General features: G+C 44.7%; 3 protein-coding genes across 5 annotated transcripts; 1 reads left to right on the forward strand and 2 right to left on the reverse strand.

Moving 5' to 3' along the window:
- The first annotated feature begins 867 nt into the window (after positions 1-867).
- TM6SF1 (transmembrane 6 superfamily member 1) lies at positions 868-26,723 on the forward strand. 2 transcript variants are annotated; one of them, XM_033167257.1, is made up of 10 exons: positions 868-1,050; positions 8,610-8,713; positions 9,976-10,073; positions 12,894-12,997; positions 13,480-13,562; positions 15,111-15,232; positions 18,640-18,744; positions 20,417-20,509; positions 22,036-22,155; positions 26,399-26,723. In XM_033167257.1, exons 1-10 carry the CDS (start codon positions 959-961, stop codon positions 26,588-26,590), a joined length of 1,113 nt encoding a protein of 370 aa, XP_033023148.1. In that variant the 5' UTR covers positions 868-958; the 3' UTR covers positions 26,591-26,723. The 2 variants fall into 2 exon arrangements, with proteins under 2 accessions (XP_033023148.1, XP_033023149.1); XM_033167258.1 differs by lacking the exon at positions 8,610-8,713 and having other exon boundaries at positions 944-1,050.
- A 9,274-nt stretch (positions 26,724-35,997) lies between these two features.
- HDGFL3 (HDGF like 3) lies at positions 35,998-77,920 on the reverse strand. The gene is made up of 6 exons (XM_033167052.1): positions 77,719-77,920; positions 45,514-45,590; positions 41,302-41,440; positions 39,490-39,648; positions 37,981-38,127; positions 35,998-36,044 (listed from the first exon to the last, which is right to left on the reverse strand). The coding sequence occupies exons 1-6, from the start codon at positions 77,800-77,802 to the stop codon at positions 36,039-36,041; spliced, it is 612 nt and encodes a 203-aa protein (XP_033022943.1). The 5' UTR covers positions 77,803-77,920; the 3' UTR covers positions 35,998-36,038.
- Positions 77,921-107,328: 29,408 nt separating this feature from the next.
- On the reverse strand, positions 107,329-137,764 carry BNC1 (basonuclin 1). Of its 2 annotated transcripts, none has more exons than XM_033167066.1 (5): positions 137,640-137,764; positions 115,710-115,812; positions 114,556-114,791; positions 110,602-112,508; positions 107,329-108,049 (listed from the first exon to the last, which is right to left on the reverse strand). In XM_033167066.1, exons 3-5 carry the CDS (start codon positions 114,700-114,702, stop codon positions 107,362-107,364), a joined length of 2,742 nt encoding a protein of 913 aa, XP_033022957.1. In that variant the 5' UTR covers positions 114,703-114,791; positions 115,710-115,812; positions 137,640-137,764; the 3' UTR covers positions 107,329-107,361. The 2 variants fall into 2 exon arrangements, with proteins under 2 accessions (XP_033022957.1, XP_033022956.1); XM_033167065.1 differs by lacking the exon at positions 137,640-137,764 and adding an exon at positions 137,480-137,625.
- Positions 137,765-144,179: the final 6,415 nt, after the last annotated feature.

Consider the following 144,179-nt stretch of genomic DNA (forward strand, 5'->3'; position numbering starts at 1 on the left):
TTTTTTTAGCAATGCTCCCCCCTAGTGAACCTTCTTTTGTTCACTTCTTTCTATTTCGAGGCAGTGCACACCTCTGTTTGTGGAACTGCAAACCTTTCCAGTCATGTGTTACTCCAGTCAAATCCCACATATGAATGTGGGGAAAGATGATGGTGTGTAGACTGGTGTAAATTAATTTGTAGCCTGGGGGGATTACCACTGTCCCTGAGAACCGTAGACTGTCCCTGGGACAGGTAAGGGTGCTGATCCCTCATTTTCAAATCCGAAACTTGACAGCTATGCATTTGCACATAACAAAATATGTATTTTATCAAAGTAATTGTTGAACTGAAATAGAATTAAGAAGAAGTATATTAATATTGGAAATGTACATCCAGGGGTTTTTTTCCTTTAATTTTTTTGGGCCCCCCCCCCAAAAGAGTGGGGCCCTAAACTATAGCTTGTTTAGCTTATACGTAAATCTGGCACTGCTCCCTTGCATGCGCCAAGTGACGATCCGCCGGGCCCGGCTAGCTTTTGCCTTCGCCGAAGCGTGCAGAGGAGCGAGAGGAGGAGGAGGAGGAGGCGGAGCGGCGGCCGCGGGCTGATCCCTCCGACGGCAGCCCAGCCCCGGCGCAGTACTAGAGGCGAGCGCCAAGCCGGCGGGCGGGAGGGCTGCGCAGAATGAGCGGCGCGCAAGCGGGCTGGAGCGCAGGTCCGCTCGGCGCTCGTTCGGCGGCGCTGCGCGGCGGGCGGAGTCCTTTTCTGCAGCAGCAGCGGCGGCGGCGCTCTTAGGCTCGGCTGGCTGGGCGCCGCCTTCGCCTCGGCAGCAACTCTCCGGCGCGTATGGCGCTGCGCCCCGGCGCGCCGCGGAGGAGCCCACCGAACTAGGACGCACGCGATGCCGGGCGCGGAGCCTCGCTGAGTTCACCGCGCGGCGCCCCGGGAGAGGCAGGAAAAGGAGCGAGCGAGCCCCGGGATGAGCGCCTCGGCTGCCACGGGCGTCTTCGTGTTGTCCCTCTCGGCCATTCCCGTCACTTACCTCTTCAACGCCTTGGCTGCCAGCGGCGGGTGAGCGAGGGCGAGGCGGTCGCGTTCCCACGTGCGCCGCCGCAGCCGCCGGCGATCTGGTGGCGGGTTTGCGTGCACGTGTGAAAGCGGTCTGGGCGGCAGAGGAGCGGGAGAGAGCTCCGGGAATGGTGGGTGCGGCGGGCAGAGCAGGGGCAGCGAAGCCTATTCATGGCAGGGGGGAGAGGCGAACTTTGTTCCAGAAAAGTTCCAGAAAAGAAAGGACTATATTGGGGTGGGGGGAGGTAGTGGGTGGAGAAAGCTGCTTGTTTTTTGGGGGGGGGCATTTCGCCCTCTCGACGCACCCAGGGTGCCATCTATGGAAGCTGAGGGCCTCTGCGCACTATGGAGAAACTGTCTTTGGACTTGCTGGGATGTCTGAGCGATCCAGCTGCACGGTTTCTGCCCCAAACATATAGCGCCTGCTTATGAGTAAATGCGTGCAGGGGATCGGGCTGAATGGGCTTGCCCAGCTTATATCAGTGTAGGTATAAACTTGAATGTAAAACTTCCAGCAGCTTAAATCGTAAGTTGAGGTTTCTTCCAGCACCCATTGTATTCATGAGTCAGAGATTGAGTAGCATGGCAGAGGAATCGCTGGTGCCTTTAAGTTCCCCATTTGCACTTCGTGCAGGACATACTCAAGATGTCATTAAGGCTGCAGTTCTAACTGCCTTGGCTTGGGAGTAAGTCCCATGGAATTCTGTAGGGCTTAGCAGATGCGGCTAGGATTGCACTGTGAACCAGCCAAATCCTGGCTCCCTGATTACCATAGCAGCAGGATACGATGTGTGTGGTGTACACGCATTTATTTACCTGTTTAGGTGTACACGAAAATACCCATAGCTTATGTGTGTACATCAAAAATATATATATTGAGTGAAAAGGTCATATTCCACATGCATGAGAGTATCGCAGTAAAATGCCTTTCGTTCTTTTTTTGCTGTTTGCACTTAACGGAGTTTGGAACACATTATTATTATTATTATTCTGCTGAGGAGTTTATAGGAAGGCAAATTTAAATGTGCATTAGAATTGTTAATGTGCTTGATGTGTTCCTTTTTTGCACATTCACTCGGGTCAAGTGTGCTGTTGCCATAGAATTTTACACCGGCGTCCGCACCAGCGTGGTGAAGGTACACAGAACTTTGCATTAACTGGAGTGTTGCAGCCTTAACAGCTTCTTCCAGTGAAGTCCTACACATACCTAACCTGCTTTTTGAGTGTTCAGAACTTTTTGGGTGCTAATGAAGCTGTAAGGGAGGACAGTGGTTGGAAGGGAGGAAGCTGCCTTATACTGAATCAGACTGCTGGTCTCCCTCTAGCTCAGGACTGTCCTCACTGACAGCTCTCCAAGGTTTAAGTCAGAGGACATTCCCAGCCCTACCTAGGGATTGAACCCAAGAACTTCCATGTGCAAAGAAGATGCTCCGCTGCTGAGCTATTATAAAAATAAATAATAAGTTACTATTTGTACCCCGCCCATCTGGCTGGGTTTCCCGAGCCATTCTGGGCGGCTTCCAACAAAGATTTAAAATACATTGAAATGTCACACATTAAAAACTTCCCTAAACAGGGCTGCCATCAGATGTCTTCTAAATGTCAGATAGTTGTTTTTGACATCTGTTGGGAGGGTGTTCCACAGGGTGGGCACCACTACCGAGAAAGCCCTCTGCCTGGTTCCCTGCAACCTCACTTCTCGCAGGGAGGGAACCGCCAGAAGGCCCTCGGAATACAGTATATGCAGTTAGCAGTAATGACAGGAAGAATGAGAGGTCACTTCAGTCAAAAGGTACAAAAGGAATGGGAAGTTTTTACAGATTATTTAAACCAGTACAACAACATCAAAATCTCTTGGCAATAGGAAGGTGACTTTTGTGTATGTATTGAATATTAATATACCATTAGAAAGAAACATAAGACTAAATTGGATGTAAGAAGACCTGTGTGGGAAAAAGAAGGGTTAAGATAAAGGAACAAAGAGTACAAACGGAAGTCAAATCTATTTATTTGTATATTAATGTTGTAAGTTGTAATTTCAATGTAGATTTCTTCTTCTTCTTCTTCTTCTTCTTCTTCTTCTTCTTCTTCTTCTTCTTCTTTTCCTTCCCCTCCCTTCTCCCTCCTTCCTCCTTCCCCTCCCCATTCCCTCTTTAATCTCTTCTTTTTGTCTTTCGGCTCCTTTTTAGGACTATTCTTTTAGTATTGTTAAATTATGTATGGGCTGTATGTAGAAGTGTGTGTGTGTTTTTGTGTTGTGAAATTGTCATGTGTTTTGTTGAGTTATGTATATGATTTTGTTGTTTAATAAATAAAATAAAATAAAATAAAATAAAATAAAAAAACAGAAGGCCCTCGGTGCTGGACCTCAATGTCCGAGCAGAACAATGGGGGTGGAGACACTCCTTTAGGTATGCTGGGCCGAGGCCATTTAGGGCTTTAAAGGTCAACAGAAACACTTTGAATTGTGCTCGGAAACGTACTGGGAGCCAATGTAGGTCTTTCAGGACCGGGGTTATATGGTCTCGGCGGCCGCCCCCAGTCACCAGTGTAGCTACCGCATTCTGGATTAGTTTGCCCTCCACGCTTAGCTAACGAATGGACACCACATAACACCAGTCCTGAAAGACCTACATTGGCTCCCAGTACGTTTCTGAGCACAATTCAAAGTGTTGGTGCTGACCTTTAAAGCCCTAAACATCCTCGGACCAGTACACCTGAGGGAGTGTCTCCACCCCCATCGTTCCTGCGAGAAGTAAGGTTACAGGGAACCAGGCAGAGGGCCTTCTCAGTAGTGGCGCCCGCCCTGTGGAATGCCCTCCCATCAGATGTCAAGGAAATAAACAACTATCTGACTTTTAGAAGACATCTGAAGGCAGTTCTGTTTAGGGAAGTTTTAAATGTTTGATCTTTTATCATGTTTTTAATATTCTGTTGGGAGCCGCCCAGAGCATAGATATGAAGACTCAGAAAAAACCGGAAAAATTTGGGGGGGGGGACAGTTCCCCCCCGTTTTTTTCCTGAAGCTTTTTTTGTTTTGTCCCGAAAAATTGAAAAAATTGAAAAAATAAAAAATAGATTATGGAATGTTTTATTTTAACATGATGAATAAAATATTTTTAAGGTAAGGGGTTCAAATATTTTATAAATCATTTCTAAAAATATGTATGGTATATCAGATTATTCTAATTTCTATGAGGACAAGCGAGTCCTAGGTTACAAACTGAACTCTCCAATGCAAGAACAAGATACATTTCTTCCTTTAGAAGGTGCTGTTGTCACCAGACAAGAAAAAGGTTTGTTTTGTTTTTGCATGTGTGTGGTATGCATTGGTTCTGTTCCTCTTCACTAGGAAATACGAATAATTGTTACTTCTGGATTTTCAAAAATTGTTTTGCGGAGATTTTTTTTGTTCCACTTATACTAGTAAACAGTTCAGGAGATTGTTGCTCCATTTGTTACATATACAAATAAATATTAGTTTTAAAGTAAATTCTGTTTGTAATACCGGGTAATTTTTTGGATACGCTATATTTTTAATATGCTAGTTATGATAATTTTATGCCCATTAAAATTGTCCTTAGTTATATTTTATGTTTCTAAAGTAACAGAATAACTTTCAGTCTGGAAAAGAAAAAAGAAGTGCTAATATAGCATTTTTTTTTTTAATTTTTCCGAAAATTTTCGTTTTTTCCAAGCTTCAAAATTTCCAGAAATTTTACATCTCTAGCCCAGAGTGGCTGGGGAAACCCAGTCAGATGGGCAGGGTATAAATAATAAATTATTGTCATTATTTTAATGGCCATAGAACATAGGGAATCAGAACCATTGGTCCATCTAGATCAGGCATCCCCAAACTCTGCCCTCCAGATGTTTTGGGACTACAACTCCCATCATCCCTAGCTAACAAGCTTAGTTGGTCTCTAAGGTGCTACTGGAAGGTTTTTTTATTTTTTATTTTGTTTTGACTATGGCAGACCAACACGGCTACCTACCTCTAACTGGAACAGGACCAGTGGTCAGGAATGATGGGAACCGTAGTCCCAAAACATCTGGAGGGCTAAGTTTGGGGATGCCTGATCTAGATCTCCACACTAAATGGCAATGGCTCTCTGGGGTTTCAGACAGCTCTGCCTGGAGATGTGGAAGTCTGAAACCGGGACCCCCTGTCTGCGAAACGGTTGCCATTCATTACTACCCCATATTGCAGATGAGAGGCTGAGTGATGGTGGCATAACTTGGGCTATCACCATGTGGGACCTGAGCCAGTAATTTCCTTGGCTTTTGTTGCAAACATAGCCAAGAGTTGGCCCCATGGAATGGAATGAGACCTACTTCTGCCTGAATGTGCACAGGCCTGTGTTCGTAGCTGTCTGTACCATCTACTATAGGTCATCTACGATTCCTGGCCATTGACTGAAGGCCCACCATTGTCTTTGGTAGAAATGGCTGTGAACTCATAAAGCACCGTGTTGGAAGTTTGAAAGTACTTCCTTGCTTTTGATCTCCCATTAACGGAATTCAGATGTGCGCTATTGGCACGGGGAGGCTGAGTGGTGCCTTGGGTATCTCTGCGAAAACAATCACAAGCACCTGCATTTTAAAAAGGTGATATCCTTTATTGCCCAACGCATATTGAGAAATGCTGTTGAGGGATATGTTTTTTTAACAATTAAAATGTGGAAGAAATATATTCTCTGAACCCAGAGGAGAAGAAGAAGCTGAAGCTGATCTTCTCAGTACCCAGCTGGAAAACATCCTTTCTTACTGGTGTGTAAGTCTGGTAGACCCACTTCAAAAATGATGACTGAGGCGGCAATCCTAACCCCACTTACCTGGGAGCGAGACTCATCAAAATTCTGTAGGTCTTAATTCTGAGTTGATATGGTTAGAATTCTGCTGTAAGTCTGAAATTCTATATACACTTCCCTGGGAATAAGTTCCTCTGAATTCAGTGGGGATTACTTCTGAGTAGACATGTATAAGCCTGCAACCCTAAACATGCAAACAATAGATACATGTGTATCCAGTGCTTTTTTTTCTGGCGGGATGCAGGGGTACGCATACCCCTAAACATTTTGTGAATGTTTGTCCTTTTACTGTATTTATTTTTCCCAATGCGAACTATAAAATGGTGATTTTCTTGAGCCAAAATGAGAGTACCCCTAAACATTTTTTAAAAGAAAAGAAGCACTGAACACATATTGAACACACACACTCAGAAGTAGGACCTATTGAATTCAGTGGGGCTAAATTTTACCACCACTGTTGTGGTATCCTTTTGCCACTTACTGCGGATCACAAGTATTCCCAGGAAAGTAGGTGAATATTGCAGCCAAGTGGTTAGTATTCCCAGGAAAGTGGATGAAATATGGCATCCTTACTTGGGAACGAGCCCCATTAAACCCTGCTGAGTAAATATGCATAGGGTTGTGCCATAAAGGCCTGCAGTGTGTTCAGACCCTCTAGGGGAAAATAACCACCCCTTTCCTCCTTCCACAGGTTATTTTCCTACACAGCCATTTGATCCCTCTTGCGTGCTTCCTCTCTGTGTGAAAACATCTTGACTGTACGCTTTCAGCCTTCCTAGATATCACAGATTCATTTGCATTAGAGACATCAATTTCAGAGGAGGGCCGAGTGGGCAAGCAGCGGAGAGATCCATTGGCTGCTTGCATAATCTGTGTTGGTATTTTTAGAAGCTGCGCTCCGCTGCCTGCAAGGGACATTGTGTGTAGAGAGAGAGAGAGAGAGAGGAACAACAATAGCTACCAGCTGCCTTCTCAAAAGGAAGTGCCAGGGGTTTCATTTATCAAAAGAAAACTGCCAGTGCCATGGCATGTTTTGAGGGCAAAGGCCTTCTGAGCTGGAAACCTATGGGAGATGGGCTGTAGCTAAGTGGTAGAGAATCTGCTTCGCATGCAGGAGGTCCCAGGTTCAAATCCTGGCATCTCCAGGCAGGGCTGTGAAAGGCCCTCTGTCTAAAAATATGGAGAGCCATTGCCAGTCAGGGTAGACAATGCTGAGCTAGAGGAATCAATGGTCTGACATGGTATAAGGCAGGTTCCAATATTTAATTGAAATCAGCCCCGTGTTCCGTGCCACAAGAATGTGAATCTTGCTTTATAATTAGAAAAGGACCACAGCTCAGTGGCAGAGCCCATTATTTGCATGCAGAAGGTTCAAGGTTTAATCCCTGGCATCGCCAGGTAGGGTTGGGAACGACCCTTGCTTGAAAGTTTGCAGAGCTGCTGCCAGCCAGTGCGGGCAGTATTGAGCTGGGTGCACTAATGGTCTGCTTTTGGCATAAGGCAGCTTCCTATGTTCTTTAACCTCGGAAAACCTCAGCCTAATCCTTTATATCCCTGCCTGATCACGGAGACCTTTGAGAGAGTCTCTATAGGTGGTCCTTCATGCTTCAGGTGTACAGCTCGTAACTACCAGAAGCCACGCGTTCATTGTAGTGGGTCTGAGCCTGTGGGACCCCCTCCCCAACTGAGATTAGACAGGCACCCTCCTTGCTGAACTTTGGCGCATGACTAAGACTTGTAATGTAAGCAAAGGCAGATGTTGTTATAGATTCTCTTGCTAAAGACGGAGGGGTCAAGTAGCAAGGTTCACACACTGTTTTTATGACAGGTTGTGGTAGATACTCGTATTTCCTTGATATGTGGAAAGCATTCCTTCAAAGCGGAAAGGGTTTTGTTTTTGCGTAACTACCCGCTTTTGAAACGTTATTCTGTACATAAGGATCTGCAAGTTGCAAACGACTTCTTGCGGTGACCAAACAGCATTACAAAGCTTGGTTTGTGCTAATGATGGTTTGGTGCACTGCTGACAAACTATAGTTTATGTAATTACGTAGCAAAATGTTTGCTTGTGACCAAACCAGTGAAATGTAACAACTAAATCGGACAGAATAGTGCTGTTCCCTCCTTTCTGAAGACATGATTGCTTGTGTGATTAAAAAAAAAAGGAAGTCAGATACAAACTGTGTTTCCAAATGAGGTCTGAGAAATTCTTAACCACAGAATGCTAACCTGCAGTTGCAGAAAGGAAGAATGCAAAATGAAGCAAACCTTGGAAGCAGTTTCTTACTTTATTATTTATGTGTTAAAGCTGAAGTACGATTGAATCTTGACAGTGGAGAGAATGCCCTCGTTTCTAGGGCCTAAAAGACAAACATGAGCTCCTTGTGTTTGCATTTTGTGCTGGGGAAGATCAGTAGCAATGCTTAAGCTGCCTTGCAGGGATGTTTATTCGCTATTGCCTGTTTATGGTAATGGACTGGATGAGGGCCAATAAATGAAACTCAATCCAGAAAAGACAGACACTGTTAGTAGGTGGTTCCTCCGCCTGGAAAAATGGTGCCAAACCAGTTCTGGATAGGGAGGCACAGGTGAAATGCCTTCTGCCAGCAATCACCCACCAAGACTAGGATGATCTGACTTCGGTAGTTGATGCTCAGAGATCGAGTTGTGTGGAACAGTAGACCATTTGCTTGATACAAGTTGAGGAACCATTGAGACGATAGACTTCTCCCCTGTTTTTAATCTCTGCAGCTCCTGGGTCACTGTTGCAGTTGGATTGTTGATTCTGTTCTTAGTGGGTCTAGCAGCCCGATTCCTGGTGAAAAGAAAACCGCCCCGAGACCCACTGTTCTATGGTACGTATCGGTACCCTGCAACAGGAGTACCCCTAAGGGTAGAGTGTGGCTTTTACTAAGGTTTAATGAGAAATTATGGTTTCCCACTGTAAGAACAAATTGCCTTGAGCCTTGGGGTTATGTGCTCCCTGCCATTCTCTTTTTGTGCCCACGAAAAGGAGAAAGAAAACTTCTGGTTTAGATTTTAAAGCTAACCACAGTTGCCTGTGATGTCTGAAGTTGGGGAACTGTGATTTGGTTCAGCTGTGACTACTGAGGTTAAGGCAGAATCAGGCTGTGGTTTCAAGACCTGGATTGTTTAGATCAGTGGTTTTCAACCAGTGTGCCGTGGCACCCTAGGTTGCAGTGGGCAACACTGGCCTCCATTCGTCTCCCCCCCGCCCAATGCCCTCTCACATCTCTGCCTCCCAAAGGCTTGCACAGCTGTCTGTTGCAGCAGCCCTAGCTATAAGCTCCACGGGTGAATGGTGCCTCTGGGGTTGGCATGGGGGTGCTGGTTGCCAGGAACTGAGGCAGCCTCAGAGTAAGCAAGCAAGTGGGTGAGGGAGCCCAGCCAGCCAGTCCACCAACGCTTGCTGTTGGGAATGGACAGACAAGTCCTAGGCCTCTGTGGGGCTGGAGGGTGGGGCAGCTCAGAGACCAGGCATGGCAGCAGCGGCTGCCCAGAGGACTCCCAAGGAGAGGGAAGAGAAGGCTGAGGGAACCCTTCACAAGGGAAGGTGTTTGAAAAGGGGTGAGAGGCTACCAGCTCTGCAGGCAAGGGGTGACATAACTGGGCTCCTGAGCCCCATAGGGGTGCCGCAGAAAGAATATAGTTGGTCAAGGGAGCCGTGGACTCAAGAAGGTTGAAAACCTCTGGTTTAGGAAGTTGCAAGGATGGGGAACTAGCGGCCCTTCAGATGCTTTTGCTGAACTCCAACTCCCATCAGCCCCAGCCAACGTGGCCAGTGGTCAGGGATTATGAGAGCTGTCGTCTGTGACATTAGGAAGGCCACACGTTTTCCACCTGTGGTTTAAACAAACAAACAAAGGTCCCTGAGTCCCGACCACAGGGAACTGTGGTTAGTATCAGATCAAAAGCTTCTGACTTTAAGGGGCATGGGGGAAGAGTTGGGAGCACATGAGTGTGAGGCTCACCGTGGGGAAGGCCAGCCTGGCTTATGCGCCCCTGGCTGAATGCTGAGCCTGACATTAGGAAAAAAGACACTCTTACAAATTATTAATGTGCTTATATTCCTCCTCCTCCTTTTGAACTGCTGCAGTCTACGCCGTGTTTGCTTTCACCAGCATCGTGAACTTGATCATTGGGCTTGAGCATGACGGAATCATCGATGGATTCATGACCCATTACTTGAAAGAGGTAGGTGATGATCTCAAGGTAGGAGCCAATTGGCGGATGACTGGAGGTTGCTTTTAGTTTCTCCTAAAAGCTCCACATCCTCCCTGAGTTCTGGAGAACTTAAAAGCTTGCTTCTTCTTTTGTGATATTTTAGTTCTCGGCGGCGCTTGGGTGCCATTCCTCCACAACAACCAAGACTTTTCTTTTTCTTTTTCCCCCAATGAGAATTTATTGGATTTTAATAATAATAAACATACACAAAATACAAATACAAACACTACAAAAATACAAAACAAAATACACACCAACAAAACACTTATTTATCCATCCTTATCCTTTTTATAATCCTAGGTTTGGGACTTCCTCACGTCCTCTCTTCTGCGTTCATTTTACCAAGACTTTTCTTTTTTTACTTGCAAGGCTCCAGAGCAGAGGTGGCCCTCCAGGCACCCCTGTCTGGCCCTCAGGGATCTCACCAGCTAATAATAATAATAATAATAATTTATTATTTATAGCCCACCCATCTGGCTGGGTTTCCCCAGCCACTCTGGGTGGCTTCCAACAAAATATTAAAATACAATAGTCCTTCAGATATTAAAAAAGCTTCCCTAAACAGGGCTGCCTTCAGATGTCTCCTAAAAGTCTGGTAGTTGTTTTTTCCTTTGACATCTGGTGGGAGGGCATTCCACAGGGCGGGCACCACCACCAAAAAGGCCCTCTGTCTGGTTTCCTGTAACTTCGCTTCTCGCAGGGAGGGAAACTCCAGAAGGCCCTTGGCTCTGGACCTCAGTGTCCAGGCAGAACGATGGGGGGTGGAGACACTCCTTACTCCTGCTCTGCACCCTCCTCAAGTGCTACTGCTTGGCTAGAATTTCCCCTTCATTCCATTTCATCTCACTTTTAATTTTGTATACCGCCTTTCTATACTACTGTACACACCAAAATAGACGGCAAAGATCACTCACGTAACAATCTGATTCAATACAAATAGTCACAGTAACTTTAAAATAAACAAATAAAGCGATTTTCAATAACCCATTAGAATATAATAGTAAACAGTAAAATTAAATATCAGCAAATAATCAACAGCTTACACTTATAAATTACAGTAAAGAATTGCTAAACTGTCAATCAGTAAAAATAACGGCAAGTCACAATGCATACTGTAAATTGCCGCAAGACATACAAAACCCATGTAAAAGGATCAAATTGAGAAACAAGGACACAAAGCCTATAACACTATTTTAAAAAAAAGAAATATCATGGTCTGGGAAAGGCTCCTAGGGCTGGAGGATAGGGCAAGGCAGGTGGAAAAAAGCCATTGCATGATGAAAAGCAGAAAATATCTCTCTTGCATCTTGATTATTTCGCGTGGCTGGAATGTACCCTACTATACCGAAGGGAAAGTGGTTCTTGACCTGAAAAGGCTTTCCTACCCACCCACCCCCCGCTCCAGATTGAGGAAGGAAGCTTCATCCTGATATATATTTATTTATGGATTTGAAAGCATTGCCGATTGCCCTTCAGCAGATTCCAGAGGTGGTGAACTGCAAGTACAAATTATGAATCATTTATATCACAACACACTAAAATCTGGCCTCATGTTGCCACAACACGGCTGTATTGGTCGTTTTAGAGATATTGCCCTATTTTGGCATCTGGGTTTTGTTTTCCTCAAGGATCAGCATGGCAACTTTTATTTATTTTTTAACAATTCTCTTGTTTCTCGTCTACTACTGGTGTTTCCTGCTTGGCAGGGGGTTGGACTGGATGGCCCTTGTGGTCTCTTCCAACTCTATGATTCTATGATTCTACTTCAGGCTCAGAAGCAGGTTCAGGATTGCAGCCTTAGAGCCATGCAAGGTGTGGTGTGAGCACCCATGCTTAGAAGTTTTGAAAAACACGCAAACACGCAATGTGTGAGCTTCTATCAGGACACACAGCATTGCGGGATGGACAAACCCTTTTCCTGCTGTGCCACTTTAGGCCATTTACAGCTTTAGGCTATTTACAGCTATTAATTTGTTTGCGGCATTTGTTTGCCACCACACAAAGTTCTCCGGGCAGTTCATGATAAATAACTAAAAACCAATTTAAATACAAATTACGACACAAAGGCATGAAACGCTAGAAAAACAAAACTTCCCGAACCCCCAAAGATCAGAGACAGATTTCCTTGATTGAGATTGCCTCTGCTCAAAGTTATTTGCCTTGCAGCAGAAAGCTTAGTGGTATAATTGGGGTAGGGTTATTTTGGGCAGGACATTAATTACAAAAATGGCATGGGGGTGTTGGGGGAGAATAGTTGATCTTCCACCCAGTGTTCCCCCGGCCTCTCCCTAATCCTCACTTCTTATACACACACAGGTGATTTCTCAGCAGAACTCTTCAGAATAAATATACCACACTTTTCTGTGTATAAGACTAGAATTTTTCCTTTAAAAGTTATGTTAAAATTGGGGGTCATCTTATACAAAGATAGTGTATCCCCCCATTTTCTTAATTTGGAGTCCCCCCCCTCCAAAAGGGAGCATCTTATATCTGAGGGTGTGTTATACACAGAAAAATACAGCACTTTGAATTGTGCTGTTGGACAGTTAATTTCCTGCCGATGGGTCTGGTGTTTTGGATTTGATCCTCACGCGGCACATTTTTCGTGATGGTTGATCTCGGATAGCAATTTTCTTGCGCTGACGCTTGAGATGTGACCTCTAGAAAGAACGCTCATATCAAGATTGGATTAATGTTACCAGCTTTGTTTCTTTCCAGAGCTCTTTTTATTTGTGCTGCCTCAGAAATGCTGTCTAATCTTATTTGTCACTGTGTTTTCGTTTTCCTTAGGGCGAACCATATCTGAACACGGCCTACGGCCACGTGATCTGCTATTGGGATGGCTCTGTTCATTATCTGATGTATCTCTTGATGGTGGCAGCTATTGCATGGGAGTAAGTTGATTTAATGGTTGTGGGCAGCGGGATTGGCACAATTTATCTTTCAAAGCTTTTCTAAATCACCTCACAGTATACTTAGCTTTACCTACAAACTGGGCATAAAATGACCTTGCCTTTTTGGGTTTGTTTTTTTAGTAGTAGTTGTTTAACCTTAACCTGAAAATTCTAATCTTGGCACCTGTTTATTTATATATTTTTAAATTTCTATCCCACTTTTCCTTCAAAGTGTTCAAGGTGGCATACACATTTCTCCCCTTACCATTTTATCTTCACAACAACCCTGTGAGGTAGTTTAGGCTGAGTGTGTGTGTGTGTGTGTGTGTGACTGGCCCAAGGTCACCCAGGAAGCTTCATGGCTGAGTGGGGATTTGAACCCTGTCCTTGTCTGACTGTCTGACCACTCTGCCATATTGTCACAATAACGTGTGCCTCCAATTGTGAAGATGGTATATGAAAACTGGGTATTTCTGTTGCAGGGAAAGTTACCGGACTATTGGCTTATATTGGCTGGGCTCCATCATGATGAGTGTCATTGTCTTTGTCCCTGGAAACATTGTGGGTAAGGACATGTCACTTAGTCCATTTTGCTTTGTGGAGAGCCACAGTTGGTGTGCTGTCAGAATATTGATCTTGCAATAGATGCAAGAGCCAAAATGTCTTTGGTTCAACATCTGTGCTGTTGCATTAACTGGAAAACTGGTCAACAGAAGCCACACTCAAACCCATACCATTTATATGTGCCTACACAACACTTGGCATTTTATTCTGCGTATCCAAGGTGTTCGTGGTGGGAATCTTACCTCTCTTTTTCCATTAGCACTTCAGCCTTGAAACAAAATTCACTTAGGGTTTGCTCAGATGTTTTCAAACTGCTCTACACAGAGCAGCCTTTGCACTCCTGGGAACACAGCTCCTGGGGAAAGAGTAATGCCTGCTCAAGATCGTTTAAAGATATAGCCTCTGCTTCCCAGCAGCAACTCATTTGTTATGTGTGACAGCAGAAAATGCTGCACTGTAGAAGATCGTATCGAGAGAGATGTGTGTAAACCTGCAGGCAGAGGTGCTTTGGTGCTTCGGCGAAGGCGTGAGCTACATGCTGAACAGGTTGATCAAGCATTAGGTGCAATGTTAATTGAGCATGGAAGAAAGCATTGGTCTATTATGATCAAAGCTCAGACGTCAACGAGTTGCAGAAAGAAAGCCTTGTTGACAGGAGCAAACATGGACCGATGGTACCAAGTAGTATGGGAAACAGCCCTACTAGAAAAACTAACCAGTAACCTGAAACTGACACAGGGACAAACAGAAGAAGACGCCTTCACCCCGGTATGGTTCCCCTTCATCACACACACAGCCCAACAAGACAATGGCAAAAATCTACCGACAGCATACAAATCAGTATGGCTAACCTGATCCAAAACACCTGCCAACCCCACTCACACAGGAAACCAAAGATCACCACAGCCAACCACAAATGAACAATCACACCCTACGCCAACCCCGACCTCTCTCACCGCTAATGGAGCATAAGCGAACAACAGAGAACCCACACAAACAACGCTGACACCAAACCCTACTCATATTAAGTAAAATAGAAACATCGTCACCCCACCCCTCCTACCCCCCCATCCCACCCACCTCTCTCCCCCTTTTCTTCCTAATGTCTCAACAACAAAAACTGATTTGTAAAAAATGTTATATGGAAAAATACGAGAGAGACATTGCAATACCTTTGTAAATCAAGAAATTCTTTAATAGAAATATTTTTTAAAAAGAAAGGCTTGTAGGCTCGGCACCTCCTTTGGTCTGCGTTGGTGCAAGCATTCCATGGAAGAGATTTAACGTGGTAATGGGAAGCTGTGGTGCTGAACTCCAATTCCCATCATTCCTGACCACTGGCCATGCTGGCTAGAGTTGATGGGATTTGGAGTCCCAACAACATCTAATGTGCAAGAGGTTATTAAGTTGAAAGAGATTTCCCCCCAGGTATATGTGCACACATTGCACATGTGGGATATATTTCTTAGTAGACATGCCTAGGCTCATGGTGTAAAATGCTTTATTGAAGGTCATAATTTTTAATTTTTGTGTGTGTTGTTACTTGCAGGCAAGTTTGGAACCAAAATTTGCCCCGCATCTTTATTAAGTATCCCATTTATCTGTCTCCCAATGTGGGCTGGTTTCAAAATCTATAATCAGCCTCCCGTGATTGGTGACTCTCCAGCCAAGGTAATATTTATGTATGAATGTGTTTGTTGTTTCAATGATAAGAACATGCTGAGGCAAAAACTGTTGAATGTCAAAGTGATACCTGACGTAGGGCTGAGAAACAATTAATCCCGCCTAGGTTGCAAAAGCAATATTTGACATGGCTCCCTTTCACTCGGCTATTGGGATGGGTTGGCCCCGGCATTGGGCAGAGTCTTAGGCGGCGGATGTGGGGGGTTGGCAGTATCAGCCTTCCCCATAGCATTTCTTCTTAAGAATGCCCCTCAGTTACTCCTCCCCGCCCCTCATCCGATACCAGAGCTATGTGTGCCACAGACTTGTCATAATCTCCAAGCTAGCTTGCTGGCCTCAGGTGCGCTGGAGAACACTATCTTGCTGCCATTGTTGAAACAGGATTCAGAGGTCCTTCTCTGTGTGCCTCATCTGAGAGAGGTGCAGATCGTGGCAATGAGAAAAGGGGCCTTTTCTGTGCTGGCTCCTCATCTCCTCATGCTGTCCCCACAGAAATGCATCTGTTCCCAATGCTGTCATCTTTTAGGTGCCAGGCTAAGAAAAATCCTGTTTGCCCAGGCTTATTTATTTATTCATTCATTCATTAAAACCACTTAAAGTTGTACTGAAGTATGATTTATGGGCTGTTTGTGGAGATCACTTCTTCTTGGGGTGTGGCAGGATTTGCTCATTTCATGTTGTCGTTTGGTGAAATACCTTTATGTGTGGTGGTCTATTCTGTGTATCTGTTTTTAAAAGATTCAGAAACTATTCGGTAGCTATATTTTGTTAAGTTGCTTGTCTGTCTGTTATGAATTTGGACCTCTCTTAAGATACGGTAACCAAATCTTGCATGGTGGTTCCTGAGACCGACGGGGAAGTTTGTGTGTCTGTGAATACAATCGGATGCCATTTTGCATCAAGATGGCAGACTGGACCTTTCAAAACTGCGCTTATTTTAACCACCTATTTCAAAACTGTACAGATTTTGTGGGTTTCTTAGAATTCCCGAGAAGCGCCGGCTTTGAGTTTGCTAGTTTTATATATTTATAAGTCTGTTGGAGACTCTTTTTTCGTAGAAAGCAATGAATGCATCGTAATCTTTCTGTTTGGTTAGCCCCTGTACATGGAACAGGGTGGTGAAGCAGGTCTATTGCCTCACGATTAGGCAGCATAATCTACCACACATTTATTTCATTGTCTCTCAGATAAACACTCTGTTAATACCTTCATTGTTCCGTCACCACAGTAAGACTAGTGACACCGGTCTGAATTGTGGATTTTAAAACTGCTCCTGGGAAGTTGGCTTGCTGCATGTGCTCTCTCAACAGATTTGATAGATGTGTTTTCGCCCTGCATTAAATCAAGCTTTTTAGCCAATTATCAGCAAAAGTTCAGAGTCATGTCCACAGGAGGGCTCTAAATATAGAATCCCATCATTGATTCTGAGCAACTTTTTTTTTTAGCCCAACAGTGAAATTGCTTTTCCTGTGGGAAAGGAGAATGCTTTATTCATCACTGTGAATTATGACTTCTGTACAAGACAAGAATAGCCAAGAGAGTAGTGATAGCGGCTGTTAAAACTGCCAGGAAAGTGAAATCAGCTGAAGTGTGGTAGCAGTGCATAGTCCCCAGATAAATTTTGTCAGTGCAAATCAGGGAAACGAAGACTGGAATTAGGCAAGTTTATCCGATTTCATATAGTAGGGATGGCGGATCTGGTAACCCCCTTTGTATGTTTGTTCGTATTTCTTGGTTGCATTTCCATGCCGCCATGCCATCAAGGCGCCCTAGGCGGTTTGCAGTTTTAAAATACTTAAACCAATAAACGATATAAAACGTGGCCCTCTCAGGCCACCTGGGAACTGATGGCAAAAGCTCCCTTCTTTCTGCATTTATGAGCTTTGCACAAACATGACGGTTTGGATTGGAGGATTGTGTTACAGATTGCAAAGGGAACAGTTCCCTGGCCTTGGAGATAGATGATAATGAGGTAGAGGTAGACCATGGGTAGGCAAACTAAGGCCTGGAGGCTGGATCCGGCCCAATTGCCTTCTAAATCCAGCCCGCAGACGGTCCTGGAATCAGCGTGTTTTTACATGAGTAGAATGTGTCCTTTTATTTAAAATGCATCTCTGGGTTAATTGTGGGGCATAGGAATTTGTTCACCCCCCCCCCCCAAAATAGTCTGGCCCCCCACAAGGTCTGGGGGACAGTGGACCGGGCCCCTTCTGAAAAAGTTCATTTGGGGGATCTGATAACATACAAAGGTCGGCTCTTTTTTCAGCTCTCTGATGTGAGTTGTCTCTCAGCCGTTTTGTGCAAATAAGGGACCGGCCACCGGTAGCCAACTTCCCCCCTCATAAATCTTGCGTACTTCCTCTGTGTTTATGCTACAAGCGTATTTCAGTGAGGGCTTTTTTTCACTGGGCCCTGGATAACTTGCTGCCAAGTTATAAGCAAACTCTTTGTTTACACGGCAATATGCTGCTCAACACGAAAACGGTTTTCCTCAGTCTCTGTTGGTGTAAGTGTCTCTGCCAGGCCGCTTTTCTCTCATTTTCAAATCACCTTTCTTTCGAAAGAGCCTCATCTCTCCCCTCCCAACCCCCCTGACTAATAATAATAATAATATATTATTTATTTATTTGTACCCCGCCCATCTGGGGAATCACACGGGGAATCTTGCAGTTTCACAGTCAAGACATTTGATGGTTGATAGATACTGGCCACAATAAGCTTAGTAGCTGTTTGGGAGGGTGTGCGGTTGTTTTTAGATGTTGTTACATTATTATTATTATTTTATCTTTTTATTGAGTTTTTAACAACAACCACAAACACCAACAAACAGCCAAACAGAAGAAAAGGACAAACAAAATATAAGCCTACATACATCATTCAGATATATATATATTTAACAAATATACCTTATTGCAGCAATAACTAAAAGATATTGATACATTATTTTAAAATTGCTTGAAATATATGCAGTTGTTTTCTAAATTACATTGCTTTAGCGCTTTGATGTTTGCTGCCCTGAGCTCCTTCAGCTGGAAGGGCAAGATAATAAAAAGATTGATTGAATAAATAAACAATGAAAGTCTCCCAGAAATTGTGATGCTACCACCATTATGCCAGTTGGTATCTATATTGGATATACACCCCCCTATGTGTGGGGAGGGGAGCGTGGCTAAGGCCATTGGCTGTTTAATAGGTTCCTCGTGTGTGTGTGTGTGTCTTTACCTTGCATTTGATTAAATTAGAAATTTTAAGTTCTGTCCTTGTAGTTTTCTTGTTTACCTCAGGACAGAAGTCTTAAGGTGTTTATTGGGTCAGTTTATATGACTTCGAAATTTTTGCATATTGTTTCATAGAATCATAGAATTGTAGTGACCCCTCTGGAAATCATATTGCAGGTGATTCGGGAAGTCCAGCAGAAGAGACTACTGAGGAGACCTCTAGATTTCCTGTCGGCTGTATATTTCATCTTTGCAACTGGATTTTGCCTTTTTAGGGGCCTGGTAAGTTGGTTGGTTTGGGTGTGTGTGTGTAAGAAAGCTTATTGATGTCACCTGTTTAGTTTAGAAAATATACATATAAAGCAGGGGTCAGCAAACTTTTTCATCAGGGGGCTGGTCCACTGTCCCTCAGACCTTGTGTGGGGCCGGATTATATTTTGAAAAAAAAAAAATGAACGAATTCCTATGCCCCACAAATACCCCAGAGATGCATTTTAAATAAAAGGACACATTCTACTCATGTAAAAACACCAGGCAGGCACCACAAATAACCCAGAGATGCAGATGCATTTTAAAGAAAAGGACACATTCTACTCATGTAAAAACACGCTGATTCCCGGACCGCCCGCGGGCCGGATTTAGAAGGCGATTGGGCCGCATCCGGCCCCCGGGCCTTAGACTGGGGACCCCTGATATAAAGAATATGGAAAAGGGGGGTGCTATACAGTCATGGAAACCAATGAGTGAGCGTCTACACCCTACCCCATTTCTTTACCCCCAGAATCTGGAAAGTAAATCCCCTACCCCACAGTAACTAGGCTTGGGAAAAGACCCCAAATCCCCTTTTCTAGCCTAATGGTGGAGAGGGAGATTGTGTGCCCATGTATGGTTGTGCATGCCTTGATGTATACATAGCTTTGTGTGTGTGGTGCCCACAAGAACAGTTTATTCAGTTTGCAAATGTGCCCATAGTTTCAAAAAGCTTGGCAGCGCCTGGCCTGATCTGCCCCTCCCCCCCCTGGCCTTTGCTTAACACCCAGCCTAGCGAAGATTTCTGGAGAACTCAAAAGCTTGCTCATTATTGCGCAACATTTTGGTACTGTACATCATCCTCCATTTTGCAGACATGGAGGCACCAAGGCTGAACCCAAAAGAGGCCTCAGGCCACCTACTGAGTTCATGCCAGAGGTTAGATTTGGCCTGCAAGCAGTTTTGGGAAAGGGCTGTATTTCAGTGGTAGAGCATCTGCTTTCCATCTGGATGGTCCCTGGTTCATTCCCCAGCATCTCCAGGTAGGGCTGCGTACATCACTTGCCTGAAACCCTGGAGAGTCGTTGCCAACCAGTGCAGTCAGCAGTATGCTAGATGGGGCTTTACATAAGGCAGTTGCCTTATATTTCTCTGAATCATAACCAAGTCTTTCTATCCACTCAGCTGCACTAGCATAATGTCACTGGGATTTCTCTTTAGGTTGCCTTGGATTGCCCGGCCAAACTTTGCAGGTAGCGCTGCAGTCTAAACCACTGAGCATCTGGGGCTTGCCGATCAGAAGGTCGGCGGTTCAAATCCACGCAACGGGGTGAGCTCCCGTTGCTCTGTCCCAGCTCCTGCCAACCTAGAAGTTCAAAATCACGCCAGTGCACGACTATGCCCTTTTAAAATGTGTGGGTTTTTTGGGGAAGGGTATTGGGTTGCTGTTCTTATTTTCATTAGGTATTTTGTGATTTTATATCTTGATTTTATTCTGTGAACTGCCTTGAGACCCCCGGGTATAGGGCGGTATATAAATTCAAATAATAAGTAAATAGGTGCCACTGCGGCAGGAAGGTAAACAGTGTTTCTGTGCACTCTGGCTTCCGTCATGGTGTTCCATTGCACCAGAAGTGGTTTAGTCATGCTGGGTCCTTTACCTGTTACCTTTTTTTTACCTATTGTCAATGGGATTTCTCTTTAGGTTGCCTTGGATTGCCCGGCCGAACTTTGCCGACTGTACACCCAACTTCATGAGCCGTATATCAAGGATCCTGTTGCCTATCCAAAACTTCAGGTAGAGACATCCCAAAATAAGAAACTATGCACACTAGCTGGGCCACTCTTGGTGTAAGAGAGAGCGAGAAGGTGCTTGTAACTAGGACTCACTTTCTGGCCTCTACCTTCATTTTTCTAGTTAAATTTTATGACCTGTTCCCTTTTGAAAAGTCTTTACTGGTTTCAGGGAGATTAGCCCCTTATAGTCAGAGGTCGGGCCTGTTTGTTTCCTTGGGTCAGTGCTGAACTGAAGGAGATTTAAGTTCTTAAGAACCACTTTGCTGACTCAGGCTAGTCCAGCTTTCTGTTTTCAACATAAGAGAAGCTAGAAAGTAAGACAGGATGAAGTAGTCATCCCCTCTTGTTTCCAGCATCTAGTACTCCAAGAGGCAGGCTGCCTCTCTACATGGAAGCTAATCCTCACTTCTGAACTTTTCAGTTTAGAGAGAAGGCGAATAAGAGGAGACAAGATAGATGGGTGTAAAATTATGCATGGTGTAGAAAAAAAATGAAGTTTTTCTCACTTTCTCATAATACAGTGGTGCCTCGCAAGACGAAAATAATTCGTTCTGCGAGTGCTGTCATATGGCGAATTTTTCATCTTGCGAAGCACCAACGGGGAAATAGCGGTTTGGCGGGGGGGGGGTTCGTCTTGCGAGGCAGCCCCATTGACAAATTCGTCTTGTGGGGCAGCCTTCCGCTAGCGAATGCCTTTCGTCTAGCGAGGCATTCGTCTAGCGGGGCATCATTGTAACTTGGGGACATCTAGGTATTGGGGAGACTTTGATTCAGTTTAAGGTGAGCCCACCAAACCTGGACTTTCTGAAACAACACAAAAACCAAAATGGAGCCATCCCCCAAAATTTGCGCTTCTCCAAATTTTGCAGTGCAGTTCTCCAGCCAAGTAATGTGTAGAACAGGGGCCAGCAACCTTTTTCAGCCATGGGTCGGTCCACCATCCCTCGGACCATGTGGTGGGCCAGACTATATTTTTTTTTGGGGGGGGGGGGAATGAACAAATTCCTATGCCCCACAAATAACCCAGATAGGTCCACGGGCCGGATTGAGAAGGTGATTGGGCTGCATCTGGCCCACAGGCCTTAGGTTGCCTACCCCGGTGTAGAACAATTGCATATACCAGAACAAAGTGTGTATTTAATGCATATGTAAATGAAAATAACATACAAAAGTGCATCTGTCAGCCTGGGCTCCTGTGAGAGTAAGATTGGGATATTCTTCATCATCATCATCATTGTAATAATAATATTTTAGATGCCTGCTGAAAGCTTTTTTTATTTTGGCAAGCCTACCTGGACATGCAATGTAGTTATCTATATTTGTTTTAAAAGTTGTACAGATTTTTGTCTGTTTCATTGAGAACAATCTTACACACACTTGCCTTTTTAACTGTTTTGTGGATTTTAACAGTGTTTTGTCATTCATTCCTTATGTATGCTGCTTAGAGTTTCATGACTAAGCAGTAAGATTTATAGATCTTGCTAAATAAATAAATAAATTATTGTTGCCTTTTCTTCTAATTCACAGATGCTGGCATACCTGTTCTATTCTGTGCCATACTATATAATCTCACTGTATGGTTTGCTCGTTCCTGGATGCACCTGGATGACTGATTTAACCCTTATACATGCTGGAGGACTAGCCCAGGTATATTTCTTACAGATCTGGGTTTCTCATTATTACTGTACAGCAGAATTAAAATATTACATAGTGCAGGGGTCGGCAAAGTTTTTGTGGCTTGGGCCGGTTCACGGTCCCGCAGACACCATGGTGGGCCAGAATGTGCACGCTCGCATACGTAAACGCTATTTCCAGCGCTCCTTCCTGTGCGGAGGGGGTATGTGCAGCTTCCCATTGGCTGCAGGAGCTTCCTGCAGCCAATGGGAAGCCAGCCAGTATCATGGAAGGCGGTCCCCACTCTGCTCCGCACCGGTTTAGTGCAGCGCACAGGAGCCAACTGAGTGGGTGGTGAGGGTCCCCAAGCGGACAGCGGGGGTCCATGTGCCAGTTAAACGACCCCCATGGGCTGCTTGTGGCTCATGGGCCTTAGTTTGCCGACCCCTAATATAGTGGATGACCAACTGTGAGAGAGTCGCTATGCAGCCAGACAATTGGTGCCCCACAGGCTTGGGAGAGTTGGAAAACCATACCGAATGTGAGCTTCTAATCCCTTCCCTCCAATCAATTTCACCATATTTGCAATCCTGTTTTCAAACCGAATCTGCAGTCATCAGGACAACTAGAATTTTCTTCTTCTTAAAATGAAAACAGAATTCTCAGGATAATAGCCAGAAGCACAAAAATATTATCATGTTGCTCACCACTGTTTGATCAGTGAACTTTGCCCAAACCTTTCCGACTAGAACTTCAAAGCTTACTTTCCTCGTTGTTCACACAAATATATTCATTTCTCCTGTCTGTATTATGCACATTACAACATCTGCATCGTGCACTTGTTTCTGTCCAAAGGACATAATGTTCTGAGGTCGGTGACATTGAGGCCCATAGTCTCTGCTGATTTATTGGAGTAAAGAGGATAGAAAAGAAAACATCCCTTGTTCTGTAACCCTGAGCATGGCTTTACCTTTCCTTTTTTTTCAGCCGCGCAACATAATTTAGAAAAGGACTCCAAAAATCAAAGGAATTAAAATATAGCTCTTTTATAGCAACAGCCTGTCATTCTCAAGCTCTCTCCCATGCTCCTGACATTTGTTAAATGCTTACTTTTTCAAATTCTCTTTAAAGAGATCAGTGAGGGTTTTAAAAAAAAAGAAATGCAAAAGGAAGAACTTCCCTTCAAAACGAAAACAGCCTTCCTTTCAATAAAAGCCCAGGGGGAGACATCTAAAGAAATCTTCCCATGGGGCTTTTTCAGATGTAGAAGGGCCAGACAGGCAGGGAGGCTGCAGAAGGCCACGTGTTATTGACAGCAGACACACATTTTCTCAAAAGGTACAGAGCGTTTAAGAGTCTTTCCCAGCTCCACTGTCCTCCTCTGACCTTTCTCCCTATGACTTCACGCGACACAGAGCAACGCTTGGCAACCCCCAGTAAACAGAGCTGGCCCACCTCTTCCTTGAATGTTAAGCTTCTGGTGCAGCCTGAACTCCACATCTCTCCCTCTTGCAAAAGCAGAAAATAAAAATAAAAAGCTCATAAATTTGGGCACGGGGTTTTTTTTAAAACGCAAATGAGCTGTCACTTGCAAAAGAGGATAACAGATGGGAGACAAAAGACAAGCCGCAATTCCGAGTGCGCCGCTATTGCTTCTATCTTTAAATGTTTGTTTATGCTAAAAATATTCGTTGGCTCAGCAATCTCTTCTCTGTACATAACCTTAGATGTAAATTTGTTCTGCACTCCAGAACAGTCCCAGTGGAGTCTACCCAAAAGCTCCCACCCACCTACTATGCAGACAAGGGAGCAAAAAAATCTGCTGCTCAGCCCCTAGAAAAGAAAAACAAACCACTCTTTTCCTGTCTAACCTGACATTTAAAGTAGGGTGGGCCAGATCCTGAGTACTTTGGTGACATTATACAGGATTTGGGCCGTGGCTGAAAGCAGGAAGCCTGTGAGCCCTAATTGTTAAGTCAGGAAGGGACACACAGGAAAGTGGAATGTCTCCAAGATTCTGATTACCCAAATGGCATTTCAAGTGCCCATTGTGCACAGACCTTGATTTGGCTGTGGTTTGGTGTGTTTGTTTGTTTTTCGAAAATCAAAAGCAAGAAGAAAAGTCAAATTCTGTGGCTTAAATAGAGTAGCAAATTTGTACATATCTACATATCCATGCAACATTCTGTTTCTGCTAGTGATGAAAGTTGAGCAGGAAGCTATGTAATGCTAAAGACTTTCCCTTTGCCATTGTAAACCTTATATGACCTCTGTCTAGATTGTATGATAGCCCTACTCAGAGAAATTAGGAAACATGACTAACTTAGGTCCATATTTCAATGGGTCTACTCTGGGTAAACTTTAGTTGGATACAGCACCCCCTTCCCCACCCCCATCACCAGTCATGCATACCTTTCTTGAGAACCAGAAAAGTTTCGGAAATGGTTATTGAGAGTTGTCAAAATACTGAATACTTTATCCTGTGTCAGATACTCTGGCAAGGTAGTGCCTTGACCTCTGACATTGAAATTTATGTTATCATCTCTCTGTTGTTGTTCAGTCATGTCTGACTCTTCGTGACCCCATGGACCAGAGCACGCCAGGCACGCCTATCCTCCACTGCCTCCTGCAGTTTGGCCAAACTCATGCCAGTCGCTTCGAGAACACTGTCCAACCATCTCATCCTCTGTCGTTCCCTTCTCCTTGTGCCCTCCATCTTTCCCAACATCAGTGTCTTTTCTAGGGAGTCTTCTCTTCTCATGAGGTGGCCAAAGTACTGGAGCCTCAACTTCAGGATCTGTCCTTCCAGTGAGCACTCAGGGCTGATTTCTTTAAGGATTGATAAGTTTGATCTTTTTGCAGTCCATGGGACTCTCAAGAGGTCTCCTCCAGCACCATAATTCAAAATTCATCTCTCTGTACCCTATTCTAAATCTCAAGTCTGTTGTATACAAGGCAGAAGAAACTAGGGGATTCTCGATTCTTCAGTAGTAGAGCAGCTGCGGACTTTGGTCTTTCAAATTTCAGCGGTGCCCTGTATGAGACCAACATTTGGTGCCCCTCCACCTCTCGCCTTCTGTTCAGCTACATCATAGCTATGACATCTTGCGGCACCCCCATCAGCTTGGCACCCAGTGTGGGGGAACTGGTCACATCCCCCTAAATAGAGATAGTAGAGTTTGGGGGGGGGAGGGAACCAAGATGTTCAATTTACGGCTGCAATATTGAATCAGTTAATCAGGTGGACGAATCAGTTTGAAGCCTTAAAGGTAAGGTAAAGGGACCCCTGACCATCAGGTCCAGTCGTGTCCGACTCTGGGGTTGCGGCGCTCATCTCGCTCTATAGGCCAAGGGAGCCGGCGTTTGTCCACAGACAGCTTCCGGGTCATGTGGCCAGCATGACAAAGCTGCTTCTGGCGAACCAGAGCAGCGCACGGAAACACCGTTTACCTTCCCGCTGGAGCGGTCCCTATTTATCTACTTGCACTATGATGTGCTTTCGAACTGCTAGGTGGGCAGGAGCTGGGACCGAGCAACGGGAGCTCACCCCGTGGCAGGGATTCGAACTGCCAACCTTCTGATCAGCAAGCCCTAGGCTCTCTGGTTTAACCCACAGCGCCACCACTAACCAAATAAAAAGTGGCTGTGATTAACTTTTTTAAAAAAGTTGCTAATTAGTCTTAATACAACTACAGTGGTATCTGTAATTGCGGATGGGATCCGTTCCGGAGCTCCAGTCGGATTCCGAGGTTTTCGCTATTGGAGGTGCCTGTTCTGCGCATGCGCACGGTGCGGTAGAGCGCTTCTGTGCATGTGCGCACGGCGAAACCCGGAAAAATGCTTCCAGGTTTGCCGCGTTCGCATCCTGAAGTTTACATAACCAGAGGGTTACGTACCGCGAGGTACCACTGTACATGCAAAAACCATAGGTGGGGAATTACATCTTAGAAAGGGTTATTCCCTCTTCTAAAAGGGGAAGCTGTGTGTGCGTTAGCTGAAAAAGGAAGCAAGCCAGGCTTTTTACAGGAACTGGCTTATTTTACAGGAACTGGCTTTTCAGGAATTGGCTTATTTGGGTAAAATCCAATGCATGCCGATCTGGTCACAGAATGGCTTTTGATCAAGCAGAAGCGTCTATTGTTACAGGGCAAAGGGAGGCAATTTTCTGTGGTTTCTCTCTTCCCAGCAGTTGCCTTCTAAATACTGTGGAGAGAAAACTGTTGATATGCCCATTCAAAGCTATGCCTCATCCTTACTCTTCTCTCTATACCCACAGGCTCAGTTTTCACACATTGGGGCTTCTCTACATGCTAGAACACCTTACATCTACAGAGTCCCCGAAGAAGGAAATATGTGGTTTCTACTACTCAATGTAACATATGGAATCGTTCCTCAGCTGTTGGCTTACAGGTGCGTCCACAGTCCAGAATTTTTCTTAAAGGCCAAGACAGAAGATAAGACTGAGTAGGAAGACTGGAGTGACGTCTTCAGTTTTGTGAAACTGGACTGCTGTTACAAACTCCGAGAGCAAGGAAGGGTCTTGCAATATCTGGAAGGCTTAACACATTGATTAAGGTAGAGGTTTTCATGGACCACAGTCCATTTTACATCTGACCAAGTTGACTGCAGTCATCAAAAGCTTAAGCCACAATAAATCTGTGAAGTCTTTAAGGTGCCACTCGACTCTTTGCTGTTTTTGGTGCAAAAGACTGGATACAGCTACTCCTTTGCAGCTCTACAAGATTTGTTTGCAAAGACACGTCAGCTCGGTGTTATGTATTGTTGCGGGAAATAAAAGACTAATTCTGTCTTTCGTAGCGCTTCTTGAAAGCTTGCTTTCATGGCATTTTTATTTATTTACAAATATCTATAGTGTCAGGGAAAGAGGGGCTACTCAGGAGGAACAGGGAGAGAGAGAGGAGCAGGATAGTGTTTCCTCCAGAGAAGGGAGGTCGCTGGGTTACAGAGAGCAGCCGCCGATAATTTCCACTGATTCATCTTCCAGCTCAAGCCCACGTCAGGCATTGTCACCGGAAGAGGGAGAGGTGCCAGGCTATAGGAGGGAAGGGCAAAGACCAAGAGCAGTCAGTCTCAGACAGGAGGAGGAGACAATTGGGGGGGGGGGGAGGCGACGCATACGCCGATTCAAAGTTCCCAGCCGTTTTCTGTGTTGGCGGGCAAGACAGAGCCCGCCACTCCGAGAAACTGAAAGTAACTGACCAGACGTATGTCAGAGACTCTGTAACTACATAATGAAAATAAATAGTTTTAGCTTACCGGAGAGCCTGTCGTTTCTCATGAGCAACATCTAAAGGGGGGTGCGATCCCCTGACATATAGGCTCCCTTTAAGAGAACTCTATCAAGGTGGCTTACACCATAAGGACACTGTCTGGATAGGAGTTAGAACAAAAGGAAGTTAAAATCAAGATAGTTCACTACAAGGGATGTAAGAAGGCATCGTCTGTAGTTCTACTCTATCATCCTCCTACGCAGCACAGTTTCTGTTCCACTGCAGTTCATCTTATGCCAACAGCTATGTTGTCCGTCTTGATTTCCACTATGGCAGAGTCATGTAACTTACATAAGTTATATCATCATTACATTATTCCACCCCATTCATTTCAAAGTGAAGGAATCACAGTGCAGGTTTTATTTGGGGTGTGTGTGTGAGAGAGATAATCAATTATGTATAGTTTTGCAGCATCAACAGCCGTAACTACTGATCATATTTGCTGGACTGATTTCCAGTATGCACATGGATACATGAGCAAACGCTGGCAATTTTTCCTGTTCTCAGACATTTTTATTCACCGTTGAATTTAACACAAGCAATTGGGGAACTGAAACTCATTTGGCATGGAAATCTCTGGCCCCTTTGGTCACTTTTTAGCACGTCTCGGGATCTTCTGCACAATGGTGGAGCTGGAGCTGATTGTTGCAGTACAAATTGTACCAGGTTGCAGAAGTTCACGTATCTCTGCTTCAGTATAGTGAAGGTAGAAATTCTATAACTCCTATATTAATAGTTGCCTGTTGCCCTCCACTCTTGTAAAAGACCAAAGTGGCTTTTATTTAATACTTGTTTACAATTCAAATGTACTATCCACCCCCAGAAGAGATTGCCATGGATTCCTTCAGATGGCTGCCCTAGTCTTCTGCTCCCTAAAACCACAACACCCATTTTTCTTTGCTGCCCCCATTCTTTGGACTTCTCTCGGAGTGCCTGCAGGGTGTTGCCTCTCTCTGCTCTTTCAAAGTCCTCAAAACACATCTCCAACCTGCCACCCCCCCACGAAACCTTTGGCTTTAAACTGTTACTGTCCTTTTAAATGCATCATCCAGCTCAGGCTGCTTTGGGTGATTAGGAGAAGGCACTAAACCTTCCCCAACTCCAGAAACTTGTTTTTCTCCTGGTGGGAGGAAAAACTACTCTCCTTGGAGAATAGCAAAGCATAGGTCTGGGAGGCGCTTGTCTCTGTTGAAGCATGCCAAACTTTCAGTTGGGGTGGGCAATCTTTTTCTCATCCAGGGTTGTATTCGCTTGTGGGCAACCTTCCAGGGGCCACATTCCAGTGTGGGTGGGGCCAAAGGCAAAAGCAGGCAGGGAAAGGAATGTAAATGTCACATATGTGCCATAGTGCTAGGAGTGAGCCAGCAATAAATCACACACAGTAACTGATTGATTAGAAGAGACAGGATCTGCCCAGGAATGCCAGGCCTAATGAACACAGCAACTCTTCTTTGGTAGGTCTTGCCCCTATGAGGCAGTTGTGGAGACTGAAGGTCCCCACCTTCCCACAGCTGCCTAAGTCTCCTCTCCAGGGTTTCCCCCAAGCAACCTGAGACTATGCTGGCGTGCCTGCCTTTGCTCCTCTTGCTTCATGCCTCTCCTGGTTCTGGGAGACCAGTGGGGAAGGGAGCTTCTCACAGCAAGACAGGGAGACACCCATGCCTCTTCTCCAGCCCGACTCATCTCTGCTTTTTGCCCACTAAACACTGTTACCTCTTCAGCTTCTGACACCTCCTCCTTCCAGTCTTCTCCCTCTGACCACTCATTGTGGTCCCATCAACAACCCCAGGGCTCTGAGCCTTCTTCCCTTGGGAGCTACCCTGCTGGTTCCTCCCCTGTTCCTTTGTGTCCAGCTAGTCCACGACACATGGGTTAGCTTTATGCATAGACACGTCTCTCCAAGGATATATTCCAGCCAGGTAGAAGCATTAGAGGAGGGTGCAAAGTAGGGCTGGTGAGCAACATAGCTTGGGGGAAGGAATGCAGGAAGGAGGCATGACCTGGAGGCCTGCATTTGATCTCTCGTCTCGGATTCACCCTCCTGCTTTAAATGGTCCTACGTGTCCCCAGCCTTCACATGAGTTTTCCAGCAATCTGTGGACTCTTGCAGATACCATCACGTTTGCTTTAAACATCAGTCTACACCCCTGGCGGAAATGAAACCTGAATATGTGTTTGGCTGCCTCTGCTGATAGCTGCCACTTGCTCCCTTAAGCTGCTCCTTCCGTACCTTTGTTCTCCTCTTCTCCACTGTCACAAACAGATTTGCAACCTGATCAGGGACCTGCTTTTCCCCCTTGTTGATACGCGCCACCACAAAGCGCCGTGTAAAAAAGATGCCGTGATGTGAAAGGATAATAAAACGAGCAGCAACAGGTGCTGCACTGAGCGGCGCGATGGAAGTGGGATCTTGGAACAAATGCACCTGACACAGAATGCAACTTGCAAACGAGGAAGCAAAAGAACTGGGTTGGAAGCAGTGGACAGAGAGAGTAGCAGTCGTGGTTTAGTAAGGGGATGCATTCAGTTCTCAGTTGCAGCACTTCTTTGCAAGGTTTTGCAGTTCTTAATAAGGTGCTTGCAACTATGTAAATGCAGGGCTCGTTTACAAATGGGCAGCAGATCTAAGAGCTGCTGTTAAGGCCTCATAAGCCCTGGACTTGGCAAACACAAGTATTGACAGTTCTTGCAGAGGGCTAAAGAACTGCTGGAACAAGGAAATGACTGGCAGTGTAAAGCCTTAAAGTTGCTGCTCACAAATCAGCTGCGAATCCCTCTGCCTGCGCCTCCAGAACTGTAAGCTCAGCACTTAGTGAAATGAAGGCAATGGACTCCGTGCTTTTATGTGTTCAATTGTCACTTTGTTGTTGTTTCGAGGATACCCCTTATGCCAGACACAAGCAGCTGCTGAAATAGGGTACGGACAAACCTTTGATTTCTCTTGTTTATCATTTTTTTTAGACTTGGGCTCGGATCACCACTTTTCCGCATCCTTTTTTTTAAAGTCTTCATTAAGATTCGCCAATATTGTAGTGCAAGTCTCTCCAGATATGTATACACACATTCTTGTATTCAATTTTGCCTGATTTTCACAATTTTCCTGCAATGCATTTTGTATGTTGTTTTCATAAACATATGTGTTTTTACACACACTTTCCCCATTTTTGGCTGGAGAACTGCATCGCAAAATTCAGAGAAGTTCGAATTTTGAAGCATAAGCTGTGTTTTTCAGTTCACGTGTGGAAAGCGAGAGTTCAATAGACTTGCCTTAAAATCCAAACTGCACTGGATTTCTCCATGCCTATGTTGAAAGCAGCATCTGTCTTGAGCCCTTTCCTACTGTGTACGTCTCTCACCCCATGCCATGATTCGATCCTGCTACATACCTAGCGCTGGTTGAGGGGAGGTGCCTGTTTTGGTGAAGTTTGTAAATTATCTTACACAGGAAGAAAAAACTCTGTAGGGTTTATAGTGACAGACCTTCAGTTTCACCCCAAGCAGATTGTATTACAGAACTACCGTATTTTTCGCTCCATAAAATGTACTTTTTTCCTCCTAAAAGGGGGAAATATCTGTGTGTCTTATGGAGCGAATGGTGGTCCCTGGAGCCGAATTTCCCAGGGGCCATAAGAGGATCATGCTTTTTATTTAACAAAGAGAAAAGGGGGTGTTGAAAGGACCTGCTCAGCAGCTGATCAGCAAGAGATCGGGAGAGAGATAAGAGTCCCTGCTCCCTTTCAGCCCCGCCCTCTATTGTTGAATGTGCTGCAGAGGGAGGTTGTTTGTTTCCCCAGCAACATGTGACTGTCTGATTAGATTATCTGTGTGGAAACTGTAGAAAAGGCTCCCTTTCCTTTAGAAGCTGCAGAAATGTGAGTTGAACCACATAAAAATGGGGCTTTTCCTCTTTGCTTTTCCCCCTTTGCAAAAGGAGCTTTGCTTTTCCTCCTTTGCCAAAAAAAGCTGCAAAACTTATAGCTGATCCTCAAAAAAACAGGGCTTTTCCCTTTGCAAAAAAGCTGCAAAACTTTTAGCTGATCCTCAAAAAAACCAGGGCTTTTCCCTTTGCAAAAAAAGCTGCAAAACTTTTAGCTGACCCTCAAAAAAACAGGGCTTTTAGAGGAGGAAAACCAGAAAAAATATTTCTTATCTTGTTTCCTCCTCTAAAAATAAGGTGTGCCCTATGGAGCAAAAAAATACGGTAGTTTCCTCCTCCCTTAACCTCATCACCAGCTCCCTTCCACCATTTCCTGCTCCTTGTTACTGTATTTAGAAAGTCATTTATGAATGACATTGAATTTGAGGCGAGCAACGAATTGGGCAAGTTTGCCGATGATGCCAAATTGTTCAAGGTGCTTTAAACAAAAAGGGATAGTTTCAGAAGGATGTGCCCAAACTGGGTGAACAACGGGCAATAAAATGGCAAATGCCATTCAGCGTAAGCAAGTGATACACATTGGTGCAAAAAACCCAACCACCCTTATTTCGCATATATATTGATGAAGTTTGAGCTGGCAGTGACTGATCATGAAAAGGACCTTGGAGTCATGGCGAGTAGCTCAAAGAAAACGTCAACTCTGCATTCGGAGGTTAAAGCAAATTCCACAACAAGGATCATTAGGAAAGGGGTTGCAACTGAAACGAGATTGAACAAATCTATGGTGTGACTGTATCTGGAACTCTGGTTCCGCAGCTCAAAAATAATACTATAGAGATGGGAAAGTTTCAGAAAAGGGCAGGCAAACTTGCCCCTATGAGTAAAGGTTACACCATTTAAGAGAGGCTCAGACACATTGATGGAGGAGTAGTAACCAGACTTTGAAAGGTTACTAGGCATGAAGGCAATGTTCTACCTACTCCACTATTAGAAGTTGTATGGTTCTGAATGCCAGTTGCTGGAGAGTCGAAATGGGGTGTCTTGTCCTACCTATGGGCTTCCCATAGACAGCTTGTTGGCTGCTGTGGGGTCTCTGCTATGCTCTAGAAGGGCTTTGCTAATGCTCTTTTCCCTCCACCATTATCTTGAGGGATTGCAAGAAGTTGTTCTTTTATTTCTGAAGTTGCAAAGTATGACATTTCCTGGTGTCAGGTTCCTACATGGCCATAGTGTGCAGGTTTTCCACACGTGGTAGAACGTGAATCCTCCGGCACCAGGCATCAAACCTTAAAATGAACTGTGTGTGAGTACCTGTACCTGGACTAGCCCCCATTCCCTGGACAACGGGTGGCACTGTGGTCTAAACCACTCAGCCTCTTGGGCTTGCCGATCAGAAGGTCAATGATTCAAATCTCTGTGATGGGGTGAGCTCCCATTGCTCTGTCCCAGCTCCTGCCAGTCTAGCAGTTCAAAAGCACACCAGTGCAAGTAGATAAATAGATACTGCTGTGGCGGGAAGGTACCGGTAAATGGCTTTTCTGTGCGCTCTGGCTTCTGTCATGGTGTCCTGTTGCGCCAGAAGCTTTTTAGTCATGATGGCTACATGACCTGGAAAGCTTTCTGTGGACAAACGCCGTCTCCCTCGGCCTGAAAGCAAGATGAGCGCCACAACCCCGTAGTCGCCTTTGACTGGGACTTAACTGTCCAGGGGTCCTTCACTGTTACCCTTTACTAGCCCCCATTCCCTGGACCGCTCATTTACCACACTTAGCATATTGAGGCATGCAAATGATTATGGCAGGGGTCAGCAAACTTTTTCAGCAGGGGGCTGGTCCATTGTCTCTCAGACCCTGGGGGGCGGGCGGACTATATATATATATATTTGGGGGGGATTCCTCTGCCCCACAAATAACCCAGAGATGCATTTTAAATAAAAGCACACATTCTACTCATGTAAAAACACGCTGATTCCCAGACCGTCCACGGGCCGGATTTAGAAGGCGATTGGACCGGATCCGGCCCTTAGTTTGCCTACCCATGGATCCAGAAGAGGGCAACCAAAATGGTCAAAGGCCTGGAAACAATGCCTTATGAGGAACGGCTTAGGGAGCTGGGTATGTTTAGCCTGGAGAAGAGAAGGTTAAGGGGTGATATGATAGCCATGTTCAAATATATAAAAGGATGTCATATAGAGGAGGGTGAAAGGTTGTTTTCTGCTGCTCCAGAGAAGCGGACACGGAGCAATGGATTCAAACTACAAGAAAGAAGATTCCACCTAAACATTAGGAAGAACTTCCTGACAGTGAGAGCTGTTCGGCAGTGGAATTTGCTGCCAAGGAGTGTGGTGGAGTCTCCTCCTTTGGAGGTCTTTAAGCTGAGGCTTGACAGCCATCTGTCAGGAATGCTTTGATGGTGTTTCCTACTTGGCAGGGGGTTGGACTGGATGGCCCTTGTGGTCTCTTCCAACTCTATGATTCTATGATCCAATAGAGCGCTAAGTTGAGGTCACGTAGTGGTTTATCTGTTCCATTGCAGAAATGTTCCGTGCTAGTGGGATGTGCTTGTGCAAAGGAATATAGGAGGACTTCGCTGCACAACAAAGGGCCCCATCTGTTGCACAACTTTGGATTCTTCAGGTGTGCAATGTTAAAACTCGCCCTTAGAGCTACGGGACAGAGAACGTTGGACTACAGCCATTGTGTGACAAGTGAGACTTCTTTTATATGTACAGCATGTGATTCTCTGAGCTTTTGATGCACATGGAGTTTCGTAAGTAAGAAAAGCAAAGGGACAGAAACAAGAAATCTCCCCCTGTACTGGTGCTCTTATGAGAACGAACTCAACGATAACAGAATGCTTTGCTTTAATACTCGAGTTACATGAATACCTCACATTATTACACGTATGAAGCCAAATACGACGCTAACTTAGCTGCTTACAACCTCAAACCTTACTCCTGATACACATTCCAATAAATTTATTCTGTAAAAACAATAGTTTTTTGTGGTTTTTTTTTCTTGTGTCCCCCCCTCCCCATGATTTTTTTTTTTTGTACAGTAAACTTTTCAACTACAAACCTTGAGTACGCGAAAGATGTTCCAAGGACAAGCATAACAAGGATTGATAAAAACCGGACTAAACCCATATGTTTTCACAATAAAGGCTGGCATTGAAAAATAAATAAAATTTTCTATTCTCACAATAGCAACAATAATGTACACAGAATAATGGATTTTGGAATGCTTACTTACTAGTCTAGATCTAGTTTTGAAAGTAGGGGAAAAAACAGAAAAATGATGGCAGGATCTTTTTCTTTCTTTCTTTCTTTCTTTCTTTCTTTCTTTCTTTCTTTCTTTCTTTCTTTCTTTTCCTTTTTAAGCCTTTCACGTTGGGTTCTGCTTTTCAATTTGATGTTTTGGTTTATTTTCCTATAGAGTAATTATTATTTTTCTTTTTTTAAAAAAACTATCAGGTGCTTAAAAATGGAAGGCATCCGAAAAACGCATTTAAGCTCAAATTTGCTTTGGGGTTTTGAAAAAAAGCTCCTTGTATTCATCTAAAGAAACACAAAAGACTTTCACTAACTCCACATATTAGAACTAAGTCAGAGAAATTTACGTTACATCATGACCTTGAGAAGTATTAAGAGTATAGCTAGCTAGGTATTTCTAATAAGGAAAGGTATTTTCATACAATATTGACTTTTTGAGCAGGAATGCATCTCAAGTACATTTTGCCAGGTTTTAAAACAGAGATGGCCCACTTACGTCTTCTAGGATTGGGAGTCATTTACTCTCCAAACAGTGGCTATATAGCATGTGATTTTGGGCGTGGGTATTTTTCTGCACGTAAATTTGATTGTTTCATGAACGAATGGGCATGGATCCTTAATAAAGATGGCGCCATCTTAACTCGAGGGCTTTTACAGAGATCAGGCATACCGTTACATACAAATATGTACATTTACATGTCGCATACAAAAAATCCAAAAAAGAGAGATGGGGAAATATCTCCTATTTCATAGAACTTGAAAATAGTTTTCTTCTTCTTCTTCTTCCTTCTTTTAAATTTCCTTACAAACGAAATTGTGAGCAAATATTTTGCCCTATATTGACTGCAATTTCGGGGGGGGGGGAGGGGAGCATGTGAAACTGTCTAAGGAACGAAATCTAGCTTCTGCGCCATCTGCTGGCCACCCGTTTTCAAACCAATTGGGGGAAAAAAGTAATACACCAAGAATGGATAAAGAGTAATTGTTGTTGTTTTTTAAGTCATGGTTTGTAAGCAGAATAAAGATTCTTGCGGTTTTTTACAAGAGGGCACTTTATTTCCAAACGTTTTTAATGTTAACTGTTTTTTTAAAAGAAAAGGAAATTTCAGAAAACGGTTTAAAGTTTGGAGTTTTGGCCCTTTTTTTGGGTGGGGGGAAGGAGGTGTCAATGACGGGCGCGTTGGCAATGTTCTTGCATGTCACATTTGCTGGAAAAGAGCGTATTTTTTATTGTTTCGCGTGCGATTAAATAAAATGACATTCAGAAAAGGGAACCCTTGGTGGGTGGGGAGATAACAATGAAGTTGAAAGTCGCTTCTGAGAACAGGGTGGGTAGGAATGTGACCTAAATGTGCATACGAACAGATATGCTGCTGATGAACAGATGTGCTGACTTCTATCAAATCCAAGAATTTTAGACAACCAAACATGTAACCTTCTTGTGTCTTCCCTTAATATGCAGCAGTCAATATGTTGGTTAAGTCTGGGGGGGAAAACAGGAAGAATATATGAATGCCTTTACAAATATGTCTGCAAACAATTCAATCAGCATTATGTTATCAATTGGATATAGCATTTTCAAAGCGAGGCCTTTGGCACGGCCCTCCAGATGTTGAGCTTCAGCCCTGACCACCGGCCAGAACATCTGGGAGGCCATAGAAAAAGTGTACATTTCCATCTGCAGTTTATGTCTAACTAAACCCTCTTCCGGATCCTGAAGGAGCGTCTCCACCCCCATCTTTCAGCCCGGACACTAAGGTCTAGCTCCGAGGCAGGTATTGCTTTTGTTCATTACTACGGTGTGCATTTTTGTGTTTTTATATTGCAAACCATCCTGTGATCCTCGGATGAAAGGCAGTAAGGAAATTTAATAGATAATAATAACCATCCATTTTTTTCCTTCTTCCACTGCACAATTCATTGTACTAGCAGAATGACCAGGGGGATATTTCCGACTCACAAGTAAACAAGCCATTGGGCCAAGCTAGACGAGATGCCATTCACACAATTAGCAACAGCGTGAATAGCTTTTAAAACATAAATTGCAGGTGCCTGTGTGTCATGGGGGGGGGGAGGGAAATTTAGGCCCTTGCCCTCCACTGTGGGCCCAATTTGGATCATTCCCCTTTTGCCCATTATTTTCACTGGGGATAAACATTCCGATTCACTCAAAAGGGAGACTTTTACTCCACTGACAATAGCAGGTGCAGCTCTTCTCCCCGTGCCAGGGATCAATCAGGACTGCAGTGGCAGCAGGGATTTGAAAGGTCGAAGCTCCTAGCCCCTCATGTGAGGGTCTGCCTGTCATTCCCATTGGGGATAAAAGTTTCCATGCACTCAAATGGCAGCTTTTACAGTCAAACCTCGGCTCCCGAACACACTTGTTTTGAAAATTTTCATATCCCAAACACAGAAAACCCGGAAGTAAATGTTCCGGTTTCCGAACGTTTTTTGGAAGCCGAACGTCCAACGCTGCTCAGAAGCCAGTCGTGTCTTGGTTGTCAAACATTCCGGAAGCCAAATGGGCTTCCGGAACGGATTACGTTCGACAACCAAGGTTTGACTGTATTCCAGTGGCAATAGCAGCTTGACCACAGTAGCAGGGCAGGGAAGATGAAAGCCTCCTACACCACATGCTACAATCCAGATTAAGGGCCCCCACACCTGCAATTTACTTTTAAAAAGACACCCATGCAATTGAGAATTATCATGATGCATCTTCTCTGTGCCATGGGGGTGATTCTTGTGTAGTTCTGGAATTACCATGCTACAGTACCACTGCTAGCTGGTTTATTTATTCTTTTAAGACAGGCACCATCCCTTTGCATTTCGTCACACCAGATTATGGCCACACAATACATTTAAAGCACTTTTATACCACTTTAAAGAGCCATGGCTTCCCCCCAAAGAATCCTGGGAACTGTAGCTTGTTAATCACACTGAGAGTTGCTGTTAAGACCCCAGTTCTCCTCACAGACCTACCACTTTCACGAGTTCCCTGGAAAGAGGAATTGATTGTTAAACGGGGTTGCCATATTTAAAAAAGCGAAAATCCGGACACAGATTTTTTTAGTTTTAGTTTTTTTTAGTTTTGCCCAAAGGAAATTCGCCAAAAACTGTACTTAAGACATGGGTTGCTGTACATCCGGATTTCCTCGGACATTTCAGCGATTGTCCGCCCAGACGCCGCTTCCGAATGCCGTATTCCAGCTATGTCCGGGAAATTCCGGTCGTACGGCAACCCTCTTGTTAAGCCACTTTGGGAATTACAGCTCCGTGAGGGGGAATCACAATTCTCAGCGCCCTTAACAAACCACACTTCCCAGCATTCTTTGGGAGAAGTCGCGGCTGTGGAAAGCGACATTAGAATGCTTCAGATGCATGGGTGTGGATCTGGCCTGCATTAAAGTAACCCTTACCCCTTCACTAGTTTTCTGCGAGTCTGAAGAGGTGTTTCTTGTGTCGTTTCCTGCTTCCCCAGCATCGGAGCTGCTCTTGTTTTCTTCCTCTTTGCAGTCCTTGTCATCTTCATCTGCAGGAGATTTCCGTGACTGCTTGGAAGATTTCTAAGTATATCCATCAAGGGGGAAAGAAAAGAAGACAGTGTATGATTGAAAGTTAGATATAATCTGAGGATAAGATAAGTCGTAGATGATAAGGATTAAGATAAGATATAAGTTAATTATTAGGCAATGTTATAATAATGTTAAGAGGTATGAGATAGAAATGATATTAGTGTAAAGATTAGAATAGGAAGAAGTCTGGGAAGTTACATAAAAGGTATTCTCAAAGGACGCAGGAGGAGGAGATAGGAGGAAGTCCTGAGATGATGTGAGGAAAGATTATATTTTTAGCGAAGAAATATGTTAGTGTTTTTGTTATGTATGTATTTTTTGTGTTAGTTGTGTTTTTGTCTATGTATGTTTTAATTAAAAAACCTAATAAAAATTATTATAAAGAAAAGAAAAGAAGACAGCCTGTGTTTAAGCATTGTTTACTTGGATGTGAGAACGCAGCAGATTCTGATGGGGGCAGGTTCTGGGTTCAATTTCACTTCCATTTTTGTCCCCTGTTGTTCTGAAGCGGGTGCAATATTACATTTATATCCCAACTCTCCTCCAAGGCGCTGAAGGTGACAGATATTATTCTCCCTATTTCCCCACCACTCTCACTACGGCCCTTTGTGGTAACTTAGGCTGAGAGGTAGCAACAGGCCCAAGGTCATCCATTGAGACTGATGGAGACCTTAAATGCTCTTTTTTGGTGCTGGGTAAGAGCTTGAGAAGAGCTTTGAAGTTTTTCACCTTGCCTGCAAGGCCTACATGGCACACCAGTTCTGGGTGTGTTAAGGATGCTCTCTCTCCTCAGATCACCCACTAGCCATAGAGCAGCTCCAAGGGGTGGGTATATGCAATTTTTGTGTACGTAAGTCGAAATCTTGGAACTGAACCCTCATAAGATGAGGGGTCATTGTAGTAAGCCCCTGGAAGTCCTCCTGTTAAGATGGGAATTGAGGCGTAGGTGGGTTCCCATGAGGTAAGACACAGTGATAACAGCAAGTACTTTTGTTTATATACATTTCTGAAGGCCTGGGCCACTCCCAACGTGATTGGCTGTCTAAACTTCTAAGGTGCGAATCATGACTCAGAGTTTAAGGGCCAATGGCAGAGGCTCAAATCCTGAAATGTTCTGTGATTGGATGTCATGTATCGAATCAGAACACAGGGGCTCAGAATCCTTAGTCCAGACTCAAGCTCAGGCTAACACAGACCACTGAATACATAACAGGAATGTGACATTGCATTATTATTATTATTATTATTATTATTATTATTATTATTATTATTAGTGTCATTATTCCACACTGCTGGGGAAAAAGAAAGCACTGCTTATGGGCAACAGCAAGAAGAGGAAACCTCATGGATTACCTTCGAAGTGTAGGATTTTTTCCGTTTTGAGCCCGCTTTTTCGTTCTTTCTTTTGCCTTTCCCGTCCTCTTCTACCCGGTCACCTTCCTCCTCGCTGCTGGCGTCTGCCGTATTCCCTCCTTCCCCCTCAGTTTCTGATGAACTTTGCTGCTGAATTGCCTTTGGAATGAGAAAAATTGTTGCAGCTTGTTTAGGCTTTTGTAACATCCCATATGAGGGAGAAACCGATTTAGAGATATTGGGCACTTTCTACCATTCTACCCATATGTGAAACAGCCCTACTGTACAGATTGCCTACTTCTAAACAGAGTGGCACATACTCAGTGCTAACACATGCGGGTCCTGCTATCCGAACGCTCGTTCTATGAAAATTCACTCATCTGAACGCGATGAATTAGCACCCAAATTTTGCTATACACACCACAGATTCAGATAACCAAACAGCTGGACCTGCGTGTAGTACAAATAAGCAGCCTTATTATTTGTTTGTGTTTTGCTTGTCCACGGCAGCCATTTTGCCAGAAACTCTGGTGGAAGAGATTTGATGAATACGAGAGCATTTGTTCCTCCCTTCCTTGTCTTTTGCAAAGTTGTAGAGGATTTCCCTGGGATTTTTTCTTCATTTGGGAGTCAAAATTCCATGGTTGGGAACGCATTAGAAATGTTTCCATAGGAATCAATGGAAACCGGCAACTCGCTATGCAAACGTTCACCTAACATGCACTCGGATAGCAAGACCCATGTACTTAAAACAGATTAAAAGGTGGTGCTGTTTTGGGAAAGGGAAGGTTAAAGTGATAGAGTTGGTTCCTAGAGAGAAGAGAGAGAATACAGAGAAGACAGTGGCTAGACCCCAATCTAGAAAATGGCTGACCTATCTATGTAGGCCATAATCTGACCATAATAGCAATGGGATGTTCATCTGCACCAGGGAATTTTTTTTTACAAGTACCATTAGAAAGAAAGGGGGAAGGTGGAAAAGGAAAAGGAAAAATTTTCTGAGTTATGAACAGGGAAAATGTGAAGGGCTGGCTATTTTGCTAATGGCATTGTACATGTGTCATGTAACAAGTCACTAAACCAAGCAGTGTGGAAGCTGCCACTGACATTTTGTTGTTGCTGCTCCAAAATTTAACCTCTTTTTACTAGACCTGACAGGCGGAGGGATGAAACACAATGAGAAGGACCCAGAAGGGCCCCCAACCATTGGCAATCTTATTTACACACTTCTGTGGTATCTGAGATTTCAGCAGGAATTGCCCCCCACACTTCCTGGCATAGCTTCGCAACCACAGGGGCCAGACATTTGTTCTTCCTTTTTTAAAAAAAGAAAAGAAAAGAAATGAAAGCTCCACTTCTCCAGAACTTGAGGTCTCTGCTCACTATCACATCCTGTGGTTTGTCCCCTCTCTCGTGGGTTTGATGCATTTTTAATATTTATTGTATTTCTAACTTGTCTTTCTTCAGACTGGGCCCAGATAGAGGGAGAAAGGAAAGCAAGCCTTTCCAAACAAACAAACAAACAAACAAACAAACAAACAAACAAACAGACAGACACTTGGAGCCAACACTGCTAGTTCTAAACCCCAAACAGAAAACATGTCAGATCCTGATGATTCTCAGTAAGACCTAGTCTTATTATCATGATGGATTTGGCATATTACAACTCAACGCCCAGAGGCATTGATGCTACAAGATGCTTCCTGCTAACTCTAGACACCTCTGAAGCCCAAAATTGTCTGTACTTCGGTAAGTGTGCCCTGGGAGAGGCTTAGCTGAGAAAATCTAAAAGAGAAAAGAAACCATTCCTACCTGGTATCCAGTAAACTTGACACCGGGGTTGTTTTCGATTTCCCACAGGCCTTCGTTAAATCCTTTTCGTTTGTTCGATTTCCCAAACTTGTCTTTATATTCTTTATATGGGAAGAGATCTTTAGGCCCCAGAAATGCACTGTGGTTTAATGAAAATGACAGTCAAATGGTAGTTTCATATGCTATATTAGGTACAGTAATGTGATATTCATTATTCAGAGAAACTGGTCCCATTAAAAATGGAACTAGTTAGTCTTGATTGTGGCTTTCTTCAGACATCACAATACCAAACCATGGCTTGTGGTCAGACAAAACATAGTTTGGAGCTGCATGTTTGCTTTCCATTTTCTGTTTGCTCAGCAATGTAGTCTTCAGATGCTGCAGCCTCTGGAGGAGGAACAGCAACTGTTGCTATGGTTTGTCAATTCAGGCATCACAACAAACCATAGTTAGCACAGACTATGGTTTGCGAGGCTCACGTTAAACTGCTGATTCTGGTTTTGTAACCAAGGAGAAAATATGGGGTTGTCAATTCATACAACATACCATGCAGTTTCCTTAACCATGGCTTGACCTGATGTCTCAATGGAGCCTAAACACAGCCTCACTAATATCAGCCTTATCAATATCAATAGTGTTTATGTGGGTTAAACCACAGAGCCTAGGGCTTGCTGATCAGAAGGTTGGCGGTTCGAATCCCTGTGACGGGGTGAGCTCCCGTTGCTCGGTCCCAGCTCCTGCCAACCTCACAGTTCGAAAGCACGTCAAAGTGCAAGTAGATAAATAGGTACCGCACCGGCGGGAAGGTAAACGGCGTTTCCGTGTGCTGCTCTGGTTCGCCAGAAGCGGCTTTGTCATGCTGGCCACATGACCCGGAAGCTGTACGCCAGCTCCCTCGGCCAGTAACACGAGATGAGCGCTGCAACCCCAGAGTTGGTCAGGGGTCCCTTTACCTTTAATCTAAGTAAAGACACTTTGCAATGTTGGTTTGCTCTTCCTACTTTTTATTTTGCTTTACAGTCTTACTTCCTGGTTCCAGTCCCAGTGGTTACATTGGACATAGGCATTTATTTCAGACTTCAGTTTTATCCCTCTCAACATATGAAGATCTCAGAGAGCTGATTATAGTATTTATGTATTGTGTATGTATTGGTAAGCCAAGAAGAAACCTTGGATTCAGATCGTGGTCTGGAGAGAAACAACCGTTATGCTCAGGCATAACACTATGGCTGTGTACAACATTCTTATTTATTCTGGCTCCAGTGTGTTCCCACTGGTGATGCTTCAAACATGGCGCTAGCTACAACCCTTACATAGCCTGTAGTTTCTTGAGAAATCTTGCTGTTTGATGCACTGTCCCTCAAACCATCTTTCATCCAATTTGAAAACGTAAGCCACATTCACTTCACAGGTTAGCTGAGGTGTGTACATTTGAGACAGCATGTGAATGGAAGCTTTTCCTCCAATGATCTACCCTAAACAGTTGGCAACATGAAGATAAATTCAACAGTGTAAATAAGTTTTGATGGATGCAATAATGGAAAACTGAATGCAGGGATTTATGGTATGCAAAATGAACCATGGAAAGAGAAGAAAGGAAGTCATTTATATTTTAAGGATGTTTAAATGAGTATTCTAAATGGTAAAACAGAAAATTTAATTTTACACACACACACACACACACACACACACACACACACACTCCGTGTCAATGTTACTGCAAACCTGGAACACATTACACATGCAGACACATTGTACTCTTATCACCCTAACAGAAATGGATGGAGATCCCAAATGATACCAGTGGGTGGGTGTTAACTCTGTACTGGTTCCTATCTCTATGATTAGGACACTCTGCAGTGCTATTGCGGTTAAACGTTTAGGTGAATCTGCCCTCCTGTGGTGAAACTGCAAATTGCCACTTCCAGCTGCCTGCAATTTGCTGCCTGACCATATTGGGGTAGCACTGATCAAATCTTTTAGCCACATAAATGTTGCAGATTTCCTTGGCATTCTGAAAGACCTTTGAGCTCGTCCTGTGGTTGCTTAGTGGGGAGCAAAATACAATTTTCTCTTCTTTATACTTTTGCTGGCTAGCTGGCTGTCCACTGTCTCCAAAGCCCCCTCTCTCTCCCAAGATGGATGCAGCGGGTAATCCGCTGCAGAAATTCCCCTCCCTGGTACGCAGGGTGGTGGCCCCACAAACAAACGAGATCAAGATGTGTCTTTTTAGCTTGTTTCTAAAATACGATTCGGGATAACAAATGTAAGGGAATAACCCACAGTCACAAACTGGTAGCAAATCTAAACACCTGCTTGAACAAACACCAGGGGAGCAGGGGCAAAACACATAATAACGCTAACAATATATATATATATAACTAATAATTATCAATGCAAACAGAGACTAACAACAGCATCAAAATACTATTGCAGATGGTCCTCTTTGCAGGCCACAGCAGACATCTTTAGAGCATTACGGCAATCTTTTTGAGCTGCTACTGCAAAGGTGGTGACCTGTTTTTGTAAAGGTTTTATTGTGGTCTGCCAACAGATAGCAAATGATATCAGTTAGGGTCCGGCCAGCTCTTGCTCCCAAAGGGTTTTCCCCACAAAGCAAGTTTGAGATCTCTATACGATACAAAAGTAATGCACTACATCAGCTAACTCTGCACAAACACAGGTCTACTGATAATGCACAGCCATACATTGTTTATGCAGAATTTTGCTACATATTACTGTGAATTTCAAAAATTTCAATGAATAAAAATGCATTAAAAAATATTTTCCTGATTTATAAACATCACTGAAGTACTCATAAGCAACTTTCCAGAATTTCTTTCTCTCTCTCTCTCCCTCCCTCCCTCTCTCTGTGTTATATGTATATACGGTATGTAAAGAGCTTGAACTTGCTGGAACTCTCTTCTGGCACTTCTCAGATGGGTGGCACTGCCATCATAAGAGAAGAAGGGAGGTATTCATGGTGAGTTCTGGCACCTTTTTTTCTAGAAAAAATGCCCCTGTTATAATTATAATGATTTAAATCTGCATACTGCCCTTCATCCGAAGATCCAAGGGTGTTTCACAACAGAAAAATACAAAATAGGAATACAAAATGCGTAATAAAACAAAAACAAACCAATAACGCTCCTCCCACAAACATATTTAAAGAGCCATAGATTGTATAATGAGCCAAAGGCCTAGGAGAAGAGAAATGTTTTTGCCTGGTGCTTAAAGATATGCAGTGAAGGTGCCAGGCAAGCTTCCCTGGGAAGAGCATTCCACAAACGCGGAGTCACCACAGAAAAGGCCCGTTCTTGCGTTGCCACCCTCCAGATCTCTTGTGGAGGAGGCCACCAAGGTGATTTAGGTGATAATCACAGGGTCCAGGTTAGTGCCTATGGGCAGAGGCGGTCCTTGTGGTATTGCGGTCCTTAGATATATCTGTTCCATTCCAATCCTCCCAAGAAACACAAAGTGGCAAACAACCAAGCAGTAAAACAATACAGTTAAAATATTGTTTATATATAGCAATGAATTGCCACTTAATTGCTCACTGTATATGTATTTTTTAAAAAATAAAAAAATTACAGTACAGTCGCTGTCTTGTCAAGTGAATTAGTCTAGGCCACAGGGAGGGAGAAGTCTTAGGCAGAGTTCACTCTTTCCCTTAAAGAATTCTGGACACTGTAGTTTATCTCACACAGAGTTATGGTTCCCAGCAACCAGGGCCGTCTTACCCATAGGCGCTAGGGGTGTGGGGCACCCAGGCGCCAGGCTCTCAGGGGTGCCAGGCCGAGAGTCCGGGGCCCGAGAGTTGAGTCCAGGGAAGAGCCCACCCGTCGGTCGGAGCGCCGTGGTGGGCTCTTCTGCTGCGGGCAGCTCTGTGCCGCGAGTTTGGGGGTGACAGAGCCAGCGAGATAATGAGGCGACCTGCCAGCTCTGCCCTCCTGTGTGCCTGCAACTGGGCAGGGGGTCGCTGGGCAGATCTTTGCACCTCGGCGCCACATATGCTTAAGACAGCCCTGCCAGCAACTACAGGGCCCAGAATTCTTTGAGGTACAGAACGTGCTGTGAATGGGCCTTAATGGACGCAGAAAACTTCGGTCTCCTACCAATTTCGAAGCAAGCTCATTCCTTGAAGAGAAGCACCGGCCGGGCTCAAATAGTTTAAAAGCATATTTTTAAAAGCGTGTACATTTGCTCACTTACGTTTCATGAGTCCCGAAAAAGAAGATGGGGTACTTATTTGCAGGGGGCTTCACGGCTCCCTCGGGGAGTTCGTCAATCTGTTGGAAAGAAACAGATGTGGGCTCATTACCAAATGCCCAGTGAGTCTGGCGGTAAGGAGGACTGCCTGCAAATTTCAAAGAACACAGCATAATGGACAATGCAGCTGGCCAACTCAGGGATTCCTAAACATGACTAGATGCATATAGCTGGCACATGAGCCAGTTCAGAACCTGCAAGTGTCCATGTTTTCCAGTCCTGGATTTCCAGAAGCCGTCCTGGTTTCTGATTTGATCCCCGAATGTCCTGCTTTTCCTGAGGAAGTCCCTATTTTCATCAGAGTATGGAGTTATGTGATTCCCCTGAGCCAAGGAGATAAGTACCATATTTTTCTGTGTATAACACGCCCCCGTGTATAAGACAACCCCTATTTTGGGGGGCCCCAAATTAAGGAAATCGGGGGGGGATTGCATAGTTGTTGAGCTTATTTTTTGGGGTTGGGGGATTGCCGACAATCGCTCACCCGCAGGACTGCCACTGCCAATCGCAAGCCTCGCAGAAGAAAGAAATCATCAACAGCAGCCGCCAATCACACGTCCAATTGACGGAGCAGCAGCCAATTGTCAGCAGGCCTTCAACCGCCCAATCGCCGCTGACAATCTCCTGCTCGCAGCTGCCACCAATCGACCCCCCCCCTGCACTACCTGCGTATAAGACGACCCCCAATTTTTAGCATAATACAGGCGCTTCAGGTTACATACTCCGCTAACCCAGAAATAGTACCTCGGGTTAAGAACTTTGCTTCAGGGTGAGAACAGAAATCGCATGGCGGCAGCGGGAGGCCCCATTAGCTAAAGTGGTACCTATCAATCATCGCCATACAGTGGTACCTCAGGTTAAGAACGGACTTCCAGAACGAATTAAGTTCTTGACCAGAGGTACCACTTTATGGCGATGATTGATAGGTAGAGAAGATGGAGCATATTGTCCTCTGTTTTGCGCAAAAGGGCAATCCTGTAACTAAGGGGTAGAAAAAGCAAAGAAGCTTAATTTGACTAAACATTCCTAACAGAAAACTGTTTGACAGTGGAACAGCCTGCCTCCGGAGGTGGCGGGCTTTCAGTTTCTGGAGGTATTTAAGCAAAAGCTGAATGGTCATCTGTCATGGTTGGTACAGTGGTACCTCAGGTTAAGTACTTAATTCGTTCTGGAGGTCCATTCTTAACCTGAAACTGTTCTTAACCTGAAGCACCACTTTAGCTAATGGGACCTCCCGCTGCTGCTGTGCCGCCAGAGCACAGTTTCTGTTCTTATCCTGAAGCAAAGTTCTTAACCTGAAGCGTTATTTCTGGTTTAGTGGTTTGTAACCTGAAGCGTATGTAACCCGAGGTACCTCTGTATTGCTCCAGGATTCCTTCATTCTGCAAAGAGGTGGACTAGATACCTTGAAAGGCCCCTCAGAACTCCAAAATTCTATGAGAGGGGTTAAAAGGGGATGAGCAGGAAGGTGGAGACCACAAATTTGGGCATGGCAAACAAAGGTCACCCACAAATTCTAGATCCCTGTCCTTAAAATCCCCTTCTTTATGAATTTCCACCCCACATTAGTTTTAGCCAATTGATGGCCTTCAAGAAAAGGGGGGGGGAAGGCATCCATCTCTTCCAAATTAAAAACAATTCCCTGTCTGGCCGCCTTAGCGGAAATGAGGTGGGCCATTATGTACAAGCCAAAAAATATGTGCTTATATAAATTGCTCACATTTGTATTTGTCCCTTTCTCCAGGGAACTCAAGACACAGCAACCCTGTGAGGTGGGCTTGATCAGGCAGGGTTGTTAACTACAGGGGGGGAGCCTAAATACCGAGAGCTGGATCCCCTCTATGGCTGTGCCCCCAATATAAGAATTGGGGTGTGAGGAGCTGAGCCATCACAGACACAACCGCAGGACCTGCAAGGCTGCCCCCATCCATCATTAATTTTGTGAGGGAACGTCTGAAAAGGCTCTACATGCCGTCTTTGTATGCCTATGGTCTGTCCCCCCCCCCCGAGAGCCGTACGGCTAAAACTGGGGGCGGGGGACAAACCCCAAAGAACACCCACACACAAGAATGTGCTGTAACACTAACACACACATACACACACCAAGTCCCCATCGGCAACGACAGCTCCCTGCCATTTCGCTAGCTGGATCGCCTCAGCGCCAGAGGAAAGCTGCTGCTATTTTCCCACTCAGGGAACAGTGAGGAGGAGAGCAGCCATGACTGCAGAATCCCCCCTCCTTCCATCCCTCAGACTAGCCCTGTTCACTCCCCAAAGCTTTTGTTATGGCGAACCCCTTTCCCCGAGCAGGATTGGCTGCTTCTCGCAGTGTTGGCGGAGACCCTATAGCGAGGGGGGGGGGGTTTAGAGAGAAAGAAACCCCCTCAATGCTTGGAGCTATGGAACAAAAGGCAGATGAGAGAAGCAGCCTCTGTTAGTCAAATCGACGGAAGAGGCGGCCCCCATACCACCCGACATCTCTCTCTCAAGGCAGCTCCCCTATGCCGCTCTTTCGCTACTGGAAGGAAATAATGCAGATTGTGAAGTGCCGGCTATAATAACCACCACCCACAACCAGAGTGCAGGTTTGGTCTGAAGCAGCAAAATCGACTTCTTTCGCCCCCCACCCCCACCCACTGTGCATGAATACAAGAGCCATGCTGGCAGCAGAACATGCGGCCATTTCCATCAGGTCTGCCTAACCAGATACAGAAAGCTTTTCAGAAACAGAACACAGCTGCTGTTCGGCAGTATCCATCATTGCTGGAGAAGAAAGGAAGCCGAGTGGGGTTTTTTGGGGAGGGGGGCAGGGAGATGCTCCACCCCGCTTGAATCCTCAGTAGGGTCAGAATTCAGCTCCTCCCTGCTGCTGTTTGAAAGCTCAAAGTACAGTAGTACCTTGGTACTTGAACAGCTTGGCTCCCGAACAAATTGGCTCCCGAACGCCGCAAACCTGGAAGTGAGTGTTCTGGTTTGCGAACGTTTTTCGGAAGCCGAAAGTCCAACGCCGCTTCTGATTGAGTGCAGGAAACTCCTGCAGCCAATCGGAAGCCGAGCATTGGTTTTCGAACTGTTTCAGGAGTCGAACATACTCCCAGAACGGATTTCGAGAACCAAAGTACCACTGTATACAAATACAAACAATGTCTCCCCCCCATATTAATACATACAGTGAGTGGCATCCTACTTTGGCTATACTCAGAGTAGACCTCGTGAAATTAATCCACCTAAGTTAGTCATGTCCAGGGCTCACCCCCCCCCCCAGTCGGAACTCGATGGAACTCGATTCCGGCACCTCTCAGATGGGCGCCATTGCCATTATAAGAGAACAAGGGAGGCGTTCATGGTGGGTTCCGGGAACCTCTTTTTCTAGAAAAATAGCACTGTTGTAATTATAATTAATTTAATTTGCATTCCGCCCTTCATCCAAAGATCCAAGGCTGTTCTACCTGAAGTGGTCCACCTCACTTTGCCTGGCCAGCTTCTGTTTCCTCTTTTTAGGAGGGGGCAAAACCCATCCAAGATGATCGATTAGGACCCCCCCCCCCCGGCACTTCCCCTTAGCTGCACAGAAAACAGCAGATCAGCAAGGCAAAACTAGTACATTGGAAGGGCTACAGCTCAGGAGCAAACGGCCAAGATTCAATCCCTGGAGTCTCCAAGGTAGCGCTCAGAAAGATGCTAGAGAGCAGCTGCCAGCCAGTGTGGACGCTACTGAGCTAGATGAATCAAGGGTTGGACTCGGTATAAGGTGGTTTCCTATGAGCAACTCTGGGAATGCTGATCAAAGGTCCAGCAAAACCAGATAAACTAATAAGATAGGTGAAAATGTATTATTCGCAAATCAACAATATCCATGACCCAAGGTGTTCTGGGGCTCGGAAATAATCTTGAACAAAAAATACTTTGAGAACCATGTTAACATAGGCTGATATCTAATTGATGCTTGCTTCTCTGTGTACCTAATGATAATGGAGTACATATCTCAATTTCATATTCCGTGCATAACAATAAAAACTTGACAGTGAGGCTCCCCCTCTCACTTCTGGCATTAAATCAATCAATCAATCAATCAATCAATCAATTCTTTATTGAAGTCCAAAGACCCACAAATAGATTCTAGTACATAAAAATACAGAAAACATACATACTACTTAGACATTGGATTAAACTAAGTTTGTTTCAGACCTTTAGCTAATACAAAGTGCTCTCTGATCCTGACCGCCTCAGAGAGAAACTTGGCAGCTGTCAAAGATACGCCGGGAATCCTATCCTCCAATAGGTACCTAACATAAAACTGTGCAGGTCTTCCTGGAAGGTTTGCAATTAAATGAATTATTTTGTTGTTGTTGTTGTTGGACCTGCTTGTATACTGCAGGCCAGTAATTCTGACATTAAATGACCACGCTACCTAAAATGTCCAAGAGTCAGATTATGAAGACGTTAGAATGATATACTCAAATTGCCCTCCTGCAGCAGTGGGACTCTCCCTTGACGTCCATGGATTATTGCAGTGGCCGAAAAGGGATGCTTAACCACTATGGTGAAATGTATTTCTGTTCAAATGCTAGCAGTTATTTCTGCATTCACACCTATGCATATGAATTAGCATTGTAAATGCTACACAGATCTGTATCTTTTATCCTCTTGCTTAGTGATGTATTTTCTCTTGGGGGGGGGGGGTGTCATTGATGCACAAGTGATCAACTTATGCCTGTTGCCCGGAATCCATGTGTGCTAGGCATAATGTCTGAACTGGGGGCCTAGAATACATAAGCATCCCTTTTCGGCCACTGCAATAATCCATGGACGTCAAGGGAGAGTCCCACTGCTGCATGAGGGCAATTTGAGTATATCATTCTAACGTCTTCATAATCTGATCAGCGTGTGCTTGCCTGTTCAGTCTCCTTTCCAGGTGCTAACTCTTTTAGGCAAGCTCAGGCCTCCTGCTTTGCCTTCCTAAGGTGGTTTATGTTTAAACCAGGCAGCTCTTCCGACTGAGGGTGCTTTTAAACGGCGGACCGGCTTCTCATTGGGCCTTCATAGGACCAGCCCCCTCTGTAAACAGGACACACAGCCACCCTAGTTGGGGATGGGGCCAGTGGACATGCCCTCCCCTCCCCCTTCATGAAGAGACTAAATGGATGGAGGCAAACGTGTTTATAGTCTTTTCGGAACAAACCAAGGTCACTAGATGTAGACTACTGGTGCTTTGCCCTGATTGGCTGGTTTAAATCCTAAGAGAAGGGAGAAAGGTTGTTTTCTGCTGCTCCAGAGAAGCGGACACGGAGCAATGAATTCAAAGTACAAGAAAGAAGATTCCACCTAAACATTAGGAAGAACTTCCTGACAGTAAGAGCTGTTCGACAGTGGAATTTGCTGCCAAGGAGTGTGGTGGAGTCTCCTTCTTTGGAGGTCTTTAAGCGGAGGCTTGACAGCCATCTGTCAGGAATGCTTTGATGGTGTTTCCTGCTTGGCAGAGGGTTGGCCTGGATGGCCCTTGTGGTCTCTTCCAACTCTATGATTCTATAAGCCTGGTGAGATGGGATGAGTGGCAGTCAGACCCACCTGAGATAAGTGGCCACCACAAGGCTTTCTAGAAGACCTTGGACAGGAATGCATGCATGCCCAACCTCTGAAGTTAAGTTTCAAATTATTATTACTATTATTATTAAAGGGATGACAATAGCAAGATGTGAGTCTGCAAGTATTATACAAGCTGGTGCAATTAATGGGTCAGCAGAAGCAAATCAAAGGTACCAGGAACCCACCTGGAATGTAGTGTAAGGCCCCATCTGCATTTTATATTTAAAGGAGCATCATGCCACTTTAAACAGCCATGGTCCCCCCCAAGACTCCTGGGAAGTATAGTTTAAGGGTGCTGAGAGTTATTACACCCCTATTGCCCTCAGAGAGCTACAATTCCCAGAGTTCCCCAGGAAGAGGGATTGATTATCAAACTTCCCCAGGAATTGTAGCTCTGGGAAGGTGGGTCTCCTAAAGTCTCTCAGTACTCTTAACAAACTACAGACTCCAACCTCCCATGAGCCTCAGCCACCAGAGCCAACGGCCGGGGATCATGGGAGTTGTAGTTCAACAACTTCTGGAGGAACACCGGTTCCCCCAAACCCTGAGTGGCAGAAAAATAAAATCAAATAAAAGGAGGAGGAAGGGAATTGCCTCAGAGAGTCTATGCAGGCTGCCAAAAGGTTAAATAAGATTACCCTAAGGGTTTCCTTGGCACAGTGCTGACCATAGAGTGTGAGACACTTAATCTCAGGATCCTGGGTTCAAGCCCCATGTTGGGCAAAATATTCCTCCATTTCAGGGGGTTGGACTAGATGACTCTCGTGGTCCCTTCCAACTTTACAATTCTATTATTCCATCAATTTGCCCCTCTCTTCAATATTTCTATGAAGGGGCAGCCTGGAATTCTTAGCACCCAGACAAAGCTACGTTAAACCAGAGTTCTTTTGTGCAATCGTAAACTGCCAGACCATCTTCATACATAGGGAGGGAATGCTAAATGTTAGGCTGACCACATCTCTTGAATTTTCCCTGCTCTGGAAAAGGATTCTTCTTTTTAGAGCAAAATGTACTCATTCCTTCAGCCATTTCCCATTTCTTCTGGTTTCCTTTTCTGGCCAAACGTTACTTTTATATTTTTTGCAACGTGGCATTGCAAACTGCACCTGATACCCCACCTTAGGCCTAAACCCATATGAATGGCACTGTTATTTTCTGCATCTGAAACACACAGGGCTTCTTCAGGTGTGTTCCTGCCTGTTAAGAATGCTGATGTGCACATTTTTTTCTTTCGCTCGCTCAGTTTAGAAGGACAGGGAAGCTATAACACTCTTAAGAAGATGGGATTATTCTGCCTTCAAAGATGAAAAAATATATATGAGCATCTCTCTATAAGAAAGAGGAATCAGCAAAAAAAGAAAAGGAAACAAGGCCGATTTGAACAGCTGGAAAAGTGGCGCATTTGAAAATCACCAGAAAAATAACTAAAGGAGGCAAGTAATAGCAAAGAAAAACCTCTCTCTTCCTGCCACTGCATCTCTTAGGGCTAAAACCTTTATTTACCCATCTGCCATCACCTAAGGCACAGCTGCTGCAACTACAGAGTTCAGGCTTCCTCAACCTTGGCCCTCCAGATGTTTTTGGCCTGCAACTCCCATGATCCCTAGCTAGCAGGACCAGTGGTCAGGGATGATGGGAATTGCAGTTTCAAAACATCTGGAGGGCCAAGGCTGAAGAAGCCTGAACTAGTTCATTGCTTTCTGCTTTTTAAGACAGTTGAAAAGCCTGCAGTCTTTTCAAGGGGGGGGGTACACTTTGGGCAGTGGACCCACCCAATAATAACTGGATTTATGAACATCCCTTCCTCCAAAACTTCAGATGGGTGTACATTCATTGCATCATCAGTTTCTTCATCACAACGATCCTGTGAAGTGTGTCAGGCTCAGAGATGCTGCTGACTGCTCCAAGGGTTATCCAGTCAGCTTTATTGTTGGGGGCAGGATTTGAACCCGCTCTTTTATATAGTTTACGGGCGAGGTTTTTGTGTCAGCGTCACGTGGGTAGGTTCTCTTTCTGCTCATGTATTCATCATTTTCATTGGCATTGAGAGGTTGGTTTCCTTCAGATGACTGTGGTGAGTTGTTTGCGTGTCTGTGTGGAGCAGGCTTAGGCAAACTTGGCCCTCCAGATGTTTTGGGACTACAACTCCCATCATCCCTAGCTAACAGGACCAGTGGTCAGGGATGATGGGAGTTGTAGTCCCAAAACATCTGGAGGGCCGAGTTTGCCAATGCCTGGTGTGGAGGGTTGTTGGGTCACGTTAGCCATATCAATTCGTATGGCTTCCTCCTTGAGCTCTACAGCAGCAGAAGAAGGAATTAGGGGCAGATGAAAAAAAGCTTGTGAACATTTCCCCTTTCTACTTGAAGATCCTGATCTCCTCTGCATACAGCAGTCTGTGCCAAGCTGAGTAGCTGCATATAAGTGGCCCTTCTAAATCTCAACAGATCATTATTTACCTCTCCAAGCCCCATTCCAAACTGAATATATTTACGACAAAGTTTATTATATCATTTGAACGACGATAGGATCCATGGAGATAGTTGTGCCCTACAAAACCAATTACTCTCCACAAAGAAGGCAGGCACTCTGGTGTAGCCACCAGCATGTTAAGAGTTGCAGCTGGTAGCCCAGGTTCGACTCCTGGCACCTGAGGTAGCCGCATGCCCAGGGGAATCACTGACAGTTAAGTCCAGTTGCGGACGACTCTGGGGTTGCGGCGCTCATGTGGTTAGCATGACTAAACGCCGTTTACCTTCCCGCCGGAGCGGTACCTATTTATCTACTTGCACTGCATGCTTTTGTTACAGGTAGGTTGCCGTGTTGGTCTGCCATAGTCAAAACAAAATAAAATAATAAATTCCTTCCAGTAGCACCTTAAGACAGTGTTTTTCAACCACTGTTCCGCGGCACGCTAGTGTGCCGCGAGATGTTGCCTGGTGTGCCGCGGGAAAAATTGAAAAATTACTTTATATATAGTCAATATAGGCACAAAGTTAATTTTTTTAACATTTTCTAATGGTGGTATGCCTCATGATTTTTTTTCATGAAACAAGTGTGCCTTTGCCGAAATAAGGTTGAAAAACACTGCCTTAAGAGACCAACTAAGTTTGTTCTTGGTATGAGCTTTCGTGTGCATGCACACTTCTTCAGATGCACATGAAATGGAAGTCCACCAACCTCACCAAGAAACTTGCTCGTGTGTATCTGAAGAAGTGTGCATGCACACGAAAGCTCATACCAAGAACAAACTTAGTTGGTCTCTAAGGTGCTACTGGAAAGAATTTTTTATTTTATTTTGCATGCTTTTGAACTGCTAGGTTGGCGGGAGCAGGGACCGAGCAACGGGAGCTCACCCGGTCACAGGGATTCAAACCGCTGAACTTCTGAACGGCAAGCCCAAGGCTCAGTGGTCTACACCACAGCGCCACCTGCGTCAAGAGTAGGGCTGTGCAATAAATCACCATATCCTTGTATTGAAATAGCATTGTGATAAGTATTTCAACAAGACAATATACCGGTGAACAAAAGGTGGAGACTTAACAGCTTCCCAGGGGGTAGCTCAGCTGAACAGATATGGCAAAGTAAACAAAGGATATAAACAAAGAACTGAAAAGCTCTTCTTTCTTCCCTCATGCTCACCCCCACCAGTGGAAAAAGAGGGGGAGAATTTTTATTTTTATTTTCTGGTGGTGTTTATGTTGTTGGTTTCCCCTAAATAGCTTTCCTCCATGTTAAAAAGGAATGATGAAGAAGAAGAAGAAGAAGAAGAAGAAGAAGAAGAAGAAGAAGAAGAAGAAGAAGAAGAAGAGACTATCTTTTTGCTTGCTTGCCCACCTGTCCTCCCTCCCTCTGATAAAAAGGGAGAGATTGGTGGGATGATTGATTGGCTTTTTGGGGGGCCCTTCTGTGTGTGGAGGGGGGAATGGAGGGGAGAAGATTTAGCTGACTGACTTCTGCTGAAATGGGTATTACGTGAGAATGATGGGGAGCGTGTTTTCCAGTAAGCAGTGCAAGCAAGTGCATGGCTACTCACAAGCAAGCCCTACTGATTTCAATGAGGCTTACTCCCAGAAAAATAGAAGGAAGTTTAGTTGAAGTCAGCGGGGCTTATGCATGCACAGATTCCACTTAGACCCCTGAGTGGAGAAGCAGATGCAACTTGACTAGTAAATCGCTTCAACTACTTGTAAATAAGTTGAAAATATATTAAATATATTATATAGAAGCTTTTTTAAATAATAATAATAATAATAATAAATCAATCTACTACTTCCTTACATTTTAAGGCCCTCCACTGCTGCAGATATATACCATGATATACCGAGACATTGTTATATTTAGCTGGTGGTATATCGCGATGTTGAAAACCAGATATCTCCCAGCCCTACTCAAGAGCACTTAACAGGGAACTGAAAAAATAAGAACCACAGTAAGATGGTTTTTTTTTTTTTTTGGCAAGTCTAAGAATCCAGGCCACAAAGCACAGTAGCTGGGCAGAGGGTGGACCGCTTCAGAGCTGGCAAACATCCAGGTCTTTAAGCCTCATGGCAACCTTCACTAGATTCCTTCAGAACCCTCGTAGCTGGCACCCTGGAGACTGAACAGAACCGTGTCCAAAAATAGCACCAAGACGCAAACTCCCAACAAACTCTTTCTCTCTCTAAAAAATACGGCTAACCTATTCCTAACTGTTCTGTGCCTAATTCTACCAGCTTTCCCTCCCTGCCTACTCAACAGCAAAATTACACCAGGAAGGTTTATCTCTCCTGCCTTCCGAGGCACACACCCCTTTCTTAAATCAATTCTGCCATATAAAAGTAAATGTGGATGTTTAGAGAGGGACTGAGGAAAGCTGTGGGGTGTGTGTGTGTGTTGTGGGTTTCTCATGGGCATCTGGTTGGCCACTGCGAGAAAAGGATGCTGAACTAGATGGGGCATGGGCCTCTAGGTGTGTGCTTATCCTGCTGTTCCTTTAATTCCTTGTGTTCAAGCATGATTCAACCCCATTATTTTATAACCAGGATACAGCAGCTTGCAGTGTTTTCCTACATGTCCCTGTCTCCCCCCCCCCAAATCTTCTTATTGTGGTCTATATTGCAACTGCTTTTCTTTTGAAACTTTGGGTTGGTATTTGGATGACTGTCCTTCTTGGAGTGGTAAACCTTTGAATGTTGAGACCAAAAAGTGGGGTACACATTTTCAAAATATAAATACATAGATACATAGGCACTTTCATACCCTAACAACTGAAATGACCAGTCAAATCTTTGGGCAGAGGCATAGGAACCCAGGAAACTGCCTTATGCTGAGTCAGAACATTGGTTCATCTAGCTCAGTACTGTATTGTCTACAGTTTAATGTTTGATGTTTTATTGTGTTTTTAATATTATTTTGGGAGCCGCCCAGAGTGGCTGGGGAAACCCAGCCAGGTAGGCGGGGGTATAAATAAATGATTACTACAACTACAACAACAACTGCTACTACTACTACTACTACCGTGTTTCTCCTAAAATAAGACACCGTCTTATATTTTTTTTCGCTCAACAAAACACAGTATGGCTTATTTTCAGGGGGTGTCTTATTTTAACCGCGTTGCATCGGTACGCTGCATAGCCACGCCTCTCCAGGCTGTTTTAATGGGAGGTACCACGTCACTATGGCTTATTTTCGGGGTATGGCTTATTTTTGGGGAACGGCTTATATTTCACAAATGCATAGAAATCCTGCTATGGCTTATTTTATGGCTATGTCTTATTTTAGGAGAAACAGGGTACTACAGCGAGACTGGGCATGTCTCACAGCCCTACTTGGGAGATGCTCTGGATTGAACTTTCCTTTTCTACTGTCCACTGTGCAACCAGCTACGAAAATGCACGTTATCCCCCTTTTGGGGTAGTTTAACATCATGGCACAATGAAAGTATCCGATTCTAGCTGTCTGATATTAACCCGGAGGTAACTGCAAGGGCGGCTGAGTTTCTGTCAATAGGATCTCTTAAGAGTGGTGAATGGCGGGAAGACACTCCAATGAAAATTTCTGTTGCTATATATCTTATTATGGCTGTTTCTTTGTATGTGTTTTATTTTATTTATTCCTTTGAGGTTTATACATTTCATTTTTTACCACCATTTTACCATTTCAAAACTTGACTTCCTTCCCCCTCTTTCTGTGGTTCCTTAAAATTATTTTAAATATCTTCTGCATATCCAAACTAACTTAATTTGCTCATTTATATATCTACTTTAAATATATACTCTTATAAAACTGCAGGCTATTACAATAATCCTGCCATGTTCTTTTCTGTTTACAATTTATCTGTAAGTATTCAATAAACCATTTCCATTCTTATTTTATAAAACGTCGGTTATCTTGATTTCTTATTCTTCCTGTAAGTTTCGCCATTTCCACTTATTCCATAAGTTTTTGTATCCATTCTTCCTTTGTTGGGACTTCTCTTTGTATATATTTTAAAATTTTGTATATGGGTGTTTTAAGATGGTCTATCTACAATGCCTAATAAAGGTTTGGAGAAAGGAAGGAAAGAAGGAAGGTAGGAAGGAAGGAAGGAAGGAAAGAGGCATTTCCTTTTAAGCACAGTATCATCTTTCGTTAAATTGCATCTTAAATTGCAAGTTACAGGTACTCTCCTTTCAGTATACCTTCTGCACTGAGCAGTGTGGATTCTTATTGAAATTTTACTGATTTACTGATTTAAAAACAAAAAAACAAATTTAAAAAAATTCCATAGCTGGTTGATATCCCTAGGAAAAGAATACATACAGGTACTGTACTTCTTCTCTTAATGATCTGTACAATGATGGATGCTGAACATCCATGAAGTAGTTCAAATGTTTCCTGATGCAGTTGCTAAACTACCCAGGGCCATTGTGAAAGACTGGCAACAACCCTAAGGAAGAACAGAAACCAGAACAAATCCTGTCTTTAATTTAAAAGGTGGTAGGGAGCACTTCACACAAGATAATTCCAACATAATACACAATGGGTAACATCCAATATAATCCAATATAAAACCCATTGGTTAACTGGAATGGGCTCTTCTGTATGTCAGCCTACTTTTTTACTAACTACTGTAAAAGGTAAAAGGTAAAGGACCCCATGGCGGTTAAGTCCAGTCAGAGGTGACTATGAGGTTGTGGCCCTCATCTGGCTTTTCAGGCCAATGGAGCTGCCGTTTGTCCACAGACAGCTTTCCGGGTCATGTGGCCAGCACGACTAAACCACTTTGGCACCACGGAACACCGTGACGCAAACCAGAGCGCATGAAAACACCATTTACCTTCCCACCGCAGTGGTACCTATTTATCTACTTGCACTGGCGTGCTTTCAAATTGCTAGGCTGGCAGGAGCTGGGTCAGAGCAATGGGAGCTCACTCTGTTGCGGGGATTCGAACCGCCAACCTTCCGGTCGGCAAGTCCAAGAGGCTCAGCGGTTTAGACCACAGCGCCACCTGCGTTCCTCTTAACTACGGTAAGCATTTCCAGAGCTAAGTGATGCTCTATTTTTTAAAAAAAATGCAGAAAAAAACACCGTATGTTTTTGCAGAGAGAAACAGCAGTAAATGATAATGGTAACTTCTGGGTTGATTCGCAAGCTGGAGATCTTTGGAATGGAATAAATAGAAACAGCAGGGACACTGCTGATTGTAAGCTTCACCATTTATAGCATGATGATCACAATCTTGTCTACTCAGAACAGGAGGCGAGGTGGTTGCCTCAGGGTGACAGGCTCCTGGGGGTGATTCTGCGGCACCTGGCACCCTCCAATCACTAGTGTTGGTTGCTCACCGCTGCCGGGTGCATGCCGCCCCCTCCTGCTCCTCCACCACTGCGACTGTGCCTCCTGTGGCCATGCCTTTCCTGCTGCCGCAGCTCGCCAGCCGCTGCGCCTCCTGCCTTGCCTGGAGGCAGCCCAGGGAAGCCCCAGAACACTGGCTTGGCGGCAAGAGGGCCGCAGCAGCGGCAGGGCTTAGCCACAGGGAAGAGGTGTGGTCGCAGCAGCGGAGGAACGTGAGGAGGCAGTGAGCACTTGGCAGTGGTGAGTGGTTGGATGCAGAGGGCTGGGGAACCCCCAGCGGAAGAAGGTTCAGAGCCAGGGGATTGGTGGAGGGATGACAGTGAGTGATCAGAGGGAGAAGAAGGAGCGGATTGGGAGGAGGAAGTGTCAGAGGCTGGTTGTTGAAGAAGCCATGGAAGCTCCCCCTCCTGGTGTGACCAGCTCCTGGTCTCCCAGAACTTGCAGAGGAATAAAGAGGACAGAGCAATGAGAGGAAAGACGAAGGGGGCCTTAGGCTGCTGTGGGAGGAGACTTAGAGAGCAACGGGAAGGCAGGAACCTTCAGTCTTCAGAACTGCCTCATTGGGGCAAGAGCTACCGGGAGGAGTTGCTGTGGTGACTAGGGACTACGTTGTTTTGCTTTCCATGAACAAAGAGTTAACTTCACTGACACTCGTGTTTTAAAAATAACTGACCGGCTCCTGACAGAGGCAGGCACCAGGCAGTGGGTGCCTGGCAGAAGCCGAGTGCCCAGCAGCGGGTTGTATGCCAGGAGTTTCGCCTCAAGTAGAAGAAGAAGAAGAAGAAGAGTGTGGATTTGATATCCCGCTTTACCACTACCCGAAGGAGTCTCAAAGCGGCTAACATTCTCCTTTCCCTTCCTCCCCCACAACAAACACTCTGTGAGGTGAGTGGGGCTGAGAGACTTCAGAGAAGTGTGACTAGCCCAAGGTCACCCAGCAGCTGCATGTGGAGGAGCGGGGACGCGAACCCGGTTCACCAGATTACGAGTCTGCCGCTCTTAACCACTACACCACATTGGCTCTCCAGTGGCAAAAAGTCCCAGGCTGGCCCTGACTCACAACTACTGAAGGCAATGGGGCTTAAGCAAGTGAAGACCCCCCCCCCGGGGGGGGAGGAATAGAAAGTTTTGTTTTCAGTTTTTGTAAGGAAATGGTGGAGGGAATGGAATTTTCGATTTCCCCCCTGCCCCTCACCTGTCTTCTTCCACATAAGCAGCATTACAATTGCATCCTGTGTGATTTTTTCCCTTTCCTTTTTTGTTGGGAAATGGTAGCAGGGATGGTAGGGATGATGACTTCAGGGTTGAACCTAGGGGTTGGCTAGGTTGGCCCAGCCAAGGGCCCAGGCCCAGGCTCAGGAGGTGAGGGTGCAAAAATTACACCTCTCCACTCCAGCTCAGAGTGGCTGGGAGCCTGCCCAACTGCCTGCATGCTTCCTCGGCTGCTCCTTCTCTGTTCTGAGCAACCAGGCAAGGTGCACAGACTCCTCTGGGCACTCCTTGCCAAGGGTGCAAGGAACGGGGGTGGGGGCTGCTGGTACAGTGTTGGGGGAAAGGTATTTGATCCCCTGTTAAATTTGCCCGTTTGCCCTCTGACGAAGAAATGTCCAGTCCATCATTTTAATTGCAGGTTTATTGAGACAGAATAACAACAGGAAAACCCCCAGAAACCCAGAAGACAAAAGTCAGAGATTGATGTGCATTATAATGAGTGAAATAAGTATTTGATCCCCTATCAACCAGCCAGATGTCAAGCTACCTGGTATCTTCATTGTATGTAATGAGCTGAGAATAGAAGCACCTGCTGTAAGGGAGAGGTCTTACCTGTTATCCCAGCTCATTACAGTACCTGTACAAAAGACACCTGTCGACAGAAGCAATCAATCCAGCAGATTCCAAAGTAGCCACCATGACCAAGACCAAAGAGCTGTCCAAGGATGTCAGGGACAAGATTGTAGACCTGCACAAGGCTGGACTGGGCTACAAGACTATTGCCAAGCAGCTTGGTGAGAAGGTGACAACAGTTGGTGCAATAATTCGCAAATGGAAGAAACACAAAATAACTGTTGACCTCCCTCGGTCTGCGGCTCCATGTAAGATCTCATCTCGTGGAGATGCAATGATCAGGAGAACGGTGATGAAGCTGCCCAGAACTACATGGGGGGAACTTGTTGATCTCAGGGCAGCTGGGACCATAGTCACCATGAAAACAGTTGGTAACACACTGCGCCGTGAAGGACTGAGATCTTGCAGAGCCCGCAAGGTCCCCTTGCTCAAGACAGCACATGTACAGGCCCGTCTGCAGTTTGCCAATGCACATCTGAATGACCCAGAGGAGAACTGGGTGAAAGTGTTGTGGTCAGATGAGACCAAAATTGAGCTCTTTGGCATCAACGCAACTCGCCGTGTTTGGAGGAGAAGGAATCCAGCTTACGACCCCAAGAACACCATCCCCACCGTCAAACATGGAGGGGGACATATTATGCTTTGGGGTGTTTTTCTGCTAAGGGGACAGGACACCTTCACACATTGAAGGGACGATGGACGGGACAATGTATTGTCAAATCTTGGGTGAGCACCTCCTTCCCTCAGCCAGGGCATTGAAAATGGGTTGAGGATGGGTATTCCAGCATGACAATGACCCAAAACACACGGCCAAGGCAACAAAGGAGTGGCTCAAGAAGAAGCACATTAAGGTCCTGGAGTGTCCTAGCCAGTCTCCAGACTTTAATCCCATTGAAAGTCTGTGGAGGGAGCTGAAGGTTCCAGTAGCTACACATCAGCCTCGAAATCTTACTGAGGATCTCCAAAGAGGAGTGGGACAAAATACCTCCTGAGATGTGTGCAAACCTGGTGGCTACCTACAAGAAACGTCTGACCATTGTAATTGCCAACAAGGGTTTTGCCACCAAGTACTAAGTCATCTTTTGCAAAGGGATCAAATACTTATTTCACTAATTATAATGCACACCAATCTCTGACTTCTGTCTTCACAGCTACAATAAACCTACCATTAAAATTATGGACTGGTCATTTCTTCATCAGAGGGCAAACAGGCAAATTTAGCAGGGGATCAAATACTTTCCACCCTCACTGTACATCTCCTTGCGAAGGGCACAAGAGAGCCTAGGTATGCCTTCCAAACCTGAAAACGTCTTTTATAACATGGATGGACAAATTCTTAAACCTGGAAGGGTGACAGACATCCACTTGGATTGGCGGAAGCCAGAAGGTAGGGGTGGACTTCATTAAAATTGCTCTCCCTCGCTTACTTTCTCTTGTCTGTTTCCTTTGATCTAGGTGGCTCTTATTACTCTGCTCATTGTCTGGGCAATCATGCCTTAAATCATATTCCCAGGTAGAAACTACCCATGAGCAGCTTCCATTTAGCTGTGCCCATTTTAGCATACAAGAGGCGGGCCTAACTTACTCTTGAGAACAACATTCCCAGAACCCTTAACAGAGTAAAGTTCCCAGGATTCACTGAGGGAAGTCAAGTGCTTTAAATGTGTGTTGGGTGTGCTTTAAATGTATGGCGTTACACCGACAGTGCTGCAAAACTGGAAACCAGTATTTTCTAGATCTCCCGTTTCTCTTTGATCTGACTCATTCAAAATTTAACATATCCAGCAGAACAGAAAGCAGACCTTGCAAGCAAACTAAGTTTGCAACTACACCCCCTCTTTATGTAATCGACCTCTTGCTACTACTGCTCCAAGTGCTTTACAGCCATGTTTATCCTAGCCGCTCCCAAGATGTATTAGCTCAGCTCCTGGAGTCTTCTGTGCGGATGCAGACACTTTCTGGAGCGTACTGCTAAATGCCTCATTTCCTTCGTTATGTGTGCTGCCAACATCTTGCACTTCCGAGGCAAGGAGAGACTTGCTGCTCTTGACTTGGAAGGATGCAATGAGCTCAAAACTATTTGTCCCCACCCCCTCCCCCCGAGCAGTGAAATTAACGAGAGTGGATCACAAACAGCCTTTGGCATAGTAAACGTGACTCAGGGAAAGCAAAGGTTCTCACAGAGGATCGGCCAGGATCACACTGTCTCCCCGGGCAAAAATTAAGTGTGACTTAGAACACACACACACTGTTGCCCTTGCACAACTCTGTTGAACTCTGTAGGTAGGAACAAAACAAGAATGAGCTGGCTCTACCTGTCCTTGGCTCTCCCAGCTGTTGGCCTCCCAGCCTGCTACTCTACCAGCTCCAATGGGCACCAGTCACCACTGGTGGGCGTGCTGTCCCGGAAAGAAGCATGTTTGAATGGAAGGAGGAGAACATGTAGACATCCCTTTGCCTGGGAAATCTGGGATCATCTTAGAGGCATCTGTAGGTGCATAGTAGCCTCTGGGGAGGTTTCCTGGTGAGAGGGATGTTTGAGAGAGTATAGCAAGGGAAAGATACTTTCTGCTCTCACCAGGGGTTCCATCCACTTGGAAGTTATCTACAGGTGATTATGGGGTGACCTCCTGTTCCACAACGCAGAATGCATTGGTGACGACCTGTTGCTTTCCAGATGTTGCTGGACTACAAAGGTGTTGAGGTCCAGGGTTGGGTGGGTGGGTGGGTTTAAGACCCATGACTATTTCTGAAGCTCAATCTCTGTCTCCACCATCCTAGAATCACCCAATCAGTGGGAAAGGTCTTCTCACCCTTTATGCTCATTGGAGCCAATCAAGAGTGAAAGGAGTCAAGTCAGCCACTGTCCAGGCTTCAGGGAATCCTATCCCTCCCACGGTGGGATGCCAAGAAGCAAATAAATGAGAAGAATTCTTACCAAGTAGTTTATTCAATATTCACAGAGAGAGACGGATGAATGTGGTCTCTCTTAGATAATGGCATTGCTCCAAGTAAAGCCCCACTGCCTCAGTCTCTCCTATTCTACACCACCCCTGCTGATCCGTGCTTTCTGCCTCTGAGCTTAATATTCTACTACTCTCAATGTATGTCTGGTTCTGGGAGAAGGGAGTCAGGAATGCTTTCTGGAGACACTGAGTCTGCCAGCTGTCTCTCCCCTGGTGCTTCTCCCTGCTGCTCCCCCAATATTTCCCAGCTTCTCTCCTCTTCAGCCTCTGAACTATGACCTTCTGCAAACCACTGTTCGAAATCTATACTGTCCTCCTCTTCTCGGGAAGGTGCAGGAAGAGGTGGGGCAGTTCCCATCATTCCTCCTCAGTCCAGCCCCTGAGGATTGGCGTCCAGGGTCACTCTGGCAGGAGCACGCGGGAAGGACACTGAAAAGGAGTTGTTCTTTATGCTCCAAACAATTTGCCCATGTACATGCAAAGCAAATAGATCTAGCTGAAACACAACACAGGGAGACATGCATTGCTCATTGCAATGCATCCCTAATTATTATGGTTGTATGATTATAAGATTACCGCATAACTTTAGAAGGTTGTATAATCTTAGAAGGGGATTTGGCTGTGAGGGGGTGTAGCTGTGACTAACACAAAGGGACTATGCACTTCTGAATCTGCTGCTACTGGTTACAACTCCCACCATCCCTGTTCACTGGCCATACTGGTATGGACTGCTGGGATATGGAGTCCAACAACATCTGGAGGGCCACAGGTCCCCTACCTAGAGACACTGGCAGTCTCCTCCGCCCATCTTCTGTTTTGCTTTGATTCATTATTCAAGGGTAGCCAACATGGCGTCTTTCAGATATTGTTGGACTCCAGCTCCCATCAGCCTCAGTCAGCATGGCCAGTGGTTGGGGATGATGGGAGGTGTAGTTCAGCAACATCTGGAGGGCATCATGCCAGCTACCTGTGCATTATCTGCATGCCTAGCTTTCCCGGTGGCTCCAAGTCTTCAGAAAAGCCATCTTCTCTCTCTCTTTCCCATTGTGTTAGGCACAAAACAAATCAAATAACGTCCATATGTGCAGACAGCTAGTACACCCATACCACAATGAGAATAAAGCTCTCTTTTTGGAGTCTTCATGCCATTCCCATTCCAGAGAGAAGGGAATATTTAAAAAAACAAACAAAGCACACTGTCAACATTTGTAGGACAGAATGAAACATAACCACTATTCCTGGTCTGTGTCTGTTTTGCATCTGCTCATTCATGAGTCTGTTCTATCTGTTCTGCATTTTTAAAAAACCAATTGAAAACTCACTCAATTTTTGTATGTCTCCCCCCCCCCCACTACATACACATTTTTAAATGCAATCTACCCTGGAACATCCATATTGTATGCATTTTCAGTTAAACACACATTTTAGTATTTTTTTTTAATCCATTATTGCAAAATTTGGAGAAGTTTAAAAGCAAAACAGAACTGCATTCCAACCCATACATTAGTCTGGGAATCAGAACAATTTTAACCAGGTCAGCATGAATCAGGTTAGTTTGCCTAAAACGTACAGACCAAATGAAATCCTAACTCAACCCTAACTCCACAAGGATGTCAAGGATGCAAGAAGTTCTCCCTTCCTTATTGGAGTAAGTCCAAGTCCCTTATGATCCACCAGCCTTGTTTCAACAGCCTCTGATCCTAAAGGTCCTATTGAGCTATCATGGTGACAAGCAACCCTCTGCTCCTTGGACAGTTACAGGCTACAGTGGCAGAAAGAGTAGGGCTACTAAAATGCCTTTCCTCCATCCCCCTTAAAAAAAGGAGGTTCCTTTTAGAGTGAGGCAAGGTTCCGATAGCTTCAGAGGGCAGAGATAAAAGCTTGTGCTGTTCACGGTCAAAAACGTCTGCCTGGCATGCAAAATGTGGCTGGTTCAATCCCTGTCATCGCCATTTAGCCCTGGAAAATGTCCCCTGCCTGGAACTCTGCAGAGCTGCTGCCAGTCAGCACAGTCAGCACTGAGCCACACGGACCAACCAACGGCATGACTCTGTACAGTATAAGGCAGCTTTCTATGTTTGCATACCAGCTTCAAACGTGTGGGACTCCCTCCTTACAGATTTCCTCAGCTTCTTTGCTGCATAGCTCTCCCCATAATCTGAAGCCCCACTTCTTTAAGGCATTTTGTTTAGCGGGACCCATCCCTCCTACCCTGCTTTGCGGTTGTCATTATTCTATATGTTTCGCATGTTTTTAATAATTCCAATTGATTTTATAACTGTAGGGTTGCTATTGCTGTAATCCGCTTTGAGGCTTTATGGGGAAGGGCAGGTTAGAAATCTTACAACCCAAAGCTGGGAAACCACCAACTGGCTACAGAGTGAAGCTTGTCCAATGCACATAATTTGTTACACACACACACACACACACACTATGAGAAAACTCTGCAACCATTTCTAATGCACCAGGAACACAAAGACAAGCAAGAGATGCCACAGAAAAGAACCCAACTTTCCTCTTGCCTATCACATAGACCTCGTGGCCTACCATCAACTTGATACTTTCCGGAATATCAATCATCTGAATGTGGGGGCAAGGAAGAGAGAAAGTACAAAATCATCCAGAAGGGACCCAACTTACTGATGGATTATGCTGACTATAGAAACTTCCATTCCATATCGAGAGTTGGAGGTGGCCTTGCCTTTAATATCCTTAGAGGAACTGCTGGAGGGCGGCAGGAGGTTTCCCCAGATTTGCGGTGGCGGATTGACTGCTTGGCTGCTTATTATAAAGAGCACTGCCTTCCCGGGCCACAGTCCAGAAAGGTATTTCAAGATCACACGGTTCACTTTATGTGTTTAAGCAGTTGCACTGAATTCCAGGATTATAATAAACTGAAGTAAACAAAAACAATAGCTTCTATTTAAGCAGCCCAGGCAGGTGCAATTCCAACTATCACTAGACAAACGTGCAGAACAGCATATAATGCTGTGCCTATTGGACACATTCACAAGATATATTTGAAGCACTATGATGTCACTTTAAACAGCCACGGCTTCCCCCAAACAATCCTGGGGGCTGTAGATTGTCAGGGGGGGTGAGTGTTGTTGGGACGCCCCTGAGTTCCCTCCCAGAGCGACGATCCCTTGAGTGGTTTAATCAGTCAACTCCACTTCACAGGGTATTCTGGGAACTGTAGTGTTGGGAGCGGAATAGGGGTCTCCTGACAACTCTCATAACAAATCCATAACAAACTACAGCTCCCAGAATTCCATGACTATTTGAAGTGGCATCATAGTACAGTGGGTTACAAACTTTATTCATTCCGGTGGTCCGTTCCTAACCTGAAACCGTTCTTAACCTGAGGAGCGCTTTCGCTAATGGGGCCTCCCTCTGTCGCCACGCCGCCAGTGCACGATTTCTGTTCTCATCCTGGGGCAAAGTTTGCAACCCGAGGTACTACTTCCGGGTTAGCGGAGTTTGTAACCTGAAGTGTTTGTAACCCGAAGCATTTGTAACCCGCTTTAAACCCACCATGCATTTAAAATACAGTTTGTAACTGTAATTTAAATGTATGGTGTGGATGTGGTCACACTTATTCTGTAGCTAGACACACACTGACACGACCAGAATTGGACAAAGGGCTCTGTTTTACTCACAGGGCATCCCATGACATGGCTGCTTAGAAGCACATTATTATACCCCCCTGAATTAAACTAGACTCACCCCACACCCCACCCCAGTTAAGCATGTATAGGATTGCAGCCTCGGTGAAATACTTAGGGTGAAATTTTGCCATGTTATCAAATGGAAGCAGGACAGATGATCAAAGCCTAGGTGCACAAGCATTTTTACAGGCTCTGATGCATGCATCTGACAAGTCAGGCCACAGCTTAGTAGCAGAGCACATGTTCTGCATGCATAACATCCCACTTTCAATCTCCTTTTGCTGGAGAGCTGCTGTTAGTTGGAGAAGACAGCTATTGGCTGTTTGGCATCCTGGTGTGATGCATAAGTTGCACAATTGTGCCTCAAATGTGCACATAACCACAGTGCTAACCCCTCCAGACCTGCTGGTGGTCCCCAGCCTGTGAAGCGGGAAACAGGAGGCGTGTCCTCTGTGTAACACCGGGAAAGCATCTGTTCTATTGCTTAAGTACCAAAGCACTAAAGTGAAAGTGCAGGAAGGCAACTAGGCACTAGGGCTGGGCAATATATCAATATATCATCCAAAACCGGTTTGGATTGTCCATATCATTATATCAACTCTATAATTTTTGACCTGAAAACATATCATGAATCATGATGTGTGTGTGTCTGCGCTATGCAAAAATCACAAATAGGACCCTACACAACACAAAACACTGTTGCTGTATGTAGGTTTTATTTGATTTGTTTTTTACCTTATATTTTGGAAATGTACACCCAGTTTTTCTCCCCTTTAATTTTTTTGGCCCCCCCCCGAAGAGAGTGGGACCCTAAGCCACAGCTTGTTTAGCTTATACAGTGATACCTCGGGTTACATACGCTTCAGGTTACATACGCTTCAGGTTACATACTCTGCTAACCCAGAAATATGGCTTCAGGTTAAGAATTCTGCTTCAGGATAAGAACAGAAAACGTGCTCTGGCGGCGCAGCGGCAGCGGGAGGCCCCATTAGCTAAAGTGGTGCTTCAGGTTAAGAACAGTTTCAGGTTAAGAACAGACCTCTGGAACAAATTAAGTATGTAACCAGAGGTACCACTGTACATAAATCTGGCACTGGGAGAAAGCATAAGTGATCTGGCAGAAAGCTGATCCCTTATAAAGACTGAATACAGTGACCCAGAGCTGCCTGAATGCAACCCAGAGATCCACTTTTAACAACCAGCTTAGCAGGAGATGCAATGGCCACAGCTTATCCTGCCTGCTCCTTTGCCAGTCCTTTGGTCCCCCACTCCACCCCACCCTGCTTGCTGTGCAACATGCTGGAAGTCCAGTTCTGGGCACCACAATTTAAGGATGCTATTGACAAGCTGGAACTTGGAGGGCAACCAAGATGATCAAGGGTCCAGAAACTAAGCCTTATGAGGAAGTGTTGAGGGAGTTGGGTATGTTTAGCCTGGAAAAGAGGAGACTGAAAGGAGATATGAGAGGCAACTTCACATATTTCAAAGGCTGTCACATGGAAGAGGGAACAAGATGGTTTTCTCCTGCTCTGGAGGGTAGGGCTCAAACCAAGTTACAAGAAAGGAGATTCCGACTAAGCATCAGAAAGAACGTTCTGACAGCAACAGCTGTTTGACAGTCGAACAGCCAACAGGAGGTTGTAGACTCTCGTTCCTTGGAGGTTTTAAAGCAGAGGTTGGATGGCATTGGCCATCTGTCACGGATGCTTTAGCTGAGATTCCTGCATTGCAGTGGGTTGGACTAGATGACCCTCAGAATCCCTTCCAACTTTACAATTCTTTGATTCCATGACTCTATACAGCAGGTGGGAGAGGAGAGAAAACAGAAGCTTAAAAGAGCCACAGTGTCTCTCTCACTTAAGTAGTTTAAAGGGCCAGAGTAATTCCTAGTGTCACAGCGTGGAAGACACAGCTCCACATCACCACCAGGTATATATCTAATTTACCAGCATGAAAAACGAGAAACTTCACTATGAAGACATAATGAATATATTCTCCTTATTCGCTTTTCTCCCTCCTCCCTCCCAACCTCCTTTCCTTTTGTGTCATGCCTTTTAAATTGTAAGCCTAAGGGGATGGGACTGCTTTATTCTTGATATTTGTAAGCTGCTCTGAAATGCATTTTTTTGGCTGAAGGGGTAAAAACAAAGAGACAAACTTTAAATAAACAAATCCCAGCTTAGATTGTAAGCTCCTTGGGAGCAGGGACCTACCTATTTTGTCACAGCAACCCTGTAATGCACCATGTGCTTTAATGGCACTAAACAAGAACAACAAGTGGAACAGTTCTGGACACAAGAGGGTTAAGAGAAACATATCAGATCTGCTATGGAAAACAAAACAAAACCCTGTTCTGCATTATTGCAGGTTTATTGAATATGGATATGACAAATACAATAGCACCTTTATTGGCCTGCTACTCTCCCAGCATGCCTTTCAAAGTCATAGCTGGCTGACACCATTTTCAAAGGCATAGTTGCCAATGCTCGTAATTATACTTCAGGGCTCAGGCCAGGCAATATCTAATGCTATCTTTAAAAGCAGCTATTTCCTGATACATTCAAAATAAACATAAAAAAATAAGTCTCAACTTTTAAAATCTAGTTGCACACAAACATTTGAAAATATGGCCCATGCTTGCCCACACAAAAACCCACCACACTTTTCCATTAAAACCACTATGGCTTCAAACGACATTTCAATGAAATGTAATCTACCTCATGTAAAGTACCCAGGCATCAAAGTGGCTACAGAATTATAATGACCAGTATAATGGAGCAAATTTTTAAAACCCAAATGGATGGGAAACGTTTTGAGTTTCAGAGAGCAATGGGGATGTTTAAAAGACTTGGACCACAGTCCTAACTACCCCCCCCCAAAAAAAAAACCCGACCTCCAGAATGCTGGAACTATAGTTTGTTAAGGTGCTGAGACTCAAAGCCCTGTGAGGGGGGAAACTACAGTTCCCAATATTTTTGGGAGAAGTGATGTGCTTTGCATGTATGGTTCTTTAAATGTTGGGCAGGGCAGATGTGCGCACAACCAAAACTGTTCTGAAAGCTTTTCCGGGAGTTGATCACCTGACTTCACAGGTAAAGCTGGCTTTAAATGGAAAAGCAGCTTGCCTGTTCAGCTGCAGTGAAGAACAACAAACAAACAAACAACAAACCCTACTTTCAAAACACTTCCATCCACAGAGCTATTTTATCCCGATCTATGAGTAACCAGGACTGCAGTGGAAGACCCAGTTGCAGTGCATAATTATGTGGACTTAATAGACACTGATTTCAAGCGCCTTTAGTAACCGCCAGTAAATTGCAGCAAAAGTAGGAAGCTGCCTTATGCTGTGTCAAACAATTTGCCTATCTTATTCAGTATTGCCTACACTGACTGGCAGCTACTCTCTAGGATTTCAGGTGGGGATTCTTTCCCAACCCCAACTAGGGATGCTCAGATTGAACCTGAGTCCTTCTGGATCAGTGTTTCCCAAAGTTGGGTCTCCAGCTGGTTTTTTGGGGACTACAATTTCCATCATCCCTGACCACTAGCCCTGCTAGCTAGGGATGATGGGAGTTGTAGTCCAAAAAACAGCTAAAGACCCAAGCTTGAGAAACACTGTTCTGGATGAATATCAGGTGCTACACCACTGGGCTGTGGCCATTCTTTCAAGTGTTGCGATGCTATAAAGCATTGATAAAGAGTTATTGTTGTGTCCTATATATTAGATTGGAAGCTCTCAGGAAGGGGGGGGGGAGTTGTGATTCATCTGATGTCACCCACTTTGGGAACCTTTCTGGAGGAAGAGCAGGTCAGAACTGCTTTAAAAAAATAAGTAATATCTTGATATTGTGAAATGGGGGTGACATTGAGAGGCAGCGGCTTCCCTAAGGTCTCCGAGTGATTTCCAAGCTGAGCTAAGATGTGAAGCTGGATTTAGTGGCTCATAACATATTAAGAACATAAAAAGGTAAAGAGACCCCTGACCATTAGGTCCAGTCGTGTCCGACTTTGGGGTTGCGGCGCTCATCTCGCGTTACTGGCCGAGGGAGTCAGCATACAGCTTCTGGGTCATGTGGCCAGCATGACAAAGCCGCTTCTGGCGAACCAGAGCAGTGCATGGAAATGGCGTTTACCTTCCCGCTGGAGAGGTACCTATTTATCTACTTGCACTTTTGACGTGCTTTCAAACTGCTAGGTGGGCAGGAGCTGGGACAGAGCAACGGGAGCTCACCCCATCACAGGGATTCGAACCGCCGACCTTCTGATCAGCAAACCTACTTCTGTAGGTTTAACCCACAGCGCCACCCGCGTCCCTATTAAGAACACAGGAAGAGCCTAATTAGATTGCACCATAGCTGGGCATTCAGGGAAGCTCAAAGACACAATATGAACATTGTGGGAAGATGGATACCTTTAGCCATGACACTATGTCTCAAGCAGTGTTAGAAACTCAGAGATATATTAGCTAGGCACCAAAGGGTTCCGTAAACCAAGGTTACAGTCGCCAAAACAGAATATCTAGTTGCCATTTTGGGGCAAGACAGCTCTAAAGCCTTGTTTTTCAAATAATGGACGGACTGTGATTGATCATCAGTTAAACATCTGGCTAGTTCAGACGGCAACCTTGAGCTGAGTGAAGAACTTTGAGAACGGAAAGAAGAAAAGTCACTTGATCCAGGGAAGAGTCCTGGCCTATCCCGACCTGTTTTCTGAATGGTGACACGGACCATTCATAACTAAGAATATTCTTCACAACTGTGAGCAAGGCAGTGGGGGGGGGGGTAAGTGAAGACAAGCGGCAACAATTAACTACTGTATAATGTTGTTTACTGCTCCTGCTCAGGCGGCACAGAAAAAGCATTTTGGTTCCTGACTGAGATTCAATCCAATGGTGCAGATAAAATGCAATTGATAGAATTCTACAGGGCATGGTATTTGTGTGTGAAAACACTCAAGATTCAATGATTCCCAGGCATGCACCTCCAGATGGTGGAGATGGCGGGCATTGCCATCCTGGCACCCAGGCACCTTTACTTGGTCACAAGTGGTTGGTAATAATAATAATAATAATAATAATAATAATAATAATAATAATAATAATTTATACCCCACCCCACCCATCTGGCTGGATTTCCCCAGCCACTCTGATAGCCAGTTGCAAAATACCCTGGGCACCTGGTTAATTTTGAACACTGGTCTCAAGTGCTTAGGAAGCTGCCTTATGCTATGTCAGATCTCTGGTCCATCTAGCTATTGCCTACACTGACCGGCAGCAGCTCTCCAGGATTTCAGCCAGGGGATTGAACCCAGGAACTTCTGCATGCAGTGCCTGGTCTGCCCCTCAGCTACAGTATAGCCTTTCCCTAAGGCTTGCACAGATAATGTCTTTAGTGACACAGATTCTTGTCCTTCTGTGGCAACCTAGTCCTAACAACAACAGCAACAACAACAGTCTGTTAGCATCTTTCGTGAAATCTAGTTGGCCTGCGTTATTAAAGGTAAGGGTTCCCAGTCCGTCTTATCTTATGTGCTAACAGCTGTACCTTTCAGAGCTGTGACCTAATCTATTTCGAATCTCCTGCTCCTCTGAAATGTCTGAAAAGTCTGAAATGCCAGCGCATCATTTTCACCATACTGTATATTGTGGAAGGCTGCACTCACAAGTCACATTTAAATAGATATTATTTATTTCATTTTACGCATCTCACCCCCCTGTGTTCTGCACAGGTCTGCAATGGAAAAGTAAAACCCATTTTGGCTAGGATGAAATTTTAATTGAAGAATCGCCTCCTATCTGTCATTCATTAACAGCATTCACATTCCAGGCTGAAAGGCATTCATCCCAGGGAAGACACACCAAATTCCAGGCATGATTCCCTTTCCCCCAGGTTGTAAGTATGCCAAAAACAGCAAAAACAGGTGTATCTGGGAAGGTGGGCTGGCAAAATTTGTGTGTGCTTAGTGATCTACATGAAATTATTTGCAAAGTTGAGGTAAAGGCAGTGTGTGAGGCCATTTTAAATTACATTTGACATTTCTGACATTTATATAGGTACTCCTGTTTCCTCCAAGGTGGTGCGCCCCTAGTTCTCTCCTCCTCATTTTAGTCTCACAACAACCTTGTGAGGTAGCTCAAGGTCACCCTGTGAGCTTCACAGCTGAGAGGGGATTCGAACTCCTGGCCTCCCAGTTCCTAGTCTGGCACTCTAACCACTAGACCATGCTAGCTAGTGGTTCAGTGTTGGATTAGGACTGTCCGAATCCCCACTCAGATATGAAGTTCATTTGTGTGACCTTGAGCTAATCACTTCTTGGCCTCGCCTACCTCACAGGATTGTTGCGAGGATAAAATGGGTAAGAATGACAACACGGGTCTTCTCCCCAACTTGGAAGCTCCAAAAACTACCCAGTCATTACTCTTCCACTGTAAGCTACAAGTGGGGTTGCAATTGCCTTTCCTCCCTATTAGGAGTATTCTGCTTTTTCTAGAAGTACATCCAGCTATGTTCTGTTCATATAAGGGGGCGTGGCATAATTGTTGTGTCCCAGGTCTTAGTCTGGCATTCTAACCACTACACCACACTGTATGTTGATGAGAAATTTTGAATTCTATGAGTGTATGTTGAGTTTAAACCACAATGGTCTGCTGGGATCGGAATAATCCCATCCTCCCAAGTCAAGATGTGTTCACCCTGCTTCTTCCTCCCTGGCAGGGGTGATAAACCTTCAGATGTTTTTGGACCCCAACTCCTGTCACCCTTAACAAGAGGGCCCCAGGTCCCCCACTCTACAGCATAAAAGTTGACTGCTCAGCTGAGTGCTTGAACTAAGATGCTAAACATTGAATGGATAGCAAAAGACTAATAAAATCATCTCCCAGTAGGCTTAAAGGATGGATACTGGCTGCAGATTCAGGTTCCCAAGATTCCAACTCATCATCCCAAGCTGCATGAAACTGAAATTTGTGTGTATGCATGTAATAAAATCCAGCCTCTACTTCGGATGCCATCTCCTGAAAGGACAGTATTTGTCCATGCAGTCTGGTATTGTTTACTTTACTCTAACCGGCAGAAACTCTCCATGAATTCAAGCAGAAATAGGTCTTTCTCATCACTTGAAAGCTGATTTTTTTAAACTGGAGATAACAGGGACTGAACCTGGGATCTTTGGGCATGTGATCTACGATTGAGCTAAGGTCCTTTCCCTAAATAGAAAGATGTCATGAATGAGATTTCCTGATAATATCGCTGGAGATAACAGGAAGATGGTCTCAAGAAGAAAAGATCTGGGCATCTACCAGGAGGGGGATGCCCCTCTCTCTTTAAATGGTGGTTTCTCTAAAAATTTTGTAACACTCACACACTATTTATAAAAAGTGTTTATAAATAGACAGATGATGCTCCTATTTTTAGGGGGATAGTGTACCATCAGTTTTGATTCTTCATTTAATGCTGGGTGGTGGTGAATCTGCAGCACAGATCAGGCCCACGAAGCCCTCTCCTCATCTTAGCACTGGGCTGGATTTATCCTAGAACCATAGAATTGGAAGGGATCCCAAGGGTCACTGAGTCCAACCCCTCCCTCTGCAACGCAGGAATCTCAACGTGCAGTCACCCATCCAATTTGAAACCAGACCAGACCCTACTTAGTTTTGCAAACATGCTAGCAGTTTTATTGCGGCCCCACCAGGAGATGGGTTTCCTCCCCTCCCAGAGCAGCAGGAGGCAGTAACCGCCCTCTCCATCACAGTGCTGAACTGAGAGGTTTACCCCTTTCCACCTATCCCAGTGCTGTGATGGGAGAAACCAGCCCATTGCAACTCTGGGCTTAGTGGAGAAGGAATCACCATGTTGCAGCACTGGGCCGAGAAGAGAGGTTTAAAGCACTCCTCCACTGTGTGCACGGTGTGAGTGTGTGTGTCCTGTGAGTTTGTGTGTGCTTTCACGTGTTGCATGTATACGTGTAGTGAGTCCAATCCATGCATGTGAGGGCATGAGGCGGTCATTTGCACCATGACCACAGAACAGCCTTTGGACAGTTTGAATGCGGCTCTGAGCAGTGGCATGTGGTCAGTGGACTTGGGGGACCAAGCTAACTCCCTAAATCAGGCTGCCCCAACCTCGGCCCTCCAGATGTTTTTGGCCTACAACTCCCATGATCCCTAGCTTAGCAGGACCAGTGGTCAGGGATGATGGGAACTGTAGTCTCAAAACATCTGGAGGGCTGAGGTTGAGGAAGCCTGCCCTAAATGTTCCTGGTAAGTATCAAAGCCTGGTGCCTTCTTCCTAAAACCCGGGAAGCTTTTGCCCAGCTTAGGGAGGGTGGCACGATGCTCATGCATGCAACATCGCCCCACCCCCCGCCCCCCTTGCAAGCTGGCATCTCTGGTCCTAATTGTTCCCCTGTGAAAAAATCTCACTGCATGCCACCGGCTCTGAGGCTGAAAAAGGTTAGCCACCCCTTTCTACTAGTGGCTCCTGGTGGGGGGCATTAACCACCACTGAAATAGTGCCCCCTGCTGGACTCAACAGGCAGAGCCAAGCAGACTTCCTTATGCAAGGGAAACTGCCCCCTAGGTTCCCAGACACTGAGAGCTGATATGTTGTGCTTTTGCCCAAGGAACTTTGGGAGAAGGGAAGGCATAGGGGAATTAGAAAAGTATCCCAAATATATGGGCTCCCTGTGGTTGCAGGTTTTTGTGTGCTGGTAGAATACAAGCTTGTCTTCATGGATAGCACCATGACCCCATGAAGGTGAACTCTGTATTCTGAATAGGCAGCCATCGATTGTATTCTCTCACAAATAGGGACCAAAGAGGTATATCTTTCAGCTGTCTCTGCTATGGTTGCCAACTGACCGGGAAACAAACAACACACAAGCTTGGCCTGCTCTTGCCCTTGTAACCTCAGCACCACCAGCCACGAAGCATGGGTGGCTGGAGGTTGAGCGGCTGCAAATGGCACAGCTGCAGGGGCCGGTGGAAAAGTTGGCAACCCCCCCCCCTTTGCCCACCCTCATGAGAGAAGCAAACATGAAATGCCTAATGAAAAAACCCAACTTGCAAGAAGAAAATGACTGCAGGTCCAGGGCCTAGCGCCTAAATTATGATGGGTAGGGAAGGAGGAGGCTGAATGAACTGGCACAAAGACCCACTCCCTGGTTCCCCCCCCCCCAAAAAAAAATCAAACCATGCCCCTCTCTCCTTGCAGCCTTCTAAACAGGGAGGCGTTACAAAAGGCAAAGAGGGCAGCCAGGCCTGCTCTGCATCCCCTTGTAGTTCAAGCACTGCCAGGATCCTGCCCTCTGCCTGCACACCTGATCCATTGCTCTGTACCTGGGTCTAGCAGGTACATTTCAAAGCTTTAGGCCCCAGTGGCAAGCACTCATTTCCTGGGCAATTTGCACCACTTTGATCCTCAAGGTTCTGAGACTCGTGATGTCTCCCCAGGCCCCCTTTCCACCTCTTTACCAACAATATGATTTAACCACAGCACGTCTAAAGGGGAAAGGAAAACCACCTTTCTCTTTCGCTGCCCCCACCCCACCCCCTTTCTGCCGCCTGCAAAGGAGCAAGGGGGCGGGGTGATGGTGGCTGCTTTGAGTAGTGAGTTTGGGGTGGCGGGAAGAAGGGACACCGAGCGGCAGTAGAATAAACCAGCATCATTGTCATGCACAGGCTGCCTTGCCCCCCTCCCCTCCCCTCCCCTCCCCTCCATAACAATACTTCAGGTACGGCCGCCCGCTCGTCCAACTCCCCCCGCCCCCCCCCCGATTCCGTTTCTGCTGCCAAAGGGGGTGGGCAGGGTTTTGTTGTTTGATCAAAATGAAGCTCGGAGAATAATGAAAGGGGGGCGAGATCCGGAGATGGAGAAATCTTGTGGTTGTCGTCCTCCCTCCTCCTCCCCCCACCGCATCCTCCCACCCGATTATCCCATTGTGGAGCATGGAAGGATGGAGGTTCTGGGGGAGGTGGGGCTGTGTGTGTGTGTGTGTGTGTTTCTCCCCCCTCCCTCTCCGCAAATGCAATGGCTCCATCACGCCCCTGGAGAGGGAAGAGAAAGGAGAAGCAGCGGCGGCGGCGGCGGCGGCCAACCTTTGCGGCACCGGGGTGGGGGAGAGAAAAGAAGGGATGCGTGCGTCCCTGGGGGTGAGTGCGTGGGGGGCTAAGATTAGGGTCCTCGGCCACCTCTCCCTCCCCCGCACACACCCCTCGGTTAAACGCCCCCTCTCCCCCCCCCCACGCCCGCCATCCCTGCGTACTCACCCTGGCCGGCCAGTGCGGGTAGCCTTTCATTTTGGCGAAAACCAGATCTCCAGCTTTGTATTCGCGGGGCCTCGGACGAGCCATCGGGTCCTGCCCTGCCCTCCTGCCCGTCGCCAACTCCGAAGCAACCCCCAGCACCGCTCCCAGGCCTTCCCGACGCTGCGCGGCCCCCCCTGACCTTCCACAAACTCGGGGAGAGGCGAGATGGGGGGTGGGTGGGAAAGAGGCGCTCGGCTCCCCCTTCCCGACGACGGCAACAACAATATTATCGATGATAATAATAATAACGATTGTGGTGTTGGTGGCACGACGGCTGCTGCGAAGGAGGCTTCCGGAGAGAGGGAAGGATCGGCCCCGGGCACAGCAGAGAAGCGGCGGCTGGAGGAGGAGGTGGAGGAGCAGGAGAAGGAGGAGAGGGGGGCTGGGGTGTGTGCGTGTGTGTGTGTGTGTGTGTGCAAAAGGGGGGAGGGGAGGCCCTGGACTCGGCACCCCCAGCCCCCAAGAATCGAGGGATCCGGCAGCCTTGCGGGGCTCCTCCGCTAGGAAAGGCTGGTGTGGGGGCTGGGCAGGAGTGTGGGGGGGGGCGCCACAGGGGGGGAGGCGGAGATCCCCTCCCCCAAGCCCTGGCTTGGGAACAATGTGGCCAGAAAGGAAGGGCGAAATGTAGCCGCCGCCGAGCTGCCTACATTGCGCTTCCCATCCCGAACACTCGCCGGTGCAGCAGCAGCAGGAGAGAGAGAAAATACAGTATGGACCCTTCTGCAAAATTATTCCTTGGGCAGCGACCGAAAACACGATTTTCTCCCCTCCTTTCTTTCTTTAATGGCTCGCTCGCCCGCTCGCCGCCTTCTCTCCCTTCCTGTTATTTTCTAGGTACACGGATCGTTTTCTATGAAAACAAGAAACGGCGCACGGAAGGAGGAGGTTTGTAGCTCTCACACAGAGAGAAACACACACACACATAGAGAGAGAAATGGGCGGGAGAGCCTTTTATTTCTTTGGACGTTGCAGAAAGAGATGAATAAACGGGATCTGAAGGCTTTGACCTGGTCGGATCCTTCTGTTTTATAGGAAGAATTCTTGCTTGCTTGCTGTTGTTTGCACACCGGTGTCTCAGTTTCATGCCTAGGTACACAAAGAAACAAACCACTGCTCTGGAGGCGCAGAACAAACAGACTGAAGCCTGCCTGAATATTGGCACGGAATTGATCATTGTCTCCTTCCAAAATGGGAGAGGGTGCACGCCTGATCACTGGCAGGCTGCGCACGGAATTAGTGATTATTTCCTACAACCATAAAAATATTGCTGCTTCTGGAACTGAGGATGCAGGAGAAGAATCCAGGGAAACACACAAACACACCAGACAGGGTTTTGTTTTTATTGTGTTGTGTTTTTAGGCCTGGGCAGAGTTTTGCCCCTCCTGCTTGGCTGCTGAACAAGAGGGATGCAGAAAAGGAAAAAGAGAAAGTCTTGGGCTGAGTTCTCCTAGATGGAGAAAGTTGGTAAAAAGTCACACAAACACCCTACCAGCAAACAGACGTTGGTGACTGACAACACACTCTCCTCATACATTGAAAGCATGTTTTCCACTCCTTCACTTTAACAGTCATGGCTTCCCCTGAAAAATCCTGGGAACTGTAGTGCTGGGTGCTGGGAATTGTAGGCCCACAAGAGGTTAATTACTGTTCCCAGGATTCTGGAAGCAGCCGCTGGGACCATAGAACACCTGTCCTAAAGGATCTACACTGGCTCCCAGTACATTTCCAAGTACAATTCAAAGTGTTGTCCCTATCATTCAGTCCGGACACCGAGGTCCAGCTCTGAGGGCCTTCTGACGGTTCCCTCGCTGCGAGAAGTGAAATTACAGTCCCATCAGATGTCAAGGAGATAAAGAACTACACAACTTTTAGAAGACACCTGAAGGCAGCCCTGTATAGGGAAGTTTTTAATCACAGAATCACAGAGTTGGAAGAGACCACAAGGGCCATCCAGTCCAACCCCCTGCCAAGCAGGAAATGTTTGATGTTTTATTATGCTTTTATATACCGATACGTTTGAAACTTCCCAGAGTGGCTGGGGCAACCTAGTCAGATGGGCAGGGTAATAATAATAATAATAATAATAATAATGACTTTTTTCAGTTCTGGCACCTCTCAGGTGGGTTCTCCAGTGCCATTCTAAGAGAACAAAGGAGGTGTTCATGGTGAGTTCCGGCACCTCTTTTTCTAGAAAAATAGCACTAATAATAATAATAATACAAAAGTCATGTGCTTTAAGACTCCATCTGCACTATATGTTTTAAAGCAGTATCATACCACTTTAAGAGTCATGGCTTCTAAAAAATAATCCTGGGAAATGTAGTTTGTTAAGGGCGCTGAAAGTTGTCAGGAGATCCCTAATCCTCTCCCAGAGCTATAGTTCCCGTAAAAGGGGGGGGGGTAACAATCCCTCTTTACAGGGAACTCTGATAACTGTAGCTCTTGGATGGAAAAAAAGTTCTCCTGACCACTCTCCGTACCCTTAACAAACTACTGTTCTCATAATTCTCTGGGGGAAAGCCATGACTGTTAAAATGCTATGTGCAAGGATAAACATGTAGCAAGGGCCGTCTTAAGTGAATTCGGCGCTCTGGCGTGAAGATCCCTCCAGCGCCCCTTGCGCTCCGCCGGGCAGGGCCAGGCACAGCGGGCAGCCAGAGGGCGTGACGGGGCAGGTGGGGACGCTGCCAGCTGTGCTCCGCTTGCTTGGCCGAAGCGGCGGCACAGTGCTGCCGTCTAGGGAGCCCTGGCTGCAGCACCAACGGGAGAGCGGGGCTGGAGGGCGCAGGTGCCCTCCTCAGGCTGTGGCGCTGTGCTGCCTTGAGCCAGTAGCCTCAATGGCTAAGACGTCCCTGCATGTAGCCAATGAGGGCTCAGAGGTGTTTTTCTAAGCATGCCTCTCTTCTTTCAACCCTTTGGCATGAAGTGGCCTTGTGATTCACCTTCATGCTCTCAGACTTGCAGTCCTGGCCGTTTTCCCCATTAAAACATTTTATCAGACAATCAGTCATTTCTTAAAAGCATATGCAAAATATGAAGGATTTCAAGACTAATTAATCAATTAATTAATTACATTTCTATCCCTCGTTCCCTTCAAGGCTCTCAAGGCAGAGCAGACTTGAGAGCAGCAGAGGAAGCGAGGAAGGCAAGGAAATCCAGACAAATGCAATTTCTTTCCCTAGTACTAATTTGCAAGGCCCTCAACAGCTTGGGGCTTCAGGATACTTTAAGGACAAATAAAATAAAATTAAGGATATGCAAATCCCAACCTCCAAAAATGGACTTGTGATACAGAACAGGGCATCCTCTAGATCTCAGATTGTAGATGTCAGCTATGCACCCCTGATTCTTTACTATTCTTTACTTATTTATTACATTTATAGTCTTTTTATCCAAGGTGGTGCATGTGGTCCTCTCCCTCAATTAATCCCCACAACAACCCTGTGAGGTAGGTTAGGCTGAGAGGCAGTGATTCGTCGAAGGTCACTCAGTGGTCAAGTGGGGATTTGAACCCTGATGCCTCAGTCTGATACTCTAACCCAGTGATGGGCAAACTTGGCCCTCCAGCTGTTTTTGGACTACAACTCCCATCATTCCTAACAGTACCAGTGTTCAGGGATGATGGGAATTGTAGTCCCAAAACAACCAGAGAGCCAAGTTTGGCCATCACTGCTCTAACCACTTCACAACACTGCCTCTCTGTAATTAATCTAAGAGTGATATTTACTTCATGTGGACCCCTTGAAATTAATGGACCTAACTTGGTTGTGCTCATTAACGCCAATGGATCTGCTCTGAGTAAAACTGAGCTGAATGCCACTCAGATCTTGCCTGCAAAAGTTACTACTCCTTGTCTGGAGCACAGGCCGTCTTTAATGGTTTACTTTTGCATCTCGTTCTAGTCGCATATGAGAACAAAAATGGCACTTAAAACTAAACAGGTGTACACAGACATAATTCAGAACTGGCACAACAAATTTTGGGACTTGGCAATAATGGAGAAACTAGGGTTGGATCTAGACACGTAAAAAAAAATGTTTCAGGAAAACGTGCTGTAAACTTCATTATGGGAAACCATGTTGACAAAAGATGGAACTCGACAGTGCCATCTGGTGTCACAGTCTTATAACGCATTTAAAACGCTTTTTCTTTACTAATGTAGCTGAATGCTCAGATGCCAGCTTAAGGCAGTGTTTTTCAACCTTTTTTCGGCAAAGGCACACTTGTTTCATGAAAAAAATCATGAGGCACACCACCATTAGAAAATGTTAAAAAATTTAACTCTGTGCCTATATTGACTATATATAAAGTAATTTTTCCACGGCACACCAGGCAACATCTCGCGGCACACTAGTGTGCCACGGAACAGTGGTTGAAAAACACTGGACTAAGGCAACATACTCCTTTTCAACATCTTGGTGGCTGAACAACCACTCTCTCTTCCGAGTGAATTCTAGGAAATGGAGCTTTGTGATGGGAATAAGGGTCTCCTAACAACTCTCAGCACCCTTAACAAACTACAGTACCCAGAATTCTTTTGGGGGGGAGGGATCACCCAGGACTGCTTAAAGTGGTATGATACTGCTTTAAGTGTATAGTGCAGATGTGGCACAGGATGCTTTTCGGTGTGGCTAAATAATCCCTGTCTGGGAATAGTCATCGCTGTCACATCAGCCCATGCTAATAAAAGGCACAACTGTCCACTGAAGCCAGCTGGGGTGCCCCATAAGAGGCACCCTATAACCTGGATAAGGAAGAAGCTATCAGGTTTCTTATTTTGTCCTCTTTCGTGCTGGACCTTATTAAATGCTATTTCAAAAGGCAATTTGATGGATTAATCACTAGTCATATGACAGAAATCTAGTATTTATGAAAGAAAATCATGGCAGGGAAGAAGTCATCAATCTAGCTCAGATTTTTCCGTTCCTTCCTGTCGGCTCTCCCGGCATTTCTCTGTGACTTCTGGTGTGACATGTTATGAATATTTCGCCATGGGAGGAAAGCCATAAGCATAGATTTGAAATATGTCGAAATGAGATTTATTGTTGCTTAATTATGCTACTTTAAAATGTGGGGATTGTCTGTTACCCATTCTTAGCAGTCATAGCGATTGTGGTATTATCGCCTTGTATTATTTGTATCGACTTTTTGCTTAGGTGTGCAAACTGCTTTAAGAGAGTTCTGTGGACATACAAAGCAGCGGACGAGTTAAAGAAATAAAACAAGTAAATAAACAAACAACGCGTCCAGAGATGCTGGTTTTCTGTGCAGAGATGGAGATAGTAGATGATATTAGCTCCCACTCACGCTGCCATCCTGGCACGGGGGGCTGAAGGGGAAATCTTCTGAAAGGGGTCTCCGTGCAGAACGTTCAGGTTGTAATGGTGATGACATTGACTGTCCAGGTTTGAGGAGCAAAGCATGAATTGTTGGAACATGCATATTGTAAATCAGTTGGGCCATTGATTAGGGGCAACTTGTAAGCCACACAAAAGGTTTCTAGCCAAAACAAAATAGGAAATTCTTTCCAGTAGCACCTTAGAGACCAACTGAGTTTGTTCTTGGTATGAGCTTTCGTGTGCATGCACACTTCTTCTTCTTTGGTATCTGAAGAAGTGTGCATGCACACGAAAGCTCATACCAAGAACAAACTCAGTTGGTCTCTAAGGTGCTACTGGAAAGAATTTCCTATTTTGTTTCGACTATGGCAGACCAACACGGCTACCCACCTGTAACTGGTTTCTAGCCAGTTAACCAATTTATCACCTGAATGTTGCAACCCAGTTGATGAATATCTGAACAATATTTGGGGCTTTGGAAGACAGATCTATGACCTTCTTTGCATGAAAAGAGGTGGCTGAGCTTGTGGGGGGGGAACATAATTGTTCCTGTGTTTTGTCCTCACAGTACGATTGGAAAAGCCATATGCAATCATGCTTTCAGAAGTCCACTCTTCAGTAACTCGGAACAGGACTTTTAGTGTTGTTGCCCCTGTTCTGTGGAATAGTGTTTCTGTTGAGATAAAGGTGAAGTTAAAAGTAAAAGAGCCCTGGACGGTTGAGTCCAGTCAAAGGCGACTATGGGGTTGCGGTGCTCATCTTGCTTTCATGCCAAGGGAGCCAGCATTTCTCCACAGACAGCTTTCCGGGTCATGTGGCCAGCATGACTAAACCGCTTCTGGTACAACAGAACACCGTGACGGAAGCCAGAGCGCACGGAAATGCCATTTACCTTCCCACCACGGTGGTACCTATTTATCTACTTGCACTGGTGTGCTTTCAAACTGCCAGGTTGACAGGAGCTGGGATAGAGCAACGGAGTGGGGATTTGAACGGCTAACCTTGGGCAAAACCATGAGGCTCAGTGGTTTAGACCACAGTGCCACCCACATCCCCTTCTGTTGAGATACAACAAGCATTCACTATTCGCACTTTCCAGAAACAACTGGAATTTTTTTTGTTCCAACAGGCCTTTTAAGCTGGATAAACGGATCTTTACCTTGAGGGTCAACTTATTAGGGTTTTAGTATTGTTTGAAATATATTTGTTGCTTTTGTGTTTTTAACTGTTTTAAATTATCTTATGCGTAAACCACCTAGGGACAGTGATTTAGAAGGTGATTGACAACTCGGTGACCACCACCACCATGAATCAGCAGGAATCATGCCCAGAAGCAGTTTTTGTTTTTTGGATTTTTTAAGATAAAAGTGCCAGTACTCAACATGAAGTTGTTCTAGTAAGTGCAAAACTTTTAACATTTTGGGGGTGGGGGTGGGGAAAGGTGCTGGTACTGTGTATCCTTGAGTACCCACAGGGAGGAAAAAACAATTGGTGAAAAGCACCTAATTTTTTTCCAGATCTGTTTAGCATTTTATATAGTGCAACCTGGCTGTCTGCCCCATTTATTAATCTTAAATTTGGGGCACTATTGCTTGGTATTCACAAAGCACATCTTCACCTGTGACTCACTTGTTTATTTCTTTGCCTCTAATTTAATTAAGCAGATAAATCCCAGCCTATCAAAAATGAATAGCGCCAACCTTTCATAACACAGTTTACAGGGCTATCACAACAAAAATAACTCGTCTTCCCCATTCGCCACCGGTGGCACCCAAAGTATCTTGTGCAGCTGAGCTGTATATACAGGGCGAGCCTTTTAAAAGAGGCCTCATAGAACATGTGTACTCTGTATCCACGGGGCCTCTTTTAAAGGACTCACCCTGTACGTATACATATACATATACATATACTGACTAGTATTGGAAATTTGAAAACAAAACAAAATGATTCTAGATGCAGCATCCAAGCTGGATTGGCAATGGAACATATAATCCAACAGCATCTTTTATTTTTTGTTCTTCTCTGCTCAAACTTATCTCAGAATGGGAATTTGCAGTCTCATGGGGATTTGCAGACAAAACAGGCAGGTGATTTGAAATTGCCTTTGCTGACTTGAAAATGAATTCATTTTCATGTTCTGGAGCAAGCTCTATGAAAACTAATTATATGAGTTTCTAGCCTGTTGAGGAAAAGCTGACTCTAGTTGTTTGGGGTATATTGGCCAGTGCTGGTGCCACCACCAACAAACCTGTGTTCCGTTCTCGGAAGAAGGCACCTGCTTGTTTCATTTTTGGAATAGCAGAAATAAGGCCACGGCATCTTCTCAAAAGAGGAATGTGATTCACCAGGGGTGAGATGCCAAAAAATCAGGACTGTCCCCATTAAATAGGGATTGTACGTATGGAGCAGTTGATTGCTCAGTTAATTTCCACCTTTAAAAAATGAAAAGGAAAGTGAAACAAAGGGAGGAAAATTGCATGAATCAAGCCTATAGAGATACATATCAACATGAGGAGAGCCCAGGTCACATGTTACCATTTCCTCAACATACTAAAAGTTTACTTGGCCAGATAAATTCACGGACCTGCCCAATGTTTAAATCCAGCTGGGTTCTAGGTAAAAATAGGTAACGAAAACAAGGAGCCAGCTAATTTATTTCCCACACATTGAACTTCTCTGGTAGACTGAAGGGGAATAGGCTTGATTACCTTCCTCCCAAGGTGAGGGGGAGTGTCACGTGGCACCTCAATTTCCAAACACTAAGAGATTCAATGGATATTTGCAAAGTCCAGCTTCCTTGGAAGGAAGGTCAATGGAGTCTGTGGTGTCTTTAGAATATATGGTTTAATTTACACGTACATATAACCTGAGCATAGGATGGTGGGGCTCATAGCTTTAGCACCCCAACGGATTTCACTTCTCTCCATCAGTCACAGCTTTGGATCCAGCACAAAGCAAACAGTTCTCTTAGTTGGCAGCTTGTAGTGTCCCCCCCAATTCTCACACAGTAACTCCCTAGCCCAGGGTGACCAAGATGATAAAGGGTCAAAAGAAAAAGAAAAAAGGGAAGTCATTCCCCCCTTTCTTCTTCTTCTTCTTCTTCCTCTTCTTCTTCTGTATTATTTTTCGTTCTTTTTCCTTTTTTTGGAGAATATAATGCTTCATATTTTTTTATTGCAGTTTATGTTATTATGTTTACATCCTTGTAATTTTGGTTTTGTATTTTCTTCTATTTTTGTATTATTTGTTCGTTTTTTTCAGTGCTTGTTTGTATGATGTATAAGTATAAATAATGATAAATAAATAATTGGGGGGGAAAGGATGATAAAGGGTCTGGAAGCCAAGCCTTATGAGGAATGGTTGAGGGAGTTGTGTGTGTGTGTGTGTGATCCAACAGCCATAACCTGATCACTACTTAACATTTCCTACAATGCCACAACATAACATCACTCTGAGGTCTTGTGGGGAATTAATATAATGGGTGGCTTGCAGCCACCTATTTCTAAGTTAAAGAAACCAACGAAACCATAAATTGAGGGGAGGAGGCAGGTGCAGCCAAGTATTGTTGTTGGTGGTCTGTGCTATCGTATTAGGTTTTGATGCTAGGTTGGAATGTATTGCAGTGGCCAATGGTGCCCTGCCCCACCAACCTCAATCTACTTTCAGCCACCTGCCTGCCTTCTTATGTACCAGTCCAGCCCCCCCCCAGCTATCTAATTCCTCTTCCTTAGTCTCTGTGTTGCACATGTAGAACTCAACAGGGGGGGATCTACACACATATTAAAAAAACGCTGTGAAAATGCTCTTTTTAAAAAACGTTTTGAAAAACACACTGAATTTTGTTAAGCTCACCATCACCACCTAGTGTCACATTTGTATATTGCACAAGTAAACATTTTATTTGCAGCTGTGTAGCTGAGTCCAGGGAGTAAGGTGGGGACAAAACTAGAATTACCAGTAGTTGGTTGATTTTGGTTCTGGCTCCACCTGCTGTTGGCCTCCAGCCTTACACCCCTCCAGTCCCAATGGACACCAGCCAACACCAGGGCATTGTATTCAGAGGCAGGGGACTCTTAGAAATTAGTATCTGTATTCAGACTGCATTTTGTTGATGTATAAGTTTTAATTTATCAGAGTCCCTTCTGTGCCTACAGCTACATGAACACTGGTGTTCTTCCTTCCCCTTGCTACAAGTCCAGGGGTGGACTTCACAGTCAGAGCATTTTGAAATACTGAATTTGGAAGAACGAATGGATCCAACATAAACCTTACAGATTGTTGCAGAGATACTCGTAGGGAAAGTTGAATTCTTTCGTCTTCAAATTAAGCAGGCTCCTAGTAAGATTTTGAAATCTCTAGAGTTCTGGCACTCCTATTTTTTGTTCACTTGAAGACAGAGAAAGGCAGAAAGGAGTGACCTGCATCTCTAGAGTTGAGGAAGCTGAAATAACCAGTCAAATATTTGGGTGGGAACATGGGAAGCTAGCTCAGCATTGTCTACACTGACTGGCAGCAGTTCTCCAGGATTTCAGACTATGGTCTCTCACAGCCCTACCTGGAAATGCCTGGAATTGAAGCTGGAATCTCCCGCTTACCAAGCAGATGCTCTACCACTGAGCTGCAGCATTTTCACAAAGACCTCTTGCTTCTTGCAGAATTCATGCCACGTCTGGGAAGGAAGAGCATGGTGCTGATAACGCCAAGGTTGCAGGTTCGATCCCCATATGGGACAGCTGTATATTCCTGCATTGCAGGGTGTTGGACTTGTGGGAATGTTGAGGAAATCAGGAGAGGATATATTGATTAAATATTATCCCTCCTCACTCATGCTAGTGAGCTAGAGGCAGAGCACATTCCCTTGCACATTGCTGGAAGCAAGTTGATGGATTCGTTAGAATAATTTAAGCTAAGAAATCCAGTCTGGGTTGTTCTTTTGTTATAAGAAAAACTGCTCCTTTTCCCCTTATGGGGTACCCAAGAGCCCATATAGAGTCCTTATGTAGGTTCTCTATTGGTAGGAGAAAATAACAGGGGCCAACCAGAGAATATTGAGAAGCAAAGCAGCTAGTAAACAACAGGGTGCTCACCCCCCCCCCCAACAGGAGGAGGAACCCACAACAATGGTGTGCAAGCCCTTATACAGTGGTACCTCAGGTTACAGATGCTTCAAGTTACAAACTCTGCTAACCTAGAAATAATGCTTCAGGTTAAGAACTTTGCTTCAGGATAAGAACAGAAATTGTGCTCTGGCGGCGCAGCGGGAGGCCCCATTAGCTAAAGTGGTGCTTCAGGTTAAGAACAGTTTCAGGTTAAGAACGGACCTCCGGAACGAATTAAGTTCTTAACCCGACTTTTGGAATTGCCTCCCCTGTAGCTCAAGACCACCCCCCCCCCCAATACACCATACATACATCACAGAAGGGGCGGTCTGCAGCAGAATCCTGTCTGGCAGGAAACCTGTTAATGGGTTTACCTGGACAGCCTGGCCATTCTTTTGTGATGATAAATGCTTAATTCCTGAGTCCAGGTCACAGGCTCACCCTGTTCATACCCAAATGTGCCCTTAAGGCAGGATTTGTGAGAACAGAGACAATGGGGAGGCTTTTCCCATTTCCATCCAAACTGCAGAGGAATACAGTGGTACCTCGTCTTACGAGCGACTCGACTTACGTTTTTGTCGACTTCTGAATGACCTCCAGAAGCAAAAAAATGGCTGCCGCTTCCAAATTTTTCGACTTGCGAAGGGAAAGCGGCGGCACGATACCTCGACTTACGAAGTTTTGAATGCGGTTTTTTCCGACATACGGATTTTTTTGCCGTTTGGAGATGGCAGCTTCGACTCACGAAGATTTCGACTTACGAGGGCCCCTGCGGAACACATTAATTTCGTAAGTTGAGGTACCACTGTATTTGAGGTCACTGAAAGAGTCAGAATGGCTTTAGGACTGTTCTCCTGTACTATTTCAGACACGTGGTTTATATACTTATGTATATGTTTGCCTTGTACATTTATGAACATTTATTTTATATACAGAGGTACCTCGGGTTACATACGCTTCAGGTTACATACTCCGCTAACCCAGAAATAACGCTTCAGGTTAAAAACTTTGCTTCAGGATAAGAACAGAAATCGTCCTCTGGAGGCGCAGCGGCAGCGGGAGGTCCCATTAGCTAAAGTGGTGCCTCAGTTTCAGGTTAAGAACGGACCTCCAGAACGAATTAAGTACGTAACCAGAGGTACCACTGTATATAAGACCTTAGAATTCCTATAAACGTTTCATATGTAGAGAAAGGAAGTCTGAGCTAGGCCTCAAGTCTTTCTACCATGTGGCTTCCATCCTCTGTAAGGATGGGCCATGACAAAGGTGAGCAAAAGGAGAAAAGGGCAATAGAGCTAAAAGGGGCGAAAGGGAATATGGCTGCGTGACTAACCCCTTTATAGGGTCTGCCAGGGTCACGCCCATCTCCCTGGTCACACGCAGGGGGAGGATGCGCCAGACTAGGTGTGACAGGAAGTCCTCTTGGCTGGAGCAACATTCCCCTGTGTGTCCACTCTAGGCAACAGGAAATGTTGCATTTTACCGCTTCATTGTTGTTACATCCCACAGGACTAAATGATCCTCAGGGTCCCTTCCACCTCTACAATTGTATGTATGTATGTATGGACGCAGGTGGCGCTGTGGGTTAAACCACAGAGCCTAGGGCTTGCCGATCAGAAGGTTGGCGGTTCAAATCCCCACAATGGGGTGAGCTCCTGTTGCTCAGTCCCAACTTCTGCCAACCTCACAGTTCAAAAGCACGTCAAAGTGCAAGTAGATAAATAGGTACCGCTCTGGCGGGAAAGTAAACAGCGTTTCCGTGTGCTTCTCTGGTTCGCCAGAGGCGGCTTAGTCATGCTGGCCACATGACCCGGAAACTGTACGCCGGCTCCCTCGGCCAGTAAAGCAAGACGAGCACCGCAACCCCAGAGTCGGACATGACTGGACCTAATGGTCAGGGGTCCCTTTACCTTTACCTTTATGTAAGGGTAGCGGATATAGGCTTGCAACAAAGCTGTGAAAAAGGGGCCTTTGATTTTACTCTGCACACCACACATCTGGGCATGAAGCTTCTCTCTTCTCTTTGGGATGCTGTAGTTACTGAGTTGCTTTCGGCCACAAAAGGGAAAAGAAAAACAACGGCCACATGTTTTCTGTCATGGCAACTTGGGAAGAAAATCAGGATCCTTTTCAGACTGTTCGAGAAGGGAAAGTGAAGACTTTCTACCATGCTTCTCAATTAGCTTTCTCTTAAGCCCACAAGAGGATTTCCCCCCCAAGATCCACTTAAATTATTTAGCAGGTTGCAGAATTTAACCCCCCCCCATGTTATACTCAGGTGCTTCCAGCAGAGGACTCTGTCTACCAACAATTACATCACATTTGTTCAGATGGCAGATTAGGAAGCCAAGTGGTCATTTTTCCAGTTCCTTTTGGCAACGGTTAACTTAAGGGGGGGGGGGATAAAACATGTAACTTAATAAATGTGTACTCTTTACAGATCCTTTGGGGGGAAGCCTGGGAAATGGTGAAGCTAATGCTTATATAGATCTAGAGTACCCATCTTGCCCAAGTTTCTAGTGCACATGTATTTGTTTTGTCATCGTCCCCCCCCCCCCCGCAATTTATTGTATAATCATCCCCTGTTAATCCCACACCTCACCCACAGAGCTCTGCACTGTGACACACCAAAATGAGAACCCCGCCACCCTGAGCTGCCAGTTTCCACCTTGTTGCTGCAAAAATCCACCAAGTTCTGTCCTCTGGTCAAAATTCGCCCTTGACTCCACCCCCTGACCCATCTCTGGCTCTGCTTGCTAACCAGATTTCCTTAAATTTACAAGGTGGCAATCCTCATTGTATTCTAATGACAATTAGCCCACTGTTTCAATTTCCACCCTATGAGGGTTTGGCGGGAGAGCAAAGATGGAAATTCCGCCATGGCCTTTGTCTCCAAACTCCTTCTTCAGATGCAAGAGATCCCAGGTTTAACCTGTGCCTTGTTGAAGCAGGGCTGGAAATCACTTCTTTCTGACACCCCAGAGAGCAGCTGCCAGCCAGTGTAGGATCAACACCAGGCACAGGCAAACTCGGCCCTCCAGATGTTTTGGGACTACAACTCCCATCATCCCTGACCACTGGTCCTGTTAGCTAGGGATGATGGGAGTTGCAGTCCCAAAACATCTGGAGGGCCGAGTTGTCCTGCTTAGAACTAAGTTCAGAGATAAGCTTCTGCCTGCTCTGACAGCCAACTGTCAAAGGGCAGAATAGAAAATTCTTTCCAGTAGCACCTTAGAGACCAACTGAGTTTGTTCTTGGTATGAGCTTTCGTGTGCATGCACACTTCTTCAGATACACTGAGACAGAAGTCACCAGATCCTTAAATATAGTGAGGGAGTGGGGAGGGGTATTACTCAGAAGGGTGGTGGGAATGGGTGATCAGCTGATAGGTGTGGAAAACCTGTTGACGACTCTTAACCACTGCAATTAGTCTTGCAGGGAAAGGCAAGGGGTGAGATGGCTAAAGATAGCTTTGTTATGTATAATGAGATGAGAATCCAATGTCTTTGTTCAGACCAGGTTTCTCCATGGTTTTAAGTTTGGTGATTAGTTGCAATTCAGCCACTTCTCTTTCCAGTCTATTTCTGAAATTCCTTTGTATTAAGACAGCTACTTTGAGATCTTTTATAGAATGTCCTGGGAGATTGAAGTGTTCTCCTACTGGTTTCTCTGTCTTGTGATTCCTGATATCAGATTTATGTCCATTTATCCTTTGGCGTAGGGTTTGGCCTGTTTGTCCAATATAGAGAGCTGAAGGGCACTGTTGGCATTTGAGTCCTGAGATGGTATGTTTGATGTTGTTGGGACCAGTAATGGTGTTGTCCGGGTTTATGTGGTAGCAAAGTTGGCATCTGGGTTTATTGCAGGCTCTGGTACCAGTGTCTATGTTGAGTCCTGTTGTTGTATTATTGTGGGTGAGGAGCTGTTTGAGATTGGGTGGCTGTCTGTAGGTGATGAAGGGTCTAAGGGCAGGTGACATTTCTCTTGTCTCCCATCATAGTGCTAAACAATGCTCACCTGTCCTACCCAACATGCCCACCTGTGCTACATCTGATGTCATGTACAATGCCCAATTGTCCATAGAAGTAAACTCCTAGGGGCTGAGGGGTCTTCAGCCCCCGCAATAAAATATTTGAAGGGGATGCCCACTCCCCAAGTCGATAGGCATTGTTATTCAAATGGTGTGTGTGCACCGCATCATGTGATCGACTATGCGGGGGTGGGTGTTACCTGCCCTCCCCAACATTTTATTCAAATTGGCACCTCTGCAACTATCCTAAAGACCTGGCTCAGCCAAAATGATGGGCAGAGGGCACTGCAAGACCTGCGACGTTGTAAAACACCTCGCACTGCACTCCACAAGGCCCAACAATCTGTTTGGAAGGTGCTTTGTGTGCTGTGCATTTGCCCATACGGTTTGATTTCAATCTGTGTGGGCAAAAAAGGGCCAGCTGATGTCATCATGATGCCAGGCGATTGGCAAATAGGTGGTCAGTCCTGACCAATGGGGAGTGGGGGAGATAATAATCTGCCCTACCAGATCCAGATCCAGATCCCTATCTCTGCTTCAGTCTGTTCCATGCCTCTAAAGGGTGGCGCTGTGGGTTAAACCACAGAGCCTAGGGCTTGCCGATTAGAAGGTTGGCAGTTCAAATCCCTGCGACGGGGTGAGCTCCCATTGCTCGGTCCCTGCTCCTGCCAACCTAGCAGTTCGAAAACACGTCAAAGTGCAAGTAGATAAATAGGTACACGCTGATTCCCAGAACGTCCGCGGGCCGGATTGAGAAGGCGATTGGGCCGCATCCAACCCACGGGCCTTAGGTTGCCTACCCCTGGTGTATATGCTATATAACAGCTTCAGAAATATAAATAAAACTGTGCAGGTTTCAGCCCTGAGCTTTAGAAGAGGAGGGAGAAATTTGGTTTTATTCACATTTTAATCATAACTTGCACTTCCTGGAACAGTGCTTGAACTGAAGTACAGTTGTCCCCCGAAATTTGCACTTTGATTTTTGTCAATGCTGTTCTCCATCCACCCAACAACAACAACAACAAAAGAAGTGCACAAGAATGAGTATATTAGGGGAAAGTGTGCATTAAAGCTCGTGCATTAGCAACCCCCCCCCCACCCCACAATGTTGTATTTTGGGAAGTTACTTACATTAGCAAGGCTAAGATGGTTGGGTGATGGCTTGAACACCTTCCGGCAGCTCTTGTAGCCAAGCCGGTGTCCAACGTCTTGCTCTCCTTTCCCTTGGACCACATTAGCAAGGCTGAGAGGGAGGCAGCCCAGGACCCTCCATACAAGCTGCCCAGGTTTGCCCCGAGGTGCTAATGCATTGGTTTGACTTCACCCCTGAAGGCGCACTCCATTGTCTCTTGAGACAGTTGCCAACAAGTTGCCTTTGAAAGATGTGTTTTGGGAGAAATACACCCTCAGGAAAAATATCATAAGGACTTGATGGGCGGGGAGCCAACTGATGTGGAAATGTGGCAAATTGAATCTACGTTTTTATTGGGGGGAATGCAAAGTGCTGAGAAACTGAAACAGATGGATTTGTGCATAGGGTTAGGATCATAGTTCATTCCGGGAGCAGGGTGGGTGAATGTCTTATTTCAGGAACTCATTGGCTCTGAAGCAATAGCTAGAATATATTCCCAGTAGCCAGCTGATTAAAAACTAAGAGCATGGGGATTTAGTATTATTATTATTTTTTGTCAAGAGGAGATCTTGAGCATAGGCTACAATCATGTTTCAACACGACATTTTACGCTACTAAATATAATTTTCCCACAGGAATTTTGCTGAAATGTGCTGAGAAAGGAGCATGTCAGAAGGAGAGGGGGTGGGGGGGGGAAGAGAAATAATTCCATTCATGGAGTCACGCACTTGAGGGCCGTTTCCACTCTTTCAGTGCTTGTACGGGGTCCATGTGCGTCCCACCTGTCATAGTCCTGCTCTAACCTTTAACCTTTCCACCACAAAGCTGTTATACAAAGCGTGAGTATGATTAATTCAGGAGTTTGCAGGTGTGTGTTTCATGGTTTTCAGCTTGTTTTGATGGCACAATACACCAGCAGTCACTGCCAATTTCATGTCTAGGTCAAATGGCACAGCTAGATGGTTCTGCTGCATATTATATATATAATTTTACTTTTGCAATCATTTTAATATTATTGTAATCATTCACACTGCATCAGCAATATTCCCTGAATTTCATTATACAGTGGTACCTCGGGTTACTTATGCTTCATGTTACATATGCTTCAGGTTACATACTCCGCTAACCCAGAAATAACCCAGATATTTAAGGGTCTGGTGACTTCCGTTTCAGTGTATCTGAAGAAGTGTGCATGCACATGAAAGCTCATACCAAGAACAAACTTAGTTGGTCTCTAAGGTGCTACTGGAAGGAATTTTTTATTTTATTTTGTTGTTTCCAGAAATAACGCTTCAGGTTAAGAACTTTGCTTCAGGATAAGAACAAAAATCGTGCTCTGGCAGCGCAGTGGCAGCGGGAGGTCCCATTAGCTAAAGTGGTGCTTCAGGTTAAGAACAGTTTCAGGTTAAGAACGGACCTCCGGAACAAATTAAGTATCTGTTAGAGATTTCAGAGTTGCCTATGTGCAGAAATGCAGCTGTCTATCTTACAAGCAATTAACTAGTTGGCAGAAAGCCCAGATCTGCTCTCTCTCAGACCCTTAGCAACGACCTGTGATTGGTCAATGAGTTCCTACAGACTCAGCTCTGTGTGAGAGCTGTGTGGTTAGTGTGGTTAGTGTGTGGTTGGTGTTGAGAACGTGGTCAGTGTAGAGAGAGAGAGACAGAGAGGAAAAGATTCTATGTTTTGTTTCTTTTATTTGTAAAGTCTGTAAATAGTAACTTATGGATGCTAGTTGCTTCAATCAATAAATACTGTATATAGTTATCCAGTGAGTTGCTGAGTTCCTGCGTTGTGCTGTCCAGTCAATTACACAACAGCCAGAAGCTTCCAGAAAAGTCTGCGTCTAACTCTGTGGTGTCCAGGAATACGTTATACTCCTGACACTAAATCTTAAGAGTAACCAGAGGGACCACTGTAGAATTTTAGTTGTGCTATTTGCTGTTTGTGTTAAAATACACATTCTACATAGACTGAGAACCTCTACCTTCTTAAGTTTACAGTTTTAAAAAATTGTTGATGTGTGAATTTTCTGGTCTTCCTTGATACATGCACACAATAGCTACTCAAGTGAAATAGGTTTTGCAACAGCTGACCCGTGTCAATTTATTGCTCATAATTTCTTCCTCATCTACAAGTGACAGAAATTATGCCTGTAGTGGGAAGAGGAAGGGTCATGGCTTAGAGGCAGATCACCTGCCTTGCATGCAGAAGGTCCCAGGTTCGATCCCTGACATCTTTAGATAGGGCCGGGAGAGAATCCTGCCTGAAACCCCAGAGAGCCCCTGACAGTCAATGTAGAAAAACCCTGCATTGGATGGGTCAGTGGTTTGACTTTTGCAATGCAATTCTAACCATGTCTACTCATCAAATAGAGTGTGATAATTTTTGTTACATTCTAGCCACCCCTCTAACCTACAGATTTGTTAGCATTTAAAATGAATTACCAAGGGCACGATCCAGTCAAAATTCAGTCAAAAGAGAAGTACAAATAGCTGCTGGAAATGTAAAGAAAAAGAAGGCACCTTTCATCATATGTGGTGGGTGTGTAACGTAATAAAAGCATTCTGGGAAATGATATAAAATGAACTGAAAAAAATGTTTAAAATAACATTTATTTTTTAAAAAAAACCAGAAGCTTTTTTTATTAGGAATCATAGGTACTGACATACCAAAGGAGCAGAAAAGACTTTTTATGTATGGGACAACAGCCACACGGATGCTACTGGCCCAGAGATGGAAAGAAAACAAAGTCCCTACCAGAGAGGAATGGCAAACCAAGCTGCTGGACTACACCGAAATGGCAAAGCTGACCTGAACTTTAAGAAAGAATGGGAAAAAATTCACAATTTATTTCGGAGACCCCTGTAAGCAGATGAAAACGTTAGCAGGATTTTAACAACACTTGTAATGTAACAAACACTATGGACAATATGGAGAGATATAAAATGTGGATTATGAAATAATATGCAGTTGAAAATGTTGACAATAGTACTCGTGGAGGGGATGGTGGGAAGTCTGGAGATTCAGAGAAATCTCTTAATATAGTAATGTATTTGGTGGTGTTATAACTTTACACTTGTAAAGTTATAACACCACCAAATAAAATAAAAAATATTATAAAAAAGAAACAAAATTCAGATTTTGAAGTCCCTTTGATTCCAAAGGAAAATTAATTAAGGCCTATGCTTGATTTCTCAGTCGGTAGAGCATGAGGATCTTAATCCCAGGGTTGTAGATTCGAGCCCCACTTTGGGCAAAAGATTCCTGCACTGCAGGGGGTTGGACTAGATAACCCTTGTGGCCCCTTCCAGCTCTACAATTCTATAATTCTCCTATCGAATCAAAAGCTCTTCAAAAATATCAGATTAGGCTGGACTGGACCCCCAAACACAAAGCGACATTGCCGAAGCCATGCCTCTTTGCATTTCTTTCATCAGCGGGTTCTAACCCAAGTGTAAAATGTCTCTCAGGGCTGCGAGTATTTCAATTAAAAAACATATTCTCTCTCCTTCCACTGTCGGAGGCTCTATGGCTCTGAATGCTGGTTCCTGGGAACCACAAGCGGGGAGAGTGTGGTTGTGCTCTAGTCCTGCTCTGGGGCTTCCCGTGGGCATCTGGTGGTCACTGTGTGAAGATGATGACGGACCTTTGGCCCGATCCAGCAGAGTGCTTCTTATGTCCTTATGTGCTTACAAATCAAGCACCGTGAAGCAGAACACTTAGGTGCCATTGCCTGCTGTGCTTAGATGAACCCTGTTTTGGGACTGAACTAGTCTTAAGACTGCAATCATATGCACCCTTTCCTGGGAGTAAGCACCACTGAACACAGTGGGACATCTTGTGAGTAAACAGGCAAGGTAAAGGAAAAGGGACCCCTGACCATTAGGTCCAGTCATGGATGAGTCTGGGGTTTGTGGCGCTCATCTCGCTTTATTGGCCGAGGGAGCCGGCGTACAGCTTCCGGGTCATGTGGCCAGCATGACTAAGCCACTTCTGGCGAACCAGAGCAGCGCACGGAAACACCGTTTACCTTCCCGCCGGAGCGGTACCTATTTATCTACTTGCACTTTGACGTGCTTTTGAACTGCTAGAAGGGCAGGAGCAGGGACCGAGCAACAGGAGCTCACCCCGTCGCGGGGATTCGAACTGCTGACCTTCTGATCAGCAAGCCCTAGGCTCTGTGGTTTAACCCACAGCGCCACCTGTTATAAATCTTCCTCATCACCCTCCCTCCCTCCTTCCCATCCATTCTGATCTAGCAGCATCCTGTTGAAACTGAAATGGACAAGCAGTTGTGGGGGAGGAACGAGAAATAATGTTCCCACTTAAGCATTTGGTTGCATGTTAATCTGAGGTATGAGCATGACAGCAGGAATAGCTTAATAGACCATAGCCTGAGTGAATGGTTACTGATTGCACATGGAGAATCCATATCACATATGTCTCTCCATGGAGCAAGACACCTGGGTTGCAATTCCACCAGGAATGCGCTATGACTGGCTCTTTGTGTGTGCGGGAAAGTGTGTAGGCAGAGGGCTCTTGTATATATTCAAAAAAGAAAACAAAAAGGGGGAAGCAGTAGTGTATTTTAAGGGGAAATAATTGTGTTGCCACTCTGGAAATCACATTGCCACTTCGTTGCTGGTCTGGCAACACTGGGTGGGAGGCAAGCTAGAACCACGCACAAAAACAAATAAATGCATAAGATATATTATACGGCCGCAGTCGATGCCCTGTGTTAAGGGTGTTTCAGCTGAGCTGCATCCTGCTGTTTTAATGAGAAATCAGGTGGAAGTTGTAGGTACTATGGCTTACAATTAGAAAACAGGTTTATGGGCTGAATTGAAACTTTTAATTTGTGTGTGAGATGTATGTTTGAGGGCAGCCTGGGCCAAAGTTGGGGTAGACAGAAGAAGAAAAATGGCTTGTCCTGAATAATTTGAATATTTGATGAGTGACTTTGTGATGCTAACAGGCAATCTGCATTTTTCTTCCATAGGCTTTGCTGACGTGGTTTTTCCAGAAAGATCTCCCCATTTGTACTGCATCTTTTGGGGGAAGAGGTTGTGGTGTTAGGTCAAGGGACACATCTAGTATGCAATTTTGTCTAATAGTAGGGTTTAAAAAAAAACAACAAAAAAATTGTTTGTTGCCCATGTTAATCCATGGGCATTTATGAAGGTGTTCCCCCACAAACGCTCAGTGTGGACCTGTCGTGCAAGAAGGTGGAGCAGAGGGAGGAGAGCCTAAATGCAACCACCTGGCTGAGCTGTAGCATTTTGGTCGCACCTACTGCCAGCACCAGTATCTCCTTGCCTTGGTGAGTCAAGGTGACTGAGAGTCACAGAAGCTGAAAGCCACTGTCTGCATAGGGATGCTCACAATGCAGGCTGGTCCATTTGAAGCACTGTCTCACCAACCTCAATCTACCCTCAGCCAACCTCCACCTGTCTGCATTTCGGCTTAAAACCCATCTAGAGTCAGGGTCAGCATCCTCTTCCTTTGTCTCAGTCTTGCCCTTGTAGAACTTGACAATGAGGAGGGGAGAGACCATAGCTCAGTGGTAGAGCAGCTGCTTTCTATTCAGGAGGTCCCAGGTTCAATCCCCAGCATTGGATGTTCCCTTGCCTTAAACCAGGCATAGGCAAACTGAGCCCTCCAGATGTTTTGGGACTACAACTCCCATCATCCCTGACCACTGGTCCTGTTAGCTAGGGATGATGGGAGTTGTAGTCCCAAAACATCTGGAGGGCTGAGTTTGCCTATGCCTGCTAAACAGTAGAGAGTCAATCCATATAGACAATACTGAACTAGGTGGACCAAGCATCTGAATTGGAATAAGTCAGCATCCTGTAAGGAGGACAAAACTAGAATTAGTGGGCACTGCCTGCCATTGCCTCTGCCATTGCCCGCTATTGGCCTTCTGGCTTTCCATTTTACCAGTCCCACCAAGCACTGGGAGAGGGGATGGCTCAAGCAAGGGTAGCTCAGTAGTTTCAGGTTCCCCAGGTGGCCAGACCAGACAAACGCCAGCACCTTAGAAGGAGAGCAAGGTGTGGGTTCAGCACCATGGAGAGTGCTTCTGCTCCTGAGTCCAGGCATTAAAGTTGTCTCAGTGAGGAGCAAATGGTGGAGTGTTGTAGCAGGCCTAGGTTGTCAGTGACTTGTGGCTCCATTCTCTGAGTGCTGCCTCCTGGTCAGTTCTTTGGCAGCTGCTGGCTCCTTCGAGTTAATGAGGTTTCTAGCTGTGGCTCTATCTTTCCCATTAGGGCCCTCTTGAGTCTCTGAGGAGTCTGTGGACCAGCCATCTGAGTCTGGCAGCTGAGGTGACTCCTCAGGGTTTGGAGGATGGGTGGGGGACACAGACCCACATGGGATGAATCAGGGTGCAGTGTGATCTTTTCTGAGCTACAGCTGCCTCTGAAGGACTTGGAGATATATATATATATATATATATATATATATATATATATATATATATATATACACCCACCCACACCCCGATATAATGTCATCAACAAACACACAAACAAACTTGCAGATCCACCAATTGAAGTGTGTCCTCTTCAGCACTTTATAATTGGTTGCCACTGATAAGGCAATTTGAGGTTCGGTTGTTTAATCTATTGGTTAACTCAAAGGTTGCCAAGCTTTTTGGAACAGTGGGCACGTTTTGAATTTTGATAGTTACAAAATAGCTGCCATGGGTGGGGCGGGCGGGTGGGGCATAACACAAAATTAAAGAGACAGCCACCCTGACCACATTATACTTCCCATGGGAAGTCAGCTATGTCCTGCTGATTCTGACTGTGGAGATGGCACAATATTGCTTACACACTCTTGTGCTGTTGCTGTCTAATAGCAACAGAGAGCATTCCTCAGTACAGTCAAACCTTGGTTGTCGAACGTAATCCGTTCCAGAAGCCCGTTCGGCTTTCAAAATGTTCGACAACCAAGGTGAAGCTTCTGATTCTGCACTCAAGCGGAAGCCTCGCCTGATGTTCGGCTTCCGAAAAATGTTCAAAAACTGGAACACTTACTTCCGGGTTTTCAGAGTTCGGGAGCCTAAACGTTTCAAAATGGAGGCGTTTGGGAACCTAGGTTTGACTGTAACGGGGAAAACCCACACCCACTCTCATTTCACATAAATCGCTTAGAAGGCACCTATACATTTTGGCCCATAGCCATCTTTCTTGGAGGGCTAGAGACTTACATTTAAAAATAAAATAAAATGAAATGAAAACTCAAGAGTCTGGAGCACCTGCCCAGGGACACCACTGAAAGCCTTCATGGATTGGCAACCCCTGGCTTAACACAACTAAACAACAACAAATTTCCTTATCTTTTGCAACAAAGTAATATTTTCTTATAATTAGGATCGAAGGAGCATAGCTGTCAACTTTTCCCTTTTCTTGCAAGGAATCCTATTCGAAATAAGGGAATTTCCCTTAAAAAGGGGGGAAAGTTGACAGCTATGCGAAGCAGCAAGTTGATTCAGTTCGCATTCAAAGGCAAACTTACCAAATCTGCACTTTTCGAGACCATATGCAAAATGAAACAAAGCCATCCTTTCGAAATTCACTTCTCAGAATTTGCAGTGCAGTTCTCCAGAAAAGCAATTTGTCCAAAAACACACGTACTGGTGTAAAATGTGAGTAAAAATGCATGCATTGGTGAAAATAGCATTAAAAATGCAATTCATTAAGGGGAAATTGTGTTGCAAAAAAAAATGTGTATATGAGGCAAAATTGCATACAAACGTCTATATATTTGGAGAAATTAGCTCTGAAATGCTGATTTTCATTAGGATTCCCCCCCCCCCTTAATAATTCTCAAACTGAGGCAGAAATGGGGAGAACTGAACTTAAGATTGGAAAAATCAGAAACAAAGAAAACCTTAAATTGACAGATTCACCTAATCCTACCTGTGAGTAGGCTGAATTCAATAAGCTCCCCTCATAATCAGATGCCATAAGATTGGACAAAGAAAGGAAAACAGCATGGATGATCCTCCAGATTCTATTGGGTCCCCCCAGGCTCCATATTCTAGCATCTGAGAGAATGGCAGTCTTAAAATAAAAAATAAAAATGGGGAAGTTTCTCTCTCTTTGGCATAGCTTCACTTGCAGAGACTTTTCATATCTTGAGCTAAACTCTTTTATCTGTCTGCCTTGGGATTCTTCCTTTGATGTGGAGGCAGAAACCAGGGCGCCCCTTCTCTTTGTGCATCAGTTAAGCCTCTCACTTCCATGTGTGAAATACCTGTGGGTTAGCTATTATGATACTAGAGAGTGTGGGGTTATGTAAAAGAAATAAGCAAACAGATGACTGCTTGGGAGATTGGAAGGCGAAGCAGGAGAAGGAAAGAAGCAGCTATTAAATTACAGAGGTGGAGGTGCATTAGTCTGCTGCAGCAGAAGCAACGAAAGCTTGAATAATTTTATTAAACTCCTTCCACAAGAGTGCTGAGAGTGGCTAAGAGGCCCCTATTCCCCTCACAGAGCTACAGTTCCCAGAGTTCCCTGGCAAGAGGGGTTGACTGTCAAAACCACTCTAGGGTAAGGTAAAGGTTGAGTCCAGTCAAAGGTGACTATGGGGTGTTGTGCTCATCCCGCTTCAGGCCAAGGGAGCCGGCGTTTGTCCGCAAACAGCTTTCCAGGTCATGTGGCCAGCATGACTAAACCGCTTCTGGTGCAACGGAACACCGTGACAGAAGCCAGAGTGCACGGAAACACAATTTACCTTCCCGCCACAGTGGTACCTATTGATCTACTTGCACTGGTGTGCTTTTGAACTGCTAGGTTGGCAGGAGCTGCGACCGAGCAATGGGAGCTCACTCCATCACGGGGATTTGAACCGCCAACCTTCCGATCAGCAAGCCCAAGAGGCTCGGTGGTTTAGACCACAGCGCCACCTGCATCCCTCACCACAAGGAACTGCAGCTCCAGGAGGAAAATCCAAGATCTCCTAACAACTCTCAGCAGCTTTAATGAACTACAGCTCCCAGGATTCTTTTGGGGAAGCCATGACAGTTGAAGTGGTACAACAGGACTTTAAATGTATGGTGCAGATGGAGCCTGAGAGATGACATGCACCTAAGATTCCCATATCCAAACCAAACACTGTAGTCCAGCCTTGGTATCTTGGGCTCAGGGAATCTCTGGATCACGGCTTCCCAAACTTCGGTCTCCAACTGTTTTTGAACTACAACTGCCATCATCCCTTGCTAGCAGGATCAGTGGTCAGGGATGATGGGAGGAGCTGTAGTCCAAAAACAGCTGGAGACCCAAGTCCGGGAAACCCTGGCGGGGATGAATAGTGATGCTCAGGCCCAGAAACATCTCTGTTGTCACCACTGGCCTCCAAGTCTCTGACTGAGTCACTACACTGCCCCGGTTGTGAGCTTTGGGGAGCATCTGGCTGGCTGATGTTGGCAGCCAAATATTGTGATTAGGGTGACCTTTGGCCTTCTCCAGCTGGGGCCGGGCAACCTCTTAGGCTTGAAAGCTAACAGCATCACATATCCAGAGTGCTAATTCTATAAACTGATTCCACAGGGGAGTTTTGCCTGGATCCACTCAGAAGAAAATTATTGTATATTTTTTATTAACACATAGAAAATTCTGAAGAAAATACAAAATGGTATTACTTTAAGGGGAACAGTGAAAAAACAAACCTAAAAGAATTGGGCATTACAACTTTCATTTACGACAAAAGCTTCTTTCATTTTTTATATATAAAAACAAAAACAAAACCCCGAATCTTATTAAGATTAAGCAAGCACATTTATACAACAATGACAACAAAATAGAGCTTGAAATAAATGGAAATATTGTTAATGGGCGTCAACCTTGTGCCCGGTTATACTGACTTCAGTAGGGTGACACAACCTAACCGCATCAAGGCTGAAGCCGGTGGTTTTGACCACCTCGAAGTGACCAAGGGTGGCGTTCAACTATGTCCTATTCAGAACAGATCCATTAAAATTACCAAACCTATGTTAGTATTGCCCATTAACACCAATGGGTCTACACTGAGTAGGACTAGCATTGCAAATGACCCCAGGCTCCCCGCAGTCCACTTTCTATCCAAACAAGTATTCCAACATGAAAAGTAAACGACACGGTTCAGTTGCAAAAACGAAAAAAGTAGTCTTATTTCTGCTGCAAAATATCATCGGACAAAAATGTTTTCTGGGCAATAGTTTCATTATTGTATCCATCTAGCAGAAAACAGTGGCATAGCACTAAAAAAAAATGCACTCATTTCCATTTGCTCTCTCTACCTTTCCGTCAAACTGCTCATGAGACCGTTATAGCTGTGGATGTGGCAGCGCTGAGTATGTGCTAAAGCACTTCTCTCTCTCTCTCTCTCTCTCTCTCTCTCTCTCTCTCTCTCTCTCTCTCTCACACACACACACACACACACACACCAGGTGCTAATACTAAACTTCCTAGGCTATAAGAGCTAGCAAAAACTGGGCACAGTCAGCTTCCCGGGTCACCTACTAAGCTGAATGCAGCCCACCAGCTTTGCCAGGTGTTTATAGGCCAGGACTGGCATTAACACCTGGGATCGTCAGGCAGCTGCCAGCAACCAAATGTCAGCAGGGCCCATGCTGTGGGTGCTTGACCCACCTGCTCACCTGGCAGCAGTTGTGTCGCTCTCAGGCTTTGTGGGAAATTAAGACTGTGCCTTCCCAGACTCAGCCCAGCAAGTTCACGTCTGGGGACCAAAAATACGTGGGCTGGGAAGTTCCAGCAAAGGACACTTAAATGAGGATGGGGAGCTCTTAAGCTGGTTCAGTGCTTAAAGTACCTGTTTCTAAAAGAGCAAGATAGGTTTACAGAGTCTCTGGTAGGCTGCCAAACATGTGTTACCAGTTGTGCAGGCCTGCTTTGAAACTAACGCATGGCAATACTGTTTGCAGGACCCCCAAAGTGGCCACTCCATCCGGGGCTAATTCATAGAAATGTATCTTGTTCTACTGGTACCTGCTGCCCTTTGAGATGCTTCCTTTCTACACAAATGCTGCACCGTGAAGCCAAACCAGAAACACAATAAAATGCTCTGTGGGTGAGCTTTTAGCGTGTTGTGGCTGATCAATCATCTGGGTATGTCCTAGCAATTGGAAACGGCTCCAGTGCCAGGCTGATCAATTGTCTACTCTAGCTGCACCACAACATCAGATCAGACCATGCTTAAAAGCTAAAAAATGGTAGTTTCCCCATCTTTCTAACCTCACACTGTGGGTTTGGAATTCTTGTAGGGGGTCTAAACACACAGCAGTAGCTGCTCTTTCTGTTTTGTTTAACAGAGTTGTGTTTATTCGGGAGGTCTCAACCTTAATAAATCTAATGGTAAGCCACTTTCACAACTTTCTATTTCCCTCTGCTTTGCCACCATGTCGTTAGCTAACACACCCAACACACCCATACCCACATCCAATGGTATTCTGCCAGCAGCACAAACAACCCTCTTCTCCCTCTCCCCTTCTCTCTCTATTTTGCTCTTGAGAAATCAGTGCACAAACCCATTTTGCAAGGTTGGAATCCAGATAAGAATCAACCCGAGTTCTCTCGAAGAAGAGGCGGCTGGTTATCTGAATGGTCCCACATATATCTGAAACCACCAGTCAGCACTTTGACATGGGAAATCCAGATTTCTGATGGCTATGCATAGCTAGAATCCTTCGTTTTAAATCAGTTGAAGATCCGCATCAGCTGTAAATCCAAAAACTAGTTTACAGTGTATAAAAAATGAACCTGGAGTGATCTCAGCCTGAATTCCAGCACATCAAACTGTGTCCATCAAATGTGGCACGTCAGAGCAACACATATCACCAATCTACTTTGCGATATGAAATTGTGCTACAAACATTTTTGTGTAGAATAAATTAAACATTGAGACCCATGGACAGTTTTTCCCATGCACCCTACATACTAAACCCAAGATTTCAATCTAAAGTGTTCAGTCACCAGCTAGCTAATAAAGCATCAAGACTAAAATTTAGCTAAACTGCAAACTCCAGGGGAGAGGAACATTGTAGAAACCACAAAACACTCTTAAAACACTTTGGCATCGTATGTACAAAATGTGCAGTCAAGTGTCATGCCTGGGTACCACAACAGATCAAAATTGGATTGAATGGGGAAAAATAATTCAAAAGGCTTAGTCAATAAAAAGAAGTATTAACCCCCCCCAAGCTATTCAAAATGATTTCATCAAAGACATTAGCACACCATGTACACAAACACAGCAATGCTATGACACGATTACAAATTAAATATTTTAAAAGTGTTTTTTTTAAATAAAACATAAGACCAATCAAATTAAGTGCACAGAACATAATGCAGAATACTGGTACGTACAGTGACAAGGATATTGAACAAGATTATTATATTTATACTAAGCAACGCTTTAATATAAAAGAGAGTGTCAACAAAGCTAAATGGATTACTCTTCTTTATGTTGCAACAAAGACCAGCATCCCCCCCTTGGTTGCAAACTACAGCATCAACGTAAGTTGACTTTAAGTTTCCCCAATCTCATGCTGTTTCCTGTAAAATGTTGGAAAATGCTGAGTAACACCCCCCCCCCCGGGAATACCCAATGTAGCCATCAAAAAGTGCAATAAAAATGCACACTGCATTTATAAAATGTCCTGTATGTGGTTCAAAAATCTTTGGAAGCATGTTACGACACGTTAGCCTGTACAAACTGATGCATTTCAGAGGCTCCCAAAGTGGAGTAGCTCAGAAGCAGGTTCCAAGACAGACCCATGAACTGCTGAGTGGCTTCTGGCATCTGGAAGTTTACAGATCCATCTTGGAGCCAGCCTCATTATTCATTTAGACAAGAATTTTACATGTCTCTTCCAGAACTGGGACCTTTCGTTCTTTTCTTTTCTTCTCTTCATATGTTGTAAAAATAATGGACAGCCCACAGTGGAAGAAAACCCTACAATACGTCTTCAAGTAAAATATCTCCTGAAATCAAGAACTAAAACCTCTATTTTAGTTTCTGGCATTCAATAATAAATTACGTGGGAAACACCACATTTATTTAATACTGTAAAGTCAGCCTTGGAGCAGATGGCGCTGTTGCTGAAAATGACGTCCGTGCATTTAGTTTCCCCTCCATATCCCCTTGGTTGCCACTGGGAAGAGGTGTGGAAAATGCAACATTATGACACGGATAAAGAGACAAACGCGTGGACCTCCAGATGTTGTGGACTCCAACTCCCATCAGTCCTAGCCAGCATGGCCAATAGCCAGGTATGATGCAAGTTGCAGTCTAACAACATCTTGAACATCCAAGGTTCATCACCCCTGGGATAAATGTTTTTATTACTCATTGGGGAGAGAAAGGGAAAACTGGACACGGTGCCCCCATTTTCAACGACAGCTTTGTATTTTCTTTTGTAATGTGTAGCCCAGCGTTCACACTATGATGTCAGACAGAGGAGAGGAAAAAGCCACATCATGGCATTATGGCATGGGCTAAGTGGGGAACCTGTATGCCCTCAAGATGTTGTTGCACTCCAAACTCCCATCAGCCTCAGGGAATTGTGAGAGTTGGAGTTCAACAGCATCTGGAGGGCCACGGGTTCCCGATCCTTGATCTCAGGATAGAAACGACAGCATTCAAAACCCTCCAGTTCAACCGATGGGCTCACCCAGCAGTTCCCACCCATCCCTCCACATTGATCATGTAAACAAAACATTGGAATAGTGTCTTCACTGTGTCTCATATTGCAAACCATCATTATGTCTCCTGATCCACTTTTTGTTGTTGTAAGTGAAAAAGTCAGGCTAGTGTTGTTGGTGTGCCCTATTTTGCTCAGTGAAAACACATACTGTGTAAAAGGAAGCAGAACGTGGCCCTGTGTTTTCAGTGTGGAAGAAAGCACCCCGGAAGAAAATAAAACAAAGGGAAACCGCACTCTTACACTTTTCTTTTTAAAGTTGAAATGTCGACTCTTAACCAAACAGTGAGATGTTACTGGGGGCTACCTGTTGACCTGATCAAGCTCTTGTGTAAATTGGGGTTTTGACTGTGCCGGTTTCTGCTGCGCACAGAAGAAAACATTGTATTGCAACCTGGGACTTTGCATTGGTGGAGCTGGCGGAGATGCACTGTTTTGTAATGGGCCCTGAAAGTTCCTTTATTACTGTAGCTTTTTTGGCATATGTGGCAGGTTATTGGCAAACTGGAAGGTATGTTTGAGAAACTCTCGTTAGGCTTCTCCATCAGAGAACAGTCTTGGTAGAGGTCTTCATTCGGGATCAAAGGTGGACTTTCACAGCTTTCGTCACTGTCCTCCAAAACCCCAGGACCTTCTTCATTGTCTCCGTCAGAATCCCAAGAGGAATGAGCACTGCCCTCTGACTTGATGCTGGACGTTGTGCTTAAATCCAGAACAGCCCCATCGTTTACCAGGTCATACTGGTAGCTCTCGGGGCAGGCCTCTCCAATCTTGCTCATTGGGAAAACCAGGCTGCCAGTCCTGTTCATCCCTTTGAAGATGACCGAAGTTTGCTGCCCAACGTGTCCTATCAAAGAGTCGTCTGGACAAATCTCTTTTGCCATATCCTTCAAGAGGTACGTTGCATTGAAATGGTGGTTGTTGATTTCCAAGGGATCTTTGGTCAAAAGCTTATGGTGAAGGTTCAGGTTGGAGCTATGTCTGGAGAAAGAAGATCAGGGATGCTGTTAGAATCAAGGACGAGAAGCAGCTGAACAGTCAACACTTGAGCACAAACTCTTAATGTGAGCATTGTCCCAGCATGGATACCACCCCTCGCCCAAGTGATGAATGCTGTAACAGCAATGGAACAATGGTGTGGAGATACCTTCCTTGGGTGCAACTGGGATAAGGGTACTAAATGGGCAACCAAGAGCCATGTAATATATTGGCGGCTATGCCTCTAGGATGACCTGCCCTCTGAAGAATGTCTCATCACAACACTGCAGTCATTTCTCTTTGTTCAGGCTTGTGGGAAGGGTGAGGTGAGGTTGGGATTTTTTGTTGTTGTTGCTGTTCCATTTGCATGGAATTTATGTTGGCCTCTCTTAATATGATTGGTTTTAATTTTATGTATTTCTGACCTTAGACCTTCAGATGAAGTGCAGAATACAGGAAATAAAAATAAAATTATTTTAAAAAGCAATCTTAAATTCAGTCCAGTTTGTTTGAGCTCCGCACCATAAACAAGACAGCCGCAGCAGGAAAAATTTAAAAAGGACAATATACACCAGGTGATGGGGAAGTTTTGGTCTTATAGATGTCACGGACTACAACTCCTATCAGCCCTAGCAAGCATAGCCAATGGGCAGGGATAACGGGAGTTGCAGTTCAGTGACATTTGGAGAAACAAAGGCTCCCCACACCTAATATCCATGAACAAAGGGTGCCATAGCCTTAAGTAAGACAACACATTTTCTCCCAGTACAGAATAGCGCTAGTCACATTTTTCAAGATGAACAGCCAGATGCAGCAGCTAGTTCTGAGGTCTGGCGAGGGCAGTGAGCCAGGCAAAGCAGCCCTGTTGCATCTTCACCTTAGTTCTGTCTCCACAGTCCAACACAGGAAGGCAAATCTGGCCACTACATACTGCTAGTAAAAGGTAAAAGTAAAGGACCCCTGGATAGTTAAGTCCAGTCAAAGGTGACTATGGGGTTGGGGCACTCATCTTGCTTTCATGCCGAGGGAGCCAGCATTTGTCCACAGACAGCTTTCCGGGTCATGTGGCCAGCATGACTAAACTGCTTCTGGTACAACAGAACACCGTGACGGAAGCCAGAGCGCACGGAAACCCTGTTTACCTTCCCACCACAGTGGTACCTATTTATCTACTTGCACTGGTGTGCTTTCAAACTGCTAGGTTGGCAGGAGCTGGGACAGAGCAACGGGAGCTCACTGTGTCGCAGGGATTCGAACCGCCGACCTTCTGATCAGCAAGCCCAAGAAGCTCAGTGGTATAGACCACAGCGCCACCCGTGTCCCATACTGCTAGTAGAGAAGGGGGAAAGTGGAAGCAGGAGGCAACAAGAGGCAGCAAGATTTGGGGCCAGCAGCTTCTGAACAGCAACAGTCTTATCCGACTGCAATCTCAGACCTTAAATAGTCCACAACAATTCTTCCTGTTTGTTAGCTACTTCCCATCTGGCAATGGGACTGAATTGGAACCTGCTCCCGGAAAGGACTGGTTTTGGCACTGGGAAGAGCAGACGGGGAACGTGCGGCTCTCCAGATGCTGTTTGATTCTCAGCACCCATCATTCCCAGCCAGAGGCACAAAACGAATGTCTGGAATTCAGTTGGAGGTGGAAACCGCAGCAGGGGAAGGTGTTGATGCACTGAGATCCTGTTTGTGGGCTTTCCACAGGCACCTGCCTGGCTGCTTTGAGAACACCACGCTGGACTAGACGAGCCCCTGGCCTGATCCAGCAGACTCTTCTTATGTTCTTATCTGCCCAGAGGGCAAAAAAGGAAAGTGGGAGGGGAAACAGAGGGGGGCAGGCAGGGAGTAGGCTGAACAGATGGGAGTGATTGATGGAGGCGAGGAAACTAAGTCCTCTGCCATCAGTTCAGAAGATGATAGATAGATAGATGATAGATAGATAGATGATAGATACCACTGTAGATTTTGCTTTAAAAATTTAAGGAGACAGCTGAAAAGGCAAGTTAAATGCAAGACCTTGTTCCCCTGTGTGTGCAAGAAAATGCACCTCTAAAAACGGCAACCCACAAATTATTTTCAACCACTGTTATCTACTAGCAATGAGCAGGGTTTCATTTAATGCCGTGGCTCCCAATGTGGGGCACATGCCCCACAGGGGGGCAATTTGATTTTTAAGGGAGGGGGGTAATTCAAGAATGAGTTATTAACAGTGAATGGCCTTTTAGGTTTCCTCCACATAAATAGGAGTTCACTTTTTGAATAATTATATGTCACAGGGTCTGTAGGGGGGGGCACCAGGATTTTGGAGATGCTCAGGTGGGGCATGGCCAAAAAATGGTTGGGAACCACTGATTTAATGCCTTCTTGTCCAGGGGGAAAAAGCAAGGTTTTGTCCAATGGATTTTCAGTGCTCCAATAACCCATGAGGAAGATACATGGGGTGAGGGGGTACACCACAAAAACATGATTCAAAACCTATTTGCATTTCAGACTAGGCTCCATTGTATGATTACTTTTTTAAAAAAACAGAACGATTATGTGCGCTGTTTTCTTACCTGTCTCGACTTCTACGAGAAGGGAAGGCAGCATTGCAACCCTCCACCGTGCAAATATGCATTTCTTTTAGGTGCACGTTTTTAAAATGCATTTTCACACTGTAGGGGTTTTTAAAGGTCTTCTTACAGATGTCACAATGGAAACGGCTGTCTTCCCTCTGAAGCCCTAGCGGCGCATGTTGACTGACACGATCTATATCTCTAAAAGCTTCGAAACCAGGAACGGCTACACTCCTACCGGACAGTGTGCCGAACGCCCCCCTACTCAGCAAGTGGTGCTGCAATTCAGCGCAGTCGTTCATTGGGATCCTGTAATTCAGCTGCTCTTTCAGATAGTCATGGGGTTCTGCCACTGCTTTGGTCACATCACGGTGCTGGTTTGGATCTTTGCAGGCATTTTCACAAGAAACCATCTTGAACAATTTGCCTTGTTCGGGCTTAGCTGTTTTCTCAGGGCGATGCAAATCGTCCACTTTGGCGCACGTGTCATTTGGCTCAATAGATTTAAAATATGTTGGCCCTCCATCTTCAGAAATGGATTTCTGTGATGTACCTGAATGGGACTTCTTTTCCATTGGGTGGTTTGGGTTTTTTTCTATCCTAGAACCGCCCATCTCAACATGCCCGTCACTTACCGGCCGTGGAGGCATGTCGTCTTCTGAGCTGGCAACTTCGTGAGTTGCGCTAGGGGTATCAATGGCTTCTGTCTCTATCTTGATGGGCATGCTAGACTTGCGGGATTTTTTCTTGGGCAGCGCGTCGAAGGGTGATTCGTTAGAAACCAGCGGCTCAGGGACTGACGAGGAAACCAGAGGTAGGGAAGGAAGGGTGCCGGGAGTATTTGCAAGTTCAGCCGGTGTGACCGGACTGCGATAGAATGGTAGAACTGGTTGCACGGTCCTCAAGTTTGGAAAGAGAATGCCATTTTGGCCAGTACTGTGAAAACCTGGCTGTGTCTTTGAATCGCTGCAAGAGCTTCCGTAGCTGGAAACGGATCTACTGTCGGGAGGCAAAATGTTAAAGTCCGTCCGTTTGTTCTCTTCCAGTCCGGTGATGGCCAACCCATTTCTCAGATCTTTATCCCGGTTGTTTCTGTTCATTGGCATGTGAAGTCTAGGGTTGGGGTTGGCACTGTGTCGATTCCGACTCCGGAGGGAGCTGAAGACCATGTTGCAGCCTTCAATTGTACATTTATGTTTGATCTTCAGGTGGACAGCATTGTAGTGGATCTTCAGAGTCCCTTTGTCGTAAAACGTCTTTTCGCATGCTGTACAAAAAACACGCCCTCTCCTCGTGGTGAAGCCATTTTTGTCGACAGATTTTATTTTACTTTCTGGGGAGAGTTGGCTCATTTCAGGCTTTGTGATGCTGTTGGGAGAACTTAAATTGCTTGGAGAAGTGTCGTCCTTCAAAGCGATATCTGGGCTGGTTGAGGCCACCTCCTTTTCACCTTGAAATGAAGACTCGGAAGTCAGGAAGCTGTTTTCCGCAAACTGCATGGGAACATCTTGCTTGAGTTCATTGTTGCAGTCCTGACTTTGCTCCATCAAAAGCCTCTCAGGGGGTGAACCTATGAGGGGCGGAGGGACAGGGCTGAAAAACTGAAACGGCAGCATGAAGGCCATGTTGTTGACAACGTTCTCAAAGTGATGGATGTTAACAGGGTTCATTTTGTCCAAGGAAGCAGGGAGGCTTGCACTTCTCTGACTACAGCTTTCGATGAATGCCCTAATATCCATATTGGCTGCGGTTGTGGGGATGACGATGGACTGCCCTTCTTTCTCCTGAATCGCCATTAACTCCACAATGGACTTTGTCTCGCCAAAGCGCAGAAATTGCTGCAAAGTAGCCAGTTCTTCTTCACTGGTCATGATACTCCAGTGGTCCAGGACCTTTCCTGATGCATCCTTAAAAAGACAACAGACAACACTGTACTTAAAAGAGGAACTTCAATGGGAGTTTGAAAGGGGTATATTTGGGGTCGGGGTGGCAATAATAATAATAATAATAATAATAATAATAATAATAATAATAATAATATATTTATACCCTGCCCACCTGGCTGGGTATAAATAAAACATAAAACATTAAAAACTTCCCTAAACAGTGCTGCCTTCAGATGTCTTCTAAAAGTCAGAGAGTTGTTCATTTCCTTGACATCTGATGGGAGGGCGTTCCATAGGGCGGGTGCCACTACCGAGAAGGCCCTCTGCCTGGTTCCCTGTAACCTCACTTCTCACAGGGAGGGAGCCGCCAGAAGGCCCCTGGCGCTGGACCTCAGTGTCCGGGCTGGACGATGGGGGTGGAGACACTCCTTCAGGTATACTGGGCCAAGGCCGTTTAGGGCTTTAAAGGTCAACACCAACACTTTGAATTGTGCTCAGAAACATACTGGGAGCCAATGTAGGTCTTTCAGGACCGGGGTTATATGGTCTTGGCGGCCACTTGCAGTCACCAGTCTAGCTGCTGCATTCTGGATGAGTTGTAGTTTCCGGGTCACCTTCAAAGGTAGCTCAGGTGGCACTGCTGATTTGTACTGTCATTTTTTTTTGGGTGGGGGGGGCAGCTCAGACTAAATAGACACAAGGTAAGGGCTGTGTCTTAGGGTTAGCATTAGGCTCATCTAGCTGAGTATTGTCCACAGTGACCTGACAACAGCCCTCCAGGGTTTCAGGCAGGGGTCTATCCCACCCCTATGTGGAGATACCCGGAAATGAACCTGAACCTGAGACCTTCTGCGTGCAAAGCAGATGCTCTACCACTGAGCTAAAGACCTTCCCACAAAGTGACCAAGTGATGGCCAGAGTTTGAAGTGCAGAGTGGCAAGGGTGAGCAGGTCAGGATCCAGCTCAGGAATCCACAGCTGCCCATCACTATTCCAGGCAGTTTTCTGAGAGGTTAGGCTTCTTTGTCTAGCCAAATCCACACAATTTGCTAAGGCTGAGGGCAGCTTGTTTTGGCAATTCTGTGATATATATTATTCTTGGATTTCAATCACCCCAACATTTGTTCTTTCGAACACAGCACCGATGATTAGAAAGTATTTTGCAATTGCCCCAGAAAAAAAATTAAGATGTGTACCGGCGAAACAACATGTACGAATGTAGCCGAGAGAGAGAGAGAGAGATGGAGCAATCAGAATAAGATTTAGCTCCACATTTAAGTCAAGTATTCTTCCACTGCAAGTTTAATAATCTTCCAAGCTACTAAGATCAGAGAACAAATGAACCTGCATCGATCCTTCGCCAGTGTTTACAGAGCACAGCTGTAATTACACTAGAGTGTTGCAAGTTCTTTCAAACTCCAGCCATACCTAACTTTTCCCAATATCTGTAATAAATATTTTATCACAGAACATGTATTTGATGGCCTACTGAGGGTTTTCACTGGGCACACAAGACTTTTCTAAGATGATGAAGAATGTATCATCATCAATTTTTCATGCAAAAAAGGTTCAAGGTAATTGAGCCCATATTTTTTAACCCTAACACTAAAAAGCAAAATTATCAAGTGCCATGAAATATTTATTCGTGCCATAACATAAATCATAATGCTACTTTACATTGAAAGAAGAATGCCAACAGAGGAGCAGTATTTGTGTAAACATAAGGACCTAACTTCTGCCCGAGTATAACAGTACTGATGATGCTGGAAAAGTTCAAAGCGGCATAACTGAAATGGATAAATTTATGGTGAATGTCTGCATTATAAGGGTGCCAGTGCAGCTTCAAGTTCTGATGCAACTGGGTGAGCTGCTGGGATGCCAGCAGAACGTTCACAAACACTCAAACTTCTCAGGAAACAAAGCTTGCAGAAAGATTTTCTTAAAAATTCTTTGTACTTCTCCAGACCTTGGGGTGCCCACAAACATGCAGACCACTGGTTTCTTGGCCTCATTTCGGCCCTGATTCTCTTGTCACCCTCCTAGGAGGGAGCGAGGACCTAGAGATGTACCTGTAAGACATATCCACGTATGTAGTCTTGAAGTGTCCAGTCCAGAGCGTGGAGGATATGAATGACTTCTTCTTGCTTCAGGACACTGAAAAGCCGATCTAAGAGAATTTTGAGACGGACGGGAACTGCTTGAGTTCCGTACAGCATGAGGCTGCTTATATCAAATACCACATTAGACTGGACTATTTCCACTTGGCTTGTTGGGTATAGGTTAGGGATCCTTAGCTTACTTAAGGCTGAAAACAGAAGGAAAACAAAAGGCGAGTGACTATTTATGCATCAATTGGGTATGAAACAATTAGACAGAAAGAACACCATTAGGGTACTAGGGGTTTGAACTTGGAACCTATGCAATGCAAAGCAAGAACGCTTACCACCGCCTTCCCCTCCCAGCTACATTCAATGTGTGAGAGATGGGAAAACAGCTCTAGTTCTGGTTTCACAGCATCATCTGCCAGAACAGTATTTCCCAATTATTTCAGCTTGACGAGGGGTTGGGTGCAAATTTCTGGTTTGGTGCATGATCCCTTTGCTAGGTAGGCTAGGCTAGGGATGGACGGGGTCTATGAACTTTGGTTCGCCCCGTTTCTCATTTCTCTACCTGGAAGGCACCATGTTGACTGTAATAATCATAACCATATTTTTACCCCGCCCACCCGACTCGGTTGCCCCAGCCACTCTGGGACAGCACATACCAAAAACATACTAAAACATTAAACATCAAAAACTTTCCTATACAGAGCTGCCTTCAGGTGTCTTCTAAAGGTTGTATAGTTACTTTTCTCCCTGACATATGATGGGAGGGCGTTCCACAGGGTGGGTGCCAATACTAAGAAGGCCTGGTTCCTTTTAAACTGTCCCCAGTTTAGCCTAAATCATGTTCTGAACATTCAGAATTATGTAAACCTATTGTAAAGCAAATTGCTACTTGTTATGTAGCAATTCATATTAGTTGTGGATTGCATCAAATAAGTGCTTACTTTCCCAAAGCTGAGCTAAATGTGACTCTATAGACAATTATGATAAGCAATTTCTGAGTTTTGTTATTAGTGATTTTGCAATGTCTCCATTAATAAACTGAAAACTGGTCTTGTGGCTACTTGGTAAGGCAATTATTTTTTTATTTTCTTTTAAAATACTTTGAGGTTTATTACCATGTGCTACCCATCCATGCCGGCACTGGTCACATTGTCGCTGGTTTATTTTCCCAGGTTTGAAGCACTGGCAGCTGCAGCTTACCAGAGTGCAACGGATGGCCTGAAAGAGCAGAAACAGATCAAAAAGTTAAGGGGTGAGTAACATGTGCAACATGCTGGAGAGAGGGAAGGAGAAGCGGAATGGAACAGGCATATGCAAATATGTAAAAAATGAAGAATTATGAATATGCATAGATCTGGCTGCAATAAGTCAATAATTTCCTGGACATAGCTGGGATTCGTTCGTGAAAAATAGTGTCCAGGTACAATTTTCAAAAGCTGGTTTAAACGTCTGTGAAAACCAGGGTGTATGGCAACCATTTTTGAAGTGGGTGTTCGTTTGTTTTTTTTTGCCGAAATGCCTAAAAAAGAGCTCCAAAATGCCATTTATTGGGGGGGGAGATTTTGAAAAAGAAAAGCAAAGCTGAACAACCCCCAAAAAGCTTAATAACTTTTGTGTCTGGATTTTCACTTGTTGAAATATAGCAAGGCTAACAGAGTGCAATAGTCACAACGTGGGTCAACCTGTATATGGACTGTACTTGGAAGGTCGGCGGTTAGAATCACCATGACGGGGTGAGCTCTCGTTGCTCAGTCCCCGCTCCTGCCAACCTAGGAGTTCAAAAGCACGTCAAAGTGCGACTTCCGGCGGCTGACGCCATTATGGGTGGTCGTGGGATGCTTCGGCTGCGAAGCACCCAGTTCATCCCGGGGGTCAGGAGCCCTGCAGCCGCATAGCGGGGCTCCGGTTGGGGTGCGGGAAGAGCGTCCCGCACCCTGGGCTCCCCGGCTGTGCCCGTTGTGGCTCCGAACCCTTCCCTCGCTCCCCCTGTAAAGGGGGAGTGGGGGTGAAGGGACGACGGAGCCGGGCTATAGGGGACATGCCCCAACCGGGATGTAAATGCGGCGACAAAGCCTGTGATGAGCGTCTAAGTTCTACCTGTTTTCAAGGAGCTGATAAGAACCCAGAGGCTGTGAGTAATTGATTGACTCTTTGTATTCTTGGAACGATCTGGGGGAAAGAAGAAAGGCAGCCCGCCTCCCTCCCTTCGGGTGGTGAAAGAAATTAACTCTTTAAGTGACTGCTGCTACAACAATCAATAGAAAGTACTTGGAAATTGAAAACTGAGTCTGTTGAGATTTCCCTTCAGGGGTTAACTGGGGAAAAAATATCTCCACTTGAAGTTTTGGTCTTTATACTCCGGCCTCGGAGAAATGGCGGCGACTTGGTTTGTCGTGGGAAAAAATTGAAACAAAGGAAGGAAGAGACAGGAACTGAAATCTGATACTCACTCTCTCTCCTAAAATGCTGGACTTTGTGCTCGCACTGGCATCGAACTCTAGTTTAAAGGATGAGGAAATGCTCACTGTCTTGCAGATGGAATTGCTTAATCGGAAACTACAAGTTTTGAGTGGAATTATTCATAAAAAGGATTTACTTTCCACAGAGGAGGCTTTTCAAAAGTTTTACACAATGGAATCAAGCCTTGACAAAGAGCTGGGAGGGGTGCTTCAAGGATGGTCTGAAATGGCTGGGCAAATCCGGGAAAAGGAACCTGAAACGGGAAAATTTACAATATCCAGACTCCGAGGTGGCAGCTCGGGGACAAGGGACATGGAATTAAGATTTTTACAAGAAGAAGAAGAAAAAGGAACGGAGGAGCCCAGAATGGAGATGATGAGCACCCTGAGGCTCGATGCGGGGTTTGTTGTGGATGCTGCCTGGATCTGTGGTCACTCAGAGGAAGACAATTGGAGATTTGGTTCTGGAGAAAGACAGAAAAAGACAATGGACAGAGGGGGAGTGGGTTGAAGTATTAAATGTATAATTTAAATGGTCTGCCATGGTATCCGAAATCGGAGTGTGAAGTCTGTTAATTACAAGTCTATTTTAAATAAGTAAGGAGATATTGAATTTTAAGTTAAAAGCAGCATGATAAAGGATAGAAGAAATAAGTTTAGCTATAAGAATATTTGGTTATGATTTAGGTTATAATGCAAAGATTAAGATAAGCATGTTTTCTTTTTTTCGTTAAGTAAAGTTAAATTTTTTTATAGAGAAAAGTTGTTAAGGAAATAGTATATTGATTTAAAACCGAAGGTGAATAGGCGGGGGAAGTCAAACGTCAAGATTTAGAAATAGAATTTTTTTTTTTTTTGTAAGGTATATAAATAAGAAGAAGAATCCTGACATTATGTGTATGTGTATTTGTTTTTGTATTTGTAGGTGTGGGGTTGGGTTTGTGTTATATTATGAAAATGCTAATAAATTTTGTTAAAAAACAAAAAAAACAAAAGCACGTCAAAGTGCAAGTAGATAAATAGGTACCACTCCGGCGGGAAGGTAAACGACGTTTCCATGCGCTGCTCTGGTTTGCCAGAAGCGGCTTAGTCATGCTGGCCACATGACCCGGAAAAACTGTCTGCGGACAAACACCGGCTCCCTTGGCCTGTAGAGCGAGTTGAGCACGCAACCCCAGAGTCGTCCGCGATTGGACCTTACGGTCAGGGGTACATTTACCTTTTACTTCAGACTAGGGATGGTTTCTGAAAGTTTGTCATCTTTCCAGTGTCAGGTTCAATGCTCCACATTTCCCCATTTGTTTGAGGGTGTCTCTCTCTCTCTTTTTTAAAGTTTTCATGAAAATGTATCAGCATCTTAGTGCGAATTTTCCTAATATGCACGTTTGTATGCAATTTTGCCTGGTACACACCTTTTTGCATTTCTCTCTGTTGTTTTTAAAAACAATACATGGATTTTCATGGACACTCTTTCCCCAGCACATGCATTTCTGTACACAACAATTGGTTGCAAAATTCAGAAAAGTGCAAATTTCAACAGATTGCTGTGTTTCAGTTGGTACATTGTTCCAGTTAGCATGAATTTGGTGGGGTTGCTTTTAAATGCAAACTGAACTAAATTTCTCCCCTGCAGTTATTCTATATATATATATATATATATATATATATATATATATATATATATATGTATATATATATATATGTATATATATATGTATGTATATATATAATCTTTTCCCACAGAAAGCCAGGAAATCAGAGAGAACTATTCTCTTAACTCAGCCTTCTCTGTCTAATATTTAGGGTCAAATGACAAATTATGCTAAATGTGTTTCTTTCCACCCCTCTCTCTCTCTCTAACTAAAAGTAGCCACAGGGATGGGGAGGGTGACCTAGATCAGCACAACAGCACAAGGGGTGGGTGGGGGGGAGGTTTAACCCTTTCTCTATGCATCCACTTCCTACTGAAAGATCCCAACAAGCTGCCATTTCACCCCCAGCTTTGGGGGAGCATTTTCAAAAGAGAAACACCCTGTGCAAGGGTCTTTGATCTGAATCCGTTCCTCCTTGCAGCTGCTGTTAGGATGCTGTTTTTTTTTTAAAAGAGAGAGAGAGAGAGAGAGAGAGAGAGAAGGAGAACCCCAGTCACGAAATTCAAAGATATGTTTAGCATCACTTGTAATTTGACCCACATTTGCTACATGCAAATAAATAAATGGGACTTTAAAAAAAAATGCTTCACCTTAGAGAGATTGTACCCAACAATAAGAAAACAAAGGGCAAGATTTTCCCCAAAACCATGTATTTAAATAAATGCTTCTAACAATGAAACTATAGATACCAATTGCAACCCAGATCATTTTAAAAGATGTGTTGTTTAGGGCTATCTTTTAAAATCTGAAGAAGTGTGCCTGCACACGAAAGCTCACATCAAGAACAAACTTAGTTGGTCTCTAAGGTGCTACTGGAAGGATTTTTTTTATTTTTAAAATCTAGTTCTTCTTCCTGTAGTTCCATAGATGGGAACCTGTGGCCCTCCAGGTGTTGCTAGATTCCATCTCCCATAATCCCTGACCTGGGATGCTGGCTAGGGCTGATCAGAAATATCTGATATGCTGCAAGTTCCCCAACCCTGCACTGGTAGGGCATGTCATTTTAGGGGGTGAAACTTAATTTTTGCTTTTTCCCAGTTATGGGTGTGAGAAATTAAAATCTGCTATTATTATTGTCGTTAGAAAACATATAAAATAATAATAATAATAATAATAATAATAATAATAATAATAATAATAATGCTTGATAAGTCTATGTTTGATGAAGAAGCACATAAACTGCTTTCAGAAAACCAAAGAATTTTAATGTTACCTTCTGAAAATGTCAGGTAATGATGATGATGATGATCTGCAAGTACTTGACAATCATTTTTAATTATTTCTATGCAACTGTACACACATTTTACTTACCAAGCAAAACTAAACTATATTATTTTAGCTAGAATATCTGTGGAATTCCCAAGTCATGCTTCAACTTTTTACCAACCCTCATTTTGCGAATTTGAAAGCTGAAAATCTCATCATGCCCTACTGCGCTAGCTCATATTGCAAGGGCTGAAACTTGAGCAAAGAAATTTAAGTCAACCAGTCATATGAGTATTAACTGCATGAGTTTGCATGGGTAAAAAAGAGTATCTCCAAAGGGGGGGATCTTTAGATGATGTCACTACAGGCATCATTCTGCAAATAGTGCACTGTGTCATATTTCATAGTAAGTGGCAGGTGAGCTTGGCATCTACAGCGAGGAATCGCTGATAGGAATGTTATGATTCCGAATAAGTTACAGTGGTACCTCAACTTACGAATGTAATCCGTTCCGAATGCACATTCGTAGGTCGAAAAATTCGTAAGTCGAAAAAAGCGATTTCCCCATAGGAATGCATTGGAAACGAAAAATTCGGAAAAAATTGTAAGTCGAGTAAACCGCATCTAAAATTCGTAAGTCAAGTAAACCCCATCTAAAACCGCCAATGGATGTCCTTCGGGTGTCGAAAAATTTGTAGGTGTGCGGGCACTTTTTTCATTCGTAAGTCGCAAAATTCGTATGTCCAGTAATTCGTAAGTCGAGGTACCACTGTACATTCCCATTCTCAGACACTCACTCATTCTCACACAGCCCATGCTGCTTAGGGGGAAAAAGTGTTTCCTGGGGGCCAGAGACACAGGTTGAAGGGCCATATTTGACTCCATCCCTGAAAGAGGCCTTCATGCACATTGTTTCTTCCCAGTGCTATTTTTCAAAAGAAAAAAGCAAAAAAAGGCCAGAATTCACAATTAACACTTCCCTTTTTGTCTTAGAATGGCAATGGTACCTACCTGAGAGGTGCCAGAACTGGGTTCTGGCGAGCTCTGACCAAAAAAAGCCATTCCCATCCCACCCCCCCCATACCAAGTAGTAAAAAGGCACACAGTGTGGTAATTACCCTGTTTCTCCTAAAATAAGACATAGCCATAAAATAAGCCATAGCAGGATTTCTATGCATTTGCGAAATATAAGCCGTTCCCCAAAAATAAGCCATACCCCAAAAATAAGCTATAGTGACACGGCACCTCCCATTAAAACAGCCTGGAGAGGTGTGGCTATGCAGCGTACCGATGCGACACGGTTAAAATAAGACATCCCCTGAAAATAAGCCATACTGTGGTTTTTTTTAGCAAAAAAATATATAAGACGGTGTCTTATTTTAGGAGAAACACGGTAATAGTAAAACAGAGGGGAAATGGGAGGGAATATTGGGACAGGAGAGGAATGATCATTTGCAGAAAGCAACAAAATTCCTTGTGACTGATATCTCCACTGCTTTTTTATGGCAGCCCCCCTGTACCTTGTGTACAGTTGCACAGAAAAAGGAATTAAAGCAAGCATAATGATAAAAAATAATTTATTTATACCCCACCCATCTGGCTGGGCCTCCCCAACAGAATACCAAAACACGATAAAAGATCAAACGTTAAAAACGTCCCTAAACAGGGCTGCCTTCAGATGTCTTCTAAAAGTCAGATAGTTGTTTATTTCCTTGACATCTGATGGGAGGGCATTCCACAAGGCGGGCGCCACCACCGAGAAGGCCCTCTGCCTGATTTCCCTCACTTCCCTCACTTCCACATGATGGGGTACACTATCAAAGGAAAAGTAACCCTCTTAGAAATTAATTGATAGCCTTCCTATTGATACAAGTACCGGTCATTTAAGGAAGCAGGAGCTTCCATCTTCAACACCATCATCAACAACCTTTGGTTACTCCAGAGAGGAGAGGATTGGACAGTATATGTAAAAGTATATTATTATTATTATTATTATTATTATTATTATTATTATTATTATTATTTTGCCCTTTATCTGAAGATCCCAAGGCGGTTTGCAACAGAAAAGTAGGGAATGAGAATACAAAATAAAACAAAAACAAACCAATAACCTTCTTCCCACAAACACATTTGAAAAGCCATAGGCCTGGTTATAGAGAAATGTTTTCGTCTAGTGCCTAAAGATATATAAGAAAGGTGCCAGACCAGCCTCCCTGGGGAAAGTATTCCACAAATGGGGAGCCAGTGCAGAAAAGGCCCATTCTTATGTTGCCAGCCTCCAGATCTCTCATGGAAGAGACACATGAGGAAGATGATGAGTGTAGCATCTGGGTTGGCTCATATAAAAAATAAAAGTAGATTCCATGTTACAGCACGGGTATTAAAGGTGAGTCTCAAAAAATTTAATGGCTATGGATGGAGGAACACTTCGTAGGAGTGATTCCTTAAAAAAAAACACGTTAAGTAAATCAATAAGCAAACATCGCAAAAACGAAGCCCCGTTCCTGAGAAAAAGCCACGAGCCTCCTGTGAATTTACAAAACATGCCTCACAACACACACTGAGAACTGAGCTCTGAGAGTCACTTTGCTTTAGCCTAGCAGTTGGCATACTTTTGATAAGAGCCGCAGAAAGCCATAAATTTTCTTTATAAGGTTCATCTAAGTGGGATTGGGGGGGGGGGGAAAGGGAGGAAGCATGTTGTCTTGAGCCAAGGCCTCGTTGACTTCACGAGATGTCAACTATAACTGGAGTTCAATTATATTACCTCACTGCACTCCTTAAAGATGCTGTACTTTCCATAGACTGTGGTGTGTTCATCAGCCCCAGAAGATCAGAGTTAGATCAGCATTCCATAAATAAAAGAGAGTCCGCAAAGAGGCGTCCCAGCAAAAATTGCAGGGGGGGGGCGGTTTCGAAGGCAGTTGCCCAAACAGATACATCAAGATGCAATCTAATATTCTTTCAGATAACCTCCACTTATTTCATAGGCCTTTACTTTCTTTCTCCATTCATCAAATCTCATCACCTCCTCGCACTTTCTGTTTGATTTGTTAGGCTTGGGTTAGGCTGTATGCGCCCCCCACCCCGCCGCTGCCCCATCTGCTTACAGGCGTGAACCTCTATAGGACTGCAAGAATGCTAAATACAACAAGGTAACCATTTGCTAGATACCGGGCCAGATTACTGAATATTCAGCTGATGTTGTAAAATAGTTGTGTGGCTAAAGACTTCAATGCCTAAGTAGGAAACCCCGGTTTACTAAACATTCCCTCCTTGCTTTTTATAGTGTCTGGTTCCTGTGTATTTGTTGATACACCTCTTATTTGCTGTCATATTATATCCACTTTTGACCAGGGTGGATTTGATTTAAATCACGATTTAAATCACTAGTCAGTAAGACTTGATTTAAATCATTAATTTTTTATTTATTTTTTTACAGAAAGACTCATTCTTGCTGGTATAATCTTAATATCGACAACCAGTTGAAGGTTTCAACTAAAACAATAGCATTATAGCATACGTATCCATGTTTGTTAACTGATGTGGTTAAACAATTAAAAAAACAACAACTTAGACTTAGTTTTAGCACACATGAAAAACTTAAAACAAATCCTTATTTCCTGATGAATAGCCTTTGGACTATAATGTAACTTAAATAGAAAACTATCTTTAGAAAGGTTTTTCCTCCAAAAGCATTTTATTTTAAAAATCCAATTTAAAAAAAATCTGATTTAAATTTAAAAAAACCTGATTATTTTTTTTAAACCAATTGATTTTTATTCACCCTACTTTTGACTGGAAGCCCATTTGACGACCACTGAGTGGCATACGCAAGCTACAACAGCAACAGCAATAAAATTCTTTTGGGAGACAGCCTCTGGAAACCCTCTAAAAACCCTTTTTAAAAGCAACAGCGCTTACCAGAGTGCTATGAATGGTGGCAATGGCAGCTGTCAGCCTTCCTCATCGCCGGAGGACGATGCGGAAACAACGACAAGGGAGGCAGACTGGTATCCAAAAGTGCTTGGCTGTGATTCAGAGGTAGACCAGTACCCTGAACTGCTAGCCATTTCCCACACTCATTTCCAGCGATTTTTTTCAGTTTCCCCGCTCTCTTTTTTGGGGCTGTTTTTGCCTTCTTTGTGCTTTTTTGCAGATTAAACTATTTTAATTCCCCCCCCACCTCACATTTACACGGCCATGCACAAATTGAACACACGGTTAAGTGGGGAGACGCCTGTATTCCACTCCTTTCCAACTCTTTTCTTGACCCTCCCAGCCCAAACCCTCAGTATCCTGCCACTGAGCACGCTCAGTTCTCACTGGGCTCTCTCCCTACCCTGCCTTTAGGGGGAGGGGCCCCCATTTCCTCCCCCTACTTCCGCATATATTGGGAACCCCTCCAGCAGGCCGATATTTCCATTTTGTTTCCTTAATGGGGGCATTTTGCTGAATAGCCATTATAACTTTACTGCAGAGTCGACCATCAGTATAAATGATGTAATTTAAAGATGTAATGGCTGGGTGTCCCACCTCATAGAAAGCATTCCTCCATTTGAAGGACTGTCCCATCTGTGCAATTTAAACATAAATAAACGCTAAGGAGGAAGAGTGAGGGCACTGAAACTGCGCACCAGCAGGAGTAGACCAATGCCCCATTTGCACTACACATTTAAAGAAGTATCATTCCACTTTTAACAGTCATGGCTTCCCTTCATAATCCTTGGTTCTGTGGTTTGTCAAGGGTGCTTAGGGTAGTTAGAGGACCCCTATTCCCTTCAAAGAGTGACATTTCCAAGAGTGGTTTGACAGACAACCCTTCTTCCCAGGGAATTCTGGGAACTGACATAACTTGCCACAACAATTGATTGTGTTCTGTGTTGCTAATATTCACTTTTGGCCTTTTATGGATGCTTCTTCCAAATGCTCAAATACCACTGGATATACTATCTCAGTGACCCTTACAACAGCCCTGTGAGGTAGTCAAGAATGAGTACTATCACAGTACTATGCCAGAAAAGCTGATCAATTGCCTAATGATTTATATTTGTGGAATACAGTTCATTTATATTGCAACATTGCAGACAGTTTGCCTAAGAAACATAACTTGGCAGTTGCTGCGTCATTAAATTTCAAAGGATAGATTCGGACTTCAGAGGACAGATTCGGATTATAGCTTGGACTGGAAGAATGGAACGGAGTCAGGAAAAGGTGCGCAGGCAAACAGACAGTGGAATATATACAAATGAAGCTGCACCTGATGGATGAAAGGATTTATGATTTCTGACATGACTGAGAATCGCACACCCAGGGACGGAGAACTATGAACTACAAAGTGCCAAGATCGGAATCTGCAAAATTTGAGAATAACAACAAAGCAGGAAGAAGATATTAGAGATGCTTCAAGGTCCAGACTATGGGGAGACCAAAGAAAAATTAATAATTAATAATTTGATTGTAATTTGGTTGTTTTTTTAATTTTAGTTTGTTGTTTTTAATTGGATTATTATGATTTGATGGATATGTTAATTGGCTGTTTTTATTGGAAAATCAATAAAATATTAATTAAAAAAAAAAAGAACGTGTACTATCCCCATACAGTATTGGGGGCTTTCTTTTTTTTTTTTTTTTGGCCAGAACTCACCGGAACTCAGTCCTGGCACCTCTCAGGTGAGCGCCATTGTCATTCTAAGAGAACGAGGGAGGCGCTCATGGTGAGTCCTGGGACCTCTTTTTCTAGAAAAATAGCACATTAGAGAAGGGAGGCTTGAGGGATGAAACATGTGCAATTGAAGCAACTGCATATTATTTCACTGTTCAGTCCTGCTTCCCTTTCCCTTTCCCTGTTTGTTTCCCCTGCATATGTCTTTAGATTGTAAGCAATTTAGGGGCAGGACCTGCCCTTTCGTAATCTTTTAAGTGCCACCATGCTCACTGGTGGCACTATATAAATTAGGAAATTAGTAAGTTATAATACCATCGAACAAGTTTCTACCAAAGCTAAGGTTTGAATCAAAGGCTTCTTGGTTCACACCTCTCTACCTTTGGGATTACAGTACGAATGAAAGCAGATACTTCTATACAGGCAAACGTCACTGTAAGTTTTGTTCTGGCCCGCTTGATTTAAACAGAGACAGCTTTGTAGTCAGCATTCAGGCTGGTGATAAAGAGGTAGATCAGTCCAGGAGCAAAACTCGACCATCAGGACAGCTGGCAGATTTGTGGGTCTCGCAATGGAAAGCAGACCGTTATCAGAACCCATCTGTCTGTGGATTAAGGTAGAAATTCTTCCCCAAGTGCAGTTTAGGTCATTAGAACATCTAAATGCCAAATTCTCTACTCTGTGTACATGATGGGAACGAGAGAGTGATTTATAGCTTCTGCTAATAGACTGGTGCGCTTGGTACCAGCCGGGCTGTAAACAAGAGAGGGTGTTTTTCCTTTCTTTCCAGGAATCTAATTTCTTGGGTGCCATTATCCATTCAAAATATTTCCTCCGGCTGCTCTAAAATCTTCTTCCCTGCCCAAAATCCTTTTTCTACTCACACCCTCTGTTTTAGAAAAAACACACCACCTCACTTGACACCCTTTTACGATGACAAAATCTCACATTTTTCTTCATCTCCCCACAGTGAGATCCATACTGAACTGGGTCTGGATCAGATCTGAGCTCATTCATGCCCCTTGTCCCCTGAGATTAACCTTGGGAACTGCCTGCAAAACGTCAGGAACAGCGGTATAAAATTAAATGGGTCTGTTTATTAGGCAGTTGGCCTCTCTTAGCACATCTCGTGCATTTCCCTGATGTTTACAACACAGTCAGAAGGAGTCCTGAAGCAATTTACAAGAACTTGCGAGATTCAAAGGTAGATAGATGACGTGCAGCAGAATTTCAGTGCCACGGAAAGATTTAGGACACAGTGATGATTGCCAGGGAAGAAGATTGCAGGATTTGAAGTGTAGCATGACTGCCCATTAAAAGGCAACCTGGGAGCTTGCTCTTATAACTCAGGTCCTCCAAGTGTCCCTATTTTCCATAGACGGTTCTGGATTTACAGAAGCTGTCCTGGTTTCTGATTTGATCTCGGAATGTCCCGTTTTTCCTGAGGACATCCCTATTTTCACTGGAGAAATGTTGGAGGGTATGGAGTTTTCTGACCCCCCAAGCCAAGGAGATAAGCAACTATACAACCTATAAAAGATATCTGAGGGCAGCTCTGTGTAGGGAAGTTTTTTAAAAATATTTAATGTTTTATTATGTTTTCATATATGTTGGAAGTCACCCAGAATGGTTGGAGCAACCCAGGCAGATGTGTGGGTTATAAATATTAATCATCATCATCATCATCATCATCATCATCAGTGGGCATTTTTATGGGGGGCCGCAGGGGCATGCATACCCTTAAATATTTTGTGAATCTGATGACAGCTTCATTTCCTTTCCTGGTGATTTTCTTGAGTCAAAATGAGAGTACCCCTAAACATTTTTTATTTTTATTTTTAGAAAAAAGCAATAATAATAATATTAAACCGGGCATCTGTATTTGCATCAGAGAAATGTTGAAGGGCATGATACCTGGATTATTGTATTGTTGTAACCTGCCTTGGTAACTTACGGTGAAGGGTGGGTAAGAAAGATATCTAATTAATTAATTAAGATGTGGCATAATATAGCAAACTCAAGGGCTAGATTAGAAGATGAAGCCAGTATGCATTCGCAAAATGTAGGGTATAATGCCCTGATCCAAATCTGTGTGTACGCTTTTCTGCATGCCAGGATTTCTTTGTTTTAAAATGAAAGGCAGGCAGATATTCACCGCCACTGAAATGAATGGAGAAGTCCTGTTGAGCATGGAAGCTCCATGTGTTGTTAATTTACGGGTTAGTGAGAGTTATACCTTCAAAGGTATAGAAGAAAAGAAGAAAAGGGGTAGAAGAAAAGAACCATACAAATTTCTTTGGGGCTACTGTGTTTCTAAAGATAAATATTAAAAACAAAATATTAAAGTTGACGTTTGGCTTGCCAATACTTTGCACATACTTTGTACAAGTCAGTTCCCAAGGAAGCCCCATTGAGTTCAATTATACTGAATTAGGCCTAAATCTATTTACTGTTACTATTTAGGGCTATAGCTGGGACGCGGGTGGCGCTGTGGTCTAAACCACAGAGCCTAGGGCTTGCTGATCAGAAGGTCAGTGGTTTGAATCCCCGCGACAGAGTGAGCTCTCGTTGCTCGGTCCCTGCTCCTGCCAAACCTAGCAGTTCGAAAGCATGTCAAGTGCAAGTAGATAAATAGGTACTGCTCTGGCGGGAAGGTAAATGGCATTTCCGTGCGTTGCTCTGGTTCGCCAGAAGTGGCTTTGTCATGTTGGTCACATGACCCGGAAGCTGTCTGTGGACAAACGCCGGCTCTCTCAGCCAGTAAAGCAATCCGTGACTGTACTTAACGGTTAGGGGTACCTTTACCTTAATTTAGGACTATAGGAAATTGCCTCATGCAGAGTCACACCATTGGTCCATCTAGCTCAGTACAGTCTAGCTCAGCCTTTGCTAACCTGGCCAGGTGCCCCAGAAGTTTGGGGCTCAGCCCCAGCCACCAGCAGGTTGATGAAGGCTGGCTTAGTCTGACTGACAGCAGGTCTTATGGGTTTCAGAAATCTTTCCCAGCCCATTCCCAGCCCCGCAGTGTCTCCTTCTTGGAGATGTCACGGGCAGCAGAGACGATCCAGCAGAAACAAAGTAGGTGTTCTATCACTGAACTTCAATCCTTCCCCAAAATTAAAATATGGAATGAGAAAACCTACATCTGAACTGGATCGTGCAACTGTATCTTATGCAACTCCATACATTTTAAACGCAACCGCACAGAACATATGCACAAGATATAATCAACAATGTTAGAGACTTACACAATATATTTTTTGCAGTTTACATTACACAATGTAAAAAAGAAAAAAACCACACATATTCTCCTGAGGATGAGCACAACAGTTTTTAATAATTGCCTCTAATGATGCAATGCCACCGTGTTAATTTTCAAGCAGGCAGCATTCCTTACCAATGACTAGATACTTTGGGAAGGGGAACAGCTTTTAACCTTGGCCTTATGGAATTCACCATTCAAATAAAATCTCCATCTTGGGAGAGGATTAAAAAAATGGGAAGTGGAGAAAACTTTTAAATTTAGCTATTCTGAGCTAGATTTACTAGGGAAGAATTCTGTATTTGCTTTTTAACATGCTGGGCTAAATAGGTCCATGGCATGTTGAAGTAAGTGATGGCAACTGAGATTTTTTTTCTGCTGGAAAAGGTTTGAGGTTGAATACATTCCAGAGTCAAGCAAGCTGATTTTGAACTAGTTACAGGAAGAACTGAAGATATGGAACCAGTAAAAGTGTGTAATAAGAGTTATATCAGGCAAGATATAGGATGACCACTTGCAGATCCCAAAAAAGAGGACAAAAGAAGCCACTGATTTGCATACAACTTGCACATGCTAACTTATAAGTTATAGGTGCACCTTTCATAACCGTTACTATGATTTACACAGAAATATGAGCACTTCTTCAGATACACTGAAATAGAAGTCACCAGACCCTTATATATAATGAGAGAGTGGGGAGGGGTATTACTCAGAAGGGTGGTGGGAATGGGTGATTGGCTGATGGGTGTGGAAAACCTGTTGATGACTGTTAACGACTGCAATTAGTCCTAAAGGAAAAAGCAAGGGGTGAGATGGCTAAAGATAGCTTTGTCATGCATAATGAGATAAGAATCCAATGTCTTTGTTCAGACCAGGTCTCTCCGTGGTTTTGAGTTTGGTAATTAGTTGCAATTCAGCAACTTCTCTTTCCAGTCTATTTCTGAAATTCCTTTGTATTAAGACAGCTACTTTGAGATCTTGTATAGAATGTCCTGGGAGATTGAAGTGTTCTCCTACTGGTTTCTCTGTCTTGTGATTCCTGATAGCAGATTTATGTCCATTTATCCTTTGGCGTAGGGTTTGGCCTGTTTGTCCAATATACAGAGCTGAAGGGCACTGTTGGCATTTCAGCCAATCACCCATTCCCACCACCCTTCTGAGTAATACCCCTCCTCACTCTCTCACTATATATAAGGGTCTGGTGACTTCTATTTCAGTGTATCTGAAGAAGTGTGCATGCACACGAAAGCTCATACCAAGAACAAACTTAGTTGGTCTCTAAGGTGCTACTGGAAGGATTTTTTAAATGTTTTTTTAAATTTTGTTTTGACTATGGCAGACCAACACGGCTACCTACCTGTAACAGAAATATGAAACATCTCACCATAATGGAGAACACAATGACCTGGGGACGATGTGCAGTCTGACCGCTGCTGACTTTTGATGAGTAACTTTACATTCTCCTTCAACTTCACTCTCTTTTCTTAAGGTTCTTTAGTTCTGAAATCAACTTGCACCATACAACCCTTCAAAAAGAGGAGCGAAGGTAAGTCTGTGATCCTTCAGAAGTTGTTGGACTCCAACCCCAGCCAGCATGGTCAATGGACAGGGAGGGTGCGAGTTGTAGTTCAGCAACATCTGGAGGCAAAATGTTCCAGGGAAGCCCAGAGAATGGTCACTGCTCAGGGGCAGAGCATCTGCATTGCATGCAGAAAGTCCCAGGTTCGATTCTAGCATCTCCAGGCCTGGCTAGGAAAGACATTCCGTCCGAAACCAGCCACAGCCAATCAGGGTAGACCAGATAGCCAGTGTGGTGCCCTCCAGATGCCCCTGAACTACAACTCCCATCATCCCTGATCGTTTGCCAAACTGGCTGTGGCTAATGGGAATTGGGAGTTCAACAGCATCTGGAGGGCATCACAGTAGACAATACGAGATGGAGCAATGGTCTGTCACATGGAAACTTCCTATGCTCCTGTGTTCACTTGAGAGCATGTGCACGAGAGTGAGAGGTTAGATAAACAAGAATGATGGGAACTAGAGTACAACAACTTCTGGAGAGTTCCCCATTTGTAAAGTAGAGAATGTGCTCAAATATATGACCATCCTCTGCAGAAGCAGGCTGCATGCTGACCCCACTTGCAAGCCCTAAATCTCAATACTGTTCCCATCAATAGGATGCCAAGTCTTGCTTCACTTTGGATCCTGCCCAGATTCTTAAAGCAAGGGGGCAAGACACACAAAAGGTTTAAAATGAGGTACTAAGCTGTAGTCCTAAATATGTTGCCTGAGAGCTAAGGTCACATCTGCACTCCTATACCACTTTAACTGGCATGGCTGTCTCTGGGAAATGTAGTTTGTTAAAGGCGCTGGGAATTATAGCTCTGTGAGGGGTCCGCTAACAACTCTCAGCACCCTTAGCAAGGTACAGTCCCATCGATTCTTTGTGAGGGGAGCCATGTCTGTTTAAAGTTGTGTAAGAGTTGTGTAAACTATGGATGTGACCTAAATCAGCTGAAACTACAGAAGGTATTCCTGTCCTCCTGCAAGTTCTGAAGGCGGTTTTTAAAATGAGGTTTGTGATGCTAATGCAATACCTACACATTGGCCAGAATTTTCCTCTCTCTTTTCACTTAAATAGAACAAATAGCGTCCAGAGGGAAAATAAATATTCATAACACTTTACTAAGCAAACTGAACAAAAACCGTGTAAAGTCCGAGGAGAAAAAAAACAGAGAGGTTTTGTCTTTGTTTTACTTGCACATAGCAGGAAGACATTGACCTAAACATACAGAGTTAAACTCCCTCAGAACTATGCAGCCAATTGGAGCATGTGCTTCCTTAGTGATTTTCACACTACTGTGTTTGGCCATTTCCACCACCATTGCTGCTCTTCATTGACTGACTCACTAAGAAAAGAATTAACCCTTAAGCCAAACATGGAATGATCTCTGTTGTTGCACTTCCAACATCTCTTTCCGTCCCACCTCCTTCTGCTTTTTCTTCTGTATCACCAACAATTAGAGGTTAACATATATAGCACGCATGAGGCTCAAAAGCAATTTAAACGTCATGCACTATAAGCCTTAGGGATGATGCGCCACTAACAATCAAATCCTGAATATCTAAGGGCTATAGCATGCATGGTTTTCTTTGCATTATATATCAGTATATATGTTACACAGGAAGTCCAAATTTTAGTCAGTGTTGCCGCTCACCTTTTGGAAATCCGAGATCAAATTCATGAGCGTTCAAAAACAGATAATTATTCCCACGCTTTTTGGACATGGGCTGCATTCAAATGGCAGTTTATTCTGTTTTCCTGACGCTCCCCCACTCTTAATTTCTGCATTCTGCTTGAGCTTTCACATGACATTAAACGCTAGTCCCAGAATATTGTTTCCTAAATTTTTGAAGTTTAAAATAAGGGGCCGTCTTATACACAGATAGTGCATAGTGCATTTTCTTAATTTTAAGTCCCCCCAAATAGGGGGCGTCTTCTACACGAGGGGGGGTTATACATGCAAAAATATGGTAACAATCGAGGAAATGCCAGGAATGGGGGAAAATGCCACATGAATGCAACCATATACACATGAATATTGGACCATGATTTAGGGCAAGTGTGAGGAGAGCCAGTGTGGTGTAGTGGTTAAGAGCGATAGACTCGTAATCTGGTGAACCGGGTTCGCGTCTCCACTCCTCCACATGCAGCTGCTGGGTGACCTTGGGCTAGTCACACTTCTCTGAAGTCTCTCAGCCCCACTCACCTCACAGAGTGTTTGTTGTGGGGGAGGAAGGGAAAGGAGAATGTTAGCCGCTTTGAGACTCCTTTGGGTAGTGATAAAGCGGGATATCAAATCCAAACTCTTCTTCTTTGTCCCTCTAGGTGCTGTTGGACTATAACTCCCATTAGGTCCAATGGCCAGGGATAATGGAACTTATAGTTCAACAACACCTGGAGGACCAAAGGTTCCCCATACCTGCTTTAGGGGAGGGAGAGTAGCTCAGCGGTAGAACAACTGCTTTGCATGCAGAAGGTCCCAGGATTAAACCCTCACATCTCCAGGTGGGTTGGCAATGTCCCCTGTCTAAAACCTGTCAGTCAATGCGAACCAAAGGTAGCTGATATTGCTGGACTACAGCTCCCATCATCCCCGATGCAGGCTGGGGGTGATGGGAGTTGCAGTTCCACATCTGGATGGCACCACAGGAAATGAGCCATTGTTAATCTGATGACTAATTGAAATGCTTTTTTATAGCACAGTACTGGAGACATGCAAAGTGACCATCCAAAAGTCACTAACTTTTGGGTCTACTCAGGAGAGGGGAAAAAAGCAGGAAGGGAATGCTTTTGCTGACTAATGGCCACTAAGATGTACAGATCACAACCACATTGGGCAGCTTGAAGTTTCTGGAGAGTTTTCTTTGGCTGTGGAAAGCTGGAATGACCCGCCAGAACGTACAACTGGAGGCTACAGTATGGTACCCACTGGAACCAGGGCATCTTATTTTTTATTTTTATGGGGGGGGGGTGGTATATATGTTTTGGTCTATTTTTAGGGAGTTCTGAGCGCCACCAGCTTTTCTAATGTGCACTGGGTATTTTGCAGTGCCTGTGACAGTTTCCAAGATCTCCAAACATGCCCCCCCCCAGGTACCAAAAGGTTGAGATGTCCTGGAATGGAACATTTCTTATAATGAATTAAAAGGAGGAACACAGTTGCTCGTTCGTTGCTCAGCTGTCCCAAGGCAGTCACACAATTTGCCTTTGCTGGGCAGTGGTAATTTTGGATGTGGGACTTAATGGTTCTTGCGAGGGGAGGTGCTCTTTTAGATGGCAATGTGCATTACTTCACTTGCTTCAAATTGTGGTGGGAAACCCTGTGGCGCTTTGTGTCCCCCCACCTCCTTATTCTGCTGAGTGGGGCCCTGGGCTGCCTGCCCTAAAGGCCTACACTAATGATGCCACTGCTATTGTTCAGATTAATCGCAGAGTTGGAAGGGACCATGAGTGCCATCTGGTCTCACCCTCTGCAATGCAGGCATCTTTTGCCCAATGTGGGACTCGAACCCACGACCCTGAGACTCATTCCTTTAGCCAGGCGTTCTTCTTCTAATGGTGGCAAGTGTAATTACTCTGTAAATTAAAAAGGAAGGCGTGAAGGGGGTTGATCCAGTCCCTGTTGGTTGTCCACAGTATCTGGTTGCCCAGGTTACATACTACCACTGAATACAGAAGCTACATTCACTGTGGCTCCATCCATTGTAGCTACCCAGCACTGATAGACCAATCCTCCCACTATGACTAGATGTGCCCAATATGGAATATCATGAGGTTCCTTGGAATTTCATACTGGGCACCTTGGGGAAGAATGTAGCAGCAGCAATAGTAGTAGTAGTAGTAGTAGTAGTAGTAGTAGTAATACTCAAAAGATTTAGAGGACAGGCCCTCCAAGTGTCTCTATTTTCCAGGAACAGTCCCAGATTTACAGAAGCTGTCCCAGTTTCCGATTTGATTCCGGAATGTCCCGCTTTTCCTTTGGACACCCCTATTTTCATCGCAGAAATGTTGGAGGGGAGGGAGTTATGCGACCCCCCCCGAGCCAAGGAGATAACTATGCAACTATTAGAAGACCTCTGAAGACCTCTGCCCTGTATAGGGAAGTTTTTTTAAAAAAACTTTAATGTTTTATTATGTTTTTATATATGTTGGAAGCTGTCCAGAATGGCTGGGACAACCCAGTTGGATGGGCGGAGTATGACGACGATGACGACGGAATAGGACGTCTCTGTTTCCATCAGAGAAATGTTGGAGGATATGTTGTTGCTACCCAGCATTGATAGACCAATCCTCCCATTATCTCTTGATGTGCCCACTATGGGACATCACATGATTCCTTGGAATTTCATATTGGGAACCTTGGGGAAGGATGTTGTAGTAGTAGTAGTAGTAGTAGTAGTAATCACAGTATTTTGAGAATGGGCCATAGCTTAATGGTAAAGTATCTGTTTGGAATGCAGGAGTTCTGGGTTCAATTCCCGGCAACTTCAGGTAGGGCTGGGAGGGGCTCCCTGCCTGAAATCCTGGAGAGTAGCTGCCCGTCAGTGCAGGCAATACAGAGTTAGATGTACAAAGGCAAGATACATTCATTCCCCCCCCCACAGCTTTCTTCTTTACAATTAAAGACGATAAGGCAGATTCGAATGTTCCTACGGGGTTTGTTTGTTTTTATCTGCCAGCTCACTTCATCCTAAAATATACAGCATCAGTTAAGAAATGAATTGCACCAGCGAACTTTAAATGAGAAAGGAAGCTGAATTTGGGAGAAGCGGCGCTACCTGTATCCTAGCACATAATGGATTTGAGGTTAAAAATGCACAGTTTCGGAAGCGTCTACCGAGGCAACGCCGCGATGGCAAGGCATGCATGCCCCTTCCCAAACTAATTAGATGGATTGCCTCTGCTCCTCAAGAGCCAAAGAGGGAGAGCAGCCCACATGGCCTGTCGCTATCCCTAAAAATCAACATCCAGCTACTGGAGACTGGACGAATCTCTGGCAATTTGTGCTGTGATCCCAACGCTACAGGAAGACAATGGGTTGCCACAGCTGCCTTCTTTGCCAAAAGAGAGATCCCAGGACTTTCGCTCTGTTTGAGTGTCTGTGTGTCAACAGCAGCAACCTGCACTATAATTTTTTTCTTTTCTTTTCTTTTTTTTTTAAAAAGCAAGTTAATGGATAGCAAGATGCACTCATTTTCCGCACCCCACCCACAATTTTCGTCTTTACAATTAAATACGATTAGCTGGCATTCCCTTTAACCGTCAGAGGCGCACAGTGGCAGATCTGTAGCCACAAAAGAGGCGCAGTAAATGAGAAGAACATGTTACTACACTGCATTTGAGAAAGTTTGGCTCCGAGCTATGCACTGATTAATATCAGATCTCCTCCTTTACTCGCCTCTTGACAATCTTGTCACATCTGGCTGACAAATCCTTACAAGCTTATCCAAACCAAGGCAGCCCCAGTCATGCTTGGGGTCTAGCTGGAAGGAAGCGGCAACACCAGCCGCGCACTGATGTGCCATCAGTGAAACTAATGAAGCTGACTTCAGTTGCAGGCTCCCGGAACAGTAAAAAGGAGCACAACATGCCTTAAGGTTTTGCAACACAGCACAGAGTTAGCTCACCAGAAGATAAGACAAACAATCACCTCCCAAGGTTCAAGGAGCCAAAGAATTGCATGATCAAAAAGAGAGAGAGAGAGAGACGATTGCTAACGTACTTTAGCAGCAAGCTCAACCTAAAAAAAACCCAGTAGTACAATTTATAAACCCTGCTCCCCACTTCCACTTTTCAAAAATAACAATTAATGTTCATATTTTACCAGTCTCCCATACCTAACTTGGGTACTGTTAAGCAGAAACATTTTTTTCCCTCTGTCTCCATAACTAGAAAACAATTGTTTCCCCAAGAATCCAAAGTTATTGAGTGTGTCACGCATCTGTGTAAAATCGCTCCCCCCCTTTCTTTCTCACAAACATTTTCAGTTGATGGGTAATCATTTTTAATTTAAAGCAAATGTTTTTTTTAAAAAGTGAAGGAATGGGATGGTGGCAAGAGGCTTGGTGTGTTCACCGAGCAAGAAAGTAAAATTAACCATTTCTTTCGCTATGCCAGCAAGACAGCACAAGAGTTTGTTTTGACAGTTTTGTGATGGTGTTTTTTACGGAATGAAATTACAAAGGACTGAAAACCCCAAAAGATACACCAGTGTTTGCCAGTCTGGGATGCAATGATTTAGTCTTCTAGTTCTTCTTGTATTTTAAAAGCACAAACAACAAACAACTTTCTGACAAGGGACGCCCCCCCCCCATGCCTATTTTGCAAGACACGTTATGTTCAGCAATGAACTATATATACAAAGGGCACACACCATTGCTGGTTGGATTCCCAAAGAAACTTCCTTCGCAAAATTGCAATGTCTTGTCTCCTGTGCATTTTTTTAAAACATCACAATAATGATAATGTATTTGCTCAGAGCACTTGACTCAGAACACACTGAAGCCACAAATCATGACTTTTATAGCTATTAATGTACAACCAGGACCTGTACGATTAAACATTGTCAGGTCGTCGTGATTTACAGATCCTGATGCTTCAACGGGGGAAAGATTAATTGGCGGTCCGATTCTGCTTTATCACAATGATTTTCCGTAACTTATAGGCAAAGGAAGGCAATCCCATCGTTTAGGATGCATTTCGTCCAGAAGGCCAGCGTTTTGTAAGTAAGGTTTGCTGTGCAAAGCACACTTACTTTTGAATCAGTTTAAAAAGAAGGAAAGAAAGATGGGGGAAAAAATATCAATGGGGTTATTTCTGTGCAAACCTGCTTAGGCTCAGTCTGTTAAGCAAACAGATAATTCCAAAACGCAAGGTAGCAGTCAAATAAGAAATCGAGTAGTGTGTAGCACCAGGATCTCACTTGAAATCTTATTGTTTGCTAACTGAGGATAATGAAGCAATTACAGCAAATAGCATTATTTCTATAGCACAAGAGCTTGCAAGCGGGGAAGGGGGGGAGGGAGGGAGGGAAGACAATCCGTATCCATGCACAAACTACAAAAGAACTTTCCTTACCTCCGACATTCTTACGGAGCATGTGTTTTGAGAGCTATAAAACAGTTTCCCATCCCGTCTGCTGTGAGTTGTACAAAGAAGAACCAGGAAACATTCCTGTCTGTACAAGTAAGGGAGGCAGAATCATCACACGCCTTGGTCTCTCTCTTTTTTTTTTTACCCTTGTCTGAAGCAGAGAGCACCTCCACGCCTGATGTGCGCTTACAGTGAGCACAGGGGAGTGAAATCAGATCCCTCCTCCAGAAACCTACAGTCCTAAGTTGTGACTGCCTCTCTCTCTCTCTCTCTCTCTCTCTCTCACCTCTCCAGGATGCTCCCACCTCAGCGCTCCTCCGGAGGGGAGTGTTTCGGCATGCCCCTCCAGTCACAGGGCAGACCCCTCACAGCTGGCTCAGAGAGGGCATGACACTCATCTTTCACAGAGACTTGATCAAAAGGAGTCAGGGCGACCCGAGGCTCTCCTAATGCAGAGCAGGGAGAGGCTCTACCTCCTCCCTTACTGCCTAACTAAGGCATTAAATCAATGCAGCTAACCTAAGGCCTATATTATCATTATTTTGCTCCTTCCCAAGAATGCGAACAACTTTCTGCAAGTAAAGCTTGGTGTGCTGTTCTTTGTTTGTTTGTTTTTTTTAAGGCTGGGGTGAGGGCGGGGGGGGGGCACATCCCACCTTTTTTATTTTTTAGTACATGCAAAAAGTGATTTCTGGAGTTGCATCGCAATGCTTTAAAAATGGTTAAATAAAGTGAGGAAGTATCTTAAAAAATGGAAAAGTTTAAAAAAAAATGAGGGAGAAGCAAGTAAGATGTGAAGAAGAAGAAGAAGAAGAAGAAGAAGTGTTTGGATTTGATATCCCGCTTTTCACTACCCGAAGGAGTCTCAAAGCGGCTAACATTCTCCTTTCCCTTCCTCCCCCACAACAAACACTCTGTGAGGTGAGTGGGGCTGAGAGACTTCAGAGAAGTGTGACTAGCCCAAGGTCACCCAGCAGCTGCATGTGGAGGAGCGGAGACACGAACCCGGTTCCCCAGATTACGAGTCTGCCGCTCTTAACCACTACACCACACTGTGCACATCTAAACAAGACTTTGAACAGATATACTCATCAATGCGTGCTGTGAATACAAATATGTCATATGTAGAGGGCAATTATCACTTCCCAGTATGCTGAGCCAGTGTTTGGTTGCAAATCTGGATCCCTACCCATTAAAACTTGGGAGCCCACATATAAGAGCTGATAAACATAGTGGAACACTATACCTTATGCTTGCTGAGTTAAACCATCGGCCCAGCTAGCTCAGTATTGCCTACACAGGCTGGCAGCAGCTCTCTAGGGTTTCACACAGAGGACATTCCCAGTCCTACCGGGAGATGCCAGCGATTGAACCAGGGACCTTCTGCATGTAAGGCAGAATGAGTTCCTGTGTCCCCAGTGGAAAACTGCAGTTTCTTTTTCTTGTCTCCCTCTAGAAGGCAGCTGAGCTCAGAAAGTAAATAACTCATCCCAGTGGCAGGAACCTCTCTTAGCAAATGTAGGTGCTTTCCAATATTCTCTCTCTCTCTCTCTCTCTCTCTCTCTCTCTCTCTCTCTCTCTCTCTCTCATAACACGTTTTATTGTGTGTTATACTGCACTCTAACATGACCTAGAACCTGGAGGTAAGGTCATGCAAATGAAGGGGTGGAGCTATGCAGATTGGGGCAGGTTTGTTTATTGGCTTTCCCCATTTAATTATCTAAGGCAAAAAACAACAGGTTGCAATCAGCAGGTTGGCAGGGACAAAACTCGGTACTCGCTGCCATTTATTCATATGCACTTGAGCACAACTTTGCTACCTTTCACAATGGCCGTGCTCACATGTAATGCTAAACCGTGGCTTGGAGAAACAGGCCTAAGCAGGGATGAGTTTTAGCAAGCCTGAGGAGCACCCCCTTCTCCTCCAGTATGCCCAGAAGAAACATTTCACCAGGGTTTGGTTTCTGAACGATGGCTTGTTGTGTCATCCAAACCATGAGTAGAGGTTTAAAACAAACTCTGGTTACTTTAAAGCGCAACAAGTTCAAAAATCAGGTATAGTATCCAACTAAGCTGCAGTGGTGTCCAAACTTTTTTCAAAGAGGGCCAGATGTGATGAAGTGAAGGGCCGTGAGGGCCAACCAAAGGAATTTTTTTTTAGGATTAAAGTTGTTGATTTTTTAAGATTTTACCCCAGGAAATAAACTGCCACAGGGGTCGGATTAAACTGACTGGCAGGCTGGATTAGGCCCCTGAAATGGACTTTGGGCATGCCTGGAGTAGACCCATTGAAATTGATGAACCTGAATTCCTCATGTCTCATAGATTTCAACAGAGCCCAGCATCGGGTGTTGAAATTTTGTGCCCCTGAACAATTCTGCACCCAGGGGAACCGACCCTGTGGATCTTCCTCAGAACACTATGCCACTGGCTAGGCAGGGAGTCTGAGCAGCCTAAAGGAAGCCCCACATGCCCCCAGTCTCTTTGGGGCTTCTTCCTGCCTCACTGATGTCCTCTTAGGGCTCTGGAAAGGGTCTCCTCACGAGCCATGAGGACCTTCCAGCTCTTCCCCACCATTCCCTGATTAGAATCTATCTATCTATCTATCTATCTATCTATCTATCTATCTATCTATCTATCTATCTATCTATCTATCTATCTCCTGAGACGTAGGAGCAGCCACTGGTGATGCCATCAAGCATAACGCATTAAGCATTAACCACAGTTGCTGAGAGAATGCAATTAAAAAAATCACACACACAAAGTCTAACAAATGAGCAAATATGGCACTGGCTGGAAATTAACCTCAGCTTAAAAGGCAGGGTGAGGTGGGGGAGGAGCAGTCCCTGGTCCAAATGAAGGGGTAATTCTTTCTCACATGCTTAGGGAGCCTGGGAAGGGAAGGTGGTCTTACTCAACTGGAGATACAAACCCTAACCCTGCCACCTGCAGACTTCAGGTTGGTCCTGGGGGTCTGCCAATCCTAAGTGTGACCATCATTTTCTTTCAAAGAATGTTTAGATCAGGAGTGGAGAATCTCCAGATGTTGAAGGATTTGGGTGACCGAGATGATAAAGGGTCTTGAGATTTTTATGAGGAGCGGTTGAGAGAGTTGAGTATGTTTTGCCTGGAGAAGAGAAGACTCAGAGGTGATATGAAGAGAAGACTAAGAGGCCATATTCAAGTATCTGAACTGCTGTCACGTCTGTTACATGGAGGATGCAGCAGGCTTGTTTTATGCTGCTCTGGAAAGTAGGGCCTGAAGGGTTCAAATTACAAGAAAGGAGACGGACCAATCACCGGGAAGAACTTTCTGGTGGTAAAGGTTGTTTGACAGCCGAACTGTCTACTTTGGAAGGTGGTAGGACTCTGCTTCATGGGGATTTTTTTAAGCAGAGGTTGGGTGGCCATCTGTCAGGGATTCTTGAGCTGTGATTCTTGCATTGCAAGGATGGGACTAGATGACCCTTGGGGATCCCTTCCAACTCTACGATTCTATGAACTCCCATAATCCACGAGCACTGGCCATGCTGACTAGGGCAGATGGGAATACCTGGAGGGCCACAGGATTCTCCCTGCCATGGTTTATATGGAACGTAGTCACAGCAAGCAACTGGTTTGACTGTTGTTCTTGTTGTTGTTGTTGTTTTGCACCACACCCATTAATAGGTTGTCTGCAATAATCACTGTGTGAGGAACCCTTGCAACAGGTCTGCCCTAATACCAGAAAGCAGGAGGAGCCAGGAGAAATTCAGTAGTTTTATTTATTAATGAATAACATGATCATCAACAACTCAGCATAGGACCTGGTACCCAGGCAAGGTTAAGGTTCCAACTAGTTGCCACCTAACTGTGGAGGGAACACACCCAAGGAGGGGAGGGGGCATTTAAATGACAGATCAGGCCATCTCTTAAAGAGGCCATACTCATTATATTGTTGGACTGTCATCCTCAACGGACTGGGGGCTGAGGGGACCTGGCATCCCACAACATCTGGGAGGCCACTGGTTTGTAAATCCTGGTTTAACCTTTCCCCCATTTTCCTACTTATTTAGCTCCTCCCACTCAATGAGGCAGCTCTGGAAGAGAAGGAACCAAAAGGCAGTTGGTTCTAGCCAAGTCAGCAGCGCAGCCAGTGCCAGATTTGCGTATAAGCCAATGTCTTTGCATTATTAAGTTTGTCATGAATAAAAAAAATCATTTTAAGTTAGAGCTTAATAATTATTTCACTATATTTCACTATATCTTAACTGTATTTCAGTTCAACAATTACTTTGATAAAATACGTATTTTTGTTATGTGCAAATGGCTTTAGATACCTATTAGGTCCATAAGTTACCACATAGCATATATTCAACACAAAAAAACAGCAGCAATTTGTTGTTGACAAAGGACAGCTGGACATATAAAGGGCCCCATTACCTTCAGTAGCTTAGGGCCTCACCAAACCTAAATCTGGCCCTGGGTGCAGCCAAGGAAAATGACTGCGACTGGAGGTAATTCTGGGAGGGGAGAAGCTAAATGGCTTGCCCACATATGCAACAAATATTTGGAAGTGCAAATATGAGTTATGCCTAACCTGTGAACGATGCATTTAGTAAAGGTGATTGTGGGGTGGGGGCTTATTCCAGATCCCACTGAGCTCAGTGGCATTCCTCTCCCCCAGGGAAGTTGACCTGTACAGTATACACAACTTTATTAATTTTTCAGCCAAGCCAACGGTTGAGATAGCAAGGAAACAAATAGTAAAAGTTAAACCTAAACATACCAGGGTAGGGGGATTGGTGAACTGATGCTCAGCCACTCTCAACTTCCCCTCCCCAAACCCATCCTGTGCCCCAACTTTTTCATTTTCTATAAATCACGTAGCATTTTATCTTGGGGCCAAAATTTGCCCTAAGATACAGATGGAGAGCTTCTACCGCACTCAACGAGAATTTTATATGAGCACCTAAGGGCAAGACTGGTCAATAAAGATCGCTGTAATTTGAAATGAAGAGAACGGAAGAAGGTCTTTGAAGATGATGACACCTGGAAATTTCACAGATGGAAATGCTGGAAATGCCCTGTTTTATATATCGTGATCCAGTACTGTTAATCGTTATTTGCCATATGCACAAAGAAGAGTTCCGCTACAAAATGATGACAACTGGGACTGCAAGAATGATGGTGATGCTATCAGCGTGCATTTATTGATTTATTTCCATATGCTTATATCCTGGTGGGCTAATAGCACAGTACTCCTTTTCCAAATTCACAATATAAACCCCATAAAAATATTACGAAAACAGGCAACCAGTACTACAAAAACAAGCAGCAGAGTTGGTGAAAGTATCATCTATGTCCCAAAGCCTTGGCGATTTTTTAAAAAACAATGACCGCTCCCCACATCAAATGGGGGGGGGCGACTTTTGCATGGTCGTGTGCAACCCCCTGGATCCCAGTGTGGCTCCTGGTAGTTTGGGCTGGCTTCATCCTCCCCCTGGGGTCTCCGCCTACCCCAGTCAACCGCCCAATCCTGCCTGGGGACAACGCTGCACCTCAATATAATCAATCTGGGACTCAAAACCAAACATAACTGGGGATGGAGTTTCACAATTTGGGGTGTGCCTGGCTAGCCCCTGAAATTAATGGAACAATAAGGGCATCTCCTGATGACTTGAAGGAGTGAGGCAGAAGAGAAGGCACTCCATCAGGTCCTTGGGACTCAGATCATTAAGGGCTTTTTATACACCAAGACTAGGGTTGAATGGTCCACCAGCTCTTGTCACATGGTCAATGATCAGGGCTGTTGTGAGCTGCAGTTCAACAACGTCTAGCGTCTAGCACAAAGTGGGATCAAGTACCGGTATAACAACAACCGTTTGTCAAATGTGTATGCTGTACCACCTTTCCTCCGAAGATCATGGGGCGGATCACAACATAAAAATCTAAAATGAGAACACAAAATACATAATAAAACAAAAACAGACCAATAACCCCAAGGCACACATCATTCTGAATGCACAATAGAAAGCACATCTGGAGGGGCCATTCCTATAACCGTGAAAGGGGCGAGAGGGCCTGGAGGAGTGTTGAACCACCCTTTTGGCCCATTGCATCAGGGATCGCCACCATGATCAGAAATGGATCACTGCGAGTGCAGCAACAGTACATCGCAGGAGGGATCACAGGGCACTGGGGCGTGGGGGTGAGGGGAAGGGAGCAGCTCCAGCACCCCTTTTCCTAGAAAAAAGCACTGCTTCTGAGTCATGGGGAGCAAGAATAATAGATCCTCACATGAGGTCCTTCTGAAGACATCTAACCAGCTGCTTTGAGAAGCAGGATGTTGGGTACTTATGCCTGATCCAGCAGGGTCCTCCTGATGCCCCAAAATGATAATCCGTCAAGCAAGACTTTTGCTGGGATGTCCTTTTCCTGCGCCCAGGAGTTTACAAAGTCGCCTGCTGGCTGGATATTGAGCTGTGCATTCATTACAGTTAATTTGAATTTGCTCAGCTTCATGGCCCAGCCACTACCTCACGTCATGTTGGATTACAAGGTTCTTTCAAGTTCAACTCCTTGAGATGCTGGCTTTCAGATGAATTCATGTTTTTAAAACAAAACACACACACACACACACACACACACACACACACACCAAGGTGGCCTGATGAAAGTCTCCATTGGAAAACATCTTGGAGAT

Source organism: Lacerta agilis, chromosome 13 (genome assembly GCF_009819535.1).
Source record: "Lacerta agilis isolate rLacAgi1 chromosome 13, rLacAgi1.pri, whole genome shotgun sequence".
NCBI classification, from domain to species: Eukaryota; Metazoa; Chordata; class Lepidosauria; order Squamata; family Lacertidae; genus Lacerta; species Lacerta agilis.

Coding starts and splice junctions, on each gene's coding strand:
- TM6SF1 (XM_033167257.1), top strand. CDS start 959: ATGAGCGCCTCGGCTGCCACGGGCGTCTTCGTGTTGTCCCTCTCGGCC. Junction 13,563..15,110: donor TGTCCCTGGAAACATTGTGG/GTAAGGACATGT, acceptor TGTTACTTGCAG/GCAAGTTTGGAACCAAAATT. Junction 18,745..20,416: donor TTTGCCTTTTTAGGGGCCTG/GTAAGTTGGTTG, acceptor ATTTCTCTTTAG/GTTGCCTTGGATTGCCCGGC.
- HDGFL3 (XM_033167052.1), bottom strand. CDS start 77,802: ATGGCTCGTCCGAGGCCCCGCGAATACAAAGCTGGAGATCTGGTTTTC. Junction 41,441..45,513: donor TTTTTCGGGACTCATGAAAC/GTAAGTGAGCAA, acceptor ATTAAACCACAG/TGCATTTCTGGGGCCTAAAG. Junction 39,649..41,301: donor TCAAGTTTACTGGATACCAG/GTAGGAATGGTT, acceptor CTCATTCCAAAG/GCAATTCAGCAGCAAAGTTC.
- BNC1 (XM_033167065.1), bottom strand. Junction 114,792..115,709: donor GCATGGATGGGTAGCACATG/GTAATAAACCTC, acceptor TTCTGTTTTCAG/CCTTAAGTAAGCTAAGGATC. Junction 108,050..110,601: donor TCTCGTAGAAGTCGAGACAG/GTAAGAAAACAG, acceptor TTCTTTCTCCAG/ACATAGCTCCAACCTGAACC.